This window comes from Hydractinia symbiolongicarpus, chromosome 8 (genome assembly GCF_029227915.1).
Source record: "Hydractinia symbiolongicarpus strain clone_291-10 chromosome 8, HSymV2.1, whole genome shotgun sequence".
NCBI classification, from domain to species: Eukaryota; Metazoa; Cnidaria; class Hydrozoa; order Anthoathecata; family Hydractiniidae; genus Hydractinia; species Hydractinia symbiolongicarpus.
The window spans coordinates 27779694-27891997 of NC_079882.1; the positions used below are offsets into that span (position 1 = coordinate 27779694).

At 35.7% G+C, this 112304-nt stretch overlaps 6 protein-coding genes across 6 annotated transcripts; 2 read left to right on the top strand and 4 right to left on the bottom strand.

Annotated features, from left to right (window-relative positions):
• Window positions 1–7382: 7382 nt before the first annotated feature.
• Window positions 7383–14854, top strand: LOC130654486 (uncharacterized). Its single transcript, XM_057457077.1, has 2 exons — window positions 7383–7538; window positions 13616–14854. The coding sequence occupies exon 2, from the start codon at window positions 13633–13635 to the stop codon at window positions 14386–14388; it is 756 nt and encodes a 251-aa protein (XP_057313060.1). The 5' UTR covers window positions 7383–7538; window positions 13616–13632; the 3' UTR covers window positions 14389–14854.
• Window positions 14855–28279: 13425 nt separating this feature from the next.
• LOC130654310 (uncharacterized) lies at window positions 28280–72240 on the bottom strand. The gene is made up of 25 exons (XM_057456866.1): window positions 72184–72240; window positions 68506–68566; window positions 67814–68128; window positions 67684–67733; window positions 53577–53853; window positions 45505–45555; window positions 45133–45294; window positions 37480–37650; window positions 36925–37221; window positions 36548–36841; window positions 34790–35092; window positions 34422–34721; window positions 33386–33563; window positions 33160–33290; window positions 32837–33080; window positions 32509–32657; window positions 32096–32386; window positions 31641–31949; window positions 31101–31564; window positions 30831–30925; window positions 30397–30556; window positions 30099–30165; window positions 29554–29816; window positions 29199–29433; window positions 28280–28850 (listed from the first exon to the last, which is right to left on the bottom strand). The coding sequence occupies exons 2-25, from the start codon at window positions 68564–68566 to the stop codon at window positions 28510–28512; spliced, it is 5208 nt and encodes a 1735-aa protein (XP_057312849.1). The 5' UTR covers window positions 72184–72240; the 3' UTR covers window positions 28280–28509.
• A 22844-nt stretch (window positions 72241–95084) lies between these two features.
• LOC130653900 (uncharacterized) lies at window positions 95085–99877 on the bottom strand. The gene is made up of 7 exons (XM_057456396.1): window positions 98939–99877; window positions 98705–98799; window positions 98425–98584; window positions 98277–98343; window positions 97231–97493; window positions 96949–97147; window positions 95085–96366 (listed from the first exon to the last, which is right to left on the bottom strand). The coding sequence occupies exons 1-7, from the start codon at window positions 99359–99361 to the stop codon at window positions 96032–96034; spliced, it is 1542 nt and encodes a 513-aa protein (XP_057312379.1). The 5' UTR covers window positions 99362–99877; the 3' UTR covers window positions 95085–96031.
• Window positions 99878–100491: 614 nt separating this feature from the next.
• On the top strand, window positions 100492–102603 carry LOC130653901 (uncharacterized). Its single transcript, XM_057456397.1, has 4 exons — window positions 100492–100652; window positions 100784–101440; window positions 101532–101653; window positions 101795–102603. Exons 1-4 carry the CDS (start codon window positions 100492–100494, stop codon window positions 102601–102603), a joined length of 1749 nt encoding a protein of 582 aa, XP_057312380.1.
• Window positions 102604–103051: 448 nt separating this feature from the next.
• On the bottom strand, window positions 103052–104356 carry LOC130653902 (contactin-6-like). Its single transcript, XM_057456398.1, has 2 exons — window positions 104197–104356; window positions 103052–104120 (listed from the first exon to the last, which is right to left on the bottom strand). Exons 1-2 carry the CDS (start codon window positions 104354–104356, stop codon window positions 103807–103809), a joined length of 474 nt encoding a protein of 157 aa, XP_057312381.1. The 3' UTR covers window positions 103052–103806.
• LOC130654480 (cell adhesion molecule DSCAML1-like) lies at window positions 104341–108422 on the bottom strand. Its single transcript, XM_057457071.1, has 4 exons — window positions 108038–108422; window positions 106262–106439; window positions 105784–105917; window positions 104341–104702 (listed from the first exon to the last, which is right to left on the bottom strand). The coding sequence occupies exons 1-4, from the start codon at window positions 108393–108395 to the stop codon at window positions 104449–104451; spliced, it is 924 nt and encodes a 307-aa protein (XP_057313054.1). The 5' UTR covers window positions 108396–108422; the 3' UTR covers window positions 104341–104448.
• Between the last annotated feature and the right edge of the window lie 3882 nt (window positions 108423–112304).

Consider the following 112304-nt stretch of genomic DNA (forward strand, 5'->3'; position numbering starts at 1 on the left):
ATGTACATTATAAAATGTTCAAACCTTCAGCTAGTCAGCCATAGTTCTTTCCTTAGTTTGGTAAAAATGCACGTTATCCTGCCTAATTTATTCTTGTTTTATTGTTATCTCAACTGACTAACTGAAATAATAGACACAATTTTGTGTTTGCAATGTAAACAATGACAAAATTTTTTGATGTTTTTGTTATGCTTAGACATGTAGCTTGGTAATCTGCACTTTCAGTAGCCATGCAATAAAATTCTAGACAGCCTGTTCAATGTTTAAGTGTAAACTTTTTTTTTATCAAGATTAATTTTTAGAACTTTAACAGAAACTTATGTTGCTACTATTTCCGCTAATACACGATGTCGGTTGGTTGCAGCCTGCGTCTCTAAAACAAAAATTTTCACAAAGTTTTTTTTTTCAGACATTACCCCGAAAAGAGTACATTCTCACCTGTGCTTTTATTCAAACTGAAGATACCTTTAATTTATAGAAATTTCACGAAAACCTATTCTGCAAAATAACAAAAGGTTGTATTCTTTGTTTTTATTTGAACCGTTGTTGTAGGAAAGTCCTTTTTACAGTAATGGTTCAATATATATGCAGTAAAAAGCATGCCAAGCTCTCTAGACAAATTTACGGCTCGGTTTACCTGCACTTAAATGCTCAAGCTTGCCTTCAACACCGCGTTACTTTTGATTACTGGTGGTTTAACACAGCGTTTCAACGCCGGGTCTTCGGACTAGTCTATTTATTAAGAACCGTAATCTCTCTGTTCGTGTGCGAGAAAATGTAATGTCAATTCATTAACCAATAAGTCAACGAATCAGCAAACCTTAAAATCCCTGTGCGTTTTTCTATTGCTAAATTATTTTTGGTCGCATTTATTCTCGTACCGACACTTTCACTTTTTTTACGCTCCAGCAAATAACAAAAAAGCTCTGAAATTTAGCAAAAAGATATTAGCAACTAAATTGAAAAAATGAAAGTTTCATATCTTTTTTGAAAAGCAGTCGTGGTCAATGTTTAATTTACTGTCACGTTTTTTAGCTACGTATAAATCTTAAACACACCAATTTTAAGATTTTGGTTACGAACAAAGATTCTGAGGGAGCATCCTAAAGTTAGATGGCTAGATGGCCTTAATTATTGCTATTCCTTTAAGGTTTCAGTTTCCTTCAGTTTTATATATGATCTTTTTATCCTAGCCAGTATTATTTAATTTTGTGTAATTTTTACCAATCTAATTGTTACTCACCTATACTTGGGGTTGTGGCTGCTGATAGCTAGCTAGCTTAGCCAGTATTATTTAATTTTGTGTTATTTTCACCAATCTAATTGTTACTCACCTATACTTGGGGTTGTGGCTGCTGATAGCTAGCTAGCTAACTCTGGCTAAAAAACAAAAGTAGCCATATGTAGTTGGCTGCCACAAAATTTTCAAATAATCTTTCTTATGCCAAATGCATTTAGATAGGTATAGCTACATATACCTTTTACCGTTATATAAACTCTCAATTAGCCTGTGATACTTGCGTTTTACCCTGTATCCACAATTAATTTTGTATTAACAGGCTTTAGAATGCATTTTGATTTAAACTGACAATGTCTTTTGCAAAATTATTGCTCTAGGATTGCTTAAGCTGGGCGGGGTAACGACAGACTGTATCCTGTGTTTTTATTCAAAACCGAAGGTGCTATTACATTTTTGTTAAAAATGCATCACGCTTATAAAGATCATTTAGGTAAGCACTCCACACTCGGTTGTGCGACTTCGTTTACCTGTAGTTAGCGCTTTCCTGGGGTCACGATTAATTTCTGAACTTTCACAAGAACTTATTCCACAAAATAAAAATGCAGACCAACTGTTTTTACTTTAACGGCCTAACAATCAATGTTTTATTTCAGCTGAAGCTACGGAAAGTTATATTTTGAAAAAATATATCACAACCGAAATGCTGTATCGCAGTGGGTGCTTCGCAGTTTTTCCACATACTGTAAACCTGCCACAGCTTTATACCTGGATGTGTGGCAAGGTTCGCCTTGACTGAAGCGCTCAACTTGGCGGTCAACGCTCAATTAATTATGGCTAGTCTCTTTATTAATAACAGCAATGTCTGTCTGTGCGATTTTGGCACTGAAGCAGTAAAAGCTTCTTTGATCTTTGATTTGTTTTATTTTATTATACTTTATTATTTATTGTATTTTATTTGATACCTAAATACACTAGCTTTGATCAAAATTAGAAAATAATATTACAAAAATCAAAGATTAAAAGTCGTAAAATTCTACCGACTGATAGCCTTGTGGTAGAGCGTTCGCTTTCAGTGCGGGAGGTCTTAGGTTCAAACCCCGGCCGAGTCATGCCAGAGACTATAAAAGTGTGAATCTATCCTTTCTGCTTAGCGCTCAGCATGAGAATAGGATTGATATCTTAGGCGGTTGTCTAGTTGAGCGATTGCTGTGCTTGCACGACTTTCGTAGCTCAAATGGGAGCTTTAAATGCGCTAGGACCCCCTTCGCAGGACCCTCGTTGATAGCAGTACCAATAGGAACTGATGATGCTATCCTGGGTAAATAATAATCTCTATAATAATAATAATAATCTTTTGAGGCTTAAATAGGAAAAAGCATGTTTACTTTTTCCTATTCAAAAATGTTCCTTGAGCAGAAAACACAAAATGGTTCCTCGAACGATTCTAACGTTTTGCCTAGAAAAAAGAAAATTTCCAGCTGCAAGGATCAAAAAATTTTTTGGGGATGTCAAAAACGACAAGGAATTACATAAATATTATTCTTTATGAATAAACAGGTCAAATAATTATGCAAGATTAATTTTCAAGATTTCACATATATGAAAGAAAAAAACAAAATGCATACAAACCTGATGTATAATGACATTCAAGTTAAGATTTTGCGAGAATCAAGCACGTTTTTATTTACAATACCCAGTATTATTAGTATTTGTGAGATACTTGATATCTTCCAAGGAAATATTGATCATATTACAATTCTTTCAAGAAAACTAGAAAAGTAAAGCAATGGAACGGAATATAAATTCGTATAGGGTGCTACCATCGTTAGAACTGTTTATCCTGTTTTTGATATTTCTTTGAAGCGAGAGGTTAGTCTAAGGAAAATGAATTCTTCTTAAATAGACTGTAAAATAGTCCTTTTACAGTCTTCTAGTGAAATTGTTAAACTGACTTTTTCTTTTTTTACATTTTTTGGCCAACTTTATTCATTCCGAACCAGAAATAACTTTTTTGTTTTCAAGTGCAATCTAAGAATTCGAAATCTTTTAAGTAACGTTTATCATATTACTGTTTGAAACAAGTCACAGGATATCTGTCCATATTTGTAGGGGATATTGTGTAGTGGTAGCGCATTTAACTTAATCCCGAGGCTTTAGGTTCGAATCCCCACTCAGGCACCCTTTGAATGCAGTGTTGTCAGCCCATTTAGTGCCACCTACTGACCGCTAACGGGTTTGTGTGGCAAACAAGCTAGTTAGAACAATGTTCTACGTATCGCTGGCGGTAATGTAGTACAGTTACCCCGTTAAAGGGGATGAAGAACTGGCCGTTAAAATGGAAGGAAGGTTATTAAAAGTTCCCGTTGCGAATTTACTTACTAACTTGTTTACGAAACGAAAGTAATATAATTGAGATAAGATGACGACGTAATCTTATCAGTAAATGCAATAATCAGTTTACAAACAACTTTTTGTCGATCCAGATTACAAAATCCAAAGCCAGGGCAACTTGGGTAAACAGAGACAAGACATTCTATTTCAACCGCTTTAATTAAGAAGTCGATTCTATGATGCATGGTAAACTATCCCATGAGAAATAAAAATACAGCAAAACAGAAACAAGTCCTGCCGATTTGTCAAGAGAAAGTTAAAAGGTTGCTTCGAGTAACATCTAAGGCCTTGACAAGTGTCTAATAGATAAATATAAAAGCTCAATAAGTTAAAAGTATTCTGATATGCAGCAAAGCATGTTAAAATCCGACAATAATCTGCCCTCAAAATACCGAATAAAGATAGAAATATCAATAAACACAAGACGTAAAGATATCAGAGGGAAAAAAAATCTACATATAAAACACATGAAATTACAAACTACCATGTACCATGTTCTCTATAACCTAATAAAGTAACTGGGAAATTAACATAAGTACGCGAAATTATCATTAAGGGTAGATTAGGGAAAAAATCTAGAATTTGTTTTATTTAGACTCGATTTTAAAGTTTTTTCTTCACGTGCATGGCTTTACGGGAAAGAATTTCAAAGCACATGACGTCATTAACCGCACTCAAGCCAGCATCAAATGGGTTGAGATTTGTTCAAGTATTTTTAAACAAAGCGCGATATGTTAACTTTTCCTGTTAGAAATATAAAACAAAACTTTCAAGTTGTTGACTTTTGTTCTATGAAATATCAAAAGAGCATTTTAGGTTAACTTCCCCGCTTTTAGGGATTTAACACCATACAATATGCTTTTACATGAGTTACTTAACGTATGAGTTTTTTTATGTAAACCGTTGTTTACATAAAAAAACTCATACTTCTTTCATTCTTATTACCTGTTAGAAAAAGTAGTCACTTCTCGCAATTTAAATGACAACAATAAGTCAGGAAGGAAAAGCAAAGGGAAAACAAAAAAATGAAAAACACAGAGCAACAAGAAACAAAACAACAACAACAACAACAACAAAATCTCACAACAGACTGCAAGGTGTTGCTTCACGGTGACTAGTGTTAAATCCGAAACATGTGGTAAACAAAGGCAATGTTCATGCGTCAGCGAAAGTTGTCTGACCTAGTGTTCGTAATTTAAAAAGATTTCTGAGCCAATTAATTGGTATATGAAGACTAAGTGGTGAAACAAAAGCTATTTTAACAAGTTATTTATAGACCTGCGTAGAAATGCTTAAATTTTAAATTTTTGACACGGATGTCAGCATTAGACTTTTTTCTATATAAGTATGCGTTTGGTTCTTCCATAAACCAATCTATGGTGTTTTTTTTGCAATGTGTAAAAAACGTTTTTTAGTAATATTAAACTACAAATTGTGCCTTTTTAATCTCCACACATAAATTAAAATCTCTTGTAACATGATTCGTACCGAGACTACAAGCAATTTAATTTTTCATTGACATAATGATCCAGCTTATCAACTCCAAAACAAGACATCACTTAATCACCAAATATAGAGATTGTACAAAAAATAATACAACCTATTTTAATTCCTCAAACAGAAAAATCAAAGTATACACGCTTATTTTATTTCTTAAAAAAATTATTTTTAAAAAACATATTAAGGCTTTGCTTAAAAATTCGAGCTTTTAATAAAAAAAATGAATGAATGAATGAATGAATGAATGAAAAAATTAAAGTTAGTAATAGTTACGATACAACATATATCTGTACAGACATTGCACAAAAAATGTTGCTCAATAATTACAGAGTTGAAAGGGTACAGAGTTCAACAAATCAAAAGGGAAATGTAAATCAAAACTGACAAAAGACATATGTTATAGAACTACTTTCACGTATTCTGCTGCTTATCCTTTTTACATTGAATTTAACTCCTGCAAAAAAAAAACTATCTGGCCATATTTTAACACTGAAGTCTTAGATATCATTTAAGATAGTTTGCTCCGTTTTAAACAAAAAACAGTATTTTTAGTGCAGCAACATTTGCAGCAAGATTAATTTAACCAATCATTTTTTACGATTTCTGTATGAATTAGATTAAAGATTAGGTTCAATTAGACACACAAATATTAAGAAGTACAACGCCACGTTGTTAAGGCGTGCTATTTGTTTTTTTTTTTTGTCTGAAAAATATCCACTTTGCTTTCACCATGCTGCTTACTTATATACACTGCATCTTACCAACAGGAAGTAACATTCAATCAGACAACTTTTGTTACTTTTTTATGGATGGCTTTCTAAGCTAATGAGGTATTAATTCAAAATATTGGTTACACGCAATCTCCTATCAGAGACCAACAATATGAAATGTACTTAAAAATGCATCGAAGAGTGCACACTTTGATTGACTAAAATAAATCTCCTAGAAATGAATTTGATACTTATAAATTCTTATAGAAACGCATATGCTTGTGGCAGATACATGGCACCGTCAAGTTCATGCACTACTTGAGTGGTAATGTTTTTGAGTTGTCTTAGACTTACAAAGAATTTATGTACGGTATAAATACACAAACAAACAAACAAACAAACAAACAAACAAACAAACAAACAAACAAACAAACAAACAAACAAACAAACAAACAAACAAACAAACAAACAAACAAACAAACAAACAAACAAACAAACAAACAAACAAACAAACAAACAAACAAACAAACAAACAAACAAACAAACAAACAAACAAACAAACAAACAAACAAACAAACAAACAAACAAACAAACAAACAAACAAACAAACAAACAAACAAACAAACAAAAGCTCCGATTGCATCAACGCCCACGACGTGCTTAATGAAAAGTCACAATAAACAATGGGGTCTGTTGTCGATGTAGTGTGCAATGCATACTTCATATTAAATCTCCTCTATGCTAATTAATTTTTACAATATAAAAAACATGGGATTACATTTGGCGTTATATTTTCAGACATTTGATCAATTCTTAACATTCAGCGAGACAGATTACCCGCCTTAATTTAGAAAACATGACAGTAACCGTCCTGTTGATAAGAAACCGGCAAATTATAATTATTCAATGTTAGTTAGTTAGTTAATGTTACTCTTAGTGCAAGAAAAAGAAAACAGAACAGAAAAGTAACTCAATCATTGCTTAATCCTTATTGAAGTTAAATTTGCAAAGGATAAAAAAACTTTTGGAATCAGAATCGTGTGCACAACTTTATGAAAAATGGGTTTTTAGCCATTTTTCGAAATGACAAAACAGCATCGCTTAAAAAATGCTTTGCAAGCTACAAGGCTTCAAAAGTTCTACTCAGGCAAATGCTCAGTCGCAATATTTACGATGTCCGCATTAAGGAAAAATTAACGCGACTGTCCTAGGTCCGTTGCGAATATTGAGAAGTAATCTTTGATCGGTTAAAATGCACGGGTCTTTTCAAAAAAGTTGTGAATCATTGTTTGTGGGTATGATCTTTAAAATTAAGCATTTATTCTTGAATATATCTTGCTAATTTAGACTCTTTCTTGATTTCATATAAGAAAAGAATGTTCCGAAGCTTTTAGGCTTATGTCGGAAATTATTTGCTGTCAACTAATGACATTGTAAAGCCAATTTTACAGGTTTTTTTAATATCGGATCAGTTCAAATAGTAATTTAATATCTTTTGTGAAGTAATTAGAAGGCATACTGCGCTCCCTTTTTTTTAATACCAGCAATTATATTTGTAATTCTGCTATTGCCAACTTTATTATTTTAAAAGAAAAACAAAACAGATGTTTTGTCATGTTATCAGAGAAAAGAGCTGACGCTACACACTCGGTACTTGGTTTGCAAACATTGTTAAATCAAAAATACAAAAGTACAAGGTAAGACTTTATGAAACAATATATCCGTGCAAAGAAAATGTGAAGGCATTGTTTTTGTTAAGATTTACAAACAATTTTTTTCCTAATGTTGGAATTTGAACCTTAAACATTCCGGCCGGTTGATTCCAGAAACTTCTGAAAAAAGGAACTGTGCAGAAAGCAATATTCCAAAAAGTTTGCTTTTGTTTAATGGCTGTTTAATATCATCTGAAATCATTTACACAAAGTATATGATGCCATACGTTTACAAAATTGCTAGATTTTCGAAAAGCTGGAAATACGGAAGCATAAAACTATTTCTGTGAGAACTCATCGTAAAGGCATAGTAAGTTCTGAGAAAACTGCGCAATACCTAGTTTATTTGCATTAGCGGAAATTACAAAGCGATATATTTTTGCAGTGTGATTGGCAAAGCGATAATTACCAAAAATAAGAAATTATAAAAACCAAAACGAAAAGACGGATTTTGCTTTCTGTTGTTTTTTTAAAAAAAATCTTGTATGCCATGCTGCATGGTTATGATACTGAAATGGTAAGCTTAGACAAGATAATAAATCTCTTAAGTGTTATCGTTGAAAATAGTTTCTTGAACTGTCAGCTCTCGTACGGTACACAGATACTTATGATACTGAGTTCTTATATTCATCTATTAGGCACCTACTTACCGAATGTTTAGGTCCCATACCACTCAGAGTCTTAGACATTGACCATTACTGGAAACTACCCTTAAAAATTTCTGTAAAATCCCTACAATCACGGAAGTATAAAAACTTTTGTTAGGGTTATTTTTAATACTTGAAACTTACAACACAACCTTTTGTGGGATTCATTTTGAACACAAGATTAACCTGTTTTCACAAATTTTTCGGATTTTAAGCGAAATTTGTTAAATAAATTTTATTTGGCTATTAAAAACTTTAAAGAGAATGTTAAAAATCGCCTTAGAACAAAAATAATTTATTTGGTGGTATTTTGGACACATAGTTGTATATTTGACAAACTTCAAGCTTCAGATTGCGTAAGAAGAGAAGTGCTGACATTAGCAAAATTTCTTTTGTTTCTTTTGTGAGTGTGTGTGCCAAGTTTATTTAAATGTGAAAGACGTAAAGCTCGGGGGACGGAATTCCTAGATAATATCTTACTGCAATAGTAAAGAAGAAAATATATATTTAGACCTCACTCTAATTGAGAAAACAATTAAACACTGTTACACTGTTAGTTAACTTAGTCGTGACAAAGGTTAGTGCAGGTGTATAGCTAAACACTAGAAATTTATATGAGAAACTACCTACCTACCTATGAGAAACTAACTACCTACCTCTATGGTATGATAGCTAGCCACCTTTAAAAGTACATGTGTTTGATTAGGCGAGAATAATTGCAAGATTAATTAGAATGCGCGTACCCTAATATCGTCTAATTAAAGAATTACCATTTAGATTCCGGACCTTTAACTAACAAGATATCCAGTAGAGTATAGTTAACTATTTCGGAATTGGTGTGGATCTGCTTGTAAAAGAAAAAGAATATTATCTGAACACGTGATAGGGTAGAATAGGCCGCATAATAACTTTAACCTTTCTATTAAAAACCTTTGGATATAATGGATCTTTAGTTTTCTAAAAATAGGTCTTTCGAATTTATCTATGCTGAAACACTCACCATTTTGCATTGGAGACAATACTAAATGTTGTCCAATTCGGCCTGTCGGTAAACCCCTGTGGTAAACACTGTATTTTTCACTCAGTCAGTATGCTATACTCGTACCAATCATGTTCTACAACTTTCAAGTGAATTCACAATATAATGGAGAAAAAAGTGTAAGGAAAACGCAGTAGTTCAGTTGAAGGGTAAGTACCATAGCGATAAATAGTTAAGATTTCTGAGTTTTTAGCAACGTTGTTGTTATTAAAAGAATTTTAAAATCTGTTGTGCATGCATATTGTTCCGTTGATTGATGACACAAAAAGACAAAACACTGGGAGCAACATTTGCATGCTGCGGTTTATTATGAGCGAAGCAATTAACAAATAAATAAGCTTTAAGACCTCAACTATAATGCGTGGGAGATATCAATTGAAAACATTTGTGGCTTTAAGGAAGAGAGATGCAGACGTTCGAAATGGTGGAATAAAAAAATACTTCTTTATTTCTGTTTTTTTTCTGTTAATTTGTATTTGTTTCAGATTTTGTGAACCACGCTTGTACAGAGGTGATCAGAAGGTGGGGTATACCGTTGAAAGTTTGTCAAGAATAAATCTAATTTATTTTAATAAGAACTTTCATACATATTTTTATTTTTAAAACATTTTTCTTCAATGTGCATTAGTTTTAAAGCTTTTTTTGACTATGCCACGCAACTCAATCAAAAACTGACATAGAAAATATGGGCTGTCTATTCAGACGAATCCCAGGCTGTACACATAACCCATTCTTTCTCTCTCTCTCTTTCTCTCCTATTAAGAAGAGATTAGTTTATTGTAGTCATTACATCGGTTACCTCGAAGCTTAGACAAAGATAGACAGAACCAATTCCAAGCATATTTTAAAAATAAAAAAATTCGCTATTCGCAGCACAAAACTATAGCAAGCACTGTCTAGGTACATCTAGAAAGTAGGTAGGCCTTAGATCAGATCAAACAATTAATTTTTTCCTTCATTGCGTTCATGAATTGCATGATTTGATTAAAACTCCCCTGGAGAGTATTCTAAAAAAGTACTATCAATAATTAAGATGAGATCGTAATAAAATATTGTTATGAGTCGTTTAAGATATCCGAAATCCGTCAAAGCGGCATTTTATTATAATTAATTTAATTGATGCATTCTGCATGTATTTTTGATTTCCGCGCACCGTAACGCGAGGCAGGATCTTTGAGGGAGATAGATTAAGAGATTAAGAGCTAGCCTGGACGTATGTGGTTGTGATATTTAGGATAAAACATTTGCGCGGACCCTGGTCATATTATTCGTACGTTAATAATCTGTTGTTATTATTTTTTTTGGATTATTTTTGATATTGTTTGTAAAACCATTGCAAAGCTCCGTTTTGTTTTCAACTAATCCCCACGAGTAGTCTCCGTTCCTTGGCTAAATTATAGTCGCTTTGGACTATGACCAAAAGCACTTTGAACTCTGGTTGAACTGAATTGTGCCTTGGATGTTGGGAATTTCTTGTTGGTGGGAATTCCAGGGTAGTTTATATTTATAGTATACTTGATATGGTCTTATCACACATATGATCATCATATGATCACTGAGAAAAAATCTAAATTGCCGACGAAAAACATAAGTTTGCCGACATATAATAGTTTATGTCGGCATTTTTTTGCTGACGTGAAGTAAATTGAAGTAGAAAGTAGAAAGGCTGACGTTTGACTTTATATAATTAGGGTTTACTGGGGTTCACATTTTTTATAGAACCTAGTTTATAAGATCGTTGAGGTTTTGTCAGAAACTAAGAACATACTAAGAATGTAGTCAGCCTATATACCTTCATAGACTATAAGAACAAAATAATGAGTCTACAATTGCTAAAATACAATTAAAGAACACTCGAGGGGCTGAGAAAGCTTAAAAAATAAGAACATCTAGCCTCAGCTGAAATTTAGACGTTCTTATAAGAAACGTGACCCTATTAAGACGAAAGCAGTGAGAAATTGATATTTCATTGAAATTTTGAAGGAGTATAACTAAAAAAGTCAAAATATTTTCACAAATAGGCATAATTCTGGAATTAGTCTTTTTTACATGTAAAATATGTTGTGAACGCTTTTTATAAGAAAGTCCTGTTTAACGAATAGCCATTGTAAAATATGGAAGTGCCTGAAAGACAGTTAATAATAAAAATAAATAAATAAACCTGTTCAAATCCATACAAGAAAAGCAACCCCGAAATGGCAATTTGCACTAACAAGTTTCGCACTACGCAAAAAAGAATTGATTAACACTAATGCAAATTGAATGAGTTGGTTACATGCTTAAATAATGCTAAAGTATCCCACGAAAACCCACTTCCTAGCAATGTTTTACTCAAAATGATAAAATAATTATGCATCTGCTTTATAAAGACAGTATATCTTTTGCATCACATAAACTATTGATTTGTCTCTTTTTATTAAATGCCCTCTTCAAATTATTAAAGTGCCAAGAGACAATGATTTAATAGTAATCTGGTGTGTACTCAGTTTGTGCAAGAATGGTATTCTTGTTCCTCATTTAAATAAAAAGTTTTTTTAGATTGGTCTTTATGAAAAATACTGAAAGATTTAATGAACTTGTTCAGAAGTTCAATTTTACATAAAAGAATTTGTATCATAGAATTTCCAAAATTTTCTACATCAATTTTAATAACATCGGCTTAAAGCTTTTATTATTTTTTTTAGAATACTATATAATAAAATATTTTAATTTTTTTAATATATTGACATTCTTTTTTATAAAAACATTAAAATGCAAGAAGGCCTTGCAATGTTTAACGTTTTCAAAATGCAGCTTGTCGGTTAATTAAGCTGGGGCGCTTATTAAATTAAAAGAAAACACGCTCACTTTGAACTGACTTTTGACGAGACCTAATTATGACAATTTTGGAAATCAAAACTTGCATTGGCAATCGTCAAATACATTTGAACAGAAACTGGTTATTTATAAAATTCTCGAACAATCGCCTTCTGATTACTGTGCGACAAAAACAGTGTCCTTTTATTGTTTTGAGAAAATATTTTTACTCACCCAAACCATTCCATGCCTAACAAATATTTTATTCTTGGGCTATTTAAGAAAATAAGGTATGTGAAAACGCTCGTCTTGTGCTTATTGGTCAATTTAGAATCGTGGTTTCTATGCTGATAGCGGAAATCTTCAAGCCATCGTGTGTTTTGTTATTTTTGAGAGAGAAAGTTAACGTTAAAAAAATGGCTGTAAAATAAATCAGAAAATGTATGTCTTTTATTGTGACTGAATTATCTTTTTACTTTTTAACTCTTATAAATGAACTCCGTTGTGAATAAAACGCTAACAATCAAAAGAAAACATAATTAATATTATTATCGTTCTATTATTAAATTATTTGTTTCTTATTTTTTAACTTGCACGCGTCATAATGAAAAGACAATCGGCTTTAAACTTTATTAAGGTGAACTATTTCGAAAGAGTTGAATTGAATAAAACAGAAAAGTTCCTATGCATGTTATAATTGATGGTGGGCAGAAAGACATGTGATAATTAAATATTTCCTCATTCAGTTCAATGCTTGAAGCGTTATCAGGAGGCTGTGTGAATTAGATGGAATAAACTTCCTTATTAACTTCCTTATCAACTTCCTGACAGGGAATGTAAAATATAACAATATAAATCGTCACTCTTTTATATTAATATAATCATTTTGCACTTTGTTTTTTATGTCTTGTACATATGAAAAATATTTTTGTAACGAACTAAATCGTGTTTCATGCCTTACAATAATCTAAAATTTTTAAGATATGTAAAAGCTTAGAAAAAAGTTGGATTATACTAAAAAAGAGTGCTTAATTAAATAAGAATAGCATTTGTATATATAACAAGGATTTCGTTAGGAAATTCTAGATGAACGTCACGATAGTAAAATTCGCCAATTTGTTTGGACAGAAAGCTGCACACATACATCAGAGTCTTTATTTTAGCTTAAACTTAATGAGTTTGAAAATTTGGGCGATGCTTGTAATGTGTTTAATCCATTATCAAAGTTATTGTTCTTTTAACTAAATTTTAGCATAATCACCTGTTCTCTTTCCATTACGAGTCTTATTGTGGTAAAATTAATTATAGCGCAAAAAAGTTCAGGATTTAAGGACGCAGACAAAATGATTATTAACTGGTAGTAACAATCATTTGTAAATAAAAAACAGGGCCATTATCACCATTGTCATCTTAAAATTGCCAATAGGACAGCTTAATAAAATTAAAAGATTACGGGATATATAAATTAATTTGAATTGAACGACTGATAAAGTTGTTTTGAATCAAAACAAGAAATTTGTTTGTAACTGAACGTGCTGTGTCAACCTTGGCAAAAATTTAATATTAAATTTAAATTTTAGTGCTATAAAAGAGAATAATGGTGCAGAAGATATTGATTTATTTTGTGATGGCTATGGTTCCATCAGTTCAAAGTGGAGTAATTCAAAATTCCAATATCGCTTGGCTTAAAGATCAACATTGGCCAGAAACACATCTTACTGAACAGTTGGAGCTGGAAAAAGACGAGTTTGAAATATCGAGGGAGGAAAAATTTCAACTAATAATGTATTTACCGAACACATCTGAGAAAAACTATTGCAAAGCAATTTATAAAGCGATTGAAAAGAATGTAGAACTGGAAAGTATTGAGACGATTCAACTGTTTCGACATGAGAAATCATGTATTGGAGATAGTTATCTACCTAAATCTCCGAAAATTTTCCTTCATGAAATTCGCCATGATCAAGTTAATATGACATTTATTTACATCATGAAATTTATTGCCAAAGAATGTGAGAATAAGAATGTGATCCTTGCCAGAGCAAACATGTATTTTACGACTGGTATAAATATTTTTACGCATGATGGCATCCAAAAGGGTGAAGTGTACACTCTAAAGATTCGACATCCAAAAACAAAACGTCAAACGGATGCATATTACGGAACTCATTATGCTTTTGTGTTTAAAGGACAATGGGACACATCTGATGATTATCCACAAAATCTGGAAGGTTTGATATTTGAGTTAGACTCGCGAAAACTTGACAATGAAGAAGTCTTGAAGAAGATGTTTGGAACAAGCTTGGGGATGAGTTTACGTTCATCAAATGTCAACGCTATTTGCTTGCATTGAAGCTGCAAGAGTTGTTGAACATGTACATGTAAATACTGTCAACAGTTACTCCGTAACAGTGAATTTAGTAAAAACAATTAAAAGTAGATACTTTTATTATTTGTTTCTTAAGTATAAAATAATTATTTTTCATCAGAAGTGTATATAGCTATCCAAATTATCTAATATCGTTGTTCTTCAAAAACGGCTGATTCATAAATTTTTTTATATTTTGACTGATTAAAGAATTTGTCGATGAGAAACGATTAAAACTACTGTATATTTTTCTTTAAATCTAAAAGATTTCTTTTATTAAAAATTATTCAGCGAAAGGCAAAAAATACATGTTAGAAGACAAATTAAAAAGGGGTGTAATTATGTTAATTTTTAGGTAATAGGAGCATCACAAGATGCTTTTATATTCCAGCGTTGTACAGATTTTATATCCGTGTAAAAATTATTTTCAAATAAACGTATCTCACTTTAAGATGTTATTTATTTTTCACAAGAAAGGTTTAACATCTTTTCACAGTTTTGCTATTGAGTTACTCTTTAATCATATTTACGTATAATTACATAATTACCAATTTTTACTTAATGCTGAAGGTGTTAAAAATTCCTAAAAATTGTGTGTTAAAGGAAATATATTTATTTGTGAATATGTTTCTTCCTTACCTTTAAGGAAAAGAAAAAAAATTACGTTAAGTAGACTTGGCCATGGAAATTTGACGATGCATTGAGACAATGTTTAAAAACTTGCAATATCAGTCACACATGTTTATTCCCCAGTAACTAGCATGTTAAAATTTGAAGTTCTATCAGCAAGAAAGAAATGGTCAAATAATGTTAGACACTCCTGCTGGTAACACGAATTATTTTGGAACGCGAAAGACAATTGTGTTGGCACAAACAAATCTAATCTAATCTAAAGAATAATTGCGAGTTGTTCTAAAAACAGTGACCCTAAACGTATTAGCACCTGGGGAGGCGGAAGGAGCGATTTTTTAGAAACAAGGGGGTTGGTTAATCTGAAATCTTATTATTGATTAAGATAAATTCTAGAAATTAATTTTTTTTCTTCCATTAGGTTAATTATTTCAATTTATTAACCTCTAATTAAAAAAATAAATTAAGTGATTAAAATGAATGCATTATTATTATCACGCCATTTTTGATAATCTCATTTGCCGATTCCGCTCAGTTCTTATACTAAATGGAGTTAGGCAGTTACCATTATTATTATTGTTATGAAAACTTTTGCTGCAAAATAAATTGCTGAGTATTTTTTTAACTGAATAAGAAATCTACTTATATTGACTTGTGACATTGTTTACCTGTACTAAGCGAGAAAGAAATCGTGTTTCGAAAACACGATATGCGATATATAACTTATTTTGCCTTTTTCATTATTTTACAAAAGCTTTTGTTTAATTTAAAAAGTCATGGGTAGTTTTATTGTTCCATCGATGCAGTTTCTTTGTTATAAATACGTGCACGGTAAAAGTCGGATTGCGGTCAAATCGATCGATAGCGTTTTTATAAAAATTCGTTTCTACTTACATTCGACATGCCTCGATTGATAGCGACTTATTCAAATTTATTTCAAAACAATAATACGAATTTGATATGAATTAATGGTATTGAGCATGTACTTTGAATTTAATAATATATAAATACGATAAACAAAAATAATTTTAAATATTCTCCTCTTTGATTGTTCATTTCTTCGTCGATTTGTTTACATCACGTGGGTACAAATCAATCCTTTTGGATAAATTTCAATCGACCGACGAAAAAGCAGAAAGCAATCCTACTTTTAAATCTGATCGAATTCGACTGCCACGTCGACGTCGATCGACAAGACTATGCAATGTTCTATTATTAATAACATCGATGCGATCGACTTCAATCGATTCGACCACATTTGTTTGTTCGACCACATTGCGTTGTCTATTTCGTTAAACAGTTTTAATTATTCGCGCCTTTTCAAAGAAATTGCAAAAAACCAGTTTTATGATAAGAAGAAGAGAACAAGAAATTTAAGATTTTGTAAGAGAGTTATTGTTAAACTAGCCGGGAAACCCGGCGTCGAATCGCCGGGATGAGCCACAAGTGACTGTTGTTGAACGCCCTAAGGAGCGGTTAAAAAGAACTGCAAACTGTGCGACACAGTCAGGTGGAGCGCTTTAGTACAGGTATGCAGTATGTTGTAAATCAAGTGAAGCGCACACACTATTATAGTATTGCAACTGTAACATATTTTTCAAAAAATAACTTTCCTGCAACATAGGCTAAAATAAAAACACAGTTTACAACCGTTTTGACTCCGTTATAGCAAAAACAATCAGTCAATATTATAGTCTAGTTAACTAACCTTTCTTCTTCGAGTTGATAAATTCTCTCAAATTAAAGCTTAGACGCGAACGAATGACTCAGCGGAAACCCAGAGTTTAAATCGAACAATGTGACTGATCAGGACATTTTAATTTATCTGTGGGTTGTTTACCAAGCTTGGCCAAATCTTACTTTGGTAAAAACTTTGTAGAACACTAATGTTTATTAGGATGAGTGAAACCCCTCGCTGGAATATTTGGGATGAAAAGGGCTTTTCCTGATAATAATTACGTGAGCAGAGAACAATAGAATTAGCCAATCAAAAAGCGCGACCAGATTTTAGCCGCGAAAAAATAGTTTAAGACCCAACGTTAATTTTTCCCACGTTAACTACTCCGATTTCCCGGTGGTAAGAAAAATTACTCTGGGTCTCCTGGCTATCAATATTATTTTATTTTGCGGAATAAGTTTTTGTAAAAATTAAAAAATTAATCGTGAGACAGGACTGAGCGCTTAGTACAGTTAAACGGTGTTACACAGGTGTATAGGGATAATACCCTTTTGAAAAAAACTTTCTTGCAGACTCTATTTAAATGAAAAGACAAGAAGCAGTCCTTCGCTAGCACAGGGCTAAGAAAAGTTTCTTAACTGTTTGCTTTATTTATTCTTTATGCTTTATTCTTTTTAACACTTCTATTTGTATCTAACAAGATCGCAGTTTCTTTTAAAACTACATTCGGGTATTTTTTCTATTTGTCTACATGTTTATTTACCTATACTTTACAGTTAGCTAGCTAGCTAAGCTACCTATTCAGCCAGCTAAAGGTTTGTATTTGTTTTATTTGCCTCTTACTGTCACGTTCTCTAGCCATGTATAGGAAGATTTAGCAATGAAAACGCGCATGTCTCTAGAGGACGACATTACGAATTGGAGCGATCGGAGCTTCTTTGTTTTTGTATGTGACTTAGCTAAAAAATAAAATCAGAACGGCACGAAGCAAAATCAACAAATGGCTCGTACAAGCAGCTTACGTTCTGTGACAGAGATGACACTGTATGCATACTCAGAAGATGTTATTGATGATATTGGGTTTGTATTGCTTTATGAAGCTAATTATTCCGGAGAAATTTACCCAGACTGGAATTTTGAAAAGTTTAATTTGTATATATTGGATGATGCTCAATGCTTTACTGAGTTTAGATTCAACAAGAGAGATATTTACACCCTTGCTGAATGCTTACAAATTTCTGCTATTATAACTTGCTCACGAAGAAGTGAATATAATGGTTTAAAGGGATTATGTATATTGCTAAAAAGGCTTTCTTACCCTTGCACGTACAGTGATATGGTACCAATATTCGGTAGAAATCCTACAACAACTTGTTTGATTTTTAACTATATGCCAGACTATATTTATGATAATCACAAGCGTCGTATTCAATCATGGAACTTTAATTTTTTACAACCACAAGCCCTTCAAACTATGCTGAGGCTATACATGAAAAAGGTGCACCTTTAAACAATTGTCTTGGTTTCATAGATGGAACACTATACGAATTTGTAGGCCTAAATTGAATCAGATAATTGTCTGCAATGGACACAAGAGAATTCATGGAATAAAGTTTCAAAGCACAATTCTTCCAAATGGCATAATAGGAAATCTCGTTGGACCTTGAGAAGGAAGAAAACACGATAGCACAATGCTTCAGGAGTCAGGTCTTTTAACTGATCTTCAAAGAGTTTCATGGTATAATCCCAGGCCTCTTTGTATTTATGGAGATTAAGCCTATCCAATGCATCTCCATTCACAGGCTCCGCATAGAAGTGCAAATTTAATAGCAGATAAAAAAAACCATAATAAAGCCATGAGCGAGGGTTCTAATCACAGTTAAATGGCAATTTGGAGAAATAAAAACGTTTTTTAAATTTGTGTATTTCAAACCTCAGATGAAAATATGTTTGAGTTCGATTGGAAAAAGTTATCTTGTATGTGGCCTAATGCAAAATGGTAGAACATGTTTATATGGAAATAAAGTATCTGAATACTTTGATATAGAACCTATGACTTTACAAGAATATTTTTAATAAACAGTGTTGCACTACTGGAAGAAAGAAACAATATATCGTACATCTGTAAGTGTATATGTAGTGGTGTGTATCTATATAATAACACGCTTGTGTGAGTAACCATGTGAGTCCACGACACGAAAAGTAAGGGTCAAAGTACGTGGCGTTATGCTAAAATTTACCAAGTTAAAAAAACGCAAATCAGGATGTTACCATTATTTAAACATTTAATTCTCTTTTTCTATTACTTTTAAAACTAAAACTCTTTTTTTATTTAAAAAAAACTAATTCTTATTTTATTCCTAAATGTTTTAAAAGCCTCGTTGGTGGTTATAGATGAATAATACTATGTGCGCGCCGTATCTCACGGAAACAAAGTTTATCAACTGAAAAAAGAAAACCGAAGCGAAGAAGGCTGTCTGTTATCCTGAAAAAACTTATTCCCATCAATGCTTACTCATAATGAAGTTAGATTAAAGCTTATTTGTTTCTGCTATCATTTTCTGTTCTGGGACCGAGGTTGCTTTCTTTAAAAAAAAAACTATCGAATTCAAAGGATAATTCGAATCTAAAATGTAAAAAACAAAACTGTTGTTGTAGAGCGGCTTTTGTTGTCGAGCAAGTATAAAAAGTTTATGTTTTTGTCAGAAATGTTTCTTATAAAGAAGAAAAACGTACGATGATATAACGTCAAAAAACTGATTAGAAATGTATCAGACAATTGTTAGCTATACATTTTCAATTTTTTTCCTTTGGTATGAAGCGAAGTTTAGTACTCGAAGTAAAAAATTGATTGGACTTTTATCCAGAGAACGTCAGCTACTACTGAGAAAGCGAAAGAAAACCAGGTGTGTTGTTTAGATTATCTGGTAGGGAAATAAATTTAGGTGAATAACGTTTTTAAGTTGTTTACACGCTTCAAACTAAACTTTCCCTTATATATGAAGTTAAATATGTTTGTCTTCAGCCTGAACATATTCTTTTTGTAAGAATATACTCAGGGTCAGTTAAAGATATCTTAAAATATATCCAACCTCGATTGTTTTTAATAAATATAATAAAATTTGCCAATACCTATAGCAACTTATAGCAAGCCTTATTTTATTAAGGCATAATATATTTTCAGGACATAGACATGCTAAGAATATAATTAAGAATAACGAGGAAAGTGTTTGTCAAGAAAGTTAAGAACATTTTTTGTAAGACTATATATGTTTTAAACAATGGGTCAGAAGTTCAGAATATTCTAAGAATATATCTAATCTTGATTGTTTGTTCTAAATATAAAAAAATTGCCAACAGCTATAGCAAGATATAAACAATTTTATGATGCACAAATTCAATTAGAATTTTCTTTTTTATTGCGTATACATCTCACAAACTGAACCTTCTTCTCTCCAAAGCAATGAGCAAGTGCACCAGGGAAAGTTAAGAACATGAAGGCTGAAACGCAAAAAAACACTTGGTAACTTTAATGTTTGCTATTGTTAACATAATTGCAAACCTTGCAGGACCATTATTCTTATACAATACAGCGGTTATAGATATAGAATAATGCAAATTACTGTGTTCTGTGTTTTTATTTTGCACCCATCATATGGACTCGATGAGAGATTCAGTAGATTCTTACACGGGACTTCGGCTAGTCTATATAATAATACGCCAGTTCTGTCTATCTGTCATTTTTGAAAAGTGGATAAAAATTCTTTCATAAAGTCTGTAAAACCTCATCTATAAATTTGTTCTGTAAATTACCAACCTTTGACGTTAAAGCAATAGTGACGTCAAAGGAAAGTAGATTAAGATTAGTGAGACCATTGCATTGCACTTTCAAATTTAAGGCTAAATAACTTGGAAACGGGTGGAAATAACTGACTTCATCTCCTGCGTGGGTAACTAGGGACTACGTGGGAACAATTTGCGTAAGCTTTCCAAACCTGGGTCATCGAAACCGTTTCGGAATGGACGGGTTAATGACTTCATCAAAAACCTTTAAAACCTAATATCTCTGCAACAATCAACAACGATCAAGGCAACAGGTATACAAATTTCTTAAAAATTTTTTGCTATTTGTAGAAACTTTGCTGACGTCAGCATAATTTTCCAAGCCTGATATCTCATATGAACCGCTCATCAAAAGCACAAGATGATATACATTTTCTTGATCAACAATTTAAGCTCTATGCGATAAAGGCAACAGGTACATAAATTTCTAAAAAAAATTTTGTGTCTTCGCGGGCCACTGCTGACGTCAGCAAATTTTTAAACCCTTATAACTCATTAATTAACCGCTCATCAGAAGCACATAATCATATACATTCTCTGGATCAGCAGTTTAAGCTCTACACAATAGGGCGCAATGGATAAACTGAATTTCGTCAATTTTTTTCGGCATATGCACTGCTGACATCATCAAAAAGTCTAAAATAACCAACTTTTACGCTGTCCTCCTGCCTAAGTGGACTTTTCCACGTGCTCTATCAACTAGTCATTATCATCATCATCATCATCATTCTTGGCTTAACGTCCGTTTTCCATGCTAGCATGGGTTGGACGTTAAAAAATACTTAGCAATTTACTTTGCAGCATAAATTATCATAGCAGTAATAAAAGTGGTAGCTGCCTAACTGCTTTTAGTATGAGAACTGAGCGGAATCGGCAATTGAGATTATCAAAAATGGCGTGATAAAAATAATGCATTCATTTCAATCACTTAATTTATTTTTTAAGTGAGAGGCTAATAAAGTGATTAACCTAATTAAATAAATAAATTAATTTCTAGAATTAATCTCAATCAATAATAAGATTTCAGAGTAACCACCCCCCTTGTTTCTAAGAAATAGCGGAAATATGAAAGGAATATCGGTAACCCTTTTGAACAGACAGACAGAATGCTGCTATTATTAAAGAAATCTACAAAACACTGCCCTTGTCCGGAATACAAAAAGGAATAATGCTTTTCAAAAATCTTCTTTTTATAAGTCTAAATTGAAATTTGGAAAAGTCACAAAGTTTCAGCGCTAAATTATATGCCAAGCAAAATTCATGCCAATTGAGGTCCCTGGTACTTTATACTACTTCCGCCTCCCTAGGTGCTAATATGTTTAGGGTCACTGTTTTTAGAACAACTCGCAATTATTCTTTAGATTAGATTAGATTTGTTTGTGCCAACACAATTGTCTTTCGCGTTCCAAAATGATCCGTGTTACCAGCAGGAAAGTCTAAAATTATTTAACCATTTCTTTCTTGCTGATAGAACTTTAAATTTTAACATGCTAGTTACTGGGGAATAAACATCTGTGACTGATATAGCCAATTTTTAAACATTGTCTCAACGGATCGTCAAATATCCATGGCCAAGCTTATTTAACGTAATTTTTTTTCTTTCCCTTAAAGGTAAGGAAGAAACATATTCACAAATAAATATACTTCCTTTAACACACAATTTTAGGAATTTTTAACACGTTCATTAAGTAAAAATTGGTAATTATGTAATTATACGTAAATATGATTAAAGAGTATTAAGTTCTGGTAGCCTTGTGTTAGAGCGTTCGCCTTCAGTAATCATTTTTAAATATGCAAAAAAATCCAACAATTACAAAGTTAGTAAATCATGTAGTTGTTTTAGTGCGACTTCAATCTCTTGAAAACAATAGTTAGAACATCAAAAACCAGCCAAACTGAGATGTTTGTCTGCGTCCTTGAATACTGAATTTTTTTTTGCGTTATAATTAATTTTACCGCAATGAGACTCGTAGTGGAAAGAGAACAGGTGATTATGCTAAAATTTAGTTAAAATAACAATAACTCTGATAACGGATTAAAAACATTACAAGCCTCGCCCAAATTTTCAAGCTCATTAAGTTTACGCTAAAATAAAGACACTGATGCATGTGTGCAGCTTTCTGTCCCAAAAAATTGGCAAATTTTACTATCGTGACGTTTATCTACTATTTTCTAACAATATAATATTCTAACAATATATATATATATATATATTATAACAATACAAATGGCATTTGCATAATATACAAATGCCATTTTTATTTAAATAAGCCCTTTTTTTAGTATAATCCAACATTTTTTCTAAGCTTTTACATATCTTTCACATAACTTTAGATTGTTGTAAGGAATGAAACACGATTTAGTTCGTTACAAAAACCATTTTTCATATGTACTTCATAAGACATAAAAAACAAAGTGCAAAGTGATTATATTAATAGTGACGATTTATATTGTTGTATTTTACATTCCCTGTCAGGAAGTTGATAAGGAAGTTAATAAGGAAGTTTATTCCATCTAATTCACACAGCCTCCTGATAACGCTTCAAGCATTGAACTGAATAAGGAAATATTTAATTATGAAATGTCGATAGCGACCTGGGGCCAGTATCTACCATCTGTCAATGATGACATGACAGCCTTGAATTTGTAGAAGCTATTAGGATCCGCACCGTATTTTCTACATACCTGGGCGTATCCGGAGCTCGAGTTTGGGTTTTTGTACTGCGAAAAGCCATGGTCATATGGCATAGGCGCCTTCATCTTTGCTAAAATACAACGCATGTGGTATTAGACATGGATATGAAGATAGAGTTGATGAGGGCTACGGAGCCTGTCATGTGTTTGGCACATATGCCTAATGCCGTCGTTGCACAATGGGTGGCGAAATTAACCTGAATATTCCAGTAGTTCAAGGCCTGTCCTTTACAATTCACATTAACAAAGTCATTGAGGTAGGTCGTTGGGACCGTGATGGCGTACTTGGTAAACGCCGGGAATGCCACAGAAATATGAGAGTCTGTACTCACGTACAGGTCCTGATGCTCCAAATTTGTAACGCCAAATGACCATTCTCCCCTGTTAATTTTATACTTTTTGTAGAGTGGTTGTATTGGTAGGTGTTTATTTCTTTAAAACAAAAGGGGATGAAACAATTGTATATCACCGACATAGATAAACCTACCATATTTGAAGACTACGAAGAACAGGACACACATATTGGACTGAAATCTATCAGTATCAGACCAGATGGTTGAACTTATATAGCAACAGTGATATCACTATATGGAAAGTAGGACCTGACCAGAGGGTGACTCGAATTGAGAATATGAATGGCTTGTATAGGATCGAAGACATCGCGGCTATTGTCAACAGCCAGGCAGAAGATAAGATCAAACTGTTTGTATTGAAAAATACATATTGCAGTCTCCGTGTCAATGATGGCTATACGGTGGTGATTCATCGACCATTGCAAGAGCTCCTAGGCTTACCTTACGACCCCGCAAAAAATATTACACGAAGGGTGATTATGATACCATATATAGAACCGACATATACCAAAAATTAATACTTATTTGTCTACTATTAGATGAAGACGACTGCCTTTTGGATGGCAAAAAATCTGGCCTTGCTTCCTACCAAGGAATTGAATGCTTGGGGAGATATGTTAACCTGGACCTTTCATATCCCTGTACACCTTCCACTAAAAGGATCTACTGATCGTCTTGAGTTCATACTGACAGATGTCTACCATCACGAGAAGAACGTCACGCTTTTTGACATCACAATACATTTGCTGATAGAATAAAGATAGATGTCAGTAAACTTTATCCGAGTTTGCCGCCGAGTGCGCCTGCACACGGCCCCAATATGCAGGAGGAGAGCCAAGTCTACAGACAAAAAAATCGATGACATTAAAAAGTATTTCCTTTTAAATTCTTTATACCGATATTCTGTGATATGTACCTGGGGGTAGTGATTTTTACCTTGTAAATATACCGATGAAATAACTAGGATGGCACTGACCTGGCAGGGCTCATCATAGGGTATCGGCATACCCTGGAATTTGGTCGTGATCGCGTCCTTGTAATATTGGAGTTTAGCATTCACATAACGGTCCTTCTTTACAGGCTCTGTCGTCAGTTGCTTGGAAATCAACTCCTCAATCTTTTGCCATACCCGGCGGTACTTCTCAACCCAATCGTGGTATTCCTCAAAATAGAGGCTCATTGTTGGTACTGCATTGGCGTTGCACCGTGTTACCCATGTGGGGACCAGATTTTCGGTGTTTGCACCATCAGGGCAACCACAAGATATTGTGTATGGTAACCCACCACATATAGTTTGTTCTTACCGCGATTGGCAGGCCTGGCTTCAGAAACTGTCAGGTATTCTACATTGATATCATAAATATCTGTAAACGTGATAGCAAAATTGTAGAATAGTTTTGGATTGACGAGCTCGTTTTCAATTTGTAGCATCTTCTTTATTGAATATTTTGAACGATCTTAGGGAATTACATGTTATCGTCCATACCCATACGTTATATGAGATGTGTTCATGGTAGCAGTGACAACATAACATTTTACTACTTACCACGAACCTACGTCCACAGGTACATTTATCATATACATGGAGTACTGCCAAACAGTCGTCACAATGCTCATTCATTTATTAAGATGTCAAGGCGGGCCTCTATATCCTTAATCCTCCGTTTATTGGACCCCTCCTCTTGCACGCATGCTAGGGTTACAAATGGTAGGGATAGACCAATAGTGGTAAGGAAGGTCATGAAAATCATACTTTTCAAGCTACTTTGACAGTTGATACACATGCTTTATTAGTGGTAGTTATCTTGCAACATTTTTCTGTAAGATAACGTTTTTAGGCCAACCCTCGATATTTTTTGAGACCTGCCTTTTCATCTTCTGAAATGCACAAATTGATGATTCTATCTGGATGCCAGGCTATTGGAAGGAGATCCTCTATAATCCTGGGCTTTCGCATCTTTCTGTAATAGCAATCCTCGAGTAGTTCAAGCCAGTCATTCTTAAGAACCATATCATAAATATCCGGTGTGATAAACCAGTCCGGCACATACCTGAGCACCCGGGGATCTTTTCAACAACTTTATTACACATGTCATGGGCCTTTAATTGATCTGGCACCTGTCCAAGCATCTCTAAATCCTCCCCAACAACCCTGTTACACATGTCCCGGCACTTGAGCCGGTCCGGGACATACTTAAATAGGTAAAAATTCTCCTCAACAGCCTTGTTACACATGTCGTGCATCTTGAGCGGTCCGGTACATACTTATCATATGGCATCTCCCCAATGGCCTTGTAGAACATGTCCCGGGCCCTGTACCGATCCGGCACATATTCGAGCATTCATGGCTTCTTTGCAACAAACTTATTGTACATGTCATGGGTTTTGAATTGATCTGGCACATAGCAGAGCATGTGGGGATCTCTTTTAACAGCCCCATTACACATGTCCTGCGTTGTTATATGATATGGTACATACCTGAGCATAAAGGAATTCTTTTCAACAGCCTCATTACACATGTCTTGCGTCTTGAACCTGTTGGGGATATATTCCAGCTTATGGGGCATCTCCTCAACGGCCTCGATCCAATTTTCATGGTTTACGATATCGTCCTCCAATAATCCAATTAATTCGGTTATACCTAATCTATAATACCCTGTTAATCCACGACAATATGGATTTTGCAATATCACGTAATTGTTTGACCGTAGTTGATTCCATTCTCTTTTACTATATGGAATGTTTGCATTGTCGGAAGATTTCATTCTGCTCAAAAACTAACACATTCATTCCCCTCTTTACTGCGAATGCGCTGATTTTTAATGAATATTAGTATCACTAGAGAAATTACGCTACAATCGTGGTCACAATATGTTGGGACAAGACAACGAATTTCAAAGTTCGCCACCACAAGTAATTGCGTAGGCTCATTCTATATTAGATTCACACATCTTTCACTTGTCAATGTTCACTTGCCAATGCTCACTTGCCAATGTTCACTTGCCAATGTTCACTTGCCAATGTTCACTTGCCAATGTTCACTTGCCAATGTTCACTTGCCAATGTTCACTTGCCAATGTCCACTTGCCAATGTTCACTTGCCAATGTTCACTTGCCAATGTCCACTTGCCAATGTTCACTTGCCAATGTTCACTTGCCAATGTTCAGAGTGGACTTAGGACTTCGGATCTTAGGTTATTTGGTAAATACGAAATTCTTATAATGTGCTATTTGTTGCTGACGTCAACAAGGCCATTAATCACGAATTTCAGGGCCTTCGTGGCCCCGACGTGAATTATGTCGGTGTGCGGCGTCCTAAAAAATATGACTAGCAACTTTTCAACACTCTCTGTCTGGCCTGCTTTTGTGCAAAAGTAGCGACTTTGCAGCCTACCGGCTGCAGATTATTGACTATTTGACTCTTTTGTCCATGTTTGGACAATGAGTAAAAAACTGCCTTAGTCTCAATATTTTTGTCCATGATTGTAGAATATTTTTGGAGCACTTATTCTGCATACTTTGATCGCTTCATTGCTTATTAGGGACTTTGCTCCATTAGGCATGGCTATGCGTAACTTGGTAAGGACTTTCCCTACTAAGTCTTGGATGATCAAGGGTTTCTTGTGACGTCTTGTGGGCGTGCGCGTGCGCCTGCGCCAGAACATAAATTTTCTATCTCTAGAGGTAAGAAGATACCTACGCCGGCCATAAATGCAATCACCGTTTCAGTCCCGAAAATATCGAATTTTAATTAACAGTTGACGCACATTTTATTATATTTTACGACCATTCCCCAACTCATTTTTGTATGCTAGGGACTTCACCTTAATATACATGACTCAACACCGCTTATTAGGGATTTTACTCCATTTGCGTATGATGTTATAACGCATGCGTTGATGATCAGTGGATTTTTGCTGTTGATCAGTGCATTTTTGTGCAGTAAAGCGTGACGAAAAGTTGTGACGTCAATATTGAGTTAAAAACTATCGAAATTTAAAAAAAATTAGTGTATTGTTTAAACGGTTCTGTTGTTAAAATTTGATCATCGTGTTAATAATTTGGTCATTTGGTTCTGATAAAGTGTTCTGAAAAGCGTGTAATCGCAAACTCATATTATGACCCATGACATATTATTTTGCTATACTGTATTACGAGACAACAGAAATAAAATTTTCTTGCTGACTTTAATATTTTTAGAGTGATTCTATTATCAATTTATTATGAAAAATACCATCACCTAACTAAATTCATCTGGACACGGTTCTTGCCAATATTTTGCTATGTGTGGTTATTATATGAATGGTTTATAACATATCTTTTGGAGTTAAAACTTTACGGACAGGTGTAATGATGATAGGGAATTTAAAAAGCGTTAGAGTCTTTTATATTATTTATGCAATTAAAATAGTGATAAAAGATGAATAAACTAAATATTTAGTAGTTCCATTAAAATTGTACAAACAACACGATTTTAATGCACAGTATGACACAAGTTCCTTTATTTTTCTAGTGACAACGGTAAATAAAATCAGTTATAACTTTAATAGGCAGTTTGGAATGTGTTTTGAGATGAAGGGTTTCTTCGGAGAGTATATCATTACTTGCGAATGAAATTATTTGTAGTTTAATAGAAAACACAAAATAAATGTGTCATACTGAAGTTTATATATATGTCTTTCATCGTCTGTGTTTTTCTTGCTTTCTGCATCCGCTTAATTTTCGTTCTTCTTTATACACGCTTAGAAAACACCGTATTTTAACACTTTGTTTTTTAGGACGCTTTTTATTAACAATGCATTAGTGCTAGTGAAACCTTTCTTTCGTTGCTGCATTTTTTTAGTGGAAATAGGGTGTGTGCAAATGCAGTTTTTAATCAACTTGTGGATTGTTTGATCCATGCAGTTTTTATTTGCACATTAAAAATCTAAAGAATTTCACGAAGAAACTTGCGATGCCCACTCGAAGTCTTCGAAACTTGACAGAGAATGGTTCTTTCGGTTTATTTTTGAGATCCTCTTTGTATTCCAGAATTTTTTCCAACGACACACCCAGCTCACTTGGTTTTACATACTTAAAATTGACGCCAAACTTTTTCGACATTTTTGTTCGTATCTCCAGCAACTCTTTCCCATGTTTGTAATTTAGCTTTTCAATTTTGTCCTCAACTCGACACATCATTTCCTCGAATTCCTTTGCAGTCTGCAATGCCATGATTCTCAAATCAGTATGCCATAACAGATTTCGTTCTACGAGAATTATTTTCAGGAACAAATTTCATTCAAGTTCATTCAGGAATACTTGTCATAGAACAATGTAAACATTTAATACTTTAAATATATTATGCTTTAAGCCTAACAAGGTTGCCTTAACCCTTTTCTCACATCTCTCGACCGTTAATTATTATAGAATGAGATTTTGTGTCAATTTTTGCAAATGATTTTAAATTTAAAAGTTTATATATACTAAGACCTTTTGAATTCTGGACAAGTGGTGTTTCAAATTTGTTAACTTTTTAATATTTGTAAACTGTACAACGTTTCAATATCATGCCAATTTTAATTTTACAGCTTCACAAAATATATATATGACGTTACCTCTTTCTGTATGAATTTTGTTCTTTTCAATGTTTGCTCGTCTTTTTCTGAATCCCTCATATATTATACCAAGCATAATAAATACCGCCCACATAATTAAAACTATTTTAAGTGTATTTTGGTACAGCGGCGCCTGAAAACTTATTAAGTCAACATTTTCTTCCGTAGATGGAAGACTCGTAGAAGTGGAGGAATTTTTACCATTAGCTGCTTTTGCTCTTGCCTGCGCCAACTCCTAAAAATAAATTAGGGTTAATAAATTAATAATTTATTATTTGCAACGCCTAATTAGAATCAATTATTTTTCATACTTTAACTGATCAGCAATAAAACTATAGAATCGATTGGCAATTACCTTTAAAAGATTTGAAATGGCCTTAGACGTTATATCCGTATTTGCTTTTGCAAATTTTGTCCCACAAACTTTTAACTTCTCCATCTCACCAAATGCAGCTACACCAAAATCAGACGGTACATTAAAAGCTTTGTTGACACCCAACCCGTAATCAGAGATGTTGCTTTTTAATACCTCAGCAACATATCGATCAAGCAATGCATATTTTACACTTTTGTTTTTCAATGGTCCAAAAACTTCTTCGTATGAGTAATATGTTTTGTCTAACGAAAAAAAATCAAGCATAAATGGTACAGACAGCTATAAATTAGCGTGATAAGTTTGGCTAACCTAACCACAATGATTTCTAATAGCATTTGACAGTCAGAGGTTCAATTAAAAATGTAAAAATAAGCGCATTAATGATTTTAAACTAATGTTAAGATTGTTAAGTATCTTTAAATTAATTGCTATGTTCTCAAAATTAGAGCTCGCTTATTTTAATTATCATATAAATTGGCTAAAACTTGAAATTATATAGTCATAACACAGATAAAAGGGCTTACTTTTATCAAACTTTTTTATATTTTTCTTTCCATATGTGTACTCTGCAGAGCCATACAATGCTAACACCTATATAAATAGCGAAATGTTGCGTGCACGGCGAATAAATGTAAAAACAAAATATGGAGAAAAAGGCACGGCAAAATCCGCAACACCAAACAATATCAACAACAACAACAACGACGACGAAGTTGTAGTTGCGCATTTAACAGCAACTTTTTTTAAAAATATACCATTGTCTTACAATTCGTGAGAGTTTAAACAAAATCTAAAACCCGGTAAATGTAGAAGTTATTAAACCTTGTCATCTGGAAGTTTTTGTTTCATTGAATTCATAGCAGCCACAGACAAAGCTGACGAAAGAGTACCGGTAACAATTCCAGTTAACACCAAACCAAGAAGTGTCCAAAACACTATATATATCCGCCCTGACGTTGTTTCAGGTATCTTGTCACCGTATCTATAAAGTTTACTGAACTTTTACAAAGAGCCAGGGTTTAAACCTACTTTGGACTTTATTTCAAGATTTAAAATTTATTTGAAGTTATTTATTGCGTTACAATATCGTTAGGTCAGTTACCTTTCTCAGCCTACTTATCTGAGCCTTAAAGTTCCCTGGGAAAAAGAGTTACTGTAAGCCTTATTTTCCTATCAGAGCATTACTTATAAAAACGTAAAAGGTATTTTTCCTTTAAAATTATTAGAAAATTTATTGTTTGGAGATCGCAACTTACCCAACAGTAGTGCTGGTCATAATAGCCAAGTATAAACCTTCAAATATACCAGCCAATGATATTCCACGACCTTTGTGTTCAACTTTTGTTGGTTCCTACGTATAAGTAGTATTCAATAGAGCTTCCTGCTAAATAAATATAAATTACTGCGCAGAAATAGATACTTTGTAGGATATTCTAACCAAAGATGTAACACCAAGTTAAACAAGCAACTAGTCATGACTATAAACATGCACTTTCACAGATGAAATTTAAATGTGATATACATACACAAAACCAAAATATTGCACCAAAAAGCCAGTTTAGCATAAAGTAAAATGCACATATAGGCAAAGTTCCAAATATACCACTAAGTAATCCATCCTCCACTTTTGTAGCAGCTTGCGCAGGGCTGTCAGGAACTTCCAGAATGATAAATCCTGGACTTGTTGTAGTGGCAATAAGAGAATATTCAGGTGTAAATTTTCCAGTATCCAACCTCGGGACTTGCAATGCAGTGCGATTTACCGTAAAATTCTTTATATCACTGAACGAGTCCAAATCAACGCGATTGTAAGAGATGTAAACACTTTGATTGAATGAAGTGCAATTGTGAGCACATGTCAGCAGCATTTGTTTAGTTAAATCCATTACAATACCTTCTGGACGCAAATTGTTACCTTTTGGATAATCAACATAAGGTGGATATACCATGTAATTGAGTATTAACTTTGCTTGTGGAACATGACATGTTTCTAAAAGATAGGGATGTAAAAAAAGACAATAATAAACATAATAGACCATAATTTTACAATAAAGTCCATGTCTTACCAAAACGTACTGACTCGCTCTTAAAACCAACACCTGCATTACTTCTTGCAGCTATACGAACACTGTAAACACTATACGATTCTAAACCTGTAAGCACATAAGAGGTTGTTAAAGGAACATCGACTCTTGTAGCTTTTATCCATCCATCATCAACATCGATTTCACCAGTAGATAACTTCTCATAGAAGATAGTATAGCCTTGCTTAGATCCTTGCCATTGATCATCTGGTATATGTTCCCATTGAATTAAGCTTGCATATGGATAATGGAAACTAGATGCACGTACTTGTAGGGGAGCCGCTGTTGGTTCTAAATAAATTTAATCATTTACAGATGTTTGAGATCATTGTTAAGAAATATGAGATATTAGAGTAAAAAATTTGGCAATTAAATATCTTCAGCTATTATAGTGAAATCAATTCTTTAAAAACCAAAGAAACTGCATTTTTACCTACCAGTTTCATATGTTGAACAGTTCAACTTTTCAGTCGGCTTTCCTTCCCCCACACTGGTAAAAGCTGTCATCCAAACCGTGTATTGTGTGTTTGCTTTCAAGAAGAATAACTCCATTCTTCTTTTATATGGTTCATCAGTTTCATTGACTATTTTATTGCCAAGTTGGTAATAAATCATATATTTTGTTCGAATACCTTCCAAATAAGCAGGAGGAGAGTGTTTCCATTGCAGTAGAAGGGCATTGTAACTCACTGCTTCACAGGTAAAATTGTATGCTGACATGGTTGGTGCTAAAATAATGCAATGAAAAGGGGTAATGTTTGTCAGCTACTAGATTATGATTTAAAAAAAACTTCTGATCATATATCAAGGCAAATAAACAGTCAATAAATTCAAAAATATGTATACTAACTTCCTTCAGGCGTTAAGAATTGAACAGGTGAGCTAGTTAAACCAACGAATTTTGTATCAACGGAAATGCTGATATTATAAAACGTATTTCCTCGTAGTCCACTGGTGTTAAAACTTACGGTACCAGCACCGGAGATAGTCATGTTATTCCTAAGTTGGTGAAATTTGATAAAACATTAAATACTAAAACCTAAACATTGACTATTTTTTACTACTATGAAAATTCCACTATGCTTAGGCAAAAGAAAACTGCTTAAATAAGGAAATACATTTGGTTTTTAAAATTTTATATCTATTTACTTCTAACATGTTACGAGTTAGAATCTTACATCTCCATTGGTAAGCCCTCACAGTACTGTCCCTCTGCACATAGTTCGGTTGGTGCATCTCTTCGTTGTCGCGTTGAGTATGTTCCAATTGTCAAATCCTCAGCTGTATATATTGGTTGCAATCTCACTGTGTAACCTCTTACAATGCCAGGAATTTTTGTTTTATCAGGGAGCTCCCATGAAATGCTTACATTATTGCTTCCTGTTGCCACTGCATGGATGCTTGGAGGAAAAATAACAGACCCTAAAATACAATAAAATGAAAAATGTTGAAAGAAAGCAGTAGAAGAACTAAAGCATAGATAACAATTTCTCCGTCTTACATGATTCCTCTGTTGTCACTGTAATATTTGAAAAAGGAGACACGCCTTTAACGTTGAAACAAGAAACTTTAATCTGATAGGTTGTGAAATATTTTAGGTCTTTCGCTTCGAAAATAAACATTTTTTCATTTCTAAAAAGGAAAAAAATAGTTGTGGAAGATTTTCTAGAACAAGTGGTATTACTAAACAACACGTATTAACACATAAAAAAGGGAAAAACACATACCCTTTACGTGTTATATTTGTTATATTTTTGTCATTTGGGTCGTCAACAGATTGTATAGTCAATTGAAAATTTCCAATAACACCAGCCCATTCTCTCTTGTGTATGTCATTCCATTCAATGTAGATCGATGTCGAACTTGTGTTGTAACCCGTAAGATTATAAGGTCCTCTAAATGGTGCTGAAAAGTACATTCTATATTACTGACTTTAATTATCGCAAACTTGCCGCAAAGAAAATGATCTATTTACCCAAACTGAATAACCAAGAAAGGTGATTCTCAATGAGACAGGTAGAGAGATTACAAACATGCCTCGAGTATGCTTATAATTTTTGCTCTTTTTTTGCTCTTTCTCGCAAATTATTATGCATTATGCTGTTTTATATGAAAAAATGTTTTTGAGAATATCCTATTGTATTTCCGAAGGCTTTAATTTTTAGAACTCTAACTTTTTAATTAATAATCCAATAAAATTTAAAAAAACACATATATTGCGTGAGATACAAGACAAAAATCTATTAATGTACAAATACTTATTGACGGTCAATAATTCAATGTATGCCCAAAGTCATTTTAATGAATTTACGTGGCGCGAAAGTGTGGCTATAGTTTTTCGTAACACAGATTTAATAGCTGTTTTTTGTTTGTTTGTTTGTTTGTTTTTTTTGGATGGCGAATTGAAGCAAAGTTTTCAATTTATCATGGCCAGGAACGAGAAAATTTTAATTTGGGCTAGTGATATGCAAACAGACAATTCCGACGCCGTATATTTGACTTTGTGACAATGACTCACCAACCAATTTTTTATTAAATAACACTGCTTGAACAAAACTAGAACCTGGTGAAAACCTAACTGCCATTAGAAAACCAGCTATTGGCAATTAGAGGTGCATGCAGAAGTTTCAGGAACAACTTGCCAATCCACTCCCGTCCCATTTAAAACAGGGTTGAAATAATAACCTTTAGGTATGCAAATATTAATAGCAATGAAACTTTCTGAAATAAACTGAACAGTACTTTGAGAGAAAAGATTGTTACCTTCTGCGTCGGTCCACACAGTTAGTGGATCACTAAAAGGTCCGAGTCCGGCAGCAGTGTAGGCGGCAACTGTAACTAAATATGGTCTATATATTTGCAAACCTCCAAACACAGTGGTCAACCTTTCGCTACTTGAAATGTTCTGTTTTCCCATTTCAACTGAACTTATCGTTGTACAAATGATAAGATATTTCGTAATTATTCCTCGAGTATCTTCCTCCATAAGTTCTGTCCAATTAACATAAATGCTTCGAGAGTTATTGTACGCACCAGTAACATTTTGAGGTGGACCAGTCGGTGCTAAAAAAAAGTAGTTGATAAAACACATATTTTAATCAGAACACTTAATAAATCTCTAATTCACTCACGAGCTTCTCCAGTCTTTATTATTTCAATATCACTGTATGCTCCAACACCAACTGTTGTTGCCGCTGCAACAGCTACTTCATACTCACTGTAACCTTCCAAACCATCAATTTCAACTTTAAAAGTGCTTGCATTAACAACTATTTGCTCCGTAAATTCCGACTTTCCAAAACGACGATAGTACACATGGTATTGATATGGATGACCAAGCCATTCTCTTACATTTGTCAACCCTTCCCATTCAACTTTGATAGAGTACGAACCAGTATCTTCTCCCCAAACATTTTTTCCGAACTTTAGAGGAACTAAGAACATTAAAATTGCAGTGAGACTATTATTAGTTATTTTGATACACTGCATTTTTTGATATGAATCGTTAGTTAGTTGCTATTGTTACAACTATATTATGTTTATTAAAAAAACGTAATTGTCAATTTCACTTTTACGACCAACACATTATATCGGGTCTAATGAGTATAATAAACTTTTATTTAGTTGTGGTTTTTAAAATTTGAGAAAACTTAAACGAGAAATAAAGTTTGACACATATAAATACATGAATACACGGGTGAAACATAACGACAATACGACAATAACAGGCGATTTTTAAGTATTGATGCCCGCTAAGAGAGCAGTAATGTTCACTTAACAACCCTTTGAAGTACACATTGATTGCGTGATGTGATCACAAATTTTGAAATCTGGGGAAGTGCTAATACATTTTATCAATTATGATGTGACGCGTTCTAAAAAAAACCCTATTTTTTAGTCAACTAGTAATCAGCTTCCAGAACATAGACGGTTTATGTTTAGTACGTCGGTCAGTCTAATTTATCTTCTTTCTATGACATTTTTTACTTAAGTCGACAAGCTAGTCTTCAGAAGGTATGGCAGTGCAACGGTGGTGTTTTTTTTGCCTCGTTTTCTCCCCGGATATATGAGAACATTCTTGTTAACATTGTGCCATTTTTTTTGATTTGTTGTCAGGAATATAAATGTTTTATGACATATTTTCCAGGTTTTGCAAATGTAAAAGGACAATCACTTAAATAACCCCCCAAAATGTGATATATTTTATGCAGCGGTTTAGAATTGCGAAAACCGGAGTAAACAGATTCAGCAAATGGTAAAGCTTGACCAAAATTCATATTACCAGTGTAAACCCTTTATAAAAGTTAAATGAAGATATTACTACCAGATAAGAAATTACAATAATTTTCATTTTAAAGAGTTTATAAAGGTGTTTTAAGCAATGGTTTTTAACTAATGAAGTCATCAATAAGTAAAGTGAAATTTTTTCGAATAAGATGCATAAATATTAATAGTCACAAAGTTTTATAACAATTTGGCAAGACTTTTAGATGACACTAAAATTTGCTCTTCTTACCAAATACGGTTGAAAGTTGACACTTACGTCACAACGTTAGTTGAACGAAGGAATAATGTACAAAGTTAGACATGTGGATAGGCTGCTTTTCCTATGTTGTTGAAATAAAGGAACTGTAAATATTTAAAGTTTTGCAACTTATTTTTTTATGACATATGACAAATGTTCAAATGTGCTAAGGTTAGTTAAATTTGGGAAAGCCTCTCAGAAGCTATTGGTAGAGCAGAATCAGCAATGCCACACGCCCATCTGCTGCTAATTTCATTAACTTGTTTTTGCAAAATATGCTGACACATAGAGACTTTTCATCTTCGCAGTACCTGTCATAATAATTTCAAAAAAACACAGAGACACATGCCATTAAAAAACTTACCATCTTCGTCGGTCATATTTGATGCTGATGCATATAAATCAGCTAAATAATCATCATTCCTCGCCCATAAGTGAACCTCGTATTGTTTAAAAGGCAGTAATCCACAAATTAGGTATTCAGTGACAGGTCCTGTTTCAACTATTTTTGAGACATTGAAGTCGTCATCGTGGTATTTAATTTGATAACCACGAAGAATTCCCCTCACATTTTTTTCTGGTATATGCTGCCATTGCAGCAACATGCAAGTAGAGTTTATTGCTTCCATGGAAGTAATAGTAGCTATTCCATTTGGTACTACGAAAAAAAAAAATTTAATACTGTATTAAAAATGCGTTATAAGTTTGGTGAGAAAACAAAGGTTTTAGTTATCTACGTACCATCTTGTTTTGTTGTTTGGTTTACAGGCTCACTGTAGTTGCCTTGGACATTACCCAATAGTGAGTATCCAGATATATGAATAGAATATTCAGTAAAGCTTGACAAATCACTGAAAATGTAGGAATGTTCTGAATGAGAAATTAAACTTGTGTGTATAGTGTTTCCTTCATGTCTTGCCATTAATTTGTATTGAAAATCATCCTTTTTCTGTAATGATGACCGATCAAAACTGTCCCATTTGACCTTAATGTAATAACGATCAACTACTTCCACACGAAGATTTTCTGGAATGCCAACTAAGAAAAGAAAAAAAAGTACTAAAACATGAAGATACAACTCTAACAATGCTTGCTAGTTTTTATATCTCTTTTCACAAGTTACTTACTCACAATATTAAAACTAGCATATGAATTGATTAACTACGTTGTTGAAACAATTTAAGTGAATGTACGCAACTGAAAAAAATTAAATCCGCCAAGTTATATAACGATGGTGGCAGGAAGATAAAATTGGGAAAACGTATTCTCCATTTTCGTGAAAAAACCATTACTTACATGGACATTCTTTTTGTATACAGGTGTCGTTTTTCTTTCTTGGACAAAAAACATCCTTCCAGGGTTGCTCTGGGACATCACATACATGATCGTAAACTTTTGTGCCATAACCACATGTAGGGGTGATACATGAACTAAGTGTATCTGTGATAAACATTTCTGACCGTTGTCCTAAAGAAAAGTAATTTGCTGCTACTCAAAGCAGATCGTTAGATTGCTTTTAGATTTATTTTTACGCAATAGAAAAATACTGATTCCTATATTTAATAAAATATAAAAACTTAGTGCACAGTAAACACCTATTAAATTTTAAACATGCACTTTGCATGTTTAAATGTCGCAGTGAAAAAACAATGATGACAATGGCAAAAAAGGACAAACAGTGAGCTTTAGTCAATTTATTTAATTTAAAATGTTTGTGGATTGTACTGAAAACCCTAACATTATTTTAAGTACGTTACTTCGGAATGGCTTTGTACAAATAAGGTTTTTTGGGGGAAAATTTAGATATCTAGCTCGGAACTGAAGCCACACACTAAATATATCTATACGGGATAATTGTATTTTTACCCTATTGCTTGGCCACTTCTTTTTTCTACGAAATATGTTTACACCTTTAAATAATATAAAAATATGGACAAAAATTCCATCAGTTAAATTGTCATCGTCATTTAATTTGGGCACAAAAAGGGTTTTTGACCTAAAAGTTTCTGTGGAGTATTTTAGAACAAATGTGATGACATTAGTATATATTTTTATAATAGCTATATTTCCTGAGGTAAAGCATTTCTACGGAAACCGATAAATCGTAAAAGTCTTCGAAATTCTCATGTTTTTAGCGTTAATGTTGCTTCTACCAGACACATTATCCCACGACCTGGTTTCAATCGGGTTATTAGCCTGCATAATGCACCACCGTAACGCAGTTTATTGTACCAAGTTGGTCATATTTGGCACAATTTACTGCCATTGATACTACTTTTAAATTTCTGTGCCACAATAATAATACACTAAAGGTCCACTAAGCCACATTATTACTAGATAAAAAGCATTGAAATCACTAAACCATGCTAGCTAGGTATTTTCACTTTATTAAACTAAAATATAAATTAGAAATGAAAGGAGAGAAAAATTACAAGTAATGTACTAAAACGATTGTTTAAAACATTTTTTGCAGTTATGCTTTTAGAGAAACACATTGTAAAATTGTTATTCTAAAATTATATATGAAGGTATTTTTATTCACCAATACACATTATTTACTTATTGATATCTGTAACTTAATACACCAGGTTCTCATACTCGGAGACTATACTATATTTGAAATTATTGTTAATAATCTTTCCTAGTAAGAGATTAATAAAGGGACTACGGAACGGCTCCAGTAAGCTCTTCGTCTTTGATTTTTTCTCTATTCTAGCACATTCTTAGTAATATTATAACCAGACCACTCAATTTGTTTTTATTTCGAATTGTATTGTTTTTCTCACTTAACCCTATTCGGTCGGGGGGGGGGGGGGGGGGGAGGGGCGGATTCCGCCCCCCCCCTGACGGTTTTTTTTTAATAACTCCTGATTGCTTTCTTATATCGCTATGATACTTACTGAGTTTCAACATTTATCTATTAGACACCTGCATGCTAAATTTTTAGGTGCCATACCTGTCAGAGGCTTTGATATTGGCCATTACTCGAAACTACCCCTAAAATCTCTATGAAATCCTTATAATGGGGAAAATATAGTAACTTCTGTTAGAATTATCCTTAGAACTTGAAACTTGCAACACAACTTTGTTTCATCAAGAAAAATCATTTTGAATAATTTTGACACGTGACTAATCCGATTTCCCGATTTTGTCGGATTTTACCCGAAAATCGGAAAAAAACGGATTTTCGGGCAATTTTTGGAAATTTTTTATTTGATCCATGTAAAAACCGGAAAATATGTTAAAAAAAAATTTATTTAGCTTTCAGAAACTTTAAACAGAATGTAAAAATTCGCTCTAGAACAAAAGTAATTATATTTTAAGCAGATAGTGGTATTTTTAACAATTTTCAAGCTTCTGATGACGTCACAGGAAATGTGCTAACGCAAGCAAAAATTTATTGCCGCCAATTTGTTCCTTTTATGACGTACTATAAGTGTGCCAAATTTAATTCAATTTGAACAATCCTATGAAAAGTTATTGAGGGGGGGGGCGGAATCCGCTCCCCCCTCCCCCCCCCCCAGTCATAGTATGTTCGAAAAACCCCGGACCGAATAGGGTTAAGCGCATAACACAATTTAATTGAAGCACAAGTGAAGTGAATTAAGCATTTTATTACTTATTCCAAGTACTAATTCGCCATCACCGTTTTTAATAAAGAGTAAGAATCGGACGTTATTATATTCGAATCATCAATTTTGCAATAAAACTATTATTATTCATTTGATTCTTGAAATGATGTGATAAAAGATATGTGATAAAGGCAGCTATATGGAAATCATACACTTTCTATTGTGAAGTGTTATGTACCTGCTTTAAATTAGGTTATATGCGACATTCCTTTCATTAATCAACTAGTATCCCAGAACTTTGTGCTTCAGAGAACCTCTCCTACGATTCTTCATAGCTATAATTCCATCGATAGTCTTGCATAAGCTTGTGCGACACAACAGAAAGTAAAGACAGATCTCTGCCCCATTGTTTAATACTGTTATTTATAGCCTTTTCTTTTCTAACAACAAGTTCTTCTTCGAAAATCTTACATAATTGTCTTCCTTGTTGGATCTTTAAGAAAAAGCTAGGTTCAGAATCAACAACATTGCGTTAAACTTTAGCAACTTTTTGTACTTTCCTCGTTGGCTATTTTTACAGCAATGTCATACGTTTTAGTGTTTGTTTTGATACTGATGAATATTACTACCATTATGTATTGCGAAGCTTGATAATTGAAAATTTTCTTTTCAAATGAAACAAAACTTTTATGAAACGAACGTAAGTATTCACGGTTAAATTATTCTGGGGGAGACTGGCTCTGAGTTCAAAGAGAATCTGAAGACATTAAACAATTATCAGCCAAATATGCAGTAATTTAAGCTCGTTTTATATGATTAAAAATTCTATGGTCATTCGTATAATTTCATAAATTTTATGGTCTTTTTAAAATTTCAGGTTTTTCCAAGATATTGAAAAGTTTAAGTTACTATTAGCGAAAATCTTTAAGTCGCAGGCCTTCTTATTTTTATTTTTGTGCTTTATTTTCGCATTAACATTTTACAAATCATTTTCCTGCATCCATTCATCGATGAATGATTTTTGTAAACTATACTTTTATTGCTTACACATTCGATGCAGAACATTTTTGCTTGATTAAAAATTTTATTTTGATACACAAAAAGGTATTTTAGCTGTCCTCTTGTAATCGCTGTAGCCTGTATTTCAAACGTTAAAAAGAAGATTTTAAAAAGCAGACTGTGTTATACTAATACAATAATAATCGATTACCCCGGCCTATACCGCAAAATACCGCCGAGGTCGAAATGCCAACTGAGCTTGCGAGGTCGGTGCAATGACTGAGTTAACCGTCTAAGTTAGATAAAAAAAAAGAATTTTGGTTTAGTGTTCTTATAATGATATAATTCACCAGCACTACTTTGTTAACACTGGAGGTCAAAATTCAAAACAGTCCTTTCTAAAGACAATCTATGCATAATGCGAAATTCCCTATGGAATAAATCTTTGTAAACAAAACATTACGATGTGTGACGATAATCTGTAAAGTTGAATGTGCAACTAAAGTTTGGTTACAGCGAATGTCGAAGTAAATTTTTTAACTAGCTAGTTAGATAGCTGGCGAAGACTAATATGGGCTTCAACGAGTTTTATATTGACTAAGTAACCAAAAAGCTGAAGGAATAAGTCTAAGAATGAGAGGAGACGTATTTGTTAAAATTTCGTCGTCCTGTAGTTAGTATTTTTGATAAAACTGGATATCAGATCATCTTTTTTATGGACAATGTAGCTAAATGAACTACTGAGAAACTTCAATGAAACTCTTCGCACCTGAGAATAAAGAGACGATGTTAACAGGAGATTTCAATATCAATTGTCAAAAAGATAACGGTAATCAATCTTCACGCTTTTCCATGTTAAGCAGATAATTAAAACGGCAACAAGAATAACAGATAAATGTGAATCATTAATAGACTTGGTTTTTACAAATACCCCATTTACCATTACAAAGCATGGCGTTTACGGGATCAGCTTTAGTAAGCATGATTAAATTGGTTTCAATCGAAAACAAAACAAAGTAAATTCGTACCCAAAGACGTTTAGATAAAGAAATTAGAAAAATTATGACAATGCTAAATTAAAACAAGACCTCAAAAATACTGATTGGTCGTCGGTGTATAATTCATACTTCGTTTCAGAATCTCTTCGGGCGCTTAATCAAAACTTGACTGAAAGTTTTAATAAACACGCCCCTTGTGCTACAAAAAGGGCGAATGCCAACATATGCCCATGGCTGATACATAAAGTCAAAAACGAAAAGGACTGCCTAGATGTACTCCAGAAAATGTTTCAAAAATCGAAAACAACGGTAAACCATTGGTATTAAAAAAGCCAACGAAATAAAGTTAATGTTTTAATCAAAAAGGCGAAACAAACGTATAACACAAACCTACTAAAAGAAAACATAAACAATTCAACATTATTTTGAAAAACACTGAAAAAGATTTTCCCGACAAAGTCAAAAATGAAGCAAACAAATACGTTATTTAAAGTCGACGATGAAAAAATCTTTGATAAAAAAGCTATAACTGAATGGTTTGGTCGTTTTTCTCTGCAATGTCACTACAAAGCTACTCAAAACTCTCCATCCTACCAAGAACTTTGTATGGAACAAACCGCCGAGAGTACTAATTCGAACTACTCAGAAATTTTTATTTCGCTGTGTTACACCATCTGAAATCTGCAAATCCGCAAATACATCGGGTATCAACGATCTTCCACCAAATCTTCTAAAAGAAGCAGCAGACGAAATTTTCGAAACATGTAGCTTTTATCACCAATAGATCATTGTCAAACAGCACCGTTTCAAATGGCTGGAAGATTTCAAAAATTACTCCACTTCACAAATTGGAATCAAAATTAGACTTTACCAACTACTGGCCAATTTCCGTATTGCCATGTCTGTCCAAAATACTTGAACGTGTTGTACATCACCAACTCTCAAACTATATTGAAAACAACTATTTGCTGAAAAACAGTCAGTTTGGTTTTCGCCGGCACAGATCAACGGAATTAGCCTGTAATATCTTAGTTGATAATATTCGTAAAAACATGGACAATTTTTACCTAACAGGGATGACTTACATTGATTTAAGTAAGGCATTCGACGCAGTTAGTCATTTGTTCCTTCTATCCAACATACCATCTTACGGCACAACTGGAAAGGAGTTGATTTTGTCTGAAAACTATCTTTTCAACCGTAAGCAGTGCGTTCTCCACGACGGTCACCTGTGTTGGGACTATCCAGTTTTCAGAGGAGTTCCACAAGGATCAATTCTTGGACTAACGTTTTTTTATTTCACTTGGACAATATCAACACCTGCTAACGTCATTGTAGTATTCTCAAATACGCTAGCGATACCGTTTTATACGTTCATGGGAAAGATTCTGAATCATTCAAAAAATGTTGAATATTAACATTCCTGAAATTTATATTTGGCTGAGAAACAACGACTTGTCTCGAAACTTCAAAAATGGCAAAAAAGAGACAATGATATTTGGAACCCCAGCTTATATTAAAAACGTTGCACCACTAAACGTAATAGTCAAAGAATCCAGTCTAAACCAAACAAAATCTTACAAATTTTGGGAAAAAATATTAAATACTCAATAAAGTTACCAAAGGTGAAAACTAAGAAAGCAGAAAGTGTTTTCTATCAAGGTGCACATATTTACAATAGTTTGTCAAGAAACACCTGTTTAGAAAATAACGAGAATGTTTTTAAAGAAATTAGATAATTTTAGCTTTTAGCTATTTAACTTTTTTAACTTTTATTTCTAACTTCTAACTAGTTTACAGTATGGTTTGGAAAATATGTGGTATTAGACTAATTTCTATCATTTATTTTCTAAACCAAGCAGTGAAATGTTTTTAAACATCACGATATTGCATAAATTTTTCAATACTTTGCAATCCATTTTTGGTCAAATTTTAAGTTTACCCACTACATAATTTCTAAGTTTGATTTTGCTTTTAAAACTATCATTTTTTTTTGACAGGGTTTGGAAAGCAGTTATTTTACACTTGTAAATATATATGTACACATAATGTATATAAACTGAAACGACCTATCCTGTATAAATACTTAATAAATAAATAAATAAATAAATAAATAAATAAATAAATAAATAAATAAATAAATAAATAAATAAATAAATGAATGAATGAATGAATGAATAAATAAATAAATAAATAAATAAATAAATAAATAAATAAATAAATAAATAAATAAATAAATAAATACTTAATAAATAAATAAATAAATAAATAAATGAATGAATGAATAAATGAATGAATGAATGAATGAATGAATGAATGAATGAATGAATAAATAAGTAAATAAATAAATAAATAAATAAATAAATAAATAAATAAATAAATAAATAAATAAATAAATAAATAAATAAATAAATAAATAAATAAATAAATAAATAAATAAATAAATGAATAAATGAATGAATGAATGAATGAATGAATGAATGAATGAATGAATGAATGAATGAATGAATGAATGAATAAATAAATAAATAAATAAATAAATAAATAAATAAATAAATAAATAAATAAATAAATGAATGAATGAATGAATGAATGAATGAATGAATGAATGAATGAATGAATGAATGAATGAATGAATGAATGAATATAAATAAATAAATAAATAAATAAATAAATAAATAAATAAATAAATAAATAAATAAATAAATGAATGAATGAATGAATGAATGAATGAATGAATGAATAAATGAATGAATGAATGAATGAATGAATGAATGAATGAATGAATGAATGAATGAATGAATGAATGAATGAATAAATAAATAAATAAATAAATAAATAAATAAATAAATAAATAAATAAATAAATAAATAAATAAATAAATAAATAAATAAATAAATAAATAAATAAATAAATAAATAAATAAATAAATAAATAAATAAATAAATAAATAAATAAATAAATAGATAAATAAATAAATAAATAGCCATGTTGAAGAAGCACAGAATGTTGCTAAATCTGGTTATTTTAACTGTTAAACTTGCCAATGTTGTTGTTTCGACACTATGAAGTTTTTTTATCGATAAATGTTTTGTAGGAGTAGAAATATGCATTTTTCAATGATTTTTGAAACTTGCTTTTCGTGTTTGCTTACCTTTTGAAGTACCATTTTTTTTTACGAAGGGCAATACCGCTCCACATCGACCCGTCGTCAAGAGCCCTAAGCCAATCCGAATGCCTAAAAACTCGCATTGCCCATTTGTAAAATCCAGACGGTTAAGAATCATAGTACAACACAATTTCAGTTGAAATATGTACTGAAAAAAGAGATAAAAATCCAACATATATCATGTTTAAAATACAATTAATTACCATCTTACCTAAGATATAGCCATAAAATGATATCCGAGCATTAAGAATAGGTTCATACAGACCAACGTAAGGGGGGTAACTTAACCCAATTCCAAATGCGTAAACTTTGCAATCCATAGAACAATAAGCTTGCATTAAAACTCCAAACTCTATCTTATGAGAAAAGTATCCTGAATAAAAAAGGTGTTTGAGATTTATATGAGAATAATACAGAAAAAACACAGAAAAATATTCTATATACATTGTTAAGAACTTTCATAGCTATGAAAGTTTTATAACTATAGTGTCATAATGCAGGAAATTACATATTTAAAATATTTTTAAAAAGTTAATCATAAACTGGTTGTTAGAGTTATTTATTATCAAAAACTAAAACAAACCCTGATTAAAACCAATTTTAAGCCACCAGTAATCAACTGCTTGGGGTCGATCTAAAGAAAAAAATATTATCTCTTAATTTGTTTCTCCATTAAGACTGAATTTACGTGGCTGCTTGCTCAAGTGAGTCAATGGAAGTAAATTTTAAAATTAATTACATTTGTACGTAAATGTTACATAACTTTTAAAACACGAAAAAAACACGAAATACTGTTGTTTAAACGTCAGTGTTATATTCTTTTTCACAGTAGCCTGATGACTGATAAAATTACAAAGAAAGAAAAGAAAAACCAGTTTTCTTTCTCCTTATAGATATATATTTAAAACATCTGTTCTCAACGCAAAACATCTTGACATTACGTAAAAATTGCTAAAAATTATTATTATTATTCCGAATATTTATACAGGTTATAGCCACTTCACTGTTGGAAACACTGTTATCAATGTTAGTCCTGTGTTTGGAATGTATACATTTAGTATACACCGGCATTACCTACTCAACTTCCCTCGCATGGCATGGGTTGACCCGTAGCTGTGGCAAATACCTTGTGACTACGAAGCGAACTCCATAACTACAAGGCTATGCGCCAAGGTAATTGAGTTATTAAAGGAGTTATTAAGAAGTTATTTTAAAACTAAACTATTTACTGTACTATTTCCTAGAGATGTATTATCTTCTCAATAAGGGAATACTGTATCAAAAAAATTAATCTGGACCCCTGGTGATTTTTTACCAAGCATACTTTATAAAATCTTGATGTTGCACATGTTATTCCTCGTATATACCTAACTTTTTCAAGCCACGGTGTGGTTTGATGTGTCTGTCTGTCTGTTTGCTTATTATTTATTTATTTTCTTGTCTTTTTAAAGAAGAATTAAAAAATATGCTTCTTTATAGTTGTTCGTTAATTTTCTTTATTAACCCTATTTGGTATGGGAGGGAGGGGGGGGGATCACAAAGTGCCCGTAGCATTTTTAAAGTCCAATAACTTTTTAATTACTGGATGACATTCCTTGAAAATTTGGAACTTTTTCTAACTTCTATAGCACTTTCCGAAAATAAATAATTTTTTGGACAAAAATTTTCCTGTCATTGTCACTTTGTCCTTTATTGACAGGTGGTCATACAAAATTTTGCTTTAAGGCCAAAAATAAATGTTTTATAAACTAACCAGTTGTATGAATATGTGATTATGCATGTGATAGTGTCATAAAGTGATCATGCAGTATTGACATACACCCTGTGTAATTTGCAAACAGGAATGTTGGTAATTTACAGACCGGAATATTTGTAATTTCCTATTATTTAAATCTATCCTCATATGATGCATATGTTATATTGTCACAGGTCAATCCAATTTGCCTTGGCTGAGTAGTTACTGACATAAACGCGCAGAGATATACCAAGATTTATTCCATGACAGCTGCTAACACCAAGGTTCTCAATTATCGATTTTTCAAAAAAAAAAAATTCTGATTGATATCAATTTTCTCCCTGGAGAAATCCTTAAATTTATAACACCTGTAAATGTTTCCACTATCATATTACCTTCCCATATTAGTTTTTGACTAGTACCGTAAATAGTTTTAAAAAAAATAAAAATCAAGAATTTCCAAAAAACGCATATTTCTCCAACCATTGTCTCATTATGACGTCACCACTTCCTGTGATGACATGTCAACCCAAATATTTTGTCACCAATAAAGTCACAACATAATAATGCTTCTTTGTGGCAAGTTTCGTTACTTAAAACCCAACAGAACAAAAGTTACATTCCACGGACACTTTCTGCCCTCCCCCCATACTTGGGTAAAAAGGGTAAAAGGGTAAAAAAAGCCCATACCAAATAGGGTTAGAAAAAAGAAAACATACAGGATGTAATAAGACTTTGGCCACGGCATTATAAATATTTTACGTTTTTTTAAAAAATTTTCACCACATGGATTGATGATGAAGTGACAAAACAGCTGGCTGTTGTGATATAACTTGTCTAATGACGGCTGGTTAATTATTACAGAGGTTGTATGCCTCCGGAGATTTTGCACAATAGCAAAACCCTCCCTTTTAACAAGGATTTTCTTAGAAAAAATACATTGACCATTAAAAAGGACGCGTAAAACAGTGGTATAGCACAAAATACTAATAAAAAAACATAAAAAGACAACAAACAAAACAATCAGGCAATTCAAACTGAATTAATAGGCACACTTGAAAAAAATAAAACTTATTATGACGAAAGTATCCATGAATGGATAAACTTAGAATAATTTCTAACGGAACAAATGTAAACTAAAGCAGGCAACGTTCTGTGTGCAAAGACTTGCGAACCTGACTGTAGCTCTACACGTGTTAAGGTCGCCCAACACTCAGCATAAACAGATCATTGCTGCGGTGGGTCAACCTAATGACAGTGCCAGCCTGTCATGACTGGGGTGATGTGCGTGAGCGTCAAACCACGAAGACAAAATAAGAATATCAAACCCCCTTTCAAAGCATCTAAAAAGTCTCAGATCACTGGGGTAACAAGTGGGAAAGTCAAACACAAAGACAAGACAAAAAGTCTAGCCCCCTTGTTATGCTTCCTATAGGCTCTCAAGAGAGAGAAGGGAGTGAGCAAACTATCACAGTAAACTAATTACCGACTTTCATACAGCGCAGTCTGGGCACGAATAAAGCGCTTGTAGGGACAAATTTTTAGCTTGTTTTTGTTTGACTCGATGGCCCAGTCAAGTTTCGTGGTCACTTTCTCACAAAGAATTATTTGTGTCATTCGGAGAAAGGTCGTGAAATGTGTAACCTTTTGTTGTTTCTTTTCTAATTCTTAACATTTAACTTTAAAATAACGTGTTGAAATGGTGCTGCTAGTCCTCTCTTTGGTATATTAACTTTATTAGAACAAGAACAACTTACAGTTATTAACTTTTACAAAGTTTAAAGTTGGATGATGGTAAAAGGGTATTTTTAGCTCTGTGCCTGCAGGCAGAGGCAATGAGAATGGACTGAAGTATCTATAAGAAAATACATGACGCACTGCAAGATATTACACATTGTTTCCATATAATCAACCTTCATGGTATGAATTAAATATAGAACAACCATATGTACAATGTAATGTATGTTTGGCTATGGCTGCAACAAGAACAACCAAAACGAATTAGAGCTAGCTAGCATATTGTTGCAAAAGTAGAAGAAATGGATAGTCAAATATCAAGCTAAACAGAATCAAGATATGAATAATTATCAATGAATATTTTTAAACTTGGACGAACGGTTTTTAAAAATGCCACAACTGCATATGTAGCTTATATATACTGTCCTTATTACGTGATTATCTAAAAGCGAATATTTAACCCCGCCAACTGTTTAACTTTATGGTTTAGCATCTCTAAAAAAAAACTTTGAAAAAATTGTGATTGAATGGGAAGTCATCGGATAAAAAGCGAATTAGTAAAAACATTCAAACATCCATTTAGCTACTATAATTTTGTTGTTTTGATGCAGAAAAAGTCATGGATGCCAAAAAGACGTGAAAGACATATTTTCAAACAATGTATAAGGAACTGATATACATATTGGAGTGTAGATATATTGATAAATGCTAATGCCAATTTCGCTAACAGATTCATTGTTAATCCCCTTGGGTTTAAAATTGAATTATTTTTTTTTAATTTAACTTTTTCTGGCCAACTTTTTTTTTTGAGGAAAAGATTTTGAGGATGAAGGTAATCTTCAAAAGATAGATTTTTGCAGAAAAAAGTTTTCATGAGTTTTTAGGTTTTTTTCTTTAGTTTACAAGTTCACAACAAATTTTAAGAGTTACTCATGTGTTTGCATATGTTTACAACTTATTCGCTAAAATAAATTCTTGTCAATATGTTTAAGGAGAACATTTTCTTACTTACATGTAAGTTGCTATGATATCTTTCCAACCTTTTCCTATCCTTGTCAGAAAAATTTGACCCACCATTCCCCTTTTAATACTAGAATCCTAACCAATTATATATATGCAATACTAAATTTTAGCTAATCTGGCAATTTTGGAGTTTTTTGCAAGAATTAATTTGTTAATATCAAGTGTTTATTATTAACTAAAAGATTAGATATGTCAAATGTCGATGAAGATTTTTGCAAAAACAGTTTGCTGAGGCTGAAGATTTAGTAATTTTAGTGAAAGAGAAATCAGTATTGTTAAATAACGAAAACTTTGTTGTGGATAAAAGATGAAAAACTTTGTGGTAGAAATTTGTGGATGTTGGATTTTAATTTTTTTTGTAAATTTAAGGTTAACGTAGATGTAACTAACAGCTAACATAATGAAAATAATAGAAAAGTATTCACAGTGATGTTTTCCTTGCCCCTGCGCACTGGCCAGGCTAACTAAAGCTAAATGGCTTAAACTACACGTTTCACCACACCTTTCGTCAGCTATTTACCTAGCTAGTTAGCTAACAGCACTTGCTTTGTTTTGAAATATAGATATATAGTGGTAGTAACTATTGGGTACAATACTTTTTAAAAAATAAAAATTAGCAATGTGGTGCCAACAATAACATTTCTTTCTGGTAACACGTCGGACACTTGGCTTTTAGCTAGGCTAATCTTCAGACGGAATAGCAGTCTTTAGTCATTTAATACCTTGAATTTTGTGTCTTTTGGATAGAATACAGTCCATAAACCATTAAAGAATGCCCTTCTTTAATTTTAGTGTTATAATAGTAAAGCAGGGAGGTATAAAAGTTCTTTTATGCCTCCATTTTGTTAATGTTGTTGTTTTCTTCTTGTTGCGCTACCATTATGAAAAATTTGTTCCTACAAGCGGTTTACTCGTGCCCAGACTGCGCTGTATGAAAGTCGGTAATTCGCCACAGATCTGCTGGGGTAAATTGGAACCGCTAATTTATTCCCTCCCCAAACTTGTTTTTATGGCATGGAAAAAAAGTCAAGTCCTAGTAAAAAATAGTATGTAACAGGATGAAATGTTCAAGTGAGATGAATTGACCTCTGGAACGCAGCGCTCGTTGAACTTGAGCCAAGTGTGACCCTACTTAACCCTATTCGGTCCGGGGGGAGGGAGGGCGGATACCGCCACCCCCTCCCCCTCTGACGGTTTTTTTAATAACTCCCTATTGCTATGTCATATGGCTATGGAACTTACTGAGTTTCAATATTTATCTAATAGACACCTGTATGCCAAATTTTTAGGTCCTATACCCAGAGGCTTTGATATTGGCCATTACTCGAAATTACCCCTAAAATCTCTATGAAATCCTTATAATGGGAAAAATTTAATAACTTCTGTTAAGATTATCCTTAGAACTTGAAACTTGCAACACGACTTTGTTTTATCAAGAAAAATCATTCTACATAATTTGGAATAATTTTACATAATTTGGACCGATTTCCCGATTTCGTCGGATTTTAGCCGAAAGTCTGAAAAAACCGAATTTTCGGACATTTTTTAGAAATTTTTTATGCGATCCACGTAAAAACCGGAAAATATGTTAATTACCTTTTATTTAGCTTTCAGAAGCTTCAAACAGAATGCAAAAATTCGCTCTGGAACAAAAGTAATTAAATTTTAAGCAGATAGTGGCATTTTTAGCAAATTTAAATCTTCTAATGACGTCACAGAAAATGTGCTGACGCAAGCAAAAATTTATTACTGCTATTTTGTTTCTTTTATGATGTACTATTAGCGTGGTAAGTTTTATTCAATTTGAACAACCGTATAAAAAGTTATTAAGGGGGGCGGATTCCGCCCCCCCCCTGGTCATAGTATGTTCGAAAAACCCCGGACCGAATAAGGTTAAAACGTGTTTGAAAGGAATTGAAACCTTTCAACATTGTTTAAAATCACTATCAGCTTACGCCCTAATGTCGCTGCTCTGTCGCAGATACAAGATGTCTAACTACATTACTAGAAAAACCGTTCTTTGCGGTATTGCTTTTTTGTAGCACAGGCCAGCTTTCGTGTTAATAAAATTGTAGCTATTGTTACCATGCTTAGGTTGCTTCGATTTTTGAAGGTTTTGAGCCTCGTTTTGTTTATAAAGCGTTGTTTATAAAAAAAGGAAAGTTCTTCTTCAACATTTCAAAATATCACAGGTAGTGTAAAATCTTTGTGATAAAACTGCTACGATTGCGGTAACTTAACACAATTGTGTATTGTTGTCTTAAAAAGTTCGCGTGTATCCTCATTCAAAATGGTATGAAGAGATACAATACCAGCAACCGTGTTTGATAATTTTATATTTAAAAAATTTAACACTCTGTTTTGAGTTCATATATAACTAATTTAAAACGTATTTTGTTGTTTTACGCAGAGAAACGCAGTTGTAAAACATGTACAAAATTTTTGTTAGAAAAAACGAATTATCCAGGTGATGAAAAGACGTGTAAATGCTTCTCCCATCAACATTAATATCTTATGTAAGTTTCAATCGCATGTTGTAACATTTTACGTTCTGTAATTGGGCTTATTACAGTTTTAGCCCACGGCTCAATAACTCACGCGGTGTTGAGCAGGTTTAGTCAAATAGACCTTTCACAAATTTCCTAATGATGCAAAACTTAATTGAAGAGGTCGATACTAAAAATGATTCTTATCCCTAAGTTCCTTAGCAAAAGTTAGAACAAAGTACATAATTTCGTGAATAATTCTGTTCGTTAAGTGCCTCAATTCAGAGCTAAAAGTTTCGATGGAACCGTTCATATAGCCGAGCTTTCTAAGAATAGCCTCGTTTTCAAATTAGTTATTTTTTTTAAATCTAAATAAAATCGAACCAGAATATTGCATTGCTCTTAAAACTTCATTTTTGTCATGATAATTTAATAATCTATCTGAATATCTTTACTTAAGGAACACTGAAGCATTATAAAATATTGGATGACATCATAATTATTATAATTTATGAAATTCAGGAAAAGTGTGTTTTCTACACAAATCAGTCCGTTGAAGGGATCAAGTGTTGCACAAGAATGGAAACTGGATGAATGACATAATCGATGTACGGTTTCGGCCATGGGAAAAAGTTGATACACAAGAGGTCAGTAAAACCTTCCCCTTGGAGAAGTGTATATGTTCACGCACTAACTTTCCAGTCTTTTTGAACGAAAAGGTGCATATAAAGTTTTAAGAATTTCCTACTTTGGCACATTGTAATCTTAGAGGATGACAAAGAGAGAAGGAGAAACAACAATTTTGATTCCATTATACTAAAGCGCGTTAAATTAACAGGAGTCGATATTCAAGATAACTGTTTGGCGGATAAATTATGCCAAAAATTAAAATAATGTAAAATGGATGGTGGTTTTCGTAACAATTTCATAACTTATTTACTTGGTTTATTTTTAATGGTATGTTGGATACCGTGAAAAATAAAATGAAATAAATAATTTATAGCGAAAATGTGTGTTGATTTTGTAAACAAAACCTGAAACTTTATTTATTCTAAGTACATGTTTCGGAAACTTTCTAAAGAAAAAGGTTTATCTTTACATTTCGGCTTTTTTAAAATCATTTTTCGCGCCTTTATTTATTGACCGCTACCGATTTATATTTGAGGCGGTTCTCCTGAAATCGTGAACACGTAGTGAATGCCTTCATATAAAAATCACCTTATATTTTAGGTTCAATCACAGCAATTTGGGTTCAATCAAGACAAAAAAAATTCTTGATCAGAAAATTTTATAATTTCTACAATAAGAGATTATTTCTGATATAACAGTTTTCCCTGATGAAGAAATAACTCTTTTTTTTTCTATAACTTGACCCATATTGCACACCGATAACAATTTTTAGCGTTTTCTGCGAGCCTGAGGGACCCTGTCCCCTAGGTTCGCCGCCCTTTTTTATATTGATTGCCATAGCATCTCAGTGAAATTCTTTTTTAAATTATTTAACAATTTATAAAAACAATAGATAAGTAGCCAACTCGAAAGTATTATTTGATGTTAAACAAAAATATATTAAGAAGTCATCTAACTAGCTTGTACATACATCAAAAATAATTCGTCGAATAAATTAGTTAGTTCAAGAAAATTAGAATTTTACTCCATAATATTAGTACTTACTTTCACCGTACAAAGCCAGTACGTTGTCAGTGTCCCCCCAGTATAGCGAAGTCGACTCCGCGAAGTGATCCTTTAGAGATTTTAATTCCAGTTGAAGACTAAGCCAATTCAGGTCATATGTTGGATTTTGTCTCATCGCTACTATGTAGTTGCTGTATTTGTTTTGAAATGCATGTGGCGATATCAGCCCGTCACCATCAAATCCAGAATACATACCTTTGAGGAAAGCTGAATCTCCTCTTAATAATTTAAAAGAGTCTCCATTATGTTTCCAGCTCTATAAATGAACATTATAGGATGTGTGGAAGGAACAGTGATTAAGTGAAATTATAAATATATGATTAATAAGATAAATAAAGGATTATTTATTACAATCGATATGAGTAAACTACAAACAATAAAGGTAAATGATGGACTCGTGACAGTATTATCACAATAATGCCCAAAAAATAAACTGCACTGTCATTTCAGGGACACACATTTACGACAAGAAATGCTTATTTTTTATAACGTAATAATTTATAAAATTATTCTTTGTCTCGAAAAATGTCGCACAATGGTAGTTGAATCATTTAACCAAAAAAAAGCTTAAGATCTCACCTATTTCAATTTGAGCTGAAAATTATTGTTAAAAGATATATACTGAAACAAAGGATTTTTGTAAATATTGAATACTAATTTCATACTAGTTTTATAAAACAATTTTAACCTAAAGCAATTACAAGAGGTTGGCACAGTCTGTGTTCATATTTAGATTATCCGTCTAGATATCTCTCTATCTCTTCTCATATTAATCGTGCTGAGGAATATATTAAAAATGTTTGGAACCGAAATTGCAGTGAAAGAAAATTCAGTTTCCATACCAGAACAGACTGGACCACTCGCTAGATTGCGCATGCAAACATCATGTACGAGAACTGAGAAACAACATAACGTCATGTCAAGGGTACAACTTCATTGCTGTTGTTGCAGCAGTGTAATGTCATATACTGTCATCAAAAATCAACATAAATGTATTTTCGAAACCCAAACATAAATTGTTGTTGCTATCCAATATTGTTCATGCTCAAATTTGTTGACAAGGCATGCAGGTTTTTAGTACAATTAACTACAAAGTGGTTACTCAGGGTAGGCAGCGAGTTCAAACAAAAAGAATTTGCATATTAAATGTCAAAAAACATTGTTACACGTTCATCGCCATATATTTATGATTTCTTGTTCTCGTTTTTAAACTATGGATGCAGACTAACCCTACACTTATATAATCGCAGAGGATCGTTGTTCATATCAATCAGGAAAAGTTGTTAATTACTGTTATACATTACGCCAAATTTGTCTAAAAAACAATTAACCTGTCTTAATTAACTCGATTTTTGTGTGAAACTGCTGCACAGATAGGCAATATATAAATCCAACACAGCGACAAGGAAAATGAAAGAAACAATAGATAACATGTTACATTAGCTTTGCAAGATTTAAATCACAAAAGTAGTCATACCCACACGCATCCATAAAATAATAAAAAATATAGTTGCTGCAATTAACATGAATCAACACCTTGTTCCTTTTTAAGGACTTGTTAATTCTTTAAAAAAACAGACAGACAGACAGACAGACAGACAGACAGACAGACAGACAGACAGACAGACAGACAGACAGACAGACAGACAGACAGACAGACAGACAGACAGACAGACAGACAGACAGACAGACAGACAGACAGACAGACAGACAGACAGACAGACAGACAGACAGACAGACAGACAGACAGACAGACAGACAGACAGACAGACAGACAGACAGACAGACAGACAGACAGACAGACAGACAGACAGACAGACAGACAGACAGACAGACAGACAGACAGACAGACAGACAGACAGACAGACAGACAGACAGACAGACAGACAGACAGACAGACAGACAGACAGACAGACAGACAGACAGACAGACAGACAGACAGACAGACAGACAGACAGACAGACAGACAGACAGACAGACAGACAGACAGACAGACAGACAGACAGACAGACAGACAGACAGACAGACAGACAGACAGACAGACAGACAGACAGACAGACAGACAGACAGACAGACAGACAGACAGACAGACAGACAGACAGACAGACAGAATAAGCCTAAAAATGGCTGACCATATACTTTACTACACGCTCAGGAAAAATTAAATATTATCAAAAAATTTGTCAAAGGTTTGTTACACTAATAACTAGCTATATACCTTTGTTTAGATTTTCTAAAATCTTTTTGAATAAAATTGAATCCAAATTTACGTAGGTTAATTTCACTGAATAACAAATCAGAATGGAAAAGAACACACTGGGATAATACTTTAATTGATTCGTTAATTTAATGAGAAGCATGTGTGTGTGCGGTTTGGAAGCAAAATTCATTGCCTGACCATTTCTTACTTGTGATGATTAGCCATACACACAATGTTGAAGATAAAAGCAAGGTAGAGTGTTAATCAAAGCAGATTTCACCACGAAGATGCAGATAATTATAAACGTGTTTATTCAATAAGAACTTAAAACGACACTTCTTTTATCATATGCTATGGAAAATGTGGTTTAGCTTCGAATACAGGTTTTCGTAGCTTCGTTACAGAAAGAAAGGAAAATTGTAAAATTTAAGTTTGCATATTTTTTCTTTATCCTGCAAATAAATCCTTCGTTCGTCCATTCTTCCAAGATTGGAAAGTACAAATAATATTTACTTTTAAATTTACATTCTTTTAAGAGCCAAACCAACCAGTTATATCAATTATTTCTGTTTTTTCCACCAAAAGATACATTTTTTATTACTTTTTTTCACCAACAGGGAAAATAAACGCCTTACCGCGCAACATGAAATTGGCTTCACTTTAAAAGAATCTTTGATTGACTCGTGCTAACAACATTTCTTTTCGTCAATTTGTTTTTGCGAAAGAAAAGTAGAAGAAGGGATCACTCAATGCAGATTTTTTTACGGTCAAATCTCGCTTTCGACCCCCCTCTACAGCTAGAAAGCAGCACCCCTCCTAAAGTGAATAATGCGCAAAAGTCACTTGTCATCACAAAAACTGACGCATGCGCAAAAATGTTTTTTCTCAAGAATCTAACGAAATCCAACGACATCGTCAAAAAATGACGCTTGTGGCAAGAGGTTCATGCAGAAATTAGGTAGAAAGAAAACCCCAGTTATGACCATTTTCTAATTGGGAATCTAATAATGAGATGACTTGGTTCAAAAATGCTATCAGCAAATTATGACACTGTTACTTTTTATTACAACAGGGCAAAGGATGACATGAGGTAGAGCAAAAAGCCAAAAAGACCTACTGCTGCACTGAAGACGAATACCACGTAGTCGACGACATTTGGCACTTATTCGACGAACAAGTACAGATGATGGAAATTGGGAATCGTGTCAACACATTGCGGTTCAGCAGATAATAGAGAGAGTCCCCCTACATATAGACATGTGAGCGAAAGTTGTTTACATCAACTGTAACATCCACGTGGGTAGGAAAAGGTAATCTCTATTTAGGAAAAAAAGAGGATCGAAGTCACTTTCATGTATAGCCGATATCAAAAACTTCATAGAGAGATATGGAAAGAAGCGGCTTGACATGGAGAATGCTAAGTTTTTGAGCAAAGCTTACTTGCCTGCAATGATTGCTACGGAAACCCAAAGCTAAAGTGTAAGGACGTGCGACCTATAAACTGATAGATATAGAAGGGATCGAAAAACATAAACACCAGAGCGAATGATCCAAAAAGCAACAACGAGAAAGCACTATTGCGACTCAAAAAGAACCAGCACGACTATATATGTCAATGAAAACTGAAAGCACATCCACCACGCACTTTGCCGCCACGGTGTAGAACGATTCACACAGAATTAAAAGGATGAACTCAAAGTAGACGGGTATGAACAACAGACTAAGACCGTCTAGGAGTACCATGGCTGCAAATAGCATGGGTGGCGGTGCCAGCCGTACCCCTAAGAGCAGACTAAGAAAAAGTAGAGGGCTATACGAAAGTTAGGTTACAACATCATAACAGTATTGGAGTGTGAGGATCAACCCAAGTTAAAGAAGGCCTTGGAAAAAGAGTTTACACCATACCGATAGTCTCCGATTCGACTTTGAAACCCTTCTACTCCCTTTGAATGAACAGCACACAACAAACCTCACGTATATATAGAAGCATGCACCAGTAAGTGTTGGGATTCACGATAGTCAGAATGATCAGCCAACATTCCTATAGAATACTAAAATAAAGAGTCGTAGACAAACTGGAAAAATGACAGGCCGTCATCGCTAAAGAAGTCCAGAGAATGTTGCCAAGATCTGACTTTAAAATGCTCCCATTCCACACTCACACCGCATGAAATAAGTGGGAGAACCAGGTGGTTGCAATTAGCTTTTATAGTTGAAGTACGACATCAACATGATAAGGCAGTACTTTGTAAAGCAAATCACCAAAGAAAAGAGATCACAGTAGCAAAGAAGGACAACGACTGTATTCATTGGAATGATGTCTTTTTCATCAAAAAAGTGCGCAAACGATGTTTAATGTGTTGAAAGTGACTTGTGTAAGACATTGTTTTATTGAAGTGTTTAAAATTTTTCATCTGTTTGATACAATTTTCTCTATTCTGCATCAATTTCTTTGAGAATATAAATAAATGGATCTGAGTACGAAAAGGTATAATGAATTGGTTAATGTGTACAAAAAGGTATATCCAGATTTAAAATCAATTACAGAAAGCACAGGCTCTTTGGAACATTGTTAAAGTTGATGCAAACAAGTACGAAAAAACCTTAGTCAACTTGCACAGAAAAAAGCAAAGTAGACAAAGTAAAAAATTATCCTTCTGGTCAAATTTGAAAACAAAACCTCCACGAAAACTAGTCAAACCTTGAACAAGCTTATCATCCCAATCAACTAGTCAAAATTGATAACGCAATATGTGAAGGCTACCTAACCATGAAAAACTGGTTGAAGGAGTACAACACGGCGGATGTAATACCGTTCATTAAAGCGATTGACAAAAAAAGACGTCAGTATTAAGAGGATAATAAAGGCGTTGTGATGTACGCTGTAAGTATTGCATAATTGTCAATGTGGTACGAAACGGGTCCCTGTGCGGACTCGCTCAGGTAGACATCAAAGTGGTTTGGGAGCTGCATGAGAAATTCTCTGAAATTTCCCTGATACTCGTGGTTAATGAGATACCTGACGCTCAAATCCCTGAGAATATGCTTAAGTACCTGAAAACTACAGGGTGCATGCGACGAAAAATACGTAGATCAAACAAGTATTCAAGTTGCACTGGATGTTTGTGTAAACCGGAATTTATAGGGTCTTGAATGATTGTACTGAAAGCATTAATTCTAAAAAAGGAAGGATGGTATAAGGTTTTCGTGTAAAGGTATGTCGAAAAGGCAGAATGCTATCACCTAGGAGTGCTACATAAAGGAGTTGAAAGGATGCCTAGATACTGGAAAAGGAACAGAGGTCTGGGTATACAACGAAAGGACGTATGAGCAATCGCAGCTGGGGTTATCAGCATTCTATGACAAACGTAGAGTTTTAGACGATGGTGTACAGACAGTGCCTTTGGAGTTGTAGATAAGAACACTAAGCTAAAAAATGATAGTCACTCCTCGTGAGTATTAAGCAGCAAAAAGAAGATCAAACACGTGTTAAATGCACAGAAGTTGTGAAGATGATGGGCGGTGGTCACAGTTAAAGTAACACTGAAATGGTATAAGGAAACTAGTATACTAGAATGGTGGTCCCAGGCTTATTCCTGGCAAAAGAGTAGGCTTGTGCGGGCGAGAACACGTTCAACCTGGAGGGTACATAAACAACAACAACAACAACAACCAAAACCACAACGTTCTCCCGTGGACATTTTTTTTCTCATACAAATGGGAGTATGCTTAGGCAGAGCTATAGCTCTACCCGACGTGTTACTCCTGGTCTGTTTCTTAAGGCAGATATTATAAGAAAGATGACCTCTCTCGTAGAAATGTTCGATATCATAGATACCCCTGCAGAGATTGGTAACACCACGGAAAGGCCTGTTGACAAACGTCATATATAAAAAGGGGAAGGTAAAGATAAAGAACACCTCTTGACAAAAAATGTACAGAGGGATTCCTCTTTAAGGCGATGGATGAAGCGATAAAAAGAACGTATGCAGAGATTTTTTAACGGAAGTTGCACATTCTTACCATATGAGCACTCTTTGAGCATGTGGTAAGCATGTTAACGAACGTTATAGGAAATTTCGTTAAGCTAGAGACCGTGTAAAGTCTGAGAAAAGACCCCATCATTAGAGACTCTATGACAGAGTTAGGTGTTCTTGTATTCTATACGTTTAGTAAATTTCTCACCCCGCTAACGCTCATTGGGCATATTTCAACCATAGTCAAGAGAAAGGAAGAACAAAAGGGGTAGATAAAGAAGACAAGGATGGGGAATCGTCTATCAAAAATACCTAATCAACTTCATGAAAAGTATTCGAGAAACCTCGCAAACTGGAGGTCTACGAAGTGCTGTAGAACCATATCGGGCTTAATCGACATGTGCAGCCATGCATGGTATGAATATTAATAGAGAGATCATTCTGATTTCGTCTACAGCCCTAGATCTAGGTATAGAGATCACGAAGCTTAGTTGGATAAATGCCTTGTGAGGAGCGGTTGATTTTCTGGAAAGCCTACATAACATAAATGAGAGACATTACACGACAAGGTGAAGAACAGCGGCTCATTAAAAATTCAGTGAAGCATCCAGGAAGAGTAGCACAAGGCTAAAAGTTACCGCCATTAATGGAAAACAAAAAGGAAGTTCTGATGCAAGAAAAGTATCCTGTAGAATCATCTGTCAAATGCTCTTCTATGGTCAGTTTAATACAGTCTTTCAGCACCATGTATAGAGTAGGGGCTCTCATCATGCTTGCGATAGGTGTCGGTTTTTATGTGATCGTACGATAGCGAGCGATATCGGCAACGACTTCCCAGCCTGTAAACACAGCTCCTTGGTGCAGCAATTCTGACGACAATTAAATGGATTAATTGGATTAGTTGGCATTTTTTTTAAAGATTTCCCTTATATAATAAAATGAGTAACGTATTTGGAACGACCTTGGACCAATATGCAGAAACGAAGCAGCTCTTCGGTATCAAGGGTAGAAAGCAACGGGTTCAGATATTTAACATACCCTTTGCAATCAATCACAATGAGGACCTGTACGTAGATATTCCCAACATTCCACAGGACGAGGTTATTTTTCCAGGGTCCATCTCCTATTTGATTTGGAAATAACGGCTACCAACACGAAACGTACGATCGTGTCGAATATTGGCAAAAGCCTTGTGCGTGACCTACGCATTACTTTGAACGGAAACGAGGTACAGAACATATCTAATTTCAACACCTTCACAGTCTACAAAGACCTCTGTCTACCAAAATTTGACAGGGACAACAACCTCATTCTTGAAGGTATCCACCCCAATGACGGGACCATCCGGGCCCTGCAAGTCAAGGCTACTAACCATACCGGGACAGGTGAGGAGAAGGCTATTGTTGCAACCTATGGCAACACCTTCTGTATATCCCTCGGCAAGAAGTTTGAACTCACCGGAGACCTACCCTTTTATCCAGCGGGTTTATATGACCGCCTCCAATTTGTCCTACATTTTGCGCCGCATAGCGACGTCATCAAAGATGGGGGGTACGGCAGCCTATGGAAGCACGTCAGCGTGGCAGCGGATGCAGCCTACAAGATCACCAATATCAAGCTAAAGTTTAACAAAGTGAGCCATAAAGGCCTGGCAAGCGATATGATGTGACGGTATGCAAAATTGGCACTACCCTATAAACGGATCCTGAGAAGCAAGGTGGTGACTATGAAAAAAGCCGATACAAGCTACAACCTTCAAATTGATACCCCGGCGGAGAGTTTGAAAGGCATCCTGCTACTCTTTGTAGATCCTGTGAAATTGAAAGCTTACGCTGGTGTCAATGAGGTATTTTACAATCTGAAAATTGAGAAGATCAGCGTCACCGTTGAGGGAGAGCCCAACGAATTGTATAGTCATGCCATGCTTCCTAAGGACCATCCCTAACAGATTTTGAACCTTTTTTGTAGACATGACTGTAACGTGACCATCGGCCATTTCTTCAATGAACGGTATACGTTGTTTATCGATTTCAGAGCAGGCCCGGACCAAACCCTACATGGATCTGGAAGGCCTCTATAACGCCTGAGTGACGGCATCACGTTGCACATGACTAAGAAGGCTGAAGGAACAGGGGATTTCAAGTCTTATGTGCACTGGCATCAAGATGCGCAGCTGAACATCCTGGATGGCCGTTATCATTCTGTGGAGTATTAATGACCATAACTCGTTTTTGTCCCTAAGGGCAAACACGAGTTAATATGGAAAACAAGAGCTGCCTAAATTGTAAAAAGAGTCCTTTGCTAGATGCATTTAGAGTGCTGGGAAATGGTGGAACTACGAAGACATGGATTAGATGCTTGGATGAAAAGAAACAGCGACGTGCCAAAAACAAATGCCCCCATAAGAGACAGAGGGGTCAGTGTAAAGACTGCAAGGGCAGTTAGTTTTGTAAACATGAAAGGGTGAGGGCCTATTGTAAAGAGTGTGGGGGAAGTCAGATTTGTCCCCATGAAAGGAGGAGGGATTGCTATAAAGACTGCAAGGGCAGTCAGATTTGCTCTCATGAAAGGATAAGATATCGCTGCAAGGAATGCAAGAAGAGCAATCACTTGAAGGGACACAAAGAGCTCAGCTCCCAGGAGTACCTAGATTGCGATATTGCTACCCTGCAGGCCCATGTTGAATCTCAGCTTTCTGAGGGTATGAAAAGGGATAATTATGGTCAGGGATGGCACATTGATTACAAAATACCACTACAGTATTGAAAAAATGGGGATGCCCCATCGCTTGCTGAGGTAGAGAAAAGATTACACTACACCAATACCCAACCTATGTGGGCGAGTGAGAACATTGCAAAAGCCAATCGTTTCGTCTCAAAATAAAGAGATGGCGATAATAGCTGTTATCGTCGCCGGTACGGCAATCAATGAATTGGCTTTTAGTGGGACAAATTTTCTATTTAGTTAACTTGCAGCACACAGGGAGGCCGAACGGAAAAGGCACGATAGGGCGATAGAACGATTACAAGCAGCTCAGGCCCAATGGGTACATGATTGACAGCCAAGCTGGACTGGTTTAACGAGCAACGGGAATTACAACTAAAGGCCGGTAAGAGCCTTCGCGAACTCGATGACGAGATGTATAAATACTACATCGCTTCAAACGAGAAGGCTCGCAATTGGCTGACTATTATACACCCTCAAAGGAGCCACAGGACGGCAAACTCACGCTCATTGTTGGATCACTGTCCCTACTAGGGTTCATGTCAAAAGCATCACCACATAGTGTTACAGATAAGGAGGCGGAAAATCTGAGCCAAATATACTATACCCCAGAACATCTCTGGACTGGGCGAAAAGCCATCAAATTACTCACTGCAGAAGCTGGTCTATCCGAAAAGAAAGTAACCCATTGCCTGAGTAGGCAACCGTTGTGGCTACGGTATATCAAAGGCCCTGAAAAGATCGATTATCCACACTTCACCATTACAATAACTAATTAGATGCATCAGTTTGATCTGCTCTATATGTCCCATGATTGCTTGTATGGAAACACCTTCATGTACATCCTGACAGGGATTGAAGTGGCCTCGAGGTACAAGGTAGCTAGGCCGCTGCGCAGCAAGAAAACCAGGAAGTAGCTGATCAAAGACATTTACAGGGCAGGAACTTTACTATATCCCAAGATTTTTTAGTGTGAAAATGGTTCTGAATTCATGTCAAATGTAACCAAGCTGCTGGAGGATAAGGGGGGTTGAAATTAAGAGGGACACCACCAAATGTCACCATACGTTTACAGCTTTTGTACAGTCCTACAACAAGGTACTTGTCGAAAGGCTCTTTAAGCCTCAGGATGCACAGGAGCTAGTCTCTGGTCAGCCTAGTACCCTTTGAGTCAAGCACTTATACACCATCGCGAGAAATCTCAATAATGCCAAGACTGCCATGATTGAGATGAAACCTAACAAGGCGATTAAACTCGATGATGTACCGCTTGAAAAAAGTCAGCAATACCCCGAGGAGAGATCCCTACTTCAGAATGGTGTGTACTTGCATTTGCTATATCCCGGAGAGGAGCACTCTGACTCTAAAAGACGCGCAACTGACGCTTTTTACAGTAAACATACTTACAGGTTAGACCGTATAGTAGCAGGTAGTCGTGCTTTTTACTATTTGAAGTACGGCCCTGATCGTAGCTTCGTATCGGAAGAGTTGATGCTTTTTCCTGAAGATGTTCCGCCCGAGCTTATCAAGGAATGGTAATAGTTCTTCATTCATTCCTCTAGGTTATCCAAATCTATTTCATCCAAAGCATCATCCCCATCATAATCTTCATTCGGATCTTGCAAATAATCCAAAGGATGTTGGGTATAGAACGGGTATCCATAGACGATACCTTTGATAACATTAGGCTCATTCTCCAAATCAATATCGACTAGACGTCATTCTTCTTTGGGAAAGTTGAGTATATTTTGCCTATTGTTGATATATTTGCCAAATCCAATAGCTTCAAGTCCTTATCCTTCACGATCTGGTAACAGAGTGCACCATAGTTGTTTTCTTTAGCCGCAATAATATGGAGCCCTAGACGTTCAATATCATCCTCTAAGTCGTCGTCGATCTCGCTTCTTACAAATGTACCCCATGTTTTTTCGCCTGACGCCATCCTGTCTGAAAGGTTTTCATCAGTTTTATATTCAACCCCCCGTAGTATACTCCATCTCGATATTTAAAATTGTCCAAGCAGGTAGGGCAATAACCAGTAAGTGACCATACCTTGATACAGCAATGTAGCACGGGGACCTGGATATCGTAGTTGGTTGTAAATTGATTTTGTTTTATGTATGCTTCCATCTTTTTGATATTTCACTGGTTTTTAACATACACCCAAAATGGTCAAAAATGATAATTTCAATATCCTTGTAAGTATTAAAATTAGCGCTCGTTTAAGTCATTCCGCGAGCTCTAAGAGACGTTCGTGCGTGTAGTGTTCACTTGCTAAACTCGGGGAATACTACAAGTATATGCGCGTTTCACATATCTGATATCTGTGATATCAGATATGGGCAATGAACGATATCTGTGATGTAGAAGCAACTCTACGTTACAAATATCGTTAAAGCCACACTTTATGTCGAGTACCTAGGGTGGCGTATCCGGATCGTTTTAAAGTCAATCCGTATTCGATCTACGTGGTTAAACATTTACAGCAACAATGACTTTACCATCAGAGAGGAGACCGATTCATCTAAAAAATCTATCCGGATCGAGATCATAAATGGGTCATATAAGATCGAGGAGATCGCGGCTCATATCAACAATCAAGACAAAGGTGAGGGTCTTTGTGCCTAAGAACGGTATCTGCAGGCTTCACAGATAGTTTTCACAACAGTGATGTCTACATTCGACTAAAACTTGTCTGCCTCCAGCTAGATAAGCACCATTTCGTTTTGAACGGTAAAAAATCTAAGATTGTGGCCATACTCACCTGGAATTTCGACACCCATGTCTACCTCTCTCTGAAGGATTCAAGTAACAAGCTTGATTTCATGCTGACCGATAAACATCAAAAATGTGTCTTCTGTAGTGATCACGATGCAGGTGTTTATAGAATAAAGATGAATAGTATGAAGCCATATTTGACATTACCATCCATTGTGCCTGAAGATGACAGTATGCAGGATGAAAGCCAGTTATGCAGATTAAAAAAGATTGAACAGATTAAACAGTTTAATATTACCTCTACAAGGAGACCAAAGAGCGTAATGCACTTGCGAAAAAGTTCAAGATGCATGGTACATGGAATAAGTACCGTGACCACGGATTACTTGGAGTTAGCGTGACCATTACTGTTAAATGGTGCTAAAGGACCACATGCGACAAAGATTGAAACGCATTGTGAATGAGAAAAACGTGAAGACTTAGTCGCAAAAGGTAGGCAACAAGAAATAATTACAATCTTCTCAGTAAGCCTATTCCACTCAGATGCTGCCTGTGTATTCAGTATAAGGCGTTGTAGGAGTGCATAATCTTATCGTAGCGATTACCTCTTCCGTATCTTGATGTAACTATATCTTCTGCAGCGATTACGATCACCTCTTCTCTATCTTGATTTATGATCATGTTCCCATAACATGCATAACGTTTCTTACTGAGAAACTTCATATACATCTCTAGATTCATCTCTTTTGACATCTTCAATCTTTCTTTGATGGCTAACATCGCTGCTTGTCTCAAAGTACCAATTCCAAAATAACTTTCGCTGCTTCCAAAATGTTCATGTTTGTATCAACCTGCAACCAACTCAACTTGCTCTTATCATCATTGTTAGAGTCGTGAAGGAGCTAGCGATATGCACAGGGAACTCCTTGACTTACACTCTTCCAAATGTGCATAGTTGTTATGCCCTGTCTATATACGCTTGACTGTTTAATAATTGCCGTACATTCAGAAAGTCCCTGAGGTACCTTTTTCTTGTGGAAATTGGTTCTGATGTTGCCTTCTCAATCATTCAGTTTAGTATTAATATATCGTTCTTTCTTCACACTTATTTTTCTGAAGCAATGCTCCTCAACGCCTCTATCTTGGCCCAGATCTGGGAATACTTATCCAAAAACTTTGGGGTAGTCACCAAGATCTAATAAAATGGTTAAAGCTCTCGCTTCTCGCTATATATATCATGGGTGTAGATATGTTTGAGAGACTTTATCAACGGCGGAGATGGTTCGCCTTGAACAAGATACCCATTCACCATATCTCTCGTCCATCCCCTTATTTGCAGGCTTGGAGTTGCTTAGGATTATGTTTTCGGCATTCACATCCTCAGTATTGAATGAGGTTACGTCACTGTCTTCTGACGGTCTTGCCTCTAAAATTTAACTACTTCTTCTATCTTATGTGTTATTATTAATTAGCATGGGTAACGGAGAGACCTGCATAATGGCATACGCAACTGCCTCCTTTGTACGTGCTGTATTCCTGATAGCAGCACCAGCAAAGCATTTTACCCATCCACCACCATATCCGACCATTTGCATTTATCAGACTCATTAAGTATGCATTCGCAATCATCGCACAGCTGTTTAATCGCTTTATGTTATGGACTACTATCAAATCCAGGTAATGTCTCAGTTTGTACATGATTTCGCTCTAGTTTGTTGGATTCTTCGCGCGTGCGTCAATTTTTGATGATATCAGCTCATTTTATTGATTCTAGGGACTTCCCCTACTTTTGGAAGGGTGCTGAGGAGTAGCTGTGGACGGGGTCGGAAGCGAGATATGACCGTGAAATAGAAACCTTTATTGAGTGACACCCTTCTTCTACTAGAGATTCGCAATTGAAATAGTCAAAGAGCAACAGACAATATCACGTTGTCTGTAATTCGAATTTCTCACTTGACGTTAATAAAACTCTGCATCTTTTTTTTGGCTTTCTTTGCCAGATGTTAGATGCCTTAAATTAAATTAATATGACGTGTCTTACAAATGATTACTAAATCTTAAGATTGGCAATGTAATCTTGGTCTTTTTGAATATTGTAGACCGAGTGTTCACCCAACGCTTACCCAAGACATGAAACTTGCTGTTGCAGCATCCTTTAAACTCTTTCTTTGAAAATAGAAACCACAACCAATACAGGTATCCCAGAGTTTGCTTATAATGTACTTATAATTTCAGACAGTCTATTGATCATTTGGACATCTTCAGTCTATTGATCCTTAGTTGATGAAAATATATGAACATGAAAATTTGCGAACTTACACTATTTGCTAGGCATAATAGGCAGAAAATGCTGTCTGTCACCTGCCTATTTCAATTTTCCACCTCTTCTTCTTAAGCATCACGTCTATTCAAAATATTCAAAAGCTTGCAAATAATAAGAAATTTACATTTTTTTAAATTTACTTACTTGTTCAGGTGTTGCTTTTATAAGCATGTCATATACTCCCGCAGGTCTACCTGGAAAAAGTAAAAATAAAGATGTTGATAGATAAGTTTTTTTTATCAAATGTAAAAATACTAGAATATTGGTGGTTTACCTCCCATGTCTTCCATAAACACATATACAGGAAAGCATTTGGTTGGAGATGGTTCTGCGCCACCCGCATATGACGCTTCAACGTAGTATACTCCGCTTGGGTTGAGATTACTTATCAAAAAACCATGATCAACGCGTGGCACGTCAATTATATTTCCCACATCATTGTTATCTAGTACGTTTTGATAAAATATTTTCACGGTGTCATATGTGATAAAGCTATTTCCGTTGATTGGTTTATCACTCCACCAAATGCCCAATGACGTCAAACTGGTCCTTTTATAAAATAATGTTTTAGAAGCATCCTCTGGCGGTCCTACAACACCAGCAAATTAATTGGTAAATTAGTACATGGAGATTAAGAAACTCTGGTATAGTTAGCTGTATTTTATGGACATAATTGATGACTGATCTAAAAGCATTCAACAAAAGCCTTATTCTATAGGGTTTAATTGAAGATGTGCGTATAAAAACTGACGGGAAAGTCGGCCTTGAAGATGTGAGGTTTTTTATATTTACTTCTTCTAAATGTTTTTTTATATTTGTCAACGTTTAATTATACCATAATATTTTAAGCTATGTAAATCGTAGACAAACCAATTGTAAGTTAACATTAACCTAACGTACAAAAGGGAGAGATTGGACAATATTTGATAGAATTTATCAATTTCGCGAAGGCAAAAAACGTCTTACCTATGCCAGCGTGGCTTGTTTGAAAATTTGTAAGGCAGAATATAATCCAGAACGCCTTCATCTAAAAACAACATTTATATTATTTAATACCGCAAGAAAATTAAAACATTAAATAGTTGCATTATTTTCCGCTCTAGCGCACAAAACTCACGTGCTAAAGATTTTTTTAAGTCCACACGCTTTATTAAAAAAACTCGTGAGCTTCAAGCGTTGTAGCAGAAAATGCAGTCGTATGAAAACGAGCTTTTCGAACATTTTAATATTTCACAAGTGTTTATATTCTCTTAGTGTATGTTAGACATGTTGTTTTATGTTTGCTTTTTAGCATACTCTTTTCAGCTTTTTTGAAAGTGGCAGTAATGAAGCAAACATAAAATTATTTAACATATCTTCCGGTTTTTAAATAGATCGCAGGAAAAGTTGCCTAAAATTGCCCGCAAATCCGTTTTTTCCGATTTTCGGGTAAAATCCGAAGAAATCGGGAAATCGGACTAATCACGTGTCCAAAACATGGAAAATTATTCTTCTTGATGAAACAAAGTTATGTTGTAAGTTTCAAGTTATAAGGATAATCCTAACAAGCGTTAATTTCCTTATTATAAAAGTTTCGTAGAGATTTTTAGGGGCAATTTCGAGTAATAGCCAATATCAAAGCCTCTGAAAGTCTAATAGATAAATATTGAAACTCAGTAAGTATAATAGCCATGCAGCATAGCGTTAGAGAGTTACTAAAAAAACCGTTAGGGTTTGGGCGGAATGCGCATTTCCCCGAACCGAATAGGGTTAAACCTATGTAGTGGCAGTTTAACATTAAATATTATTTGTATGTAGTAAGTAAAAATTGAAATGAATCACCTCGCTCAATTCCAGTAAAGCCTCTTTATTAGCTCGTCTTTGTATTTCCTATTTTAGCTACATAATTGCTTTTGACAATTTTGAATTCGTTAATCGCCAGAACATTTCGCTTCAAATAATATATGTTTGGCCAACAATCTTAAGTAGCAAATATTAGTACAGGCATGCTGTACCCCACACATCTGTTATATCATTACAAAAAAAACTTCTCTGCAAATTAAATTTCAAGATACAACGTATGCAGCATGAGTTGTTCGCTGAACTGAAACTCCACCTGTTTCAAAAGTATCACAAGTTAAGTCTGTTGTTGCATTCTACACAATACCTGTTATTTTTCCAATAAACATTTAGTCCAGTTTTTAATACACTAATATAGGCGCAGCTACTAACTTTATTTAATACCTAACCTTACTTGCTAACTATTTTTTATCAGTAAGCTTTATATGACTATGCTCAATTTGTTGTGACTAGAGATAGCCATATACCACCAACTGCAGCTTGTCAGATTGGTAAGAATAAAACAAATAGGCACATGATAAAAAGACGCTACAATTGAAAAAAAAACGTTACAAAACAGCATAAATTCATCTTTACACTGCTCCTTATGATGTCTGTTTGTAGCCAAAATCTTAGAAAATTGGTATTACTAAGATTTATACATGTCTAAAAATATACTTACCCTAAAGATTAGAATAAATATAGCTAAGTTATGACAAAATTCAACGTACAGAGGAGAAAAAGGAAAGAAGAAAAGGGAGAATTTCAACAAACGTCCAATTCCACTTTAAAATGGCCTGTCTGTCGTTATCCATGGTTGCACCTCGTACAACAATAACAATTTCCTGGAACAGGTCGAGTCATTTTTGAGCTTTTCTTCCGGATTTTGTTGTCTTCACAATCATTTGTCTCAAGTAAACACAGTTTAGGTTTTCCAAGCCTCTCTTCCTTAATATTTGATACTAATCCTTCCTTAATAGTTGAGAAAATAAGTAATATATTAACGAGATGTTTTCGATACTTTGATAACTTTTAAATGTAACTAGAATTTCAAATGGTTAGTCTCAGCAAAAATATGTGCTAATCAGATAATTCATTTTTGCTTAAATCACTCGATTTGACAAGATATCGCTGTCCTGGGTGCAGCTACAGTGTACATGAAGTGAGGCTGAATTAATTATTATTTGGCATTTTAGATGGTGAATTTTTACACATTTTCACTGTCGAGTCAGATCCAAAGTGCAACGAGGGAGGATGATCCATAATGGATCATCCTCCCTCGCAAAGATATGCCCCCTCTACATTTAATTTTCTGTCGACAACCCCAAACATGTGTAAACGTTATTTCACAATCTAAGTAATAGGAAGTACTGAAAAAAATATCAGAGACAATTTTTGAATCTTTTATGTTCCCGTTTACATGTCTCGTTTGAGAGATGTAAAACATGAAAAAATTATGACGATGTTTTGTTTGAGAACAAGTGCGATTAGTAGTAGTTATCACACCGTACTGAAAAAAAAATATCAGAAATTTTTTTGAGTTTATTATGTTCTCATTTACTTATATCTCGTTTACGAGAAATAAAATATGCAAAAATATATATTTCGAGAACAAGTGCGATAAGTAATAGGATAATAAAAGATTTTTTGCACTGTTAGAATTCTTATTGGCTTAAAACTCATTTTAGTCTCGTTCTCAGAACAAAATCTGTCTAAACGAGGATTAAAGTTTTAGCCTGGATAAGTTTTAGGCGTCCAGGCTTTGAGCTGTCTCTTTCTATCTGTCTATCTCTCTCTCTCTCTCTATCTCTCTATCTCCCCAGACGATTTTAAAGATTCGGCCTTCGCCGGCGGAAATCAATAAATTTTAGAGTAAATTATTCATGTTGATTCAATACAAATTATTTATAGTTAAGTTAAACAATTTAATTAAACACAAAACTTCTTCAACGAGCTATCTATATAACCCCACTAACCTAAAGTCACAGTTAAACTAAAAATCTCTATGGTGGAGAGCGCAATTCTCTTTAATGGCTAAGTTGAAACAAAAAAATAATTGGACCGTGAATATATATGATTTAATGTTGTTGGCTTCTTAAAATTTATTTATTTTATATATAAAAAGGATGGAATAAATCTTGCGATAATTTCTTATTTTCTAGGAAAAACAACAACTTTACCTAATGCATTATTAACCAATTAGAGAAATTCTGCACCAAACTCGTTCCCAGCACCTTTTGTCTTATTTTCTTTTACTGGACAGCGAGAAGAAAAGACACTGGAATCGTAGTCCAAAAATGGCCAATTTAGGGCCAAATTATGCGAAAAGATAATATAATTTATGCGCGACGTTCTACATCGTCATACTATAAAGATGGCGCATTCAGTCTTGTGTTCAGTCAAGTTCAAGTGAAGTTCAGTGAAGCGAAAATAAGTGAAAAAAAACAGACACAAGGCGCTGGAGACGAGTTTGCTCTTGGCACGCTATATTTACCAATGAAAAAAAAATATAAGAGTTTTGCACTTCAGAATTAAAAAATAAGTAAAAATTGCACTCTTTTCCTAGTAGAAAATTGAAAACAGAGCAAATACTTCGTTTAGATTAGCCAATAAAATCTGAGAAAAACTCCTATGATGTTTTCTAACCTGACAAAAGGAACGCTATCAAAAAGTGGTATGTAAAGTATGGCATTTGAATATATGACCACGTTCCCTGAATGGTCTTTCTAAAATATGTAAAGTATTGGTATTTTAAGTAGTGACATTTTAAATCAAAAAATTTCTTTTTTATAGAGTCAAAGAAATATTAGGAAGACGGAAGCTTACCTTTTGCTGCTTTCCTTCTGCCTTCCTTTATGCATGTTTTTCATATTTTTTTAAAAATTTATTCTTAGATATTTAAACTAGTACCCAGTGTTTTATAATATACTACAGTCGCGTTAAAAATTTATGTTGGAGAGAAAGTTGCGAATACTTAAAGAATACAATTCTTATACTATCAATTGAATTTAATATCAAGGAGGCACTGAATTTGATATCGATTTATATGAATCGATAACTATTTTTACATATACTTATATTAAAATCTGAATTTATAAATGAATTATTTACCGATAACTATAATCGTGGACAAAAATATTGAGACTAAGGCAGTTTTTTACTCGTTATCCAAATATGGACAAAACAGTCAAATAGTCAATACTCTGCAAAGTCGCCACAACTTGTCAAAGTTCACTTGTCATTGTTCAGAGTGGACTTAGGACTTCCTATCTTAGGTTATTTGGTAAATACAAAATTCTTAAAATGTGCTAATTGTTGCTGACGTCAGCAAGGCTATTAATCACGAATTTCGGGGCCTTCGTGGTCCCCGACGTGAATTATTTCGGTGTGCGGGCGTCCACTCTGAACATTGACAAGTTCAAGATGTGTGAATCTAATATAGAATGAGCCTACGCAATTACTTGTGGTGGTGAACTTCGAAATTCGTTGTCTTGTCCCAACATATTGTGACCACAATTATAGCTATACAAGCGCACAAAATGGCTTCCTCATCTTCATATTCCGCCATGTGTTTATATGATGACGTTAGCGAAAAATTAAAAAATACAATAAATTGGCAGTTTAGATGCTCACTTTCTAGAAGCTTTAGGTTTAAATTGTATCATTAATTAAATTGTGTCACTCTTTATTTGTCCTCAAGCTACGATTTACAAAAAAGATATGACAAAAATTCTTAAACACTAATAAAGTTTTGTTTGTGGCCATTTCTGCCAATTATTTTGGTTATGTAACGGATTGACACTGGAGAATTAAGAAAAGTATTGTCCTTCTGCCATAATATTACATGCTTGGAAATAAAATACAAAGTTAATTAGTCATAACCATAGATTAAAGCGATTGTAATCTATAAAGACGTTACAGCAAAGGGCGTAATTGGAACTTCTTGGTAGAGCAATGTTTTTTTGTTTTTTTCGTATCTCATAGATTGAGACCTAAAATCATGGGTTAGGGCATTTTTGTCTCGTCCTCAAACCTTAACAGGTTAAAAAGGTTTCTTAAATTATGAATGTACACGATTTCAGGCAATGTCTTTTATTCGACAATAGCTAGAATTTATTTCTATTATTTATGGTACCTGAGGGAAAGAGGTAAAGAGCTTGATTCATATATGAATTCAGCTATAGCATGAATTGTAGTTCTAACTCGACGCCATGAATAAATTAATCATCCAACATCTCATAATTAAATAGTTTTTTCAAATTTTCTCTCAATTAATACCCAGCTGCTTTGGTGACCGTTTAATAATGTTTGATACATTTAACCTCTTAATTAGCCCTGAGTTTTTAATTAGCATAGGGCCCTCTTCAAATGAGCTCCTGAAAAATACAAGAGGAATGTTTAAGGGCGGGAATACACGGTGAAACATTCCTTTAGAAACATTCGAATTTTTTCTTTCTAACCATTTCTGTTATAATGTATCCTATATTAAGAACGAATTTAAACGAAATAAAAGTTGGTTTAACGTGTTGCGAAAGCTTACGATTTTTACTAACTGAACAGTTAAATTTCTCTTGTCTTGAAAGAAAGATCAAAGGAAACAGACGGCTAGTAAAAATTCAAAGTCGCACCAGTTGATTGTAAGCAAAGTTTTTTGTGCGTTTCTAGTTTTGTAAGAAGAAAATGGAAAAAACGAAGATGGAATGTGAAAAAGAGATTGATTTATTTTTAATAACTTTTTAAACTTTTTGATATCTTTTTAGTTAATGGTTTTACCCAGCAGAATCCTCTTTTCGTTTTTTTCATGCTTGTCTCCAGCAACAATTTTTTTTAAAAAATACACACGTGCAATAGCAAAATAAAAATTCGAGAAATACATTCAAATGTCTGTAAAAAATATTTCGCCTTAATAACCGAAAAAAATTTTTTTTCCAATCACACTGAGTCAAAGAAATGATGACGAGTATAAAAGATTATTTATGCGAACTGAAGTAAGGGGACCATTTGGTCTGTGTATTAGTAGCGATGGCTTCTTTGATTTTGCAGCGCAGTTATCGAAAATATTAGCCTTTTGAATGCTATTTTAGTCATCAGAGAAAAAATATAGGAGTTTTGAACTGTAGAGTTGAAAAATAGGTAATAATTGCACTCATTTTTTAGTAGAAAATTAAAGATATACCAAATGCTTCGTGTAGATTTAGGCAACAAAAAGGCGAGAAAAACTCCAATCATATGGTAACGTTTTTTAACCTGACAAAAGGAACGTAAAATGTAAAATACGGTATTTGAATAATCGACCACATATCATCGGTGTTTCTAAAATGTGTAAAGTAAACGATGAAATGTGTACTTTACATAAACAGCTAATTAGTCATAATAACATACAAAGCGAATTCGTCATAACATAATCAGAATTGAAGCCAGTGAAATTTGGAAAAAAACGGTACAGGAAAGGGCGTAAGTGGAACCTCTTGGTAGACCAATGTTTATCTTTTTTAATCTAAACAGGTTATAAAAATTTTCTTCAATCTTAAGTGTACAGGATTCTAGGCAATGTCTTCTATTCGACAATAACTAGTATTTTATTTCTATTATTTATGATCTTTAAGAGGTGGGGAACTTCTTTCATGCATTATATCACTCGACAGCATGAATAAATTACTCACCCAATATCTCATAAATTAAATAGATCGAAAATCGATTGAAAATCGAGGATCGCAAAAAATATTTTCCCTAACCCGATTGGGTCACAAAAATAGAGACGAGTATGAAAAGATTATCTTTTCCAATTTTAGTATGAGGAAAATCTGGTCTGTGTATTAACAGCGTATTTTCGATTTAATTCAAAAGCGTGAGTTTTGACTACGTCATTATGAGTATGAACCCTTGTTTACCTTGTTACCCGTTCCTGTGTTAAGTACGACGTAATGTTCCAGCGATTACAGGATGTTTGGTGGAGCATTTGTTGTAGTGGTAGCTATAGTCACCTGTTTCATCTAAACATATTTAATTTTAAAACTTTGAATTTTGGTTTTAGTTAAGGCTAAACAATTTATTTTTTTATCTTTTTTTGTGTTACTATGGGTAAAGTTTATAAGCAAAATGTTGCTGTCGTCACTTTGAGTGCTATTTTTATACAAATTTAGCATCAGTTTTTAAATTACACAGAATTAAAGTTCAACTACGTACGTTAACAAGATTAAGCAAACTTTTTTTTCCATCACAAATACAAATGAAAATCAATTAAAATGTGATATTAGATTTTCCGCATTTTTGTGAAAATAGAATCAAGCTTTCTGCTTTAACAAACATTGCATGCATACCCAGCTAGCAATAGTATCATGCATAGCTAGCTATATAGCTAATAGCTATGCATAACTCTTAAAAATGGTACTTTACTTAGCATTGTATTGTTAGCTAACTACTGACAATCTTGAAGGGATGCCTACCAATAATCAACTTCCTAAGGGCTTTATTAAATTAAAAGTAACGTTTTCTAGTTTCTCTTTATAAATCAAAAAACAAAGAATCCTAATTATTTCAATATCAATCACGCGTAATAGTGATTTGTAAATAGGTACTGGCTAGCTATGCATAACTTCTAATAAAACAAATACTTCTCATCTTTCAGTCGCCGTTGTTAGTATTACTGTTACAAGGATTAACAATACTTGTAGTATCCTTTTCTATCAATCCATTCTATTTGTATTCATTTTATTGAAAAGGAATTTAAACCACAATAAAGAATAAAAAGTTTTAAACGCTGTAAAAGTTGTAAACAACCTATCCTTTCTCATTTCTTTGCATCCCAAAGTAAATGTCCAAAACTTGTTTCATTTTAAAAAATACAGTTTGATTTGATTTACGGCGAAAAGGATATGAAAATTGTAAATACACCCCTTTTAATGTTAGCACTTCACACGGATATACAACATAGTTTACCCGGACCATGTGCTTATCCCGGCATCACGATTTTATGTCAAAAAACTATAAACATTGTATAATGGATGAAAGTTATAAAAGTAGAGTATTTTTTTATACTGTAATTTATCTTTATTTGTCGCGACAACAATCTAGTTTCTGACAATTTTTTTAAAGTTTCTGACTTCTGTAATGACGGAGGGTTGGAATTTTCATTACATCCAATGTCACTTTCCTGTCGTTCAACATTTACAAAACACAAGTTTTTAATTCATCTGGACCAGAGGACACAACTTTCTTTCAATATTCATGTGCCTCATTTTATTGACAAACTTTATATGTAGCTTGATAAACCACTTTTACAATCACCTTGACCACAGAGTTCATAGTTTTTTATTTTTAAGTAGAGCAAAGTCTGATAAATTATAAAAACCAACTTTTCAACTTCCGCTCACTGTCTTTCACACAACACAATGGCTTTTTTTATTCTAGCCTGCCCTTACCATATAAGGTTAAGAACAATTTCTCACGTCAGTTTTTTCGAGAAATTTTTGGAGAAATTTTTAGGAATGCACTAGTATTGATATAACTTTTCATCTCAAAATTATTCTTTTTCTGCCCTATGGAGAATGTGTACAATATTTTATCTTACGTTAGAAACTGAGAAAGGAAATATAATTAATCAGTCCTATCAAAATGCGTAAAAAATTCTAATAGTGCTAAAATGTAAAAACAAATCTTAAAATGTGGTGTTCGATGCATACTGTGCCCACAAAAACTTCAGAAGGTATAATAAATCGTATAAAGAAGAACAAAAATTGACGCAAAATTAGTATAATATTCCCAAAATTTGATACCCTATTTCTTATTTTAGCTAGTATAGTACACCCTTATAACCGGGTTTTTGGTTTTCCTCGGTCAAACCCCTATTAAAAAACGTTGCTTTTAGACCCCCTAAAAAATCTGTGACGTCACAGATTTCATCATGCCTCAAAGGAGTAAACACGCCACGTGACATCATCAAAAATGACGGCACTCGACAAAACTGCTGACATCATCAAAAATGACGGCACCCGACATGACATCATCAAAAATGACGGCACTCGACAAAACTGCTGATATCATCAAAAATGACGGCACTTGACAAAACTGCTTGAGTAGAAAGGGAAGTTCTCTACTCAAATTTTTTCCACTTCAAAAAAAACTCCGAAAGTCCAAAATCTGTATATAATAAAGAGAAATGAGTTGGTTCAAGAATGCAACCATAGAACTTGCAGCTCTCAATGGTCACATCGAGATTCTTAAACTGTGCAAAGAGTGGAGTGTGACAGAATTTGATTTGTCGATGGCACTTGCAGCTCTCAATGGTCACATCGAGATGGTTAAGATGTTCAAAGAGTGGGGTGCGACAGAGTTTAATGGGGCCATGAGACTTGCAGCTCTCAATGGTCACATCGAGATGGTTAAGATGTTCAAAGAGTGGGGTGCGACGGACTTTAATTGGGCTCTACGAAATGCAGCTGAAAATGGTCACATCGAGATGGTTAAACTGTGCAAAGAATGGGGTGCGACAGACTTTGATTGGGCTCTACGAAATGCAGCTCTCAATGGTCACATCGAGATTGTTAAACTGCGCAAAGAATGGGGTGCGACAGACTTTGATTGGGCTCTACGAAATGCAGCTCTCAATGGTCACATCGAGATTGTTAAACTGCGCAAAGAATGGGGTGCGACAGACTTTGATTGGGCTCTAGAAAGTGCAGCTGAAAATGGTCACATCGAGATTGTTAAACTGTGCAAAGAGTGGGGTGCGACAGAGTTTAATGGGGCTCTAGAAAGTGCAGCTGAAAATGGTCACATTGAGATTCTTAAACTGTGCAAAGAGTGGGGTGCGACAGAGTTTAATGGGGCTCTAGAAAGTGCAGCTGAAAATGGTCACATCGAGATGGTTAAGCTGTGCAAAGAGTGGGGTGCGACGGACTTTAATTGGGGCATGAAACTTGCAGCTTTCAATGGTCACACCAACGTTGTTGTATTGCTGCGTGGTTTTGATGTAATTCATGATGAATTGCTGCGGCATCATCACAAGCGCAAGTTTTATGTAAAAATATGGAATGAGGTAATGCCAGTGGCGTGGCATCCGGATTAATATTGGAATTTGTGTTTAGATGAGGAAGAAAAGCGCGAGATATCTAAATTATGGAAGTAATGTCCAGTATTTTGATCCTGATTGAGGTTTAAAAAATCTATAATAAAGAGATGCCTTTCCTATCTGCAGAACAATTTGATGCCTTGAAATCAGAACACGAGAGCATTATGAAGTGGCGTGATGTTCCCACTGGAATCATATTCAAAATTGAGTATGTTGAAGAGATCAAGACCAAAAAAGGTGATGCAGCTGTCATCACATTGATCGATTGTGATGGTGAACGATTTCAAGCATGGGCAACGAGTGTACTGAGAGAAGCTTTGATAGGTCGAACAGGTCAGATGTTCATCAAATCACTGGGAAAGAAACAATCTACGAAGAATCCTGGTCAATTTTACTATGATTACGACCTTGTGGAAGTGGAAGACTAAAAAGTAATCTTTTGTGACTGGAGACAGTCACAAAAATAACGAAAGCCTGGCGCTGTTCACATAAACAAATGGACAAACTGCGACAAGAAGCTAAAGCCTTAGGTCTCAAAGGGTACTCTACGTTGAAGCGAATAGACCTTGTTGAAGCTATATGCAAAGTCAAGTATAAGGATGCGTCGACACAAACGGACGGACCGTACTGCGAGCCTTGTGTTAAAATTGCATGGCAGAAAAATCTAGCTCAAAATTTGAGGGATCTCGCTCAGCGACATGTCGTACATGATGGCGACTTGCTCATAGATCAAGATACGGGAGAAGTAATCGTCTAGTATGTTGACCAACATATTAGACTTTGTAAGCAGGTGGAGACTCTAAGTAGCGCTGGCATACTGCGCAGATTGAAGTTTTTTCAAAATTTCATCTTTGGCTTCTTGCCTGCCTTGTGCCACCAACTCTGCGCGTTCATTCTCGTTGATGGATTTCACAGCCTTTTTCGTTCGTTGTCGGATCTGCTCCTTGAGCACCATATAGCGTTGTTTTTCCTGGATGATCCATGTAAACTCGTAGTCTGAAATTGTACCATCTTGGATCGCTCTGGAAATCTTATCGTATACAGTGTCTAGCTTCGACTCTGCCAGGAGTTTGATGCATTCGCGCTTGTGCACCTTGTGCTCTAGTCGCTTCGAGGCATTCTTGAGACCTACTTGGCCCATGCCCACTGCAAGAGCTGCGGCTTCAAAACCAATTGCTATGGGGGCTCCGAATCCGGTTGCAAGCGTGGCAATACCTGCTGCGGAGGTGATGACAGTAACAGCAATCATGCCATGATCAGCATACCGAAGCCCCATCCCCCAAAGCTTGAACTTTTTGTAGAGTTTTTCTCTCTCTTTGATCTCAGACCGCAGGTACTGCTCAATTTCTTCGATATTTTTTAGTCTGTAGACCTGACTTTCTTGCTCCTGCGGAGCCGCCAGGCGATCAGGCTCCTGCTCAGGCGCACTTGGCGGCAAAGTTGGGTAAAGCTTCATTGTATCAGCCATTTATTCTATGAGTAAATGCATCGTAATTCCGACGAACGAAACATTTTTTTCATGGTGATGCTCGTCCGTCAGCATGAACTCCAGTCTGTCTGTTGAGCCTTTCAAAGGAAGGTAGATTGGAGTGTCAAAACTCCATGTAAGCATGTCTCCCCATGCGTTTAACTCTTTGGTGGGAAGCAAAGCAAGAATTTTTCTTCCCATCCAGTAGGCAATCGTCTTCATCCAGCTGGGGGCAAACGAGTCTTAATCTTTGGTATACGTCAGTTTTGTAGTAGCTGTCATAGTCGCCTTTGGTAAAGTACTTTTTTGCAGGGTCGTAGGGTAGCCCCATAAGCTCCTGTAGTTTTCGATGGATTACCACAGTATACCCGTCACTAACCCTAAGTCTGCAGAGTCCATTTTTCAGGACAAACAGCTTAATCTTGTCCCCTGCTTGGCTGTTGACGATGGCCGCGATATCTTCAATCTTGTACAAACCGTTCATTATTTCAATTCGGGTAACAGTCTGATCAGGTCCTACTTTGCGTATTGTAAAATCGTTGTTACTGTAGAGGTTCAGCCATACGGACCTGATACTTATTGATTTCAGGGCAATTCTCGTGTCCTGCCCTAGGTAATCGTCAAAAATCGTAGGCTTCTCTATATCCGTGACATACAGCTGTCACATGTTTCTTTAAAGAAACATGAACATTTATAGCTATAACCACAAGGCAAAATACAAGTCCAATAGAGGCGAATGGCCTCTCGGTGTAATTAATCTAGAACATCAAGACCTCTACGTTTCTACACAATTGCACATTCCTGTGACCTTCTCGATGTTCACGAAATACCCCCATAAAAGTCCCCACTAACCTGTTGAACGACCCCGTAAGTGTAAATTGGACCGGTCAAGCCATTGGCTACTGGAATATACAAGTTAATTTCGCCTGTCATTGCGCTAGAACCGCCTTGATTGTATCCGCCAAACACTTGAATGGCTCCGTGCCTCTCATCAACAGTATCTTTTAATTCCACGTCTATTACCACATGCGGTGTATCCTAGCGAGAATGAAGGTACCCATGCCATACGATGACGGCTTTTCTCAATACGAGAACCCCTACTCTACATCTGGATATGCCCAGATTTGTCGTGAATATGGTGCCGACCCCAATGCCCAATACAAGTTTAAGGCTCTCATGTCCTCGCTCACAAATGGTAGATGGTTTCCGCAAGTAGATGGTGATTGGGACAAGTATATCATGCCTACGAGCCAAGGCCTGACATCGGAAGGTCTGTCGAAGCTTAGCGAGAGTATTCGTGTTTACGTGATTTTACTACTAGGGTCCCAAGCTGATGCAAAGGCATCCCTTATAGGTTCGGATGCTGACAATTTCACAGCGAGACAGATACTACTACAGAAAATCGAAGCCATGGTACAGCGTGAGGAGAACGTAGGCCACGATATCACCGAGTTTCAAAAGGTGCTTCAATATGCCAGGACCCCAGTGAATTTTGCTGTGATGCACCACGTGTACATGCTACCATCCGATATGAACCTGCGTATTGGTAAAATTGTGGGGTATAACAACAACATCTTGATTGCGCCGGCGAGTGCGATGATTGGCATAAGGCTAGACCTAAACAACAAGCCCATTACCACACAGCCTCGGGGTTTAAAACGAGTCAGGTCACCTGGGCAAGAAATATCGAGGGGTGGTGCCCATACAGGCAGGGGGTCTGAAAAGATGCCACCGATACCTCAGTCAGGTCTAGGAGATGGAAACCCTCACGAGGACACTAAGGCCACCTTGGTTACTGCGGGAGTAGGTCTCATCTTAGCATATCTATGGTTTAAATAAAGGTGCTCATGCTGAGCCGCAAGGCGATCTAATATGTTTTTTGTCAACATACTAGATCATCTACGATAGTTTACCACCCTTCCCAACGTAGGCCACAACAAGAGCAGCAGCGGCAGCGATCGCCATGTAGGTGTTTGGCTGCGTATTCAACAACTTTTGCTGCTACTCTAAAAAAGAACGAGACAACCGTGCCAATAATCCCTGGTAGCGCCGCACCTGCCTTACCTGCCAGGTATTTCAAAAATTTTCCAAGCCTTTCCAGCTGTTTTTGTATAAAACCCTTCCCTGCAGCACTTCCTCCTGCGCCTGTTGCGGAACCTCCACCTGTAACTGCGAGTACGATGGTGGAAATCAGTAGACCAACAGCCGCCACGATGCTCGCTAAAGTAATTCCTTGCTCCTTGAACAAGATTCTAAGCTTTTCAGCCAGAGATTTATCACCTTCTGCGATTTTCATCAGCGTTTCCTTAATTGCGTTCAGTTGGCTCTGAGTGTCAGATGATAGTAAACCATGTGCTTCTCGTACTGCTTCCTTTTGATCCTGGAGTCGTTCTAGATCTTCCCTAGCCTTTCCAAGGTCTTCGTTCCAGATAGTTTGCTGTTCCTCTGATACACCAGGTGTAGCTTTCTTCGTCTCAAGCCTTTTCACCTTGGCTTCTGCTTTAGCGATCTCGCTGTCGTAGAAGATCATCTTGTTTTTCAAGTGCTTTAGGTTACCCTTTAGCGTTTGAAGCTCGAGGTTGAGCCCTCTTCTTTCACGCTCTGTGAAGCTGGCGCCAAAAGGAGTCTCTTCTATCAGGCTCTCCGTTTCATCAAGGACGTTCTCGAGCAGCGGCATCATCTCGATATCATCGGCCTTCTGTTCAACATGAACAATCTCGTTAAGGAGTTTCTGAGCCATTGCTTTACTGCCTTTGTTTGGTGTAGTATAGTCGGTAAACCCCATGGCTCGCAAGCGATTTGTACCTAACCTCCTCCGTATCTCGGCAACGCTCCTCAATTCACCATGCCTTTTCGTGATCTCTATGCCATCGAAAAGAAGCTGGTTTCCTCGTGCCTCAAACTCGTTGTAATATCTCGCGATTGGCTGCCCTAGCTCCTCACCAAGGTGTTCGTAAAGATCGTCGACCTTTGATTTTAGTAGCTCTTCCCTCTGTCTTGTCGTGGTGTTTCTTGCGGAGACGGTAGGCGATTGACCCTGATCTGGCGTTAGCGTGGAGCTGGCATCAGGCCTACTGAAATCCTCGTCTGGAATGTTTTCCTCTGGCGTAAAGTCGTCTCCTTCGTATATTGGATTAACCGGCATTGCATTTATTTGAAACGAAAATCAGCTAATAATAAAGCATGAGTAACATATTTGGAACTAAGCTCGATCACTACGCGGAGATTAAAACAATGATGGGTATGGAAGGGAAGAAGCAGCGTGTAAAAGTAAGTCATGTGCCTAGTACGATTAATCAGAACGAGGACTTGAATGTTAACATCCCCAACATGAGGGAGAACGAGGTAATTTTTCCAGGCAGTATCAAACTACTTTTCGATCTGGAACTTACGGGAACAAACACAAAGCGCACTATCGTCAGCAATATAGGTAAATCCTTGGTGCAAAATCTTCGTATCACTTTGAATGGCAAAGAGGTGCAAAATATTAGCGACTACAGGGTGTTCGCTACCTACAAGGACCTATGGTTGCCCAAGTTTGATCTGGAAAACAACTTGATCCTAGAGGGGATCAATCCCAACGACGGTACAATCCGTGCCCTACAGGTAAAAGCGACTGATCATGCAGGCACGGACGAGGAAAAAGCGATCGTCGCAGCCTATGGCAGCACCTTTTGTATTCCTCTAGGAAAAATGTTTGAATTGACACGAGACTTGCCGTTCTACCAGACAGAATTATCAGGATTATACGACAGGCTGCAATTCGTTATACATTTTGCATCATATGGTGACGTTATGAAAGATGAAGGTACGGCAGCTGTTGGAAATACCGCAGCTAAAGCACCGGATGCCGCGTATAAGATCACTAATATCGCACTAGAGTTTGACAAGGTTAATAACGAGGGTCTCGCGAGCGCTATGATATCACGGTATAGTCGTTTGGCGCTACCCTATGAAAGGGTACTCCGTAGCAAGGTTGTCATAATGAAAAAGGCTGACACAAGCTACAATTTGCAAATTGATACGCCTGCAAAAAGTTTGAAAGGCGTTTTACTGCTCTTTGTAGACCCTGGAAAAGTGAAGGCTTACTCGGGCGCTAACGAGGTGTTTTATAACCCAAAGATCGAAGAAATCTCGATCACTGTTGAGGGTGAGCCTAATGAGATCACCTCGAGCAGATCACCTCGAGCAGATCGTAAACTTATTCGGTAGCCACGATTCGGAGGTGACGATTGGGCAGTTCTTCACAGAGAGATACGCCCTGTTTGTTGATTTCCGAGCATCACCTGATCATAGTCTCCACGGTTCCGGAAGGCCATTACAGAGATTGTCAGACGGTATAACCTTGCATATGACAAAGAAAGCAGACGGAACAACCGGGAATATTAAATGCTACGTTTTCCTACTTCAGGATGCTCAGCTGAACATCTTAGATGGGCGTTTTCACAGTGTTGAATATTAAAATAAAGATGGCAAGCATATTAGTACTCACGGGTGGGGCTATAATCAATGCCCTCGCGCTTAGCGGATCAAATTACTTAATCAGTACGCTGTCAGGCCATGGCGAGGCCGAGCGTGAAAGGCGTGATAAAGCAATTGAACAACTTCAAGCTGCTCAAGCACAGTGGGTAAGAAGAGATCGGCAGGTAAAAGATTGGTATAACCATCAACGAGAGCTGAAAAGGCAAGCTGGAGAGAGCCTGAAGGAGCTCGATGAAGGTATGAGAGACTATTACATCGCAACAATCGAGAAGGCTCCTAAGTTATCCGACTTCTACACGCCCAGCAAACAGCAACAAGACGGTGAGCTAACGTTCATCGTTGGATCCTTAGCCCTCCTTGGTTTTGCAGTGTACAAATGGGCGTAAAATGTTTTCGACATGTAATAAACATGTCGAAACATATCATTACTCCAGAAGAAGCAAAAAAATTGAGCAGTATTTACTATACCCCTGAAAATTTATGGACTGGTCGGAAGGCTGTTAAATGGCTCGCTGAGCACAGTGGACTACCTAAAAAGAAAGTCGTACACTGGCTATCTCGTCAGTTGCTCTGGCTCAGACATATCAAGGGGCCCAAGCGCATCAACTACCCGCATTTCACAATCACAAAGCCCAATGAAATGCACCAACTTGATTTGCTGTACATGCCTCATGATCGCCTGTATGGCTCGAAATACAAATATATCCTCACAGGGATCGATGTAGCCTCGCGCTACAAGGTAGCTAGACCATTGAGAACGAAGAAAGCCAGCGAAGTCGCCGACATGTTCAAAGACATTTACGCGAAGCCTGGAGGCAAAGCAGGACCTTTACGCTATCCGAAGATTTTCCAGTGCGACAACGGTAGTGAGTTCAAGTCAGATGTGACAAAACTGCTAGAGGGCAAAGGGGTCGAGATTAAGCGTGCAACCACCAAATATCATCATACCTTTACGGCCTTTGTCGAGTCCTATAACAAGGTGCTTGCGGAGAGACTGTTCAAGTCCCAGGATGCACAAGAGTTGGTCACTGATGAGACTAGTACCATCTGGGTCAAGCACTTGTACACCATAGTGAAAAGCATGAACAATACCAAGACTGCCATGATCGGCATGAAACCCAACAAGGCAATCAAGCTAGATGAAGTACCGCTTGCGAAAGGCGATCGCCTGCGGCTCCGTCCTGACGGGCAAGAATATCCCGAAGAAAATCCTCTACCTGAGGACGGTCTTTACTTGTACCTGCTACAACCTGGAGAAGAGCACGGTGATGCGAAAAGATGTGCTACTGACGCCTGGTGGAGCAAAAAGACGTATAGGTTGGATCGCATCGAGCAGCAACCAAACAACCGTGTGCTACATTACTTGCAAGACGGGTCGCCTAGCGGCTCCGTAGGAGCGCCAGAGCGGAGCTTTGTTTCAGAAGAACTCATGGAAATTCCGAAAGATGTTGAAGTACCTCCCGAGCATGTTAAGGAGTGGTAAGCTGACGATATTTTTTTTTTGTAATCTATCAGGGTTACAATAAAAAATCCTAGATCTCGGCAAGGTCCATCAATCTCTGATGTGTATAATTACGACCTAATCGAAAGTGCCTTGGACGTTCGGGATTTACTTCGATGGATCCACGCTCTCGGAGCCAGTTGTAATGTACAATGGCATTTGGAGTTTCTGCAAGAACGACGAGTTGACCGTTGGGGTGATCTGTTAACTTGTTGCGAATCTTTTGCGCTACATAGCCTTGTTGCCCACATATAGCGACATACGGATATTCATCATCGTTATTCTTTTGGATTATAACCATCCCGTTATCCTTTCTAGGGTCCTCAAGGTGAGGAACGGCTCGCTGTCGTAGCCCTGTGATTACTTGAGCTTGTACGGCTATCGTTCGATCTTTGTCCTCCAATTCGTCGTTGAGCAGAGCCAGCGCCGCTTTATTTTCTTCTACAATTCCAGCAAGCTTGCGGACCTCTCGAGGTAAAACCTCTTCAACAACCCAATCCAAAAATGGTGCTGCCTTGGATTTCTTACACCTTAAAAGGAAGCAATAGAGACCGGGTTCTGTCAGTAACATCGTGTCTGGATGAAGGGGGGCGATATCGACCCCCTTGTCTTCTGCGGCACTTTTAACCTCCCAGGCCCGCTTTACATGCTTCTCCGGTACATGTGTCTGAATAGCTTTTCTACCATCACGATTATCGTTATAGCCGACAGTTCTCCACACTTCTTTGGCTACGAGGCATTGGCCTCTTTCCTTAATGTACAAAGAACGAACTTTGCTGTCTTCGAAAAATTTACTGACCAAGGACATATTTCTTATACACGCCAAGGCTCAACCACAGTTTTTTTTTGTGATTCGAAAAAAGTGACAAAATTACGAGGTCCAATAACCAACACCAAGCTGAGGAAGCCATGGATATCTTTTGCATAACTCTTCAATATCCCGAGTCGTGTTTACCAGTTTGCTGTCATCGTCATCATGCACTGCATCTATCAGTCTGTCATGGGCTCTCAAAAGAGCTTGATACACAGCTTTAATTACGCTCTCATTATCCATCTTTTCTTATATGTCAAGAGTCTAACCAACAATCTTGTAACTTCTAGGATGCTCCAGTCTTACGTACAAGCAAGTATGCTTGGACTTCTTGAGCTGAGCCTTAATAATAGAAATTTCTTCCCTACTTGAAATTACATCGTTCTCTTCATGAATGAGCTCAAACTCCTTCCGATTCTTCGGATACCAGACAAAAAGCTGTTTCATTTGATCCCTTACTGTTATTAGGATCTTCTTATATCTTTGTGTTAGTACCCAGAGACTGTGTTTGCGATACCCAAAACAGCTAGTTCTAGCAACGCACCACCAGTTTTGTCGAGACTCTTGTCGGCTATCATATCGTCAACGATAAACAACGTCTCTTCCTCCGCTAGCCGCTTCGATAATTGCTCGATCCAATAAAATAGCTGGTCACCAGGATCTATAAGAAACACGTAGTCATCCCTCCATAGCAAGGATCTCTCTTGATAGGTCTTGTTCCAGCGTATTGTAGGGCAGAGAATGACAATGTTGTCGAAATGCTGCCTATACTCGTTCTCAAGCAAATCCAGGACACGCTGCGTCTTGCCACAGCTTGTCGGTCCAGTAAAGATTGCGGTATGCGGGTTTTTGACAATGTCTAGAGTCATTTTATTTTAGGTCCTTCGGGTCACTCGTGCCCGTCAGGACGGAGCCAAACCTTGTAGGGTGCTTACTTAGAGATGAAGCGGTTACCTTTTCTAATGTTCTCGCTTGCCCACATTGGTTGGGTATTTGTATAATGTAGTCTTCTCGTTGGTCAACTATTTTGGAGGCATCATGGAACGCTTATACCACCCTTGTTTTATCGCGTAATCGTCGAATAATATCGCTCCTGTCATCTAGCCAGCGAGCTTCAAGCCGTCCTGCATGTCCATCTTGGCCCCCGGTCTAGAAACTCCCAGAGCCTTTTTCGCGCCTAGCGCCAAGACAATAGTATAGGATACTAGTCTGACAGATTCCCACAAGGAATTGACAACTTCTTTCTGATACTCTTTGCTGCTCATTTATTATAGGTTATCGCATCTTGAAAATGTCAATATCAGGCTGACGCTCGGGCTCTTGCTTTCGCGTGGGTTGATGCGCACGTACTCCTGTGGAGACGCTAGGCTTCTTACGTATGTAATAGACTGCCACGCAAACAGCAAGTACAACAATACCTCCAGCGCCATAGAGATATGCACTGTCCCGGAACTTGTGATGACTTGCGATAGGTTCCTGAACCTCTTGCGAAGTACTTTTGCCCAAGTTCTTCTGTAAGTCAGCCTTGTTCTTGCGATTCCATTCAGCAAGTCTCTTGCCAGCAGCAACACGACCCTCATTCTTCTTGCCAGCAGCAACACGACCCTCATTCTTCTTGGTTATGACTTGGTTAGATTGTTCTTCACTCATTTATTTAGACTTGCCCTTGGAAAAAAAGCCATTATCTGAGGTTCTTCGATCGGGGTAGAGGTGGGGGACGTTTCATACCCCACCTATAATGGAGGAAAAGCCATCTACATTAATGAATCGGGGGTTTATAATTTAATATTTGAAAGCAGCCGAAGCAAGTCAAAAAAAGAGCTACAAATGCTCACTTAAGGCTGGGAGTGAGTTGGCACAGGATTCTTGTGCCAACTCACTCCCTTACCACGACGGCAAAGCTGTGTACATTTCCAAGTCTTTATCTGAAGTGCCCAGATCGGGGGTGGTAGGTGGGGGTGGTGGGGTACGTTTCATACCCCACCTACAACGAAGGAAAAGCCATCGTTTTAAACGACCAAAGGCACGCTTGGGTTAAAAATTTTGTAAAGAGCTTTACAAAATTTCCTTTTAGTGACGAATCAGTGAATTTTCGCATCTTCTTCTTCTTGCTGTTCATCATCTCGCTCTTTATCTGTCTTGGACACATTCTGGCAGGTATGGTTAATAGTATGAGCAGCAACCAAGAGTGGCGCTAGAAATTTTCCAAAGGCAGAGTACACAAGGATCCCCAAATCTGCCATGGAGTCCTTGATAATCGGGTCTTCCTCGATGTCTTTTTTCAGACCCTCCGCACTATCGAGTTGAACAACATTACCTACGGCCTTCGCGTACATGCCAATCGCATGTGAAGAGAGTGCTTTGGCGGTCTTTTCTCCTTTCTCGTGAATTTCACGTTGAACGAATTCCGCATACGCTTTTTCGATCACCTCATCTGATGCCTTGTCAGCAAAGCTTTCAGTACATTTCTTCGGCAAGAGATGCTGTTTGCCTTTGCGTATAGCTTCTTTCAAAGCTTGACGTTTGTCGATAGGTTTTTCACGATGTTCAAAAGCTTCTGCTGGTGTGTCTACAACATTAAATATAGCTGTAATCTCGCTCATCTTTATTAGAAGCCTTCTATAACGCAAAAAGCAGAGCACGATCAAGACGTACGGAAGAATTATTGCTACAGTGAGGCCTATGTCGTTCATCATTTTTATTTTTCAAAACAAAACCCTCGCAAGGGAACCCTCTGGGGTTTTTGTTGTTGTTTTTGTTGTTGTTGTTTGAACCCAGAGGGTTTTTGATTCTGTGAGTATACCACTCAGAGCCTTTGGTTCACCATATCCGAGGTGTTTTTCAGTGCTGTCCTGCTTTGCAGGCTTAGCGTGCTTGCTCTTTATACTCTATACAGAATGTCTATACAGAATGTCGTGCTTGTACTACGCATTAACGAAACCCACCTTTTTAAGTGAGCACTTTCAGAGGCCGTTCCTAGCACTGACATTTAACCGGCATTTTGGCGCATTTTTCCCCGTCGTGGCACATTGTGTGGGAGAAACCGGGGCGAGACGGCCGCTTCCAGCTAGGGCGTGCTCTCGCCCGCGCACTCCTACCCTTCCGCCAGGATCTAAGCCTGCTCCCACAATTTTACTATAATTTGAGCTTGGTATATAGGCTATTCAGTATCACCTTGAGTATTACCTGTGTGAAAATTCACGCATCACCGGTTAGCTCATTTGCGCATCATGCACAAAACCTCTTGATTATTCAGAAATGTGTTTATCATTTTTGAATGGATGAGGCAAATGAGTTTTATCTTGTTTCTACCGCTTTATACTGATGAGGAGTGACTCAAAGTTGGTTGAAAATTTAAAATATTTTTCAACGCGACCTACAACTCTAGCGGTACTGTATGTACGCCATCATCGAGTACCTTTTGCTTATCATAAAAAGCCGAGAGGCCTAGCTTGTTTTGTTCGTACGTAACCATCCCCTGGTTGCGAACCCGGAAACCTACGTTTTTGGCCATGTCAATAGAGCCATTCAACGCGTTCTTATACCTCTCCCATGTCATAGAGTTCTGCTTCTTCGACATGCCTTTACAGGAGAATTTTGTGCCCTCTTTCCCTTCAACGAAATAGCACTTGGTTGTGTCAGCGATCATTCGATGACCTATAAATTCCGGTTTGAATAGCCCTCCTGTTCGACTCGAGTACTTATCAGTGACGAGCCAGTTTTTTACGTCTTTGTCTTACTCGTCAAGCAGTTCAGGGCGAACGACATCTCGTAACTCTTCCCCAGAGATGGCAAAATAGGCACTGTCCGTATCCATGTAAATATATTCAAAGTCTCGACGATCCACGTACTTGTCGATGAAGTCATAATAGAACTCAAGCATGCGCAATTTGGCCAGCTGGTACACCGCAATGCCGCACTGGTACGCTCTGTCGATATGCACCTTTTTCTTTCCTTCTCGGATCTCGTAAGCATCACCTATCTCTTCAAGATCTTCAAGGTACGGCGATCTCATCGCTGCATCCACCTTCTTTTCATCTCTCGTAAAGGTGGTGTTCGCGTGCCTCGCTTGATCTTCGATCATTTTCCCATAGAACGAGGTCCCTTTCAGCTTTGCCGTATCTCCAGCAATACGCTTGTCAGGATCCTTATCGGCTTGTCGTCGTGCATCCGCAATTTCTTCCGGAAACCACGCAAACGGTTTACCTCGCTTATATTTGATACATTGGTGAAACGCTGTCACCTTCAGGCCATGGTCAAGGTACCACTCGAGCAAGGTTGTGAACAGCAAGATCTTTTCAGCTTTCAAGACCCCGAGCAGCTTACGTGTACCTGGAACACGCTTGCGCCCTGTTGCTTTTAGGTACTCGTGCATGTGCTCGGGGATTTGATCGTCGGGTATCTCCTTGACCACAAATAGCGGAGCCATCTCGCTAAACTTTTCATGCAGCTCCAGAGGGACCTCGATGTTGACCTGCGCAAAACCAAAGAGGGATCCATTTTGCATACCTTCTATCAACAGTCTGATGTTGTGCTCAGCCGTGGGTGTATCAATCTTGAGCAGCTTCTCTTTACCGCATGGAAAGTAGTTCATCAACCTACTCGGGTACAGCAGGTTCGCGTCAAACCCCAGAACAGTTTTGCACTTCCGTGGCTCCTGGTAAATGTGGGATCTGACACCTGTCACGTCGCTCTCGTGGTACCTACAGAACACGATGGCAGGCCCTCCCACCATGCCCGTCTGGAAGAGCTCGTAGGCCTCATTCTTCGTGCACTAAGTGCAAGCCTTTTGCACCTTTTTGCACGCCTTGCAACTCTTTCCTTTGCATCCCCCTGCACATTTTTTTTTCTTTGCATGTCTTGCATTTTTTACCCCTGCATGCCTTGCATTTTTCCCCTTTGCAAGTCTCGCAATTCTCACCTTTCTTTCTCTTTCCACCACAACCCTCGCATGGTCTACCGTTACACACCTCGCAAACGTTACCCTCACACTCTTTACACTGTTCTCGAGCTTTCTTGCACGCCTCGCAGCCCTCCCCTTTGCACGGTTTGCTTTCACACTTGTGTTCGCACGGCTCTCCTGGAGCGTAGAGCTCTAGCTTTGGATTCAGTCGTAGAGACTTGTTCAAGACGTAGCGCATCAATACACCTGGAATGCTTACTGCGTCTTTCAAAATGTCTATCTCGTCGTCGTAGTACTGCCGCCTTGTCTTGTCCACTGCTTCGATGAAAGGTTCCACGTCGGCTAAATTGTACTCACGCAACCAGTCCATCATGGTGACGCAGCCTTGCTTGTAAAACTCTGCACGGATTGTTTCGTACTCATCAAGAGAGAGGGTGTTTTTACCACTAAGACTGCTATAGAAGTTCTTGTGCTCCACGGGGCCGACGTGGTTTAGCTTCTCATAGATCGTCAGCCACTCGTATGGGAACACCAGCTTTTCGAGCTTGCAATCCAGAGACTTGCACCATAGGTCGTAGCTCATACCAGGAGCTATAAAATATTTGATATCGAGAAATTTGAACCTCGAGGTCGTGAGGAACACGTAGTTGTTGTCTTTCTTCGCCACTTTGATCTTATCGCTATCGTATCTGGCAATTTGATCGACAAAGTACCGCTTGATCATGTTCAGGTCATACTTGCCACTGTTAAAACCGATCACAGGCACTTGATGCTCCCACACATCCCATGCCTTCTGAGTCTTGTCCGAAAGCATGTTAAAATCATTGGGTCTCGGGTACATTCTCTCCAACTCTTCCACAATGAGGGCGTGTCTCTTTTCGAGCTTCTCCACAAATTGTTTAACCAAGATCTTAGGATCATCGTGCTTTAAGAACGTTGGATCTCCGTTCAGACTATCGTGAATAGCGACGCTGACCGGTACATGCTCCGAGATGTATTTTAGATCGGATGTTTGCCGCTGGTTCAGAGGGAGCAAAAGGGCCTCGAAATCAAACACGATGTAGTGAGGATAGGGTCGAAATTCTTTCTTAAAGTACCTCTTAGCTTTGGGCGGGCTCTCACACTCCCACACTGTCACGAGGTTGTAGCCAAGTTTTCGGATGCCTTCCTCCTTTGACTTGGTGGCAATATATTGATTTTTGTTCGTGTTTGTTCCTTGGCAGGGGCATCCGTGCCACTTGCAACCGTGGTACTCATAGACTGTCCTGGTCTGAGGTTCATAGCCGTCTACCTTGTAGACCTCATTTTTTTTCTCCCTGTAGCGTATGACTCGTTCTCCTCCATGCCCACAGAGTGCGTGATGAATGTGCCTTCCAGTTTCCCTCGACATGTATTCTATCCATTTACAAGCGTCATAGCTGAAGCCCTCACCGTAAAAGACCTTCTCTGACTTGCTAGACATGCGCTTGACCTTCTCGCCTTTGCAGATGATAGTCGGCTTTTTTCCTTCCATATCTTCTTATGTCTCGTAAGATCTCCGCTGCTTGTAAACATTTGCTTGCAGGCTTCGCATTCCCATTTCTGTCGTGCTAGTACGTCTAAATCCTTGATGTAGAAACAGTGTCCATCCAGCATACCAAGGTTGATTGTGTCTAAATCTTTTTTGTATTGATTCTGACCGTACACGAGTCTCCATGGCGCTTTCTCAGAGTTGGTCTTGGGTTCAAAGACTCTGATGTTGATCTTGAAACGCTTCGCTATGCCCTCGAAGTCAACGAGCTTCGAAGCACGTACTTCTTCCCGCTTTAGTTTGGGATTCTTGTAGTACTCGCGTGCTAGTTTGAGGGCTGGCCTTGTAAGGTACTCTGTTCCACGTTCTACCCTGGCCCTCTTTTCGATGGCTAGGCATCGCCAGACACATAGGTTGTCCGTTCGCTCTTCTTTACCATCCACAGCGTAGATGCACCTCTTTTTTCGCAACCAGTCTGGCAAAGGTCCACAGCCTAACAGGGGCTCTTTTTGGAAATGATCTTGATCTGCACATGGTTGAAGACTATTTTCCCTTCGTACGATTCTGGGGTCTCGATTGTTCTTTCTGGTGGCAAGTACGCCTTCCCCCAAAACTCGTTATCTCCAAGATCTAATCGCTGCATTTCACATTTTTCGATAAAGGCTTCGATTTCAGCTAGGCTCGTAAGCGAGCCGCTTCCCTTGGTTTTGTGATACGGAGCCGTGCCACCTCCTGCTTCGTAGATGGTGCAAGCAAAACTGTAGACTACCTGGACTCTCATGTCTATGTAGGGCGTAATTTTTCGCATGATGGCCTCCGCCAGTGGCTGATTAAGGTTCTTGTTGAACCGCCATGTCTTGACGCGATTTCCGTCTTCCAACATCTGTGTGTCATTTTCGTCAAAAATATGCTGAATGTCTTCGACGCCTTCGGATCGGTTTTTCTCTTGTGAGAACATGTGCTTGATGTCTTCGACTCCGCTGTATTCGTTTTGTATGTCTCCAGCATCGTAAAAGTCCTCTTGCGCCTCGGCTTCGATTTCATCGTGCAGCGTTGCCCTTCCAGCAATTTGCTCCTTCGCCCTGTTATAATAAGAAGTGACAGTGTCTCGCACGCTCTGTAGTCGAACCGCAAGAGCATCGCGAGTTGCTGCTACTGGCGCTGAGACAGCGCTGTATAGCTTGGTGATTGCATTCTTGAACCAACTCATTTCTCTTTATTATATACAGATTTTGGACTTTCGGAGTTTTTTTTGAAGTGGACAAAATTTGAGTAGAGAACTTTCCTTTCTACTCAAGCAGTTTTGTCTAGTGCCGTCATTTTTGATGATGTCAGCAGTTTTGTCGAGTGCCGTCATTTTTGATGATGTCATGTCGGGTGCCGTCATTTTTGATGATGTCAGCAGTTTTGTCGAGTGCCGTCATTTTTGATGATGTCACGTGGCGTGTTTACTCCTTTGAGGCATGATGAAATCTGTGACGTCACAGATTTTTTAGGGGGTCTAAAAGCAACGTTTTTTAATAGGGGTTTGACCGTGGAAAACCAAAAACCCGGTTATAAGGGTGTACTATACTAGCTATTTTCCTTGAAGCGTACAGAAATAACATCAATATGTTAATTTTATTGTTTATAAAGCGGTAATTAATAAAACAGCCAACAGTAGGCTCTAGACATGTGCATTTATAATACTTCTGGTTTGTTGTTGCATCTGTTTTTAACAACGGTGGACTACAGAAAGAGCTCAGATTGTTCTCCACTATAATTAACCTTGTTTGCTTTTATTTTCATTTGCAAATGATTTAAGAGGACGACTCTTTATCATTTGAACTGTCATGTAGCAGAAATTTTTTTTTGCGGAGAATTTTTGACTAAAATAAACGTTCTCAATATTTCATGGTGGCGCAAAATTAAATTTTAACATGAAAATGAGGTTAAGTCAGACAAAGTTTAGGACGGCAACTTACAAGGCATTGATTATAAAAACAATATTATAAACATGGAACGCTTTTTTAAAATGCAGCTAGGACTAACTTACAAAACAGGTTTTCTGTTTTAGCAAAGTCGAAGCCGAAAGTTACTTACTTGAAGGATAGTTTCCACTAAGTTAAAAAGGCATTTTTACTCACTTAAATCCTATGTCTTGACACCTCAACTACTTTTTAAGCTAAAACCACACAGCGTATACAGTCATAATGTTATTTAAAAAAACACATGAATAAACCATGAATAAACCATCAATTTTTCTCAACATTGTAGCACTATCTCAGACAAAAGTAAGTGAAATATTTTCGATAGAATTTTCTCAAAGATCTTGATTTCCGTTCTACTAAAAGAAATCATTCTTCGCTTTCTTATTTTCTCCAAATATTTTCTTCGGCACTTACTGCCCTATCTCACCCTCCCCTTTCCTTAGAAGCAAAGTTATCTTTAACCAGCCTAGGTAAGCATTTCTCCAATTTTTGGCACTGCCAACAGATTCTCTTACTTGTCTACATTATTGACAACTATGCTTGTGAAAAGAGGGGCGGACGATGACCATATAAGTAGACGTGTTACCTAATGTAATACATTAAATACCAGTGCAAAATACACAATACAAAACAAACAACTAGCTAGCTAGCTAAACAACAGAAAAAATATAAAACAAAAGTTTATAGTTACACCAGTTAACAACTTAGTTTCAGAAATAAATGATGTAAACAAACTTTGTGTGCATCACTTCGCTGAACATGAATTGATATTGTAATGGGTTTATCCTTTCCATAAAATCAGTGCTCTATAGTTATATAATTGTACAGTAATTAAAACGTAAAATATCGTGTTGACGTTATTTTTTTTACATAATTAAGCAGTCAATACTACTATCTGTTCAGTTAAAACTGTTTTATATACAATTATTGTTTCTTTTATTTTCATGTCAGCATTAGTTTCATCTGAATAATCGAAAGATTCGACCAAGATGACCAAAAACCAGAACCTTGAATCTCCTTACTTTAAGGAAAATTGTTTCCTTAGGTTTATTTTTGAGATCTTCCTTATATTCTAGAATTTTCTCCAATGGCACACCCAGCTCACTTGGTCTCACATACTTAAAATTGACGCCATACTTTTTCGACATTTCTGTTCGCATCTTCAACAATTCTTTGCCATGTTTGTAGTTCAATTTTTCAATCAAATCATCCACACGCTCAATCATGTCGCGAAATTCTTGTATTGTGTTCCGAGCCAAGAGCTTTAACTCCCTATGAAGCTGTTCTTTTATCTCTAAAGACAAAGGGTTTAACTAGACTTAACCCTAAAGTATGTCACTTATCCTTTGAATCGACATTTTTAAAAAACATTGCATTATGGCATGTCGACTGCCAATACAAAACCTTAAAACAGCTACGATATCGCCAAAAAGCATTTTTTTAAATTCACTTTTCAGAATACGCTTTGTGGAACTTTAGGGTAGCCTAATTTTGTAAAATATACATGTAGAAACGTTTCTTTTGCAATATTTCCACTTTTCGATTGGCTTGTGTATGTTTTTACAAAAATTTGCAAACAAATAGCTACATCGCTAGTTTGAAAAAGATTCTTACAGAAGGAGTTGATTCAATACCAAGGTAAGTGTTATTTATGGATCTGTGGTCGTTGGATGCCAAATATGATATTGAAGTTAGTTGATTTGTTTGTTAGTTGAGTTAGTTGATTTTAGAGTTCAAAAATGTTGTTTTTGTTGTAATAAAGCCTATCAACTCCATTCACTTAGCTTTCGTTTAAGACCCAAAATCGAAAAGGAATATTTTTTTTGTAGGCTCTTTAAAAATTCATTTTTTAGCACGTAATCTGGTAACGTATTACCTAAAGTTGTATGCACTTTTCCTCTTAATTTCTTTATTCTTCTTCGTCTGAACACTTCGTAAATGAGACCAAACACAAAGAACGTCAGGAAAAGTACCAATAAAATCTTTAAGATGTAGTTGTACATTTTCGCTTGCCAGCTGATAATATCGATTGGTGTATTGCCGCTTGGCTTTGATGTCTTGATATCACTGTATTTCTACAAAAAGCACATCTTGCAACAGAAGATCTCTTTTGTAAATAAATTTCTAATTTAAATAATAAAATTAGACAGATAAATACCTTCAAAAGCTCTGCAATAGCTGCGTCGGAAACAAAAGTGTTATCCGCTGCAAATTTTCTTCCACACACTTTTAGTTTTTCCATCTCACCAAATGCAGCCACACCAAAATCAGTTGGTACATTAAAAGCTTTTTTAACAAACAAGCCATAGGCAGAGATATTAAGTTTAAGTGCTTCAGCGACATACCTATCCAGCAAGGCGTACTTTACAGATTGCTGATGCAAGGGTGACAACACTTCTTCATAAGATTGGTATGGTGTATCTATAACGACACACAAGTTTTTTTACTGGTAACATACATTGTGCTTTCCCAAAAATATAGAACTTGACCTCCTTTTATATCCTATCCTTATAAATTAAAAAATATTTATCTATATGGAGAGAAATAAAAAACACATCTATATAAGCAAATTTTAGTTGTTGCTTTGAAAAAACATCTTGCTGTCTGTCTTTTGCGGCCTTAAATGGCATCAATAATAAGTTTATTAACGGTGAAACTGAAAAAGATGATAAAAATGCGTTTGAAATATGCCAAGCGTAGTTATAAGTATTCTCATTGTATGTTAAACATTATTAAGATGGGACGAAATTTTAAATTTTTTTAAAAAATCCATGGCGCCGGCAAATTTAATCCAAGTCAATTTACTACGATAACCTTGAGCCGACAAATTAATTCCTGCAACATAAAAAAATATTAGTAACCAAAAGACTAAATCCATACTTTAAATACGAATGATATAAAAAAACAAAACAGCTAAGAAAAAATGTCTATAACACGATTCCAAATCAAAGAGTTCAATCGAGTCCACCAGTTATGATTTCGATAAATATTTGCATTCTGTATAATTTCACGATTCTTTGTTTACATTTTAATTTACAATTATAGTTTCTGCGAATGGAATAGATCTACAGTGCCCTGAAATGTCTAAGTTAACTATTGACTTTGATATTATTTATTTTCTACTCAAGAAACAAGGGGCATGGTTGTAAGTTAAATTGCATTCATATACTAGCTTTGTCATATATTATAAAGAAATAAACTGACGTGTGTCAAAGTTTTTAGCATTTTTCTTCCCATAAGCATATTCCGATGTTCCATACAATGCCAATATCTAAGAGTTAAAAGAGATGTGCTTATAAAAAATGTAATTGTCTACTGGTAAAACATTTAGTTGGTTTTTAACTATTATTACCTTATCTTCTGGAAATTTTTGAGATATAGAAGCAATTACTGATACTGACATAGCAGAAGAAAGACTGCCAGTTACGATTCCAGTTAACACCAAACCAAGAAGTGTCCAAATCACAATGTATGCGCGTCCCCTTGTAGTCTCTGGTACCTTATCACCATACCTATCAGAAAAATGCACGGTTGATGTAGAGTTTACATTTGTTGAAAGTTCCTTTGTTTGTAAAGTTGATGGTAGTCACGATTAAATTTTTCATTAAAACAGATAAAGAAAGAAAACCTACCCAACCGTGGTACTTGTCATTACAGCTAAATATAATCCTTCAAATAATCCGCGAATAGATATTCCGCGTCCTTTGTGTTCGACTTTTGTTGGCTCCTATGAAAGGATAACTGTTATTATAATTTTTTTTTTATATTGTGCGCAAAATTAAACTACTAAACGATACTTAGGAGGAAAATTTAAAAATTATTAATCGATGCAAAAATATACCAAACTTTATGCAACAAAAACTTACACAAAACCAAAATAGAGCACCAAACAGAGAATTCAATAGAATGAACAGACCACATAATGGCAACGCATCGAGAATGCCATGAAATAGCTTTGTCTCTGCTTTTGTAGCAGCTTCTACTGCATCATCCGGAACTTCAAGCAGTACAAAACCAGGCGTAGTGACTATCGCTATATGCGAATAACCGTATGTGTATTTTCCAGTGTCCATTCTTGGCATTTGCAATCCAGTGCCATTTACAGTAAAATTCTTTATATCACTGAATGAATTCAAATCAACGCGATTGTAAGAGATGTAAACACTTTGATTGAATGAAGTGCAATTGTGAGCACATGTCAGCAGCATTTGTTCAGTTAAATCCATTAAAATACCTTTTGGACGGAAATTGTGTCCAATTGGATAATCAATGTAAGGTGGATACACCATGTAATCGATTTTCAACTTTGCTTGTGGAACGCGACAGGTGTCTACAAAGTAACAGGTGTTAGGATTTAGCAGACAGTGCAATACTATAAAATAACAATATGTTTCCGCAGCTATAAGGTTATAAAGTTATCACACAGGTATTTTAAAAGGCTGAGTCGCTGTTTTAGTGAGCAACTTTCAACCTTATATTACGTATTTGTGATCAAGTGATTATTTTGAATACTGTTTGTGTTATCGTTGCAGAATCATCAAGAGAGTTAAAACGATAATATAACGCATATTAATTCAACAGGTTAAGATTTTATTTAAAAAGGCCCCTAAAAAGATCCAATAAGATGAGCAGCAACTTTTTTCCAATTGTATTTTGGAGAAAGTTCGGTGGAGGCGGTTATTCAAGTCGAAAGCCAGTGAAACAACCCATGAAAATTTACTCATCACTATTCGACCTACCGGATTTGGCTCACTGACAGACGAACAGCAAACATTCGACTGGTCGGCAAACCGCGGATAAATCCACGGGTCCGCCCGTCCTTTTTATATTTCGTGTGTCCTTAGCGAAAGTATAAAATCGTTAGTAAACAATTAATTATTAAGTATTATTTAAGTATTATTAATATAGAAATTAAAATTATAGAAATTCAGGTCAGAGTTACACTTTGGTTAAAAGAAATAGAACATCTGGAAAAGGAAGAGGCGTGGCTGTTTATGTCAAAAACAATATTAATTTTAAGCAAAGGTTGGATTCAGAAAATTCAACTTTAGAGTCTCTGTGGCTTGAAATTGTTATTAAAAAATCGAAATCAATTTTAGTAGGGTGTTTCTATCGCCCTCTAGAGGGTTCAAAGTACTTACCATCTCAATATAACGAAACATTTGACGATCATTTAAATTGTATCAATCAAGAAAATAAGGAAACTACACTCATGGGAGATTTCAATGTGGACTATAATGTTACAAACGTCAATAAAGATTTTAAATCTACAATTAATGTGCATGGTTTTAAATAACTTATCAATAAACCCACGAGAACGTCTTCTACGTCATCAACGACAATTGATTTATTTTTCACTAATTGTCCCGACAATGTTCACTGCACTGACGTATTCCCTACTTCGCTGAGTGATCACGATATGGTTGGTGGAATACGTAGGATACACAACATCAAGCATCCTATGCGAACTCTGAAGTGCCGTAATTACACTAACTACGTTCCTGAAAATCTTTTTAATGACGTCTCCGAAATTGACTGGCGCCCTGTATACGACGCCAGTGATGTAAATTCTGCAGTTACGTATTTTAACTTGAAGCTAAGGGGTTCTTTTGATAACCCGCGTTAATCGAAAAAAGATTTAAATCACGACCTTGTAAATGGCTAACTTCAAAAATAAAATCTCAAATGAACAACCGTGACAAACTTCATAGCAAGGCTCGCAAATCAGGTAAAACAGAAGATGCAGAGAAATATAAAAAGATTAGAAATAGTTGCAATAATAACATAGTGAAAGCAAAGGCTAACCACCAGCGTGATCTTATTAACGAAAATCTGTCAAATCCAAGAAAGTTTTGGAATGCAATAAAATCAGTATTCCCAAGCAAACCGAAAAAAGTGTGTCAAATGTCAAAAGATGGTGAAAGCAGAAGTAAAGTAAGCAACTTCAGCAAGTTTTTTAGTACACCTGTTCACTCTCTTAAATCCAAGTCAATTCAACTTATGAATTTTACATGGAGATACGTACCACTTTTTTCTTTACGAACAAATAAAATTTTCATGACAGGTTATATTTCTAAGATTTTTGTAGAGAAAGAACTCCGATCACTCAAACGAAATAAAACAACCGGTATAGACGAGTTACCACCCGGAATGTTAAAAGACTGTGCTATTTTAATTTCAAAACCTCTGAGTCACATAATAAACCTTTCGATAAACACCTCAACTGTACCATCAGCCTGGAAAGTTGCGAAGGTTGCACCTATATTTAAATCTGGGGATTCTTCTCTTCCCGAAAACTATCGCCCGATTTCAATTTTACCGGTGCTATCTAAAATTCTTGAGAAGGCTATTCATAACGAACTCATGAAGTATCTCAAAAAAAGAAATTACTTAACGACTGTCAATATGGTTTTCGAAGTAAACGCTTCAGAAACTTGCTTCTACTTTATTTTGCGACAGAATTCGTCGCGAAATAGATGGCGGTAAGTTAGTTGGAGCAGTATATATAGATTTATCGAAAGCCTTTGATACGATCGGACACTCATTATTATTAAACAAGCTACGCACGTACGGAATTAAAGGCAAGGAGCTAGCATGATTTACCGACTACTTATTTAATCGAAGTCAGTTAGTAGACATTAACAATATTCGATCTAGCTACGAGCCAATTTACTTACTTTTGGGACCACTGCTTTTTATAATTTTTTATGATGATTTTGTAGACCATATCTCAAATTCTAAAGTTATAATGTACGCAGATGAAACCGTCATATACGTTGCTCATAAAGATGTTACTAGAATGGAACAACTTCTCAATCAAGACCTTGAGAGACTATCAGTATATTTCCGTGAAAATGAGTTAATTATAAATTTAAAAAAAGGGAAAACTGAAGTCATGTTGTTCGGAACGGCTAAACGCTTGAAAGCACATGACAAGGCTCTACAAGTTGTATATCAAGAAAATCCGGTAAATTTCGTTTCTCAGTATAAGTATCTGAGAACAGTAATCGACAGCAAGTTAATGCTTAATGACAACTTCGACCGATCATATAAAAGCGCTAGCAGCCGTTTACGCCCACTACAAAGATTACGACCGTGCCTTACCGCTGAAGGCGCACACAATGTTTTCTCGATGATGATTGTACCTTTAATTACTTATAGTAGTGCATTGAGAATACCTATCACAAATACACAGCTCAACAAATTAAAATCGCTTGAGAACCGTGTTTCATCGATTGTCCGGAGTGATAATATTCCATCCATCACAGGACTCGTCAACCGTAATATTTGTGTACTCGTTAAAAAGTGTCTACTAAATGAACTAACATCTGAACATTTTGACAATTATTTTGTCAGCCAACAACATGACAATAACACACGAAATAACGGCTGCATTGTCAGGTTACCTCGGGTCAAACTAGAAATACTTCTCTTAATAGACGATACCAGCTATTGGGCGATGTGCACTCTCAGCGGCTATCTTAGTCACTGTGCCGTCCAGTCTGCTTCAAGTTTAGCTAAGTGGGATTAATGTTTTGAACTATGCCTATGTCTTATTTAGCTCCCACATGAAGTCACTTCACACCTTGTCTGCATACTGTTGCATTTCTAGTTGATCAATTTTTTGTTTGTTTTTATCGTTTTTACTGTTTTTACTGCTTTTTTCCATTTTTATTCTCAGACAGGACGGACATTGATAGCAGTTTTTTTGTATTTATGTATATATTTGCAAATTACTGAAGTCCTCATCCTGTATTTTAAATAAATAAATATAAATAAGCTTTTTTTTAGCGTGTGAACGAAGAGGAAAAAATTCAGTAAGGAACGCATACACCCAAATGCCCAAATAATTTTCAACAAAAAACTTACAAAAAATTACATAATCACTGGCCATTCCAACTCCAGCATTTGTCCTTGCAGCTATACGAACTCTGTACGAACTATACACATCCAAGCCTGTTAATACGTGTGATGTAGTATAGCCAACTTCTGTGAAATTATCGGTAATTGGTCCATCAACTCCTATTTCTCCCGTGGATAATTTTGAGTAAAAAATAGTGTAACCAACTTTAAAACCCATCCATTGATCATCTTCCAAGTGATTCCATCGTATTAAACTTGAATGCGGATAGTGGTAACTGGTTGCAGTAACGGTTAATGGATACGCTATCGGTACTAAATTTAAAGTATTTAAATCTTTACTTTTGATATTGAAAGTTCAACTCAATGTGCCCTAGTATCAACCATAATATAAATATGAAGATAAAATTTAGTAAAGCGTTAACAGAAAACATTACTCAAGATTCAAACGTGCTTAATAAAGTTTTTATTAATACTTTATGAAATGTAAAGCATTGTTATGAACTTCATTCATTATTCTCGCCTTCAGATCTACTTTTCATGCGTGGACGTACGGTATATAATAACCCTTAAACTACAATCTTTTTTCAAAAAGTCCGGAATTTGCGAACTTCAGCAATGCGAAATAAAAAATATAAAATTCTTATCCATACTACTCAGCATTTTGATATCTTAGTGTTGTGTAATAACAATTATGACTATATTACATGTCAGTTTGACATTTTCAAATAGTCGTGGTGAAAAAAGCAATTATTAATAAATAATCACATTCAATATCAGTTTGGAAAACGCAGAATAAATAAACGCATAGTCGCATGCGAATCCATGCACCCTATTTTACTATCGACATCATCATCACCGAATTTAAGATAAATCAAGAGGATTTTATTAACTTACAGGTTTCCAATGTTGAGCAATTAATTTTAGTTGTTGGTTCACCTTCACCGGCATTTGTGAAAGCCGTTATCCATACAGTGTATGTTGTACTTGGTTTCAAGAAGAACAACTCCATATTTCGTTTATATGGTTCGTCAATTTCAGTCACTACCTTGTTCCAAAGTTGGTAATAAATCTTATATTTCGTTCGAATACCTTCTAGAAAAGCCGGAGGAGAGTGTTTCCATTGTAGTAGAAGTGAACTGTGACTCACTGCTTTGCACGTAAAATTGTATGCAGACATTGATGGTGCTATAAGAGTGAAATAGGCGTTTATTTTTTTGTGTGTAATGCTGCCTTAGGAATAAAATAATCATAAAAGGCTTACTTCCTTGTGGTGTAACAATTTGAATAGGGAGGCCAAATAACCCAGCAAACTTGGTATTAACAGAAACACTGATATTATACACCGTGTCTCCTCTTAAACCCGTTGTGTTGAAACTTGTACTATTAGCTCCATGAACTGTTATGTTGTGCCTGGAATACATAAAGGTTTTTAATCAAAAATTGATCTTTTGTGTCAATGCAATAGATGTAATTACTTAGATGTACAGGAAATCAAATGTAGGAGTCAATCTACTTACATTGAAAAATCCAATCCTTTGCAATACTGGTCTTCACAACAAACCAAACAGGACATACCTCTTCGCCGTCTAGTTGACGTTGAACCTAGTCCAATTCTTAAATCCTCTGCTTCGTATATTGCTTGCAATCTGATGGTATATGTTCTTATAATACCTGGTACGTTCTCTGCTAATGGCAAATCCCAGGATACCTCAATTTTATTGGATTTGTTTGCAATGGCCCGTACGTTAGGTGGTGGCATTATAGCAACTAAAAAATTTGAAAAAAAAGCTACTTGGCTCGAGTATCCCTTTTATAAATTGTGTAAATTATTAATGGTCGAAATTAATTTCACTGTTGTTCCGAAAAAAACGTATAGAGAGAATATACACAACATTGCTTCAGGAAGATACCGCGATAACTTTAATATTACCGCCTCTCTAGCAAATCCGCCTTTTTATTTCTGCTTAAAACGTAATCTCGCATGCGGAATTGCTGTTTATTCTTGTCGAATCTGTACGTAATCTACGTTCTCTAATATTTCCACCGTATAGTGTGGGCACAATCTTACAACAATTTGTACAGAACAAATTTTCACTAAATCTGTTGTAAATATGAGTTTTTCTTTTTATCGACAAGTACATGCCAAATTTTAAAACTTAAATTTATTTTATTAAGGGAAATCTTTTTATTAATTCTGGACATGTGGACAATTAATTGACGTTTTTTATGCGAATTATATAAAAACCGAAAAATATGTTAAATAAGTTTATTCGATTTCAAACTTTCGTTGAAGTCACAGGAAAGTGCTGACAAAAGCAAAAATTTATTGCTGTCGTTTTGTTGCTATAAGTTTCAAAAGTTTTAATTCTTATGTCTGGAAGTAGCTAGTTGTCTCTATTTCCTCTGTTCGATTGAATTAAACAAATGAATTTATAACAAAACTGTATTTCTATATTTCCTAATTCAGAGTCTATTTAGTGCTTTTTGCTTGCTTGTTTTTCATATGAACGGAAATTTAAAAATCTGGTGGAAATTTGAAAATCTTTGAACGTGTAAAGAAATTCTTAACTTAAGCTTGTTTTCAAGCTATTTACGGTTCCTTTTTTTGAACGCAGATTCATCGGCAAAATGGCGTTAATTATCTCTACGTGCTTTATGACGCTACCTCTTTTTTGGACACAGTATGTTCTTCAGGTGAAAATTTTAACCAATACCATCTGAAATGTTCCTAAAAACTAGGTTCTAATGAAGAGAAGAACCTGCAGTTTTAATACTTCAGTGTCTGTTAGTAGATTTTAATTCTGATAATTTTAATTATATGTTAATTATATATTTGAATGTTTTGTACCTGACTCCTCTGTAGTTACTACGATACTTGCAAAATCCGATATCCCTTTTTTATTGAAGCAAGCAATGGAGATGTTGTAGCGGGTGAAAATGGAAAGATCAGTTGCTTCGTAGCTAAACGATTCTGCAGTAAAACTAAAAGCAAATAATTCAGAATCACATGAATAAGAATACCACTACACTAATACTGTAAAATTACAAATAATAATTACAATTCAGGTCGCAATAGTAGAAGGAATTTTATACAAATTATTGCTCCATGCTGAATGTCAACACAATGCCGCCCTTAAAACACGTCCTTCGTCTGCCTTTTGTCAACTTTCGATTGTTGCTAAATCATCTGTTAGGTAGGTGGACAAAGAATGTGAAGAACATAATGATTTTCTTTTATGTTTTTTTAAAAAATCACGTATATAATTAAGTAATTAAAATTAACAAAAGAACCGTGTTTTTGAATTTATTCTTCTGCTTGCACTTACTCATCTCGCACAATATCGTTGATAGTTATTTCGTTTGGTTCTTTCAATGACTGAATGATCAATCTAAAGTCACCAATGATACCTGCCCATGCTTCTTCAGGTATGTCTTCCCAGGATATATAGATAGAAGTTGAACTGGTGTTGTATCCAATAAAATTAACTGGTGGAAATAATGGCCCTAGGTAATGAATTTAAGACGGAGTAAAAAAAAATAAGCATGATCATGTGCTTTTGATAAGAGCGGTTAATGAGATATAAGAAAGAGTTTAAAAATATTCGGTCTTGATGAAGCAATGGCTTCATCAAAACCGAAATTTTTTTTAAAAAAGTGTGTATACCTGTTGCCTTCATCGTATAGATTTTGATAAACGGTAAGTGAGATATAAGGGATTAAAATTTTTCCTGACGTCAACAATGACCAGTGAAAACCCCAAAAAATTTTTTTTAGAAATTTGCATACCTGTTCCCTACATCGTATACATTTTGAAATGATGATCAAGAAAATGTATAGTATCATGTACCTTGGACAAACGGTTGCAGAGATATTAGAGTTTGAAGATTTTTGATGACGTCATCAACCCGTCCATTCCGAAACGGATTTGGGGACCTAGGTTTGGGAAGCTTACCCAAGTTGGTCCCAGGTGGTCCTTAGTTACCCACGCGGTGAAAAATCATTGACGTCACCAACTCCTTTCGAAGTTATTTAGCCCCAAAGTTTTAGGTGCACTGTAATGACTTCATTAATTTAATATAGGATATTGACGTTAAAGTAGTGTTATTGACGTCGCGCCGTAACGTCTGAATATTTACCATATTAAACATGCATTTTTCGGCAACATCAAAGGAAAATGAAGACATCCACTTTGCCGGTCACAGAGACACGGAACTGGCGTATTACTATATAGACTAGTCGACAAGGCCCGTGGAGAAATCCACTTAGGCAGATTGGCAATGGAAAAACAGGTTGTTTTAGATGTCTTGCTGACGTCAGCAGTGAAGATCCCAAAAAAATAGAGAAATTTATTTTATTTTATTTTCGTGTAGAGGTTGAAACGCTGATCAAAATAATGTATAGGATGATATTTTTTCGAGGAACGCAAAAGGAGATATAAGGGTTTAAAAATTGTGCTGTAATCAACAAAGGACTGTAAAAACACAAAACGTTTTTTTTAGAAATTTATATACCTGTTGCCGTCCTCGTATAGATCTTGAAACGCTGATCAAGAAAATGTATTGGATCATGTACTTTTGACAAACGGTTACAGAGATATTAGAGTTTGAAGGTTTTTTGATGACGTCATCAACCCGTTTATTCCAAAACGGATTCGGGGACCCAGGTTTGGGAAACTTACCAAAATTGGTCCCGGGGGGTCCTTAGTTACTTACGCGGTGAAAAATCACTGACGTCACCACATCGTTTCCAAGTTATTTGGCCTCAAAGCTTTAAGTGCATTGTAATGGCTTCATTTATTTAATATAGGATATTGACGTTAAAGTAGTGTTATTGACGTCGCGCCATAACGGCAGAAAATTTAACATATTATACATGCATTTTTCGGTTACTTCAAAGAAAACTTCGGTAAAATGAACATATCCACTTTGCCTGTTACAGACACACGGAACTGGCGTATTATTATATAGACTTCGTGTGTCTCACTATTTCGGTTACCATTTTAGGTGACAGGCAGACAGACGAATACAGACGGGTATTATAAGATAGATAAATTCACTTCCAACAATACAGTATTTAAGCGAAAGTTACATTACTTTACGTACTATCAGCTCCTGTCCGAACTGTTACAGGAGAACTGGATGGACCCAGTCCAATCTTTGTGTAAGCTGCAACTGTGACATTATACAGAGTGTATGTGTCCAGTCCACCAAATAGAGCAGTCATTTCCGAGTTAGCAGAAACATTCTGTCTTTCCATTTCAACGGATTCCATTGACATACAAATTACAAGATATTGCGTAATAACACCCTTGCGTTCTTCACTAGCAACTTCGGACCAGTTGACTTTTATGCTGTGTGAATCGTTAAAATTGCCATAAAGAGATTGCGGTGGACCAATGGGCACTATAAGAAAGGAACATAGAATTACATATAAATTATTAACATTTTTTTTAGATATCATATTGCGTAAGTTATATTAAGTGTTGGTGTATTTTTACGTATTTTATTTTACTTAGGCGTTTGTCGAAATAAAGCGAATCGATTTTTAAATCTGAAAAAGTAAAACACCGTGCAAATGCAAGTCAGTGCAATATAATCAGGCCAAAAATGAACAAAAAAAAATAGTTTTAAAAAAAAATTTGGGAAGTTTTATTTATTTTTAAAACCTGTGGTCTATAGGATAAAAATCTGTTCTAATGAGAATCATCAGTTCACTAGGTTCATTAATTGGATTTGTTTATTATTAAAAAAAAACAGTTATCTTACCATCTTCTCCAGTTTTCACAACAATTGGATCACTATGTGGACCGATACCGATAACAGTCGCTGCGGCCACAGTAATGTTATAATCAGTGTAGCTTTTTAAATTATCAATATCAACTTCAAAGATGTTGCTGCTGACAGACATCTCAGTATAATTGCTTTCCTCTTTTGATTTGTAATAAACATAATATTTGAATGGGTAACCACGCCATACATCAATTTCCGTAATCTCTTTCCAACTTACTCTGACAGAATATGTACCAGTATCAGTGGCAGTTACATTTTTTGTGTATTTTCGGGGTACTAGAACAAAAATACATATGAATATCATTTAAAAAAAGAGGGCTAGAGCAAACTCCTTGTGTCTTCACATAGATTGTTTAAATATACCTAAGTTATCTATCGCAATATACATTGATAAATAGATTACTCAACAGTAGGAATTACTGCTTAACTAAAAAGTAAGTTTATTCTTAGATAGATTTTAATAATTCTTACTGTATTCGCCAGATTTGCCAGATGTTTTATCATATTGTGTACCAAGATATGCTCCATTTCTCGCTTTTAGACGAAATGTATAACCACTAAAGTAACTGAGATTGCATGCGGTATATTCAGTTACCAAACCAGTCTCGATGAACTGACTATTTTCGATCTCATCACTCGACTTGTAGTATTGCATCTGATAGCCTTGAAGATAGCCAATGATCTTATCAGCTGGAATGTGTGTCCATTTTAATTTGATGCATGTTGAGTTAGTTGCATTTGCAGACAAAAATATTGGTTTACCAGTTGGAACTAAACATAAAAGGATAAGGACATATTGGTAAAAAAAAGCATTCATTTTTCGCGATAATTTTAAACGCAACCAAATCAAGTTAACCTAACAAAGCAATAAAATTGCGACCACACTATGAAACATATAATTCATCTGCGTTCTTTACAAGTCCCGTAAAAATTAACATCACATAATCATAAAACATCTTGAATGCAATTAAGACATTTAGACAGACATTATTAGGCTACCCACCGCCTTCTTTTGTCCTACCAGCAACGGGTTTACTGTAATTTCCAACAATATCACCCAGACTTGACCGTCCATATATTTCAAACGTGTAATTTCTAAAGGGATCTAAGTCATTAAAGGAGTATAAAATTGCACTTGCATTTCCAGCGTTTTGTATGTCATGAAATTCACCGTTTGCTTTTTTAGCTCGTATCTTAAGTGATAATTTGCTGGGCTCAAATAATCCACTTGTATTGTACAAATCCCAACCCAAGGTTATTGTATATCTGTCAGCATTCGCAATGTAGAGATTCTCTGGAGAAGCAACTAAAATAAGGAAAAAGTCGCATTAAAGGACTCAATAAGCATAATAGATATTTGATAAGGTTTAAAAAAGATCTGAAATGATTTTTTCGAAGTGTTGTTTGGTGTCGCACAACGTCATCAAATACTAAGCAAAATGAAACTAAAATGATTTAAAGTCCTAACCCTACGTCCAAAATATCTTTCAATTTTAAACTTGAAAAGTTTCGTATTTTAACACTCTTTGCAATTTGCCATTTCTTAGTGCTAATTGTAAGGCTAATTCTACTGTGAGTTGAATATTAGTTCCTGTAGTCTCTTTAATTTAATAACTCAAGTACCTTAGTCAAAATCAACACCCTTAGGTGATATGGCAACAAAGTGTTTTTAGGACTTAGAAGGAGAATTGATGTCAATGACTTTATAACTGGGATTTTTAGGCCTCTATAACCCAGTACAGATGCATATAGTGCCCGCAAATGTAAAGTCATAAATTAGATGTTGCTACGGTAACACATCATTATTTAATTATCGTATGTAGCTAGAACACATTTAAAAGTATGAATTTCTAAAAGCATAAATTCAAAACAATGATTAGAATCTACAGGTTAAAAAAGAGCTTAGGGAAAAAAACATTCGCTAAATTATTGTAAATATGTTTAACCAGCGTTTAATCAGATTTACTAGTTTGTGCATTTGTAGCTTCAATTTATTTGTTCAAACGTCCAGTTACAAATTTTGTGCACGTCGTACATAATTTTCTTCCATCGTTATTTCGTGCATAAAAAATTAATGAAATTTTAATTCTGAATAATTAATGAAGGTTTTCCAGAAAAATTTTAATTACGGATGCGTTATTTGAATGGCTAAACACTTAAAGTCAGTTATTTCATCAATGTCTTCGCTACGGAATGCACGCTAGTTAATATTCATGTGTTACAAAATTGTTGTAGTAATCAGATTGCTTTACACTGATATGAGCAAAATTAATGTTATATAAAGAAATATGTAATCAGAAATTAATTATTAGAACTTTAAATAATACATACAAGGACACTCTTCTATTGCTGAGCAGGATTTATTTTCTGGCGGAGAGCAAAAAAAACCTATCCAATCTTCATGGGATATTTCACACGATACACTAGCAACATCAGTGCGAAGTCCACATCCGTTGTAAACACATGTATAAGTAATACCTTTCACAAAATTTGTTGATCGTCTTCCTAAAACATAAGCCTCAAATTACATCAAATTAAAATTGGAAAATTCAGCAATGTACCCCTACATATTATTCATTAACTAGTAGCATGATTGAACACTCATTTTGTAATGTGAAAGTGAGATATGTTTGCATTTTTTCGTGCTTAGAATATTACCTTTGTAAGATCTTCATTCACACCATAGCAATAACAATTACAAATACTATTTTTTATAAAAAAAATGTATAAAATTGCATACCCAATACGTATCCATACATTGGATCTTCTTGTTTTGTAGATCCATCGTAGAACATACCGACATAAGGATGTTCCTTCATTCCAAGGCCAAGTGCAAACTTTTTAGTTAAATGTTTACCAAGATAACCAACAACAACTTTCTCACTTCCCCCTTTAGCTACAATGTAAAATAATATAATGTCCATGGTAACACAATGAGAACTGAATAATTATAACTGAAATTAAACATACTTCTCCGAAAGCCAATTTGATACTCCTCGTCACCAATAGCAGGAGCTACAAGAAAGAGCAACATGTGACTGTAACACAAATAGTTACCTAAAAGAATTTACCTATGACGTATTCAAAAACAGTACCTGAATTAGATAAAGTCAGCATATCATCTTTAGTAGCAAAGATGCGATCACCCATATTATTTTCATAGATGTGGTCTCTAAGATTGGCAGATGTCCCGGAACTTTTAAGAAATTCTACCCAGTTTATGTTGTCATTCATATTGCTGCTTCTCATTCCCACCAAAAAAGCATCATATTTTCTGGAATAAGCAAATGGTGATATGACATCTTGATTGTCAAAGTTAGTAAACAGGTTGTCTAAATTCAAACTGTTAGAATCTTTAAGTTTATTCCAGTAATCACCATCATATTTCCATTTATCCTGTAAGAACAAAAAGTACAGCACTAGAAAAGCTATGCGTTCTAAACAGGTTGACTGTGAGATTTGCCTATTGTGAAAAGCCTATTAAATGATACTTTGAAACCTTGAAAAATCATATCAGAAAATATCACACTAACACTACCAATCGAAAGGCTAATAAGGAAAAGTTATTGTTATATACAAT

Excerpts from the sequence above, each read along its gene's own strand:
- LOC130653901 (XM_057456397.1), top strand. The coding sequence starts at position 100,492 with ATGGTTGGTGGAATACGTAGGATACACAACATCAAGCATCCTATGCGA. Across the intron at positions 101,441-101,531 it reads ATTCATAACGAACTCATGAA|AATTCGTCGCGAAATAGATG; the intron begins GTATCTCAAAAA and ends ATTTTGCGACAG. Across the intron at positions 101,654-101,794 it reads ACGCACGTACGGAATTAAAG|ACCATATCTCAAATTCTAAA; the intron begins GCAAGGAGCTAG and ends ATGATTTTGTAG.
- LOC130654480 (XM_057457071.1), bottom strand. The coding sequence starts at position 108,395 with ATGATATCTAAAAAAAATGTTAATAATTTATATGTAATTCTATGTTCC. Across the intron at positions 106,440-108,037 it reads AGTTCGGACAGGAGCTGATA|GGCCATTATTTCCACCAGTT; the intron begins GTACGTAAAGTA and ends TTCATTACCTAG. Across the intron at positions 104,703-105,783 it reads AGTAACTACAGAGGAGTCAG|TTGCTATAATGCCACCACCT; the intron begins GTACAAAACATT and ends CAAATTTTTTAG.
- LOC130653902 (XM_057456398.1), bottom strand. The coding sequence starts at position 104,356 with ATGTATTCCAGGCACAACATAACAGTTCATGGAGCTAATAGTACAAGT. Across the intron at positions 104,121-104,196 it reads AATTGTTACACCACAAGGAA|CACCATCAATGTCTGCATAC; the intron begins GTAAGCCTTTTA and ends TCACTCTTATAG.
- LOC130654310 (XM_057456866.1), bottom strand. The coding sequence starts at position 68,566 with ATGAAGGCGTTCTGGATTATATTCTGCCTTACAAATTTTCAAACAAGC. Across the intron at positions 67,734-67,813 it reads GTTTATGGAAGACATGGGAG|GTAGACCTGCGGGAGTATAT; the intron begins GTAAACCACCAA and ends TACTTTTTCCAG. Across the intron at positions 33,081-33,159 it reads AGTGACAACAGAGGAATCAT|GGTCTGTTATTTTTCCTCCA; the intron begins GTAAGACGGAGA and ends ATTGTATTTTAG.
- LOC130654486 (XM_057457077.1), top strand. The coding sequence starts at position 13,633 with ATGGTGCAGAAGATATTGATTTATTTTGTGATGGCTATGGTTCCATCA.
- LOC130653900 (XM_057456396.1), bottom strand. The coding sequence starts at position 99,361 with ATGGTGTATCCACCTTACATTGATTATCCAATTGGACACAATTTCCGT. Across the intron at positions 98,585-98,704 it reads ATGACAAGTACCACGGTTGG|GTATGGTGATAAGGTACCAG; the intron begins GTAGGTTTTCTT and ends TTTTTCTGATAG. Across the intron at positions 97,148-97,230 it reads CTATTGCAGAGCTTTTGAAG|AAATACAGTGATATCAAGAC; the intron begins GTATTTATCTGT and ends TGCTTTTTGTAG.